We start from the raw sequence: 143,126 nt of genomic DNA on the forward strand, positions 1-143,126 counted from the left end.
AAGCCAGACAAAAAAGAGTGCAGGGTTTATGATTCCATGCACAGAAAATTCCAGAACTCCATAGTGACAGAAAACAGATCAATGGCTGCCATGGGATCAGGGCACCGATAGGTAGGGGAGTAGGAGGGACAGATTGCAAAGGGCCAGGAGGAAACTTTGGGGGGATGGCTATGTTCATTTTCTGGATTGCAGTCACGAATTCGCAGGCATGTATATTTGTCAAAACTTATCAACTGCTATGCTTTAATGCGTGCGGTTTGTTCTATCCCAATTATACCTCAATAAAGCTCTTTTTTAAAAAAGAATCTGAACAAAGAAACATCACCCTCTGAGAGGTTGTTTTTCTTTTCTAACAGGAAGGCACATGAGAAGCCAAATCGAGTCTAGACAATAGAGATGCCCCACTGTGTTTCCCGGCCCTGAGACGGAGTGCCGTTCACAAACGTGGCTACCCTGGCATCTCGAGGTCACGGTCTTCCACGGCTCGACTTGCCTTTGTCCCTTCCACGTCAATCTGGGGGCCTGGGACTGTCAACCGAATATAGTGGAAGTCAAGCTGCATGACGTCCGAGGCCAGGTCCTAACGGGCCCCCTGGCTTCCCCTGGTTCTCCGGAGACTCCTGCTCTGGGGAAAGCCAGACCCTGAGCAAGAAGTGTAACCCCTGAGACCGTCGTGCTGGAGAGGCCACGTGTGGGCCGGTGAGTGACCATCGGGTGCTCACATTCACGTCTCAAACTCCAAGCCCAGGGCTCCGGTATCAGGGTATCTCGTGCCCGCTGGGCCGCGTGTCAGCCCCTGCTCAGTTCTGTCCCCTCTTAATGGGTCCACGACAATCTCAACCATCTAGGCTGCTGTTTCCAATTCAAGTTGTCAATCTTCCAAAAGCAAATCTACTTATTAGAATAGTGTGATCGGGCCTGTATGTATGAGTGTTCAACGCCAGTTCAAGCAATCTGCTTTCAATCTGGCGGATAAATCCCACCTGTGTGCCGTATGACCACGACTTTGTCTTTACGGCATTACCCCAAGCAGCGAGTCTTTAAAAAAGTTCTAGAAAGAGCGCAACATGCTCACCCACGTATATTTCCTTTCAGTTTCAACCTGTGCAGTCTGAACAGCCCCTGTGAGTATCTGCTGTGTTACTGGTTTCCTTCTTCCCCTTTGATGCCAGGGACCTCGGTAGACCAGTAAGCCACAGCTGGGAATGCATTCAGAGACCATTAGTACAGGAAGCACGGTGGAATCCAAGGAAACCGTGAACCAGTGAGTTGGAAAACAGTCTATGAAAGGCCTTTTCAGGCTGTTTCTTTCAGGAGGAGTTTGTTTTTGGATTAAAGGAGTTTATTCTATTCAGGTATTCACGAATACCCAGGCTCTCTGCACCAGCTGGAATGTGGAAACCCCTCAGTCATAATCAATTGCCGTAGAGGGGACTGGCATGTTCCGACCGGGGAATACGTGGATGAAAGAGGCGTAATTAGGTGACGCGCCTTCAAAGGAGATGAAAAGCCCAAAACATCCTCAAAAACGCAGGCAAAAAAATACCCCGAGATCACTACGCTCTTTATTTTGGAAGTAGCAGCTCCCATAAAGGACTAGGTGTCAACGGCATGGTGTGTAGTGAGGTCTTGGCCTGGGTTTCTTTCTTTCTTTCTTGTTTCTTTCCCTGCTCGGGGGGAAAAAATGATGGAAATGTCACTCCTGCAGTCCCTCCACTCCCAGCAAATGCTGTCAACGGCTCGCTCTTTAACCGGAGACTCTGAGCCATGCCGATGCCTTACCGGGCGTCCACCCACGGGTAGGACAGGGGGCCCAGCGCTTGGCGGCATACCTGTTCGAGCCCCCTGCCCCTGCCACGTGCATCACAGCTTTCTCTGAATGGCTCGTTTATATCCTTGACTCCTCTGGTTAACAAACAGCGCCCTTTCTCTGCTGATGTTGCCAAGAAAACACACCAAGTTCCGCCATCTTCTTGACGTTCCTTCTCCCTGGACAATTCTTATTCTCTGATCTCATCGGATAGAGGAGATTGGCAGATTCTGATCACGAAGGGGTTTTGTAGCCAGGGTCCCCCCTCCCGCCCCCCGCTCATTTTCAGACGAGAAGACAGAGCCCCCGGGGAGCTTGTGTGACTTACTCTGAGGAGCAGGTCCAGAGCCAAAATAGAAACTGGGGGGGTGGGGCGGTCTGACCCCCAAGTGAGTACTTTTCCTACTGCTCAAACTACTCCTTCTCAACTTCCCTTTATTTTTAATGCTTTCATGGACATACTCTACTGTGTTGTGGCACTCATTAACACATATTTAAATAATTATGGAAAAATCCGCATTTTATGCATCCTTAAGCACTTTGACCTCTGGGTTTCTGCAGCTGGATGTGATGGGGCGTCAGCTTTGGGCACATTTTAATTAGTGTTCTAACTGCTTCTTTGCCCCTGTGGTCTTGAAGCAGCCCGCACGGCACACCTGCCTTATTGAGCTCAGCGTCCCCAAAAACGCTTACACAAACACTTGGCTTTTTCTTCTTCTTCTCTCCCTCACCCCCCTTCTCCTTCCTGGCTGCATTCGAGAGTGCAGAATGAATGTGCTATTGAAGGCCACTTTGACAACACCACTAAATAAGGATTCCTCTTGGCTGGCAGAATTTTTCCAGTTCAGACCAGGGCTACACAGAAAGGGATGAAAAGTACCCATCAGCCAAGGCAGTGGTTATGGCTTGAGGTAGGAGGACACACAGACAGGGGCCATGCGTAGACAAAGAAGACATATATATCTATCTGCAGAAATGTATATGTGTATATTTAGATATCTATCTGCCTATCTATCTATCTATCTATCTACCTCTTCCGCCTCAAGCCATATGTACGGCCAAGAATGGAATCGCACTGTTTTGTGTTGTGCTTTTCCAGAGTGCATTAGATTATGCTCATTTTCCTTATCAATCCATCTGAAGTTAATGGCATCACACTTCGTCATACGGATGCACCATCAGCTTTAAAACCAAGTGTCTACTGTTGAACACACGGACCTCACGTCTCTGATGGATTTGTTTTGTGGATTTAATTTTGGTGCTGTTGACAGCATTCCGTAAACATCTGTCATGCACACCTTTTTAGTCTAGTCCGAATATTCCCTTGGGACAACTTTCTACGAGTCTTATCCTAAAGGGCTCGGCACCCTTAAAACCTGGATATGTGTTGCTCCTGAGAAAGGTGGGGGCGGTTTAGAATCCCACCGCCTGTGTTAGGGGATGTGCCCTCTCCCCACGGCCTCTGTCAGTACCGTGCATTGTCCTTAAAAGCAGTCTTTGTCTATAAAATTTTGAAACGTCCCATCGATTGAGGAGGTGACACATAGAACATAAGGAGAAGCAGGAGCAGGAGATCTGGATTCGATTGGTGAAGATAATTGTGGCCCTCATTTACCTGTCCAGGACTTAAAAAAAATTTTTTTTTTAAATGTTTGTTTATTTTTGAGATAGAATACGAGCGGGGAAGGGGCAGAGAGACAGGGAGTCACAGAATCCGAAACAGGCTCCAGGCTCCGAGCTGTCAGCACGGAGCCCGACGCAGGGCTCGAACCCACGGACGGACCGCAAGATCACGACCCGAGCTGAAGTTGGACGCCCAACCGACTGAGCCCCCCAGGCACCCCCACCTGTCCAGGACTTCTTTCTAAGCAAGTGCTAGATGTTTTTCAGTTGCCTGCCAGGTGCACTCTTCTGGTGCCCCAAGAGACAGTGAAGGCTTCCCTTGCCCTCTGGCCTCCAGCTGAGTTCGATCTGTTAGGTGCTGGTAGGGGATGGGGAGTCAGGAGGAGAGTTATCCCCTGGACCGCTTCCTGCAGTAGTCCTTTGGATTGACTTTATCTCCTGACTAAAGCGACATGTTTGTTAGCCCTCTTCTGCAGGTACAGCTCTGTCCCCTGGCCCTGGTGACCAGGCCCCCCCTCCATCGTTAGCCTGGGGACGCATCTCCCTTGCTGGTTTCCTTTGTTAAACACTTCTCAGTGACCCCGTTTGATTGCATCACCTACCTCTCTTCCTGCAACCCTGCCAGGCACCAAGGGATTGCCACAGTTCTCCTTAATTATTCTACATGCTGAACAAAGGATATTATATTTCAACACAGTAGAGGCGTAAATGGACAGACAGGAAAGATAAAACATCTCTGCACTGGAGAGGAAGAGAAGAGAGGGAAACCTTGTACATCCAAACAAGGCCATCAACCACGTCTGCGCCCAAGGTCCTGACTTGGCCCCCTTCCTGCATTTGCTATCTGGTCCTTGTTGGAGACACGACCGTCTACCCAACCAGCCAGGTCAGAAGTATGGCAGTCATCGAAGGTTCCTCCCTTTCCTGGTCGTTGCCCGCAAATAACCACCCACCAGGGTCCCTAAATCCTGCCTACCAAGTGTGTGTCGCCTCCTACGTACCCACCCCAAGTTCACCATTGCTAGAGCCTCCTAACTGGTCCTCAACTGCCATCTGGCACCAGCGTTCACCCCACACTCTGTCAAGTGCCCGTGGTGATCCTTCTGGGTGAAAAAAATCGATGCTGTTACTCATCTCTGAAATAAGCTTTAATGGCTCTGTCTTAGTTTGGGTTTTCTGAAAGCAGAGCCTGAGACAAGGACTTGGTACGGGTGGTTTGTTTGGAGGATGGGGCCAGGAAGCAGGAGGGAGCAGGGGAGTGAGACGAGAGAAGAGGAAACTCAGCAGAGCGCACTCAGGAACGGTCACTGTCGGGGCCACTCCGAATTGTCTGGGGGGCCTGGCATCCAACCACTCACCCCTGCCTCACTGGCTGAGGGTTAACCCTGGGACTTTAACTGCCCTGCACTTCCGGGCAGCTGGGGGGCCTTCCCTGGGCTGGAGATAGCAAAGTGGAGAGATGTGGGATGCTGGGGAGTGCCAGGAACTGCCCATGACAAGGGTGCTGAAATCAGGCGGCTGAAAGGGTGGCTCGCAGGCGTCACAAGCATCTGCGGCCACCTCCACCTCGTGGCCAGGATGAAGCCCTTCGTGACTCACCTCTTTTGTCTACCCTGCTTATGTCCTGATGTCCATCTCCCGTGTTCAAGGCCACCATTAGCCCACGTAATGCTTGTGCCTGTCAGAAAATCACCTCTTCTAGGCAGCTTTGTATGTGTGCATCCTGATAAGCTTGGGTAGGCTGGAATCCACCCCACTGGCCTCTTGAGCTTGGCATCCTTGTATAGTACACAGCCTGAACAACTGGATGGGGGTAGCCCTGAACATTAATCTCAGTCCAAGGAACCGCACAGCAGTCCCTGAATACACCAAACGGTTCACATTTCTACGACTCTCTGTACTGTTCTTTGTGCTTAGAGCTTATTTGTCAAATATTCACTGAGCATGTACTACGGGCCAGTCACTCCTGGAAGTGCTGGGGATACAGCATAGCACAAAGCACACGTGAAAATGCCTGCCCACGTAGAACTCACGCTGGAAGTGGGGACAGACCTCCAAAGAAATAAGTGAGGAGGTATATAGTATGCTGGATGGCATCGTCGTCTGCCACCCGGGAAAAGAAAGCAGGGGTGGAGGGCACGGGGGGAGGGGCGGCAATACTCAGTCCAGGTCAGAGAAGGTGACACTGGAGTGAAGACCTAAGGCTGGATGAGTAGGAGAAGCGTTCCGGGAGGAGGCACGGCCAGGGCAAAGGCCCTGAGACAGTGCGCGGTGATGAGGACACATTCGGGCCGGAGCAGAGTGAGTGAGGGGAGAGCCAGGAAACGAGGTCAGAGAAGAAGGACGGGCAGCTGGGTGGATGGCGCGGGGCCTGGCCAGGGCCTCCGCCTCTACTCACCTCTACGCAGCGTGAGGGAGCAGGGAAGGGCTGGGGCACAGGAGGGGCGGGATCCAAGCCTCATCCTCACGGGACCCCTGTCTCTTCATGCCCCCCGCCCCCGACTCATCTCTATAAACCTGGCAGAAGCCCTTTCAATCCCCACCCTGCCCTGACCCACACCCGGGGTGGCTCGCACCCTGCCCGTCTTGGTAGGTCCCGTGCTGTATCCCGACGGGAGGGCAGGAGAGAGACGGGAACCCCCACCGGGGCCTCGGGGACCTGCTCCACTGGCCAGGCAAATGGCCTCCCGATGAGACTCTTCCAGAATATCCATGGCGGGACTCTTTGGACGCAATAGGGAAAGACATGCCTCCTTGAGGATGGGGGCACTGAAGGGTGCGAAGGTTTCCCTTGTAAGATTCAGTTTCCTGGTCTGTGAGGTGGGGGAATTGTATCTACTGTGGCCGGGGCGGCGCTCTCGTTAGCATCACGACGCACGTTCTGGCTCACCCCGAGGGAGCGGCCCGGCGAGTCCCCAGGACGGACCCGGATTCCCGTTTCCACGCAACAACACGTAGCTTCTGGCACGGGCAGGACCACATCGTCCTTCAACTGTCTCCTTGACACGTCAGGAGGGGAGATGAGGGGGAAAGTACTTCAACGAGGTGTTTTAGCAGAAGGCACACGGCGGGCTTTGAGGCTGGGGGTTTAAAGCCCCATCGGACACAAAGCCACAGCAAGACGCCACGGCAGCCCCGTGGGGACGATGGCTGCTATCTGCAAGGTGGGAAGTACCACGTGTTGGCGAGGTCGGGGAGGAAGCGGAGCTCTGGGAAACAGTCGGGCAAAGCCCAGCTGGTTGCGCAAAGCCACCGTGTGGCCCAGCAACCCCACTTCTGGGTCTACAACCCCCCCAAGGTTGAAAGCAGGAACCCAAACAGATATTTATACACCTATGTCCACAGCAGCGCTATTCACAATACCCAAAAAGGTGGAAACGGGGGGTCTGGGTGGCTCAGTCCGACTCTTGGTTTCAGCTCAGGTCATGATCTCACGGTTCATGAGTTTGAGTCCTGCTTGGGATTCTCTCTCCCTCTCTCTCTTTGCTTCTCCCCCACCCACATGCTCTCTGTCAAAGATAGAATAGAATAGAATAGAATAGAACGAAATGAAGTGAAATGAAGTGAAATGAAATGAAGTGAAATGAAATGAAGTGAAGTGAAATGAAATGAAATGAAAAGCTGGGAGCCACCCAAGTGTCCATCAACAGATGAATGCGTAAGCAAAACGTGGTCCATCCACACCGTGGAGTATTATTCAGCCATAAAAAGGAAGGAAACCCTGACCCCTGGAGGCACCCGGCGGACATTATGCCGAATGAAACAAGTCAGCTGCATAAACTACACGCACTATGAATCCATTTCTGTGAGGAACGGACAGTGGTCAGACCCATGGACACAGAAAGTAGACGGTGGGCACTGGCGGCTGGGGAAGGGGGTGGGGAGTCGGTGTCCAGTGGGGATGGAGTTTCTGTTCGGGAGCTGAGAAAGTTCTGGAGAAGGATAGTGGGGATGGTTGCACACGAATGTACTGAGAGCCACAAAACTGTACTGCCCCAAAATGGTTAAAAGGGCAACATTTCACGGTATGTGAGTTCTTCCACAATTAGAAAACAGACGTGGGGACAGCAGCTGGCGCCCGTGGGGGGGCCGCCCTCCCCTGCCGGGGGGGGGGGACTCAGAGGGCAAGGAGAGGAGACAGGGAACGGCGACAGGAGCACTGTGCGGGCGCGCCCAGCAAGGGGGAGACCGCGCCGTGGACCCCATCGATCTGCGGGTGCAGGTGCCGTCTGCGGAAGCCGGAAGGCCACCCGGGGGACGTCGTCCTCCAAAGAGGCCTCGGGCGGCCAACGCGTCGACTCAGAGACCGCCGGTGGCAATAAGAAAAGGTGTGACTGAAGTGTCATCTGAAAGCTGGTAGAGACTCAGTGACACTTCAAAGGTGTGACACGGGGACCGGGCCGGGATGGCGGGGCACCAACGATGCCCCTGGAGCTGGGGATTACGGCTTATGTTCCACCCTCGGCGCGCGAGAAGGGCACAGGCGGGAACTCACCCGAGCGGGGAGGATTGGGGGTTTGACAGGGATGGCGACCGTCTCCCAGATCAACCCCAGGAGAGCCGAGATAGCCCTGAGCGGAAGGGGCGCCCTCGTCCCCACAGCGGCGGGAACAGCAGAGCTGGGAACACAGGGAAGGAGGAAGCCCGGCACGCGTTGCGGGGAACCTGACTCACGTGCCCCGAGGCCGAATGGAGCCGGAGACCGGAAATCCCCCACACCTGGGGCACTCTTACCCCGAATGTGGAGAAGGATGACCCCACGTCCCCAGAGTGCCCCGTCCAAGCAAACTCAGCACACGGCAAAGGAAACCAGGAATCCTACCATTCGGTGGTGTCTTTGTTGTTTCAAAAACGTGGCTCTGGAAACAAACTTGAACAGCCCATCAGGTGTGCGCCTTCCCCCGCAGAGAGTAGCCCTGCTTTACGGGGAGAAGCCTTCGCACCTGCGGCCTTCACTCGCTGAGGCAGGACCACTTGGGGTGCCCGGATGCGTGAGCCCCGGGTGCTGGGGTGTTGGGGGAAACCACATTCCTGCCTCGTGGAGCCATGGCCCTGGGGACGAGGCCGCCACAGTGCAGGGGGGCGCATGTGGCATTCGGGACCCTGGCTGGGGGTGGAGGAGGGGGTTCCCAGCGGGCTGATGCTGGAGCCCAGAGCTGAGGGTAAGAAAGGGGGCCGGGAAAGGCCACGGGGCATACTTGCTGTTGGTCTGGGGTGGGGGTTTAAGCAAGGGGGACCAGCTGAGGCTGGAGGGGACGTGGAGTGGGTGAGGGAGGGGCGGACGGGAAGTGAGCCCGAGCAGTCACCAAGGGCGTCCAATCGCTCCAAAGCGTCCGGGTCTTTTCTGGAGCCCGAGAGAAGCCTGGTTTGAAGGAGACACTGTGGGTTTCATAACTCAGGGTCGTGTCTCTGGCTGAGACCCATGGGGTACAGATCGGGCAGAACAGGGAGGCCTGTCGGCAGCTGCTGGGAAGTATGGCGAGGATGTGTACGCGGGCACCCCAAATGCGTGACACGGCAAGGACCGGGGGGCGGCCGTGAGGAGGCACATGGGTGGATGCAAGCGGAGAAAGTCTAATGAGCTTCCTAAGGCGCCTTCTCCAAGACGCTTTCACCAGAGTCGTTTAGGGGGCAGCCCACACATTCTGTGTCAGCACAGGGGTGACCTGACCGTCCTGGGAGGCGGGGTTCCTGAGAGCACAGTCCGTGGCAACAGAAAACGCAGATGTGGCTGCCTGCCGTCCCCTCCGCTGGAGCTACACAGGCCGGAGCCGGGGATGCCGCGTTAACCCTGTCACCCCCCACGCCCCCGCCCCGGGACGGACAGCGACGGAGAGCCCCGGAGTCCAGAATCCACGTCGCCGCTGGTGAACCCTGGCCCGCGTGGCCCTGGCGTGGCTCGCCAGTTGCCGGCACAGATGCAAGGCCCCTCTGAGCCTGGACACCCCGTCGTCCCCATGTTGAGGCAGAGCTCGGTCCCTCCACCAGCGAGGCCCAGCGGAGGCCGGGCCACCAACCAAATAAGCCACCCGGTCCGCTGGTATGGGGAGAAACGGACATCGCCACACGGAATCAGGGAAAGAAATGCAAATATAAGGAGCCTCCAAAGAGGCCAGGCCTTACCTTGGTGATTCCGATTCCGCACGTGTGTGGCTATGCCTCCGTGTGGCTCCGGGGGGCTTTCTGGGGACACAGCCGGGAGTGATGCAGGGAGCCATGGCCGGGGCGGGGGGGGGGGCTCAGACAAAGCCCCTCACCCGTCGGACCTCAGGGCTCTGAGTGTGATGAGTGTGGGGTGGTCCTTCCCACGGCGGAGGTTGGGGTCCGTTTCTAACCTGCTTGTCGGCAGGAGCAGAGGACTCTGGGGAGGCAAGTGAGCTCGGACGGCCTCGAGCTTGGACGCTGGGGCCGCACAACCTGGCTCCAAACCCCAGCTCTGCCCCGTACACTGCCAGGCCTCGCTGTCCCCCACGCCTCAGTTTCCCCGTCCGCAAGCGAGGGATAATCACAACGCCCGCCTCCTGCGGTGGTGGGAGGCGCCAGCTGTATGCGGAGGGCGTGAGGGATGTGAGCACAGAGCCGGCCCCACGGGCTGCCGGCTCCCGGTTTCGCCTCACTGCCCAGCACGCTGCCGTGTAGCCTGGAGTCGGGAGACACGAGTGCGTGTGCCGACGGACTGGAAGACCCACACGGCCCGGGTCGCACGTGGCCAGGCTGCTTGAAAGGGCCTGTCCTTCCGCTGTGCGGACCACTGGGTGGTTTTAACCTTTCGGCTTCTTTAAATAAACGCCGAGAGCTCCCGCTGCTCTGTGCTCCCGAGTGCATTCCGGCCGGGACCGGAACCGGGAAAGGAGGCCCGCTCTGCACACCTGCTCCCGGAAGCCTGAGCTGCGTCCCGCGCCGTGCCCACCGGAGGGGCCTCCTCTCTGAACGCGTGACTGTCTGCAGCCACGCTTCCGGTGCGAGGCGCGAGCGAAGGCCTTGGCTGGATGGAGACGTTGCCTTCTGGGTCACTCCCTTACTGGAATGTTCTGCCTCCTGCCAAAGATAGTCAAGTTAGGTCACATATCCCCTCATTCAAGAAAACAACAGTTTTACAGAAAAACCCCAGCACGGCCTTTCCTGGGCATAAACATGGCCATGTCGCCCCAGCACATCTGTGGGCCGGGGAGGCGGCCTGGGGGTGATCTGTGTTTTAAATGCTCCCTCTTGGCAAGGGTGACAACAGACTGCAACAGAACGCTCCGCGACTGCAGGCATTTTCCTCGTCAACCTGAGCCTTCCGTCCCTACAATGGGATAAAAGTATCTGTTTACGGTCGTCGTGAACACAAATCCCATAACACCTTCAAAAACAGGCATGTGGTGAGTGATCGGTAAATCGCTACAATTTACTGAGTGCTTATCATGGATAAGCCTTCCTGGAACAGCTTTTCGAATCACCACTGGTTTTAATCCAAAACGTGAAGACCGTGTGGGGTGATGGTCATCGCCCCCACCTCATGGATGAAGAGTTCGAGGCACAGAGAGGTTAAGTAACGTGCCTGAGGCCACCCAGCTGGACAGTTCTGTGTGCTCACGGCCATCCCACGTCCTCTCGTGTTACTTTCCTTCCTGTCGTTACATTACTCTTCCTATTTTTCGTCCCCTCCCTCCGCCACACCCCTGCCATCTGACAGCCCAGCAGCCTGGTGACCAGGCAGTCCCCGCTCTGGTTTCTTGTGCTCCCCCGCACCGGGTGCACGAATGATACGCATGAACTCGACCTTCCCGGGTGAACTGTGGTTCATGTTGCAAGGTCAGGCTCAAGCGTAGCCTCCCTTCTGAAAGCTTCCCTAGTCCCTCCAGTCGAGGTCACCGTCCCCTCTTCTGTGCCCCTCTCGGTGCCTGTTGTCTGCTGTCCCCAGCGTGTCCGATAAATAGTCACTATTTCTTCCTTCCCACCGAGGCTGTGGGCTGTTTTTCCACCGTTGAACCTGGGCTTGGCCACTGGGACATTAGCAGCACGATGTGAGCGCTGTGCCCACAGCACAGGGAGCTGGGCCACCCTGTCTTTCAGGACCTCAGCATTTCTCAAGAGCGCTGGTCGTGTGCTTCGTAGAATGTCACTCCACTTGGGTCTGTCTGAGGTCTGCCCGTGATGAGACTGAGGTAACCCGTTCCTGGCGAGAGTACCCCCGAAGGGATGTCGGGTCCTACTCAGAGCATCTCATCGGGGGCACGTGATGTCTTGTTCCTGGTGATGTTACCGGAGCTCTTGTTAAGGGGCACCTCCCAACTCTCTCCACTCTAAAGGCCACATGCTATCGCAGCGGCCAGTTGACATGTCTAGACCAAAACATGGATGGAATCCTCTAGAAGACAGGGTCCCTGTCCATTTTCCTCATGACTGTATCCCTGGCACCTGCCAGCACATCTTCTATTTTGTATTTGCTCAACAACATCTTATTAAATGAATGAAAAAGCATGAATCAATCTTCAAGGAGCTGATATTCAGGGATTAGTGGGTTCAGACTAACTATCCTGGCTGGAAAGGTTTAGGCAAATGGCGGTACCCACGCCTCCCGTGTTTCCTATATCTTATTTAATCTAATATTTACTTTCTCTTTTCTGTCTTCTGATTCTGTATCTTATCCCACGGCTGAATGAGATGCTTCATTTGTAGGATGCTTGACTTATACAATTTTGGAAGGCCAAGTAAAAAGCAAACTTTACGTAAGCAATATAAAAATTGATATTTCTTACTGACCCATTTTCATGGAGGTCCACATTTTCTCCCACCAGCCATCCCTAATTTCTGAGAGGGAAACTGGTTGGACCCTAGGGCCACCCAAGGAAATGGGAAGGTAGAGCAGGTATGGACAGACTTTTCTGTGTTTCTGACAGTTTTGTCAAGACCAAAACTGTAGGTTCCCAGGTTTCCCATTTGCCATATTCTTGGTCTCAGTTCCCATAAAAATCAAAATATACTCACAGTGAAGCATATATGAAAAGCAATTAAGGAAAATAACTCCATCTATCCCTTCCTCCATCAACCCATCCCTCCATCCATCCATCCATCCATCCATCCATCTTTTATCCTCCCATTTTTCCATTTACTCATCTATCATTCAATCCACTCATCCTGTCTTCCCCTCCATCCACTCATCCAGCTTTTCCTTCCTTCCTCTCTCCTCTCCTCCCTCCCTCCTTCCCTTCTTCCCTCCTCCCTCCCTCCTTCCCTCCTTTCCTCCTTCCCTCTACCAATTCTTCTTCCCTCCCCATTTCCTTCCTCTCTCCACCTATCCTTCTGATGTTTAGGGCAGCCATTCGGCCCAATTACGGCCGACAAGACATAAGAAGACTGCTTCTGGGTTATGTTCCCCCCACCCCTTACGTAAGGGAGACACCTTCACATAGAGGTCTCTTTTTTATCTCCCTCCTTGGGACACTGTCAGGAGAGGACACGACGCTTGGAAGTGCTTCCAACTGGAGTGGAGGTTTCAAGTGGTGGAGCTGTGATTCATTCAGGATGGGCGCGAAGGGGCTATTCCAGGTGCTAAGCAAGGGGCCGGAGAGAGCAGGGCTCAGATGGGAAATAGTGGGCGTGCACCTCCCAGCTCCAGAGCAACACGCTGTCGGCTGTGATCTCCTTTCTGCCTGCAGACCCCCCCCCCCGGGCCCCTGGCATTAAACAGGAGGCCTCCCAGCCTCGTCCTAGGGACACGTTCAGCGGCAAGGTGGGTCTTGCTTCTCTCCGTGATGTGGACAACTCCTGGCCTTTGATATCTGTCCTGGACTCCTGTTTCCTGCTCTCCACAGTCTGGGGGTGGACAGAGGAGGACGACACCCTCCCTGGCTGCCCCCCTGGCCTCCGGCCTGATAAGGGCGGCCATCAAAGGCCGATGGAGGAGAGCGGCAGAGCTCATGGTCCCTCGCTGCTGCTGACAGCTTGATCGCACACGGAAGCAGCTAATGATGCGGCCAGCCCCGCGCTGTCACCTCACGACACCTGGCTCTCCCTGGGACCTTGGCAGGCAAGGTATGGGAGGAAAAGTGCCCTGAACACACAGTTGACAATGGGGTGAGGAAATCCCCGAAAGGGGCAGCAGTGATGAAAATGGCCAGGGGCACGGCCCCCAAACCCTTCTGCCGGGCAAGATGAGCCGGAGGCAGAGTGGACTCACCGCCTTCCGGGAGATCAAGGTTAAGAGAACAAAGGACAAAAGCACCTTCCGTGACACTAACCGCTCTGGCCCTTCTAGTGGAGCCGGAAGATGGGAGGGAAGGATTTAGATGCTCACCACACGCCAGGTTAGCCCTCTGTGGCTCGCTGACTTTGGAAATCCCACCAGACGGAAGTGTTTTGTCAAGAGGTGAGAAAGTACATTTGTAAGGGAAGCAAGAAGGCTCTCCGTGACCAGCAGGAGGCACGTCTCTTGGGTGCTGGTGCTCCCGTGCGCCCGTAACGGGATTCAGTGAGCCGGGAGGCTGCCGCGGGCATCCCTTCTCAGCACCCCCTGTGTCCCTCCCGTCAGGGCACCCATGCAGGCACAGGTGTGGAGGGGCTTGGGAGATTTGTTTTGCTCCCCCCCCCACCACCCCAGCTTCCCCGCTACCCTCTTGCCAATCAACCCCCAGGAGAATTACCTCCAGGTGCAGACTAACCACCGCTCGGTCCCTCAGGGTGAGATGCTGGCCCCAGGGCCTGAGAGTGCCCCGGCCATTCTCCCACCCCGGCTGGGAAGTGGTGGGGAGGGACTCCTTGGCCCCGGGGAACGAGGTGGTGAGCACAGGACACCGTCCCACCTGAGTGCCTTAGTCCCCACTGCTCTGATGCCCTGGAATGCTCTCCCTCCAGAACCCTGTGTGGCTGCCTTCTTCCTGCCTTTCAGGCACCCAGGTGCCTGGGCCCAGGTGGCACCTCCTCCCCAGGAGCGGTGTAGATCCCGACCCCAGCCCCGGCAGAGCTTGTTGCTTGAATCGCCGCCGTGACAGTGAGGCTTGAATCGCCACCCCCACCTCACGTGAGGACGGGCTTCCCCGCCCCCACCCCCTCGCGCTGCACCGGAGCCCGGCCTGCTGACGTGCGCTTGGCAAACGGGGGCTGTTGGGACGCTGCCACGAATGACGGCTTCCAAATCAATAACGGGAATTCCACAGCAAAGGGGTCTGGGCTGAGAGGGGGCACTGCTGGCTGCTTCTGAGCCCCGAGTGGCAGGCGGGGGGGGGGGGGGAGGGGGGACAGTAACCCAGGGGACAGGCCGGATCCCCAGGAGGGCACCGTCAGGTTGGAACATGAGACCCTGAGGACTTGGCCATCACTGGGGTCACATTCATCAGGGCTGCTCGGGGACACGCTTGCCGAGGGCTAGAGCTCTCGTCTCGCGGCACGCCTTGTCACACGTTTCAGATTTATATCGAAGATAGGTTCCCCCAAATGCACGTCTCCCCACGGGTTTGGTCCCCGATGTTGTCACATGGGGGACATCGCACGATTCCGGTTTTGTGGCAGTCAGAGTTCTCAGATTCTGCAGCCTGGAGGCCGCGGGAGACCACCCAGCCCCGCCTGGCCTCTGCCACCAACAGACCCTTTCATGGGTCCTGCAGTCAGGAAAGATCCTCTGGGTGAGTTGTTACAACACCTCCTCTAAGCTTCTCGTCAGCCGGCTGGGCGAAACAGTAGGGCCCATCTCCGAAGGCTGTCTGGAGGCCGAACAAGATGCACGCGGGGGCACCTGGGGGGCTCAGTCGGTGGGGCGTCCGACTTCAGCTCAGGTCACGATCTCACGGTTCGTGGGCTCGAGCCCCGCGTCGGGCTCTGTGCTGACAGCTCACTCTCTGTCTCTCTTTCTCTCTCAAAAATAAACGTTAAAAACATTTTTACAAAAAGATGTACCTGTAATGCTCTCATGCTCTCAGTGTGGTGCCGGTCACACCATGAAAACATGCTGAGTGGCAGCACTGTCTGGGGGGCCACCAAAGCCCCCTTTCCCGGCAGGATCGCCACACGAGGGGGCAGAGCCCAGGTTCATTCCAGAGGGGCAGGAACCGGCTCTTACCGCGTAAAGGGGTGAGGTGGGGAGAGCCTGGGATGGCCCAGGTGGAGCCGCCGGCCCCCTAGTGGAAGGACGAGGCTCCTAAGCCCAGGTGTGCAAGGAGGCAGGTAAAAAGCCAGGTGCGCAATTCCACGACATCCAAACTCGGTTCTCCTGAGACACGGCCGGCGAGCACCGTAACCAGAGCCCGTAATCACGGGCAATGTGAACAGAAACGTGTCCTAGGGGATTATACTGGCGATGTCCCTTCCTGCTTCGTGTCTTAAATCTGTAGTCAGGAGCAGAAAGCGAGGCCAGGATGGCCACTAGCAGGGGCAGTGGCTTCCTTCTGAGGTGACAGAAACGTTCTAAAGTCAGCTGTGCTGATGGCTGCCCCACTCCGCGAGGACCCTGAAAACCACTCAACCATACATGTTGAGTGGGCAGGTTGTATGTACGTAAATCATGTCTCAGTACAGCTGTTTTCAAAAGTTGAGTTTTTAAAATACTGTATGTTGTTTTTAGGCATTTCCCCCAAATACTCAGTAATTACTGAGAGAACACGCACAAAGGGGGAGATCATTCTCACTTTGTTTTGCTGCATCGTGAGCTGCAGGTGCATTGTGCCGCCTGCCCCACCAGAGGGAAAGTCTGCTTGTGGGCACAGAGAGGTCCCAGGGGTGCCAGGCACGGTGGGAGATGGAGGTGTCCAGACCCCGAGAGGGAACTGAGGTTTCCTGTCGTGTGGACCCCAGACAGACCCTCAGGAAGAGACAAGATGGCTTGTAATAAGGGGCTAAGTTATGTGTTGAGTTTAAAGGCGGTGGACGTGAATGGAAGGTTCAAGTAAATCCAGGAGGACTTTGTGAAGGACGCATCTGAGCTAGAGCTTACCAGTCTAATAAAAATAAGTACAGGGGCATCTGGGGGGCTCAGTCGGTTGAGCATCTGACTTCGGCTCAGGTCATGATCTCGCGGTTCGTGGGTTCCAGCCCCGCGTCGGGCTCTGTGCTGACAGCTCGGCGCCTGGAGCCTGCTTCGGATTCTGTGTCTCCCTGTCTCTGCCCCTCCTCCACTCGTGCTCGCTCACTCTCTCTCTCAAAAAATAAGAGACACGCCTGCTCTCCCAGGTGCACTCTGCCTCCTATACATCACAGGTGTCTCCAGAAGACAGACACACCCTGAGTCTCCCTCTCTCTGATGTCCCACTGGTGTCCCCACCGGCCAACTTCAGCCAGAGGCCAGAGCGACGGGGGCCCTGACACAGTCCATGGATCCACTCCTGGGGAGACAGGAGGAGGCAAAAGACAGAAGGGTGGCCTGGAGGACCAAACGGAGGCACCCAGTTCCCGAGAGCGGGGTCGCAGGTGGGCCAGAGCACGGCATGAACAGAGTCCTGGAGGGAGGGGGCCAGTGACAGGCCCTCCCCGGCCCCCAGCTTTTAGAGAGTCGAGGCGGCGGATAGATCACTTTTATCATTAGAACGTGCTGGCCTCTCACTGAAATTCTCTGTTCGTTTACTGTAAAATCCTGCCACCCAGCACGTGGTCCTCAGACATCGCCGGCGAGCCGGTCGCAAACGCAGAGCCTCACTGACCCCGGACCCGCAGCCAGACGCCCAGGCGACCCGGAGGCAGGTCACCCGCGGAGCCGCAGTGCTTTGAGTCGCCCCGGGTTCGGGCATCTGGGGTGGGGGCGGGAGGTCAGAATGGGAGTTTAGAGGCGGGATCGCCCCCTTGCCGCGCACGAACACAGCGTCAAGAGCAGGACGTCACGGCCGCTGCCTGCCTCTCCTGCCGCCAGGCGGGCCTGGCCGCTCGACTGCCGCTCCCTCCCTGCGGGCCCCTGGCCGGCCGTGCAGTTCTCGCACCGCGGGGTCGCCCGAATCCCCTCTGCGTCTGTTGGGGCTGGCAAGTGAGGTGAGTCGCAGCTGCCCGATGTCTGTCTGATGTGGCCCACTTTTAATTTTTGGCAGAAATACGAAATCCGTGGCTGATGCGGAAGCAGACACCGGGCCTGTCTTCCACGTGATCCATGTGTACCCGCAGGGCACCGTGGCCAGCAGGTAGCTCAGCGTGGACGTCGGGAGGTGGGGAAATTGTACAGTGCCTGCTCACTGGGCACCGTGGTCACCACGGACAGCCCTGTCCGCACACGTGAGGGAGGCTTGGGCCTGGGAGGATGGGCCCGTGCGGCCAGAGACAAGGGCAGGGGGACAGAACATTCCAGGCGGGGATGGGAGCTGGGCCCTGTGCTCAGCAGCCAGTGCTCACCCGAGGGGGGCAGGGAGGGCCGGAGTCCATGGGGTGGAAAAGCCGTGTCCCCCTCGGCTCTCAAGCACACCCGAACTGGTCCTGCTATGTTTTGAACCTCTAAAAGTCACTCCGAAAGGGAGTTACACAGAAATGGCAATGCTGGTAACCACATGAATGTTGCCAATCGCTCTGCAACCTGGTCAACGGGCAGATTTAAGTTGCCCTCTCGTCTCAAAGCGCTGAGCTCGAGTCAGGCGCACCAGCCGCCCAGGTATCTTGAGCGGACGTGTTGGCAAAGGCAACGGTCCACCCCTGAGGTCGTGCTTCTTTGGCTCTGGGCAAACGGGGGGAGGCTGAGAGAAGCCTCGTTCTGACTTGCGGCGGCTCAGTGCGGCGAAGACGGCTTCGCGAGTGGCGGGACCGGAAGGTCCAGATACCAAGGCGCTTTCCGCGGGCTGCGGGAAGGGGGAACAAGGAGACCTGGAGTTGCGTCTAATCGGACCCCACTCGGTGCCAAGTGCGCTGCAGACGTGAACTAACGCTGTGCTGAGCGCGGTGACAGCACGTCGCGGGGCGGTGGCAGCCTCTGGAGGCAAGGGTGCTTCCGTCCTGGCTCTGCTGTGCGTCCAGCAGTAAGCTGGGGGGCTGGGACGCCCCCGTGCCCCGGGGGTCCCTCTGCGCGGGGAGAGAACAGCGCTCAGCACAGCACCCCGCCCTGCGGACAGGCTCAGCGGCAGCGGGCTGTGCTGCTGGTTACCCCCAGGTGGCCTTCGAGACGTCGGCGTAGCTCACAGGCCCTCGGCTAAAATTGTGGCACATCGGGCGTGTTATGGGAAATGTGCGTGTGGGGCGGCTTCGCCTGAGAAACATCTCACCCATGACCTCTGTGTGTAACATGTGAAATCCCGAGTGAAAAATCAACTCCAGGAGCCCACCGTCCTCCGAGGCATATGCCCCACACTGCCGTCCCCCCCCACGTGTCTGCGTCCCCCCCCACGTACCCCACGTGTCTGCGTGTGTCATGTCATGACACACATTCACTCTTACATGTCCTCCAGTCTGTCAACATGTACAAAGCATTTCAGCTATTCCTGGCCTACAGCCACTCTGGATGGTGGTAATTTAGACCGTGACACTCAAGGCGGGTCTGGGGAGCCTCTGTTGTTGACGGCGTGGCGGGGATGGTCCTCTCCCAGGCTCAAGGGCTGTGATTTAAGTGGGAACAGCCGCTTCCTGACCAGCGCTGCCCTGCCTTCCCACCTCATTCCCCTTCCTCAGTTTGTCCTCTGTTCTCCGCAGTGTCCCTTGAGAGCACAAACCCTCTTTCTTTTTGTGGGATGGTGTCAGACTCACAGAAGAGGAGCACCAGAGCTCTCAAGACACGTTTCCTCAGATTCCCCGCACGTGAATCTTCACCTTACTTGCTGGACACCCCCCCCCCCCCCCGCCAAGACACATGCAGAGAAAGTTGGCAGACAAGACCCACCTTGACCACTAAACACTGCCACGTACGTTTCCTAAACAAGGGGTTCTCCTACATAACCACAGTAACGGTCAAAATCGGGAGCCGGCGGGGACACGATTCTGCAGACGCCGTTCAGATTTCCCGCGTGGCCCTAAAAAAGCTCACTCTGCTGACAGTGGGAGAAGCTCCATCTCTGCAAACCCACCTACCCATCTTCTCTGCCCCTGCCCGGCATGATTTCTCAGTTTGGGTCCACTTTTTTTTTTTTTTTTTTTTTTGAGAGAGAGACAGAGTGTGAGCAGGGGAGGGGCAGAGAGAGAGGAAGACACAAAATCCCAAGCAGGCTCTAGGTTCTGAGCTGTCAGCAACAGAGCCAGATGCGGGGCTCGAACTCACGAACCGCGAGATCACGGCCTGAGCTGAACTCGGACGCTCAACCCACTGAGCCACCCAGGAGGCCCTGGGTCCACTTCTAATGAGATCTTATTTCAGAATCAGGAGTAATAGTGACAACAGAAAGTGTTTTATACGGGCTTCTCTTTCTGTGATAAATCCCCAGTTTCTAGCAATACTCGAAAGACAAGCCAATGAGCCATCTTGACACAGAGCGGTGAATTACCACTGAGGTGTGCTGTTACCGTGAGACTTTGCTTCTGAGCCTCATTGAGCGTGTGTGTGCGTGTGTGTGCGTGTGCACCCCTACACGTGAGCACAGCATCATACAGGGGACGGCTGAGTCAGGGCATTTGAGTGGTGGTCTTGACCTCGTACAGCTCTCCTCGACCTGTGGCAAGTACATTCAGTTCTCTGGGGCTTGATTTCATCGCCTGTTAAATGTCAGGTAAGATCATTGTTATTTAAAGGGATCTGTCATTCTGATTCCAAGTCCATTGATACCGAGTGTGTGTGTGTCTATGTGTCTGTGAGTGTGTGTGTGTGTGTGCACGCACACATGCTGGGTAGGCGTGTAACCAGGGCTCCAGCTGGGTCTGTCCGCCTTCCTCTGGGCTTGGGCTCTGTCCTCGTGCAGGCCCCCCTGGTGGTGGCAGGACGGCTGCCGGAGCACCTGGAACAAGGAGCCTTCCCAGGCAGAGGGGACGTCCCCCCTCCCACTGGCAATCAGTCCTTCCTCTGCCAGACTGAGCCTCTCCAGCAGAGCCCACCCCAATCCTAGTAACAGTTGTCAGGGGGCCCCGGGACCCGATTGGCTGAAGCCTGGGTCCCTGAACCAATCACTGGCAGGGGGAGGAGCTTGCCTGGCCACCTTACTACTGGGACTCCGCCCCCCATCTGTGGGGGCTCTCGGCACCCCCCCCACCCCACGGCAGGTCCCCTGGGAAAGGGGTAGAAAGTTGAAAAAGTCGGGGTTCTCTCAGGTGCCAGGAGGGTGTGGATGCCAGTGGTGCTCACGACAGGTCCCATTTCGCAGATGAATGAGTGAGGCTCTGCCCAGACTCAGGGCAGGCCAGTCAAGCATTTGAAACTTAGTATGTTTTGGCTTCAAAAGGTTTGCCTTCATCTCTCCCCTTAAATTGGGGACACCGGCCGAGTGGCTTAGTAGACTACTAACTGTCCCCCAGCCATCCGTGGGGGCGGCTTGAGGGCCCGCCGGCAGAGGATGGATACACAAACTGAGGTCCGTCCACATGGCCCGATATGATTGGGCCTCGAGAAAGAAGGAAGTGCCCGCATGCCCCACAACACGGGTTAACCCTGAGGACAGTCGCAGAAAGGCCAACACCATGATTCCCTTGACGTGGAGCACCTGGAGGGGTCAGATGCACGGAGACAGGAAGGAGCTGGTGGGTGTGCGGAGGGGGACGGTGGGCAGTGACGGGTGTGACGGGTGGGGAGAGTGGGAAGGTTCCGGACAGGTTCTAGGTGATGTCGCCCGGAATGGATGTACCTGATTCCACACAGCCACACGCTGAAACGCGGTGAGAGCGGCAAATTTTACGTCGTGTGCATTTCACCACAACTTTAGAAAATTAGTAGTTCTTTTTGTTTTTTGGTTTTTTTAAGTTGTGTTTCTGAGGAAGCCAGCATCTCAACCCTGGCGCACAGCGGTTTTGCATCCGTGCTTACATCTGTCACTACCCTGCTCCCTCGAAAGCCTTCCCGAACCCCTGAGCCGTGCTAGTGTTGGCTGTCCCTAATTCTCCCGAACGTTATCCAGAAAGTGAGCGGCGGACACGCTTGTAAATGTCTACCCCCACCCGACACCACCACTTGGCCTGACGTTAGAAATGAATGATTTTCCATGATACCCCTGACTCTGTTGTGTGTCCTATGAACACCAAATGTTACTCGTCTCTATTTTTAGGAAAGCGTGGCCTTGTGTGTCGGCCGCCTCCCCCGCCCGCACAGGCACTGCCCACGTGGGGCCCGGGAGCCAACGGCTCCCTTCACTCAGCGCGGCCTCGCCTCTCTTCCCAGCCAGAAGGCCCCCACCCCCGGGGCCGAATCCACATGATCAGGGACAAGGTGGATTTCATCAGCTCCACAAGCACATGAAGTGGGCCCGTACTTTGTACAACACGTGTCTGGCAAATGATTCCCTGCGGGTTGCAGAAAGCCAGATGGAGGAAGTTTTCTAAGTGCGATGTCAGAATTTTACATCTGCTGATCCCAACAAGTGCACGGGGCCAATGAGAAGTGAATTGTTTGTTCACAAAATCTGACAGCACGGATGTGGTTGCGGGGGCGTGTGCAAATCGAGACGGCAAAGGCCACGGTGTCCACAACCCCCACCGGGCCCGGGGCATTGCCGGAAGAAGTCTGAGCATTACCTGGGACGAGTTCCCAGTTTGACAGACAAGGAAACTGAGACCCACAGTGAGTTGCCCACGGCTGCCCGAGGGTAGAACTTGGATCTGGGGCTCCGTGGGCTCAGCGTGGTGTCCTTCAGCCTCCGCCATGCTGGACAAGCCATTGGCAAATGGCCCTTGGCCACGTGGTGTTGCTTCTGTTGGCACAGCCATTCCCTGCTCTTGCTTGTGTGCCCACTTTCCCCTCCGATTCCTGATTTCCCTGAGCACAGCGGGGGAGGAGAGGAGGAGCCCCTCTACAGGGCAGTTAGCTGACCTCGTGTCTGGCGCGTAACAAGGGACTAATAATGGTGAATCACGCTACAATAAGGAGGGGCCAACGCGACCGCAACCTGGATGTCCGTAGGGGGCGAGAGGGAGGGCCTGGCCGGGGTGGAAGGGTTGGGGGAGATGGCTAGCAGAGAGAGGGCTGCGGACCATATTCAAGCTGAGAGGCGGGAGGCTGGTCACCAGGAGTCCTTTTTTGAAGACTAAGATGGCTGTGTGAGCTACTTTGGAAGCTGTGTGGGTCGTCCAGTTATCCCTCCAGATCCATTCCTCACGACACTCTGTGCCCCTGCGTGGACTCCACGATAGGGGCTCCCGCCTCCTGCTTCCCATTTCCCTTTTGGGTTTGGCCAGCGGTCACGCCAGCAGCAGACTGAGCAGGGAGCAGAGGGAGGCTGGGGCGCTTCTTTTCTGCTCCCACCGTGCCTGGCTGTAGCTCTCCCAGCTCTCTCCTCGCCCTCTCCAGCCCAGCTGGCGACGGCTCCCTGCTCTCCCCAGTCCTTTGCCGGTTCCCCAAAACCCTACGTTCACTCTGTAAACGCACCCGCCCCCGACACCCTCTCGGGTTACCTATCGAGGATGCTGCTTTCCTGGTAAGACCGTGACTGATATAGGAGTTGACAGTCAAATCACAGCAGTGTTGACATCTAAATTCAAGGTGAGGATATTACGTATTCTGTACAGTTTTGAAATCCCCTTAAGATCCCACGTCAAAGGAATGAAGTTTGAGGGAAAAGTAACCCGAGGCCCCGGCTGCTTCTGCAGGCGTCAGACGTCTGCAGAGATCAGAGCCTGTTCTGAGGCCACAGCGACCCTCTCCCACATTGCCCCCAGACAGAAGGGTTTCTGAGGTCTTGGGCTGGTCTGGGACTTAAGTTTGAGGTCACTCTACTGTCTTATAAGATTCCATTCTTTTTTAGTCCGTCCTCCCTTCCTTTCCCCCATTCTTCACAAAGCAAGGAGCCAAAGAAAACAGACGTAACCCCCTTCTGGAACTTCTAACCCCATTCTGCAGTTACACACTGAGGTCCTTGGACCCTGGGGATTGTGAGGACCCCTTCGGGATCTATGAGGCCACACCACTTCGTAACACGAACATGTTACTCGCCTTTTTCAGTGTTGATATTTGCATGACCGTTCAGAATCAAGTGTGGGCAAAACTTCTGGTGCCTTAGCACAGATGGCACCAAAGCGCATTTACTGGGCACCGTGGCACCAAAGCGCATTTACTGGGCACTGTGTTTATCACCATCGCGTGGTTACAGTAAACGCTTCGTTCAGGAATGTCCTCGATGGGGCTGTAAGATTGTTAATGTCACCAAATCTCCACCCTCGAGTAAATGCCTTCTTCATACTCAGTTGGGTGAAATGGGAACTATAAAAGGGCACGAAAACCACACCCAGCGTCCGGGGATCTCCAGGAAAAGCACATGTGAGCTGAGCCATCCACTTTTCTCATGGAACGCTCCGCTGAGAGCATGATCGCCAGACAAACTATTGTCATTCAAACCAGCGTCCTCAGGCATTTTTCTTGAGAAGGAACACTGAGCCTGTCACTTCCAGAAAAAAATCAAACGTTTAAGCAAAAACTAGAACTTCTGGAGAAGGTGTATCTGTCACGGTGAGTGTGACCACTCCCCAGTACTCAAAAGACTTTTCTGGTGGGATCAGTGGTAATATTAGCAAATGTGAGTTTTCGGGCTGCATAACGGAATATGTCAACATTTGAGAGAGCTGCATAACCCAGTGAACCCATGCCTTCTACAGGACCTGCTTCCCATGTTATAAGGTCATGCATGCACAAGAGAGCCGTACAAAGTGCAAGATGGATCCGTGGGTTTTAATGTAACAGGGTAAAAAGCTCATTAATTTGGTTTTAGGTTCCACACTGCTACAGATCTTTAAGGAATTATCTCTTGTCGAGTTTTGGTGTAGTATTAAAGAATAATACCCATGATTGTCCAGAAAAAATACTCAGGTACCTATCAATTTCCAACTACATATCTGTGTGTGCCCAGGTCTTTTTCATTAGCTCTGTGAACCAAGCGCATTGCACCAGATCAAATGCCGTAGCAGAAGAGAGAATCCAAAGGTTTCCTGCTAAGCCGGGCAGTAAATGGATTTGAAAAATGTAAAACGATGTGAATCTTCTCACTGCTTTTGTATTTTGCAAAATATAATGGTTTTCTCAGAATTATGGTACGTGAACGTATCACAGGATTACTTTTGTACTCGTTTATATGACTTAATGCATACAATATTTAAACGTTTACCAGTTTCAGTGTCAGATTCTGTAAATATCAATAGCTATAAGGCGCATAAGCAAACTCTTAGGGATCCTCAAGTTTGAAGAATCTGAACTGAGGTTCAGAAGTTCAGGACCCCGGGGCCCGGGAGCGGTACGGCAGGTGCTCCCATCTGCTGAGCCTGAATAAGGGCCAGGCAAGGCCCAGCAGCCACCCCCTCTTTGGAGCCTCACGAAGCTCATACCGCTAGTAAACGATGTACGAGAGATTAAGGGTCTGGTCAGGGTCAGACTGCCCAAGGGGGCTAGGCTTTGGCTCCATCAGTTTGGAAGCTGTGTGTCTCTGGGTAGGCTCATTCCTTCTCTGAGCCTCACCTGGAAATGGGGGTTCCGGCGGCTCCCACCTGACAAGTGTGTATGGGAACTAAGTCATAGTGGAGATGGTGGCAGTGAGCATATGACAAGCAGGCGTGTGGGCCAGTGTGTTCCCTGTCCAAGTCCTCACCGTGTCGTCCACGCAGCCCCTAACCCGGGCGCTGTCACCCCTTCCTGTTTGTAACGAGGAGCATGAGGCTACTTGTGAAGGTGAACGAGACTGTGCGTGTCACACACAAAGACCGGAAAACCCACAACTCTTTGATGCGTTTCTCTTGCTATGCCAGGGCTCTGCCAGATTCTTCCCCGAGGGGCAAGGATGTGCCTTGGGCAGCAGGGAGCCTCACACCCAGAGGGGAGAAATGCTTCTGCTTTCCTGGCCGCCAGCCAAAGGCTCGCTTAGAAACCTCCCGTGGGGGAGAAGGAAGACACAGCCCACTGAGATGGCCCTTCCCGGATCCTTGAGAAACAGGTATTTCATGCTGTGTTTGCGTACAGGAGCCGCTAACAATCCCTGTGCTTGTCTGCCTGGCAGTTGGGTAATTTCACAAATTGGCTTTTACTGGCAAGGGAGGTGGGCGGATGTGGGTGGTGGAATATTCCGCTAGGTCGCAGGTTCAGGTTCAGATCTGGCCTGGCTGCCGGAGACTCCAGGGCTTATCCAGAAAAACCGTTCGTCTGTTTGGACTGGGGACCGGGGTCAATGCCTTCAGCCACCAGGTGTCCATTAAGACGTACTAGGTTCCAGGCCCTGTGCGACGTGCTGAAGGCACCGTGGTGAGCAAGACGGACAGAGTTCACGTCCTCAGATGAGTCTCAGTCTCGAACAAAAAGGAGATGATTACACACGCTTCAACAGACGAAGATTTAGGGTGCCAGACTCACCCCTTCCTCGTCTGGTTTCTCGTGGTGGAGAAATAACTACGTGAATAAGCAAATTTAGATTTTTTTAATGCTTACTTATTTTTGAGAGAGAGAGAGAGGCAGAGAGAGGGGAAGACACAGAATCCGAAGCGGGCTCCAGGCTCCGAGCTGTCAGCACAGAGCCTGACACGGGGCTCGAACCCACGAACTGGGAGATCGTGACCTGAGCCGAAGTCGGAGGCTTAACCGACTGAGCCACCCGGGCGCCCCTGAATGAGCAAATTTTAAAAATATGTCAGTATATCTAAAGATGTGGCTCAAAGCCACTTGGTTTTTGTTTCTGTTTTTGTTTTCTGTATCTTCCTGCCATTTCCCAGAGCAGTGCTCCTCAAACCCAGGCCCTGTGTCCGCCCACCTGGGGTGGGCCTGGGACTCTGCGTCTCTACCACGCTCCCAGGAGACGCTGAGGCTGCTGGTTGGGGACCACACTTCTGGGAGCAAGGCTTCCTTAGAGTGTCTGTTCAGTGCCTAGAACAGAGCCTGGCACATAGTAGGTGCTAAACAAACATGACAGTCAGTCATGCCTAACCCTCAGGGCCAAGATCTCGTGTCTTCCTCTGGCCCACAGGCCCTCCACTAACTCTGGATCCCTGACCAGCGACGAATGAGCCCGGAAGGCACCAAGGTTGGCATGGGAAGCGATGGGCCGGACAGGCGGGCACTGCTCCCCTTTCCTCCATAACTCTCCACATCTATGAATTACGTACGATTTCACTTATGTGTAACCCAAAACCTCATGTTGCCACACCAATCCCACCGCACCTCCCAAAATGAGGGCCAGTGGAGCACAGCGACCCCGCCCGGCATGCAAGCTAGCCCCGAGACTGTTCGGCCTCCGGAGCTCCACGACTCAGTGTGGGCTCTGTTTATTATTCTAGAGAAGCAATTTTCAAGGGGGTTGAAATACTTGTTAAAATTAAGGTAAAGAATGTAAACCACAGCCAGGCTCATTCACCTTCTGCTTCAAAAGCCTCTTGTTTCTGTGGGTACCACTCTCCTGCAGGTCCCGATTAGCTGCGGTGGAAAATACGGCCAGCGGCGCCGAGGACGGGCAGAGCCGGGCCGAGGAGTGTGGCCGTCTCCGGGGCGTGCACAGCTGTCCCGGGGCTGGAGGCACCTGCTGGGCTCCTGAGAAAACTGCCCTGAACAGTTGAAGAAAGCCAGCCGATGAGCTTGACAAACGATTCAAGGAGAAGACAGAAGTCTGCAAAATCCGCGGGTGTCTTGGGGACCTGCCATCCTCTTGGGGTTCACTCTTGTCTCTTAATGAACGAGGGAGACATCCCACTGTGGGCTGACGAGTCTCGGGACCTCAGCGACTGTGGAGCTGTCAAAGGGCTAAGGTGAAGCATTTTGGCAACTTTGAAAACCGAAAGGCAGAGCCCTTCGGGGAAAACCACGAGGGACTGCTTCCCTCACACAGAATGCGGCTTCTGGTCCCAAGGAACTGCTATTCCCAAGCAGCTTATTTTTTGCGGACACTTCCCCTTAGGAAAAACAGTAACGTGGGACAGCTCTCTGGGGAGGGCTGGCCTTGGAGGGGACCTGGGGGGGCCTGGAGGGGACTTGGGGGGCACTTGGAGGGGACAGGGAGGGGACGGGGAGGGGATCTGGAAAGCCGTGTTCGTGCAGCTGTGGCCCCTGGGGCTTGCAGGGAATGCCGTTCTCAGAGTAGTCCATCCACACGGGCAGAGGCAGTTTCAAAAGGCTCTCTCCAACTTCCTCCGGAGAGGAGATCAACGAGGAAAATGAAGAATTAAAAAAAAAATCAACAAATCTGAGCTTTTTCTCAAAGTGGGCTCAGATTCAAGTTTAGGCCACGTCTTCGACGGCCGTTAGCACCAGGTGCACTCAGCACGGTTCTGACTGGTGATTCGCTGCTCCTGGTGGAGATTTCAGGATGCGGCTTCCCCAGCTCTTCTGCTGTTCAGGAGCCCGACGTCAGCAAGCCACAGCCCCTCACTCCCACCCTCCTCACCGCCCCCCCTCCACCCCACGACTTTGGGAACACCTTCCATTTCCACACGTAGACTAACGAGGGGCAGAAAGCGAGGCCGTGGGCGGGGCGGTCAGGACGGCAGCCAGGGGGGTGGGTGCTGAACCCCCTGCTCGTGAATTGCTCAGGGAGCCTCGGCCATGCACGGAGCCTCCAATGCCCCAGCACTGCTCTCTACGAAGGGGCCAGCATGGATCACCGGCCAGGGACTCGGTTCTTGGGGACTGTTGGTGTTTGTGTCCTGATGTCATTAAAGTCTGTTGGCCCCAGATTAGAAATCAGGTGATACACCCGACGGGATTTAGGGGAGACTTAGGGAGATGACAGAAGGTTCCTCTTCAGCCTTAGAGCTGAACGTCCAGCATGTCTGAGGAGGCTCTGGTGCGTGTCCTGGTGTGAATCGGAAGGTCAGACAACCAGGAATGCTCGCGTTGGAAGGCAGGCAGGGGAAGGAGGCCGTCCCAGCTCAGGGAGGACAGATGCCCTCTTCCTCCTCTTCTCTGTCCTCCTCGAGCCTCAGCGCCTTGGATGACGCCCGCCCGCAGTGGGGGACCCCTGCTTTACTCAGCGCACCTGCTCCAATGCTGGTCTCTTCCAGACGTGACCAGAAAGACCGTTTCACCAGCGATCTGGGCGTGTGAGCCCGGGCAGCTCGACAGACAAAACTCACCATCGTGTCTACAAACCCATCCCTGGCTTGTTTTCAAAAGCGTCTCTTCTTGTGAGCCTGTGGAGCCCCCTCACCTCTGCTGCCCTGTTGGGATGTGTGACAGGTGTCCACCATTTCCAAGTGATGAACGCGGATTTGAGCTTCTGCCGGTACGGGGCTGTCGCAGCAGGGCAGAGTGGAGCCCCCGGCACCTTTACTTTGGGGAGCAACGTCGCAGGAAAGGTGCTATGCTTCCTGGGGCTGAGGGCATGGGTGCTGATGGCGTCTGCGTGGTCACTTAAGAGCTGTGCAGGCAGGTGACGGGCGGGGGCGAGGTGGGGTGGCTGCGGCCTGCTGGGCCCTCTCGGGGGTCTAGGAGAGACGAGATGCCAGGCATTCGGCAATTCCAGCCCGGCACATTCCTCCTTTTGAATCTATCACAGCAGAGCTCCGAGGCCAGGGCTTAGCAAATGGAGGGTAATTTGGGATGGTGGGTGGTCCCACAATCGCCAGGCAATGACACAGGAGGCAGCCGTCCCCTCCAACAGACCACAGACATGCGCATTTCTCCAGCCGCTCGGGGGGCTCGGGGCCGCACACCCCTTCCCCTCGGAAGCCACGTCGGGTCTCCACGTCAGGGCCTGGGACACGCCGAGCTCCTCTGTGGGCTGCGGCAGCCACCGTGGCAACAACTGGCAAGAGGAAGCTTGCGTTTCACCGCTCGAGGCGGGAAATGGCAAGGGTTCCTCCGGAAGGCAAAAGTCACTGCCGTGCGTCCTTCAGGGGAAGCCTCCTGACGTACCAGTCTCCTAAATCCGGTTCTGATGGTCCTTCCCCCTCCCTCCACCGTGTGTCAGGGTTTGTGAGCCATGCAGTTCGGGTCGCTCTAACTTCTGTGGGGGGAAGAGGATCGGCGGGGTCGGTCCTCCCGAGCCAGTCAGAGGGTCTTCCGCAATCCGGCGTCTGAGGGAGGGGCCGCAGGCTCCTGGCGTCACGCTCACAGCCGGAGGCCAAGTGCACAGGAGCCCGTGCTGGGGCTGGCGCAGGGCAGACAGATCCCCCGCAGTCCAGTCAAGAGCAGGGGAGGGGCTGGCGGTGGCGCAGGTGGTGGTGGAGGGGAGGCAGACAGGACACCTGCCAGGTGCCCACGACCCTCTGAGCTCTCGGCAGATGCTGTGCCCCTGTCACACCATCTGGGATACCAACCAGACCACTTTTAATTTTTAAAAAAATGCTTATTTATTTATTTTGAGAGTGTGCAAGCAGGGGAGGGGCAGAGAGAGAGGGGAAGAGAAAAACCCAAGCAGGCTCCGCACTGTCAACGCAGAGCCCGACGTGGGGCTCGAACCCACGAACTGTAAGATCATGACCTGAGTTGAGATCAAGAGCCCGACGCTCAACCGCCTGAGCCCCCCGGGTGCCCCGTAACCGGGCCACTTTAACCCCTCCTCTGGAGGGGCTCGGAGTGGGCTTGTCAGATTTAGCAAATAAAAACACAAGATGCCCAGTTCGATGGGGATTTCAGATAACCAATTGTATCCATTTCCTGGGGTGGCCCTAAGGACACATCACAAACCAGGGGCTTGAAACAACGGAGATCTATTGTCTCCCGGCTCTGGAGGCCAGAACCAGAATCAAGGTGTCTGCAGGGCTGTGCTCCTTCCGGAGGCTGGAGCGGAGGGTCCTTCCTGCTTGGCCCAGCCCCCCAGGGGCTCCCGGCGTCCCTGGAGGTGCCTCAGCTCGTACTCACGTCCCTTCGGTCTATCTCCGTGGTCACACACACCGCCCCGGTGTTCCCTGTGTCCTCACGTGCTGCTTTTAGAAGGCCACCAGGCCCTGGATTTAGGGCCCACCCTCACCCGGTGTGACCTCATCTTAGCTCGTTTCATTTGTGAAGACCCCGTTTCCAGATAAAGTCACATCTGGCGGGTCCAGGGGGATGCTACTCAACCCACAACAATGACGAATCTTTTTTTAGTTGCGTGGGACATGTTTTACGGTAAAACTCACCGTTTTTTTGTTTGAAACGAAAATATTGCGGAGGATAAGCTTCTGTCAAAGTTATTCATTTTTATCTGAAATTCAAATATTGCGTGGGACATACTTGTACTCTAAAAAAGTCTTTGCTGTTTACCTGCAGTTCGAACACAGCATGGCACATACTTGTACTAAAACTGATTCCTATTTGACCTGGCGGCCCCGTCCCTGAGTCCCAGGGCGTCTGTGTCCTGCCCTTTCCGAAGAGCTGCCTCCTTGGCCCCCTGCATTCCTGGGAGGGGGCCTCCCCACGCCTGAAGCATTGCAAGTGCCCCTCTGTGCCCCCGACCCCGTCCTCTCAGCCCCCACCTGCATGGGGAGAGGCAGCTCAGAGGTTGGAAGCCGACGACACTGTTCTCCCCTTCCCGGATGGGGGCAGGGAAGGACATGCTTTCGTGAAGTTGCAAGGCAGGAAAGAAGGATGGATGGGCGGCTCCTTTCCTTCCCTCCATCGGGGCGGTGCTGAGCTCGCTGCCTGAGCAGAGACCCCAGAACTGGACCAGCCCCTCAGGTACCGGGGGCCGGACCAGCAGAGCTGGGGCTGCCTCTTCGTGAATTCAGCAAAACGTACTAAGCAACACTTGTTACCGGGAGAGGACACACACATCCGCAGCCGTGAGCCCGATCCGTGCCGGGCGGCCGCACACCACACGGCTTGGGGTCAGCCCGATCGATGTGTCCTGCTCTGCCCCCAGCCCCACGTCGGCACATCACCTCCTTCCGTTCTCACGACAACCTGGTCGGTTCCCTGAGCCTTAGTGTTTCCCTGTTTGCACCCGGGGTGGGGGTGGGGGGCTCAGAGAGGTGCGTGGGGGGGTGTCACGCGGTCAGTAAGCGAAGGAGTGGGACTTGGATCTACTCCCCCACACCTGACTCAGAGCCCACGCACACTCGCAAACCCGGGCGCCCGAGGCTGTCCGCCAAGCTGGCCGTGCGTGCTTGGACCCGCTCCACAAGTGGGGGTGCGTTCGGCCAAGCGCCAGAGGCCGTGCAAGGTTCAAGGGATACATCGTCCTGGGGCCTCTGGAGTCTCTGCTCCATTTGCAAGGGGCGGGGACTGCCATGGCGGAAGATGAAACATGGCGGACGGGAAAGAGCGCGTGTGCGAGGGGGCGTGAGCACAGGAGTGTGTGTGTGTACATGCGTATGTGGCTGTGCGTGTGCACACGTCTGTGTATGGTTGTGTGCACGTGTGTCTATGTGTGTGCACCCGTGCGTGTATGTGTGTGCGTGTGGGCTATCCTGGACAGACGCAGCGGAGAAACTCTCTGATCAGATCACAGCTTGGAAGTTGTCTACAAGTGACGGGGTGAACTATGTTGATACCTGGTGGGGTGAATGTTTGGAGGGAACGACAAGTGCCAAGGTCCTGAGGCAGGATTGGGGGTGCTATGTTGGGGACTCAGCACAGAGGCAGTGTGGCTGGGGCTGCATTTCTAGCTCACGGCTTCAGGCTTTTTTGACAGTGGCTCTGTGTACCCCGTCAGAAATCTTTGGGGAGGCACGGCCAGGGAGCCAACGTGTTTGCACTGACTGGGCGAATCTTACGCTTCCAAGCCAGTGGACGGGAGGAAGTTCAGTCTGTGGAGCAGAGATTCAGGTAGGAACCCCGAGACGCCCTCTACACGAGCCGGGGTCTACACAGTATATTCTCCCAGACATCGGCTCTTTCTGGGGGGCACGAAACACACATTATCTAGAAATCAAAAATGTGGTGGCAATTCATCTTTCTGTAATGAAAACTTGCCCACATGTGGGAGGTGCTTTCTACAGCAGTCCTCGCCGACTGACAACCTTCACGATCCGATAGAACAAGCCTTCGCCCACGCCCGGTTCGGCGGGCTGGGTCCCAGCGAGGACTCGGGCAGAGATCACCTCCGGTTCTGGGCGCGAGAATCAAAAACGAGCAGTGGGGGTGGGGAAGGGGCAGAGGGGCACAGAAAGGCCAGAGGGCCCGCTCTGGGTTAGACTGGCGTTTGGATGAAATGTCGGTCCCCGATATCACACACATGGGTGGAGCGGAGGAACATTTGAAGCTGTTATCGAGGCTGGAAGTTAAAATCCGAGCGTGCGGAGCAGAGAAGTAGGTGGTGCGTCCGGAGAGCCCAGGCTCTGCGTTGGACGGTCCAGGAGCAGAGCCACAGCTCGGGCCGCGTGGCCGTGGACTCACTTTGGCTGAAGCACAGGGACAGCAGGGACACAGGGCTCCCAGCGTGGCTCTGGGGAGCAAGGAACGGAGTGGCGGAAGGTGACACGTGAGACAGCGGGAAACCCTGAGATGGTCGCGGCTAACGGGAAGGGAGAGGCTAGAAGAGCTCCTGGCTAGCGGGGAGAAGGCGGTGGACACGGAGGGCAGGCACCGGGGATGCCGCCGGGTGAGCGGTGAGCACATTCAGGCCACCCACCCCCACGAAAGCCAGGCGGGCCAGAAGCGCCCCCCGCGCGTCAGGAAGCCACAGACAACACGACACGGCCCAACCGCGTTCCTGGAGAGCACACGTCAAGGGGAGAGGGAAAGCCGGTCTGAAATGCGTCTGCCGCTCGTAGGGCAGATGACCCAGGAGGTTCTCCGAGGGAAAGAAAATGGGACAAAGATTACGAAGTCCAGACAAGTTGCCTTTCAGTAGGAAGACGACAGACGCGGGTGAGTTCTAAAACAACACGAGAAAACCCTGGACGTCCCGCTCACGAGTCCCACGTAGGGCGCGGGAGAACTCCTGGACGAAATGCAGCTATAAACGAGAAACCGAAGCAGAATAAAAAAGAACGGACAGACCATTATAAATGATTGCAGAAAAAATGAAATCCATCTGAATATGGGATTTTGCCCACTTGGGGCCGTTGTTGCGGAACAGGACGTTACGCAGTACAAACGCTGAATATGGGGCCCCACACGCGGGGCGCTGCCGTGTCAGAATACAGCTTCCACGGCGTGACCCTGCCCGGGGGCACAGACACAGGTGGTCAGCGGCCCCAGGGCCCGTCTTTTTTTTTTTAATTTTTTTTTAATGTTTATTTATTTTTTGAGAGACAGAGACAGAGAATGAGCGAGGGAGGGACAGAGAGAGAGGGAGACACAGAATCGGAAGCAGGCTCCAGGCTCTGAGCCGTCAGCCCAGAGCCCGACGTGGGGCTCGAACTCACGGACCGTGAGATCGTGACCTGAGCTGAAGTCGGACGCTTAACCGACTGAGCCACCCAGGTGCCCCAGGACCCCCTCTTTCCAACGGGAAGGTCACACAGTGCCACTTTAAGGGTGCAGCGGGCAGAAACACTGCCTCTGGGCTCCTTTCTCAGCTTAGAGTGACTTCCAGAAATTATCTTCTTGTAGTAAAGAATTATTTCAGCAATTCCCTCCATCTTACTTTACACTGTTGTCCAATCAAATTCAAATGTAAAACGAACACATTTTAATTTAAAAATAGCATGGATGGCTTTACTCGCGTGCATCAAATGGTCATCCTCTTCAGCTACTTGTATATGTACACGGGAAGATGTTGGGAAAGCCAGCCACGCTAATATTATTTTGAATGAGTTAACGCATTTTGGGCAATTGGTTTCTTTCTCAGGAAGTTCTGCTTAAATTTTTTTTTTAAGTTTATTTATTTTGAGAGAGACAGAGACAGCATGAGCTGGGGAGGGGCAGAGAGAGAGGGAGAGAGAGAATCCCAAGCAGGCTCCGTGCTGCCTGTGCAGAGTCCGACCTGGGGCCCGAACCCACAAACCGTGAGATTATGACCTGAGCTGAAACCAAGAGTTGGATGCTTAACCGACTGAGCCACCCAGGCGCCCCTTAAATTCCCTTTTTAAAGAAGCAAGCATGAGTGATATTTATAAAATAGCAATGAAGCAACACTTAAAAAGACGTCGCTTATGCCCCTTTCTTAAAGAAAGAAATCGCAGTGGGGTACGTATTCCAGCTCCCTGAAAGATAAGTGTAAATTAATTAATTATAGGAAACAAGTCCATCATTAGGCAGAAAACGCTGCATCGCGAAACCAACGTGCACTTAAATAATCAGGAGTCCGGCCTACTTGGAAGGGCCGATGTCAAAATGATCCCTTTTTCTGCTTTTTAATTTGTTCATTTATTTAACAAAGCATCTGAGTACCTACTATGTGCTGGGCACATAACAGGCTACAGATAAGCCACAGTGTGACATTGAGACAAAACAAACAAAAGCTAAAGTCACGAGGGTCAAAAGGAAGCTTCCAGAAAGTGTCCTTCTACAAGGAAGGTTATGGTTGGGATTGCCATGAATATACTCACGCCTCAAATGATGCGCCTTTCTCTTTTGAGAAGAGACAAAGTCTGTCAGAAAGTATGCTGAGAAGGGAGCAGAAACACAGCGATAAGGAAGTGTAAGCAGCAGAGTTCCGATGTTTCTCTCTTGGGTTGACGCATTAGATATACAACAGACGTGTGTCAGCCCAGAAGGCATGGCTTCCTCCTTCTTCCCAGGGACTTGACCTTCATTTTGACCTTGGTCTTCCCCGGGGACACCAACTGAAGCCCAGCCCTGGGGCCCGCCTGGAAGCCTGGAGCCCGGTCCTAGGGCCGTCTTCCATCAGGTGGCCCGGCCTCACTGCAGTGGCTCCTTCCAGCCTCTGGGCCCTAGTACACGCCCAGCATTACCCTACGGGACGGAGTCACTTCCTGCCGGGATGCCGGGAGGAAGCTGGATCCCGGGGCTGCACCGTCTGCCCCGTGAGGAACCAGAACCCCGTCAGCCAGCTGGGTCCAGAAGTCCGGGAAAGCAAGCCCCGAGTGTTGGGCCTTGAGCGTTAGGGAAGTGTCCAGAAAGCCTTTCTTACTTCCAGCGTCTTCAGATAGCACTCCGGGTTCTGGTTCCACCCTCCTTGGGGCTGTGGACACCCCGGCCCTGTGACCTCCTCCCCGCACCTCCCTGCGGCCCGCAGACGAGGTGGGTGGAGAACGGTCAGCTGCCCTGGTCTGACAAGAGTCCCTAAAATAGCTCTCATCCAACGGGCAGATTTAGCCTTCCCAAACCATGCCCCATCCCGGCATCTGTGACATACGGCCACAGAACACACGGGCTTAGAGTTCCATCTGGAAGGGTATCGTTAGAGGTAGTCGAAGCTACGAAAGTCGTGGCAAAGACGGAGGCTGTGCTGGGAGATGAGGCAGCCTTCTCTAGCAGCTCCATACGCTTCGTGGGTGAATGGTGGCTTCACGTCTGGCCTCAGAAGAACTCTGCCCTTTGCCAGAGGCTGGGTTTGTCCCTGAGCGCCCGCTACGCTGCGGAAAACTTGGGCCAAGGCTTCAAGTAGGACTTAACTCTTGGTCTCGATACAGCTGTGTATTCATTGTGAGTAAACTGAGGCATGACCGGGGGCCCTGCTGCATGTGGGGGGCGGGAAGGGGGAGGAAGCCTGACGCTTCCCTGCCATTGCGAGGGTCTGCTTCGGGTCTGGTTCCTGGAACCGACCTGCAGGTGTCTGTCTCCAGCCTCACTTTGCTGCAAGCATCTTGAAGTCACAGCTTGGAGGCAAAGCTCTTGTGTGTCAAAGGGACGTTCACGCCTGGTTTCCAGGGGCTCGGTCTTCACACACCAAAGGGGAGGGTCCCCGTCAGGGGAATACCCAAACCAAAAAGGACCAGGATGTCAGGAGGCCAGGGGACGTGGACAGCTGCGATGGGCAGGGGATGCTGGCCTTGCCTTGGGGGGGGGGGTCAGTAAGTACTCATTTCCCTCTTTGTCTCTCCAGCTTTAGGGTCCTCAAGAGACTCCTCCTGGGGTCCAGAACAGCCTCCAGGATGGATGTGCTCAACCTTCTGTCCTCACAAACCATTAGACCCAGCCCCTCCCCAAGACTGGGAAAGCCCACGGAGTGTCTTCATATTATTAGTTCTTTTCTATTTAATTGCACGATTGCTTTTTTGCATATTTACATAAACATATTCTTATATCTTTATTTATAGACCTTTATTATGTTTACCACTCAGGTTGACTCTGTTTCTTTCTGGTGTCCCAGCCCCACCCCGGAACATTGGCTCCAGGGAGAAGGGGCTGTCACGTCCACTGAGGCATCCCAGGGCCACGAGTAGAGCCCGTGGCCAGTTACCTGGTTACACAGTCGCCCAAAGCCTGTGATCGGAAGGACCATGGAGGTGAATTGAAAGTGAGGGGGCCCCATGGGTTGCCTGCGTAGCTCAGTTGGTTAAGCATCCGACTTTGGCTCAGGTCATGATCTCGCCATCCTGAGTTCAAGCCCACATCGGGCTCTGTGCTGATGGATCGGAGCCCGGAGCCTGCTTCAGATTCTCTCTCCCTCTCTCCCTCTCTCTCAAAAATAAACAAACATTAAAAAAAAAGTGAGGGATCCCCAGAGGTGTTCCCCAGTCTAGCTGGGGTTGCTGCACAGGCAACGTTACGAGAAACGGAATAGAACTCAACGCAATGGGAGAATTGGGGCAGTGGCCGCTGTGCACTGTGGTCCTCCCTCAGAGCAGGTGCTCGGAGAACACCTGCCAGCTCCCTGATGTTGTGTCCCTGGGGTGGCAAGTCCTCCAACAACGGGCAGAGCAGCTAACACACTAGAGGAAGGAGACGGAAGGCGCAAGGTGGATTTGGAGGCCTCCCCCCACACTGACGTGCTCCCTGGTCCAGAAAGACGTGGCCAGGAACTGTGTGCACTGTGTCCAGTAAGTTCCAGCATGCGCGCATTCGTTCATCCACAGTATTTCTAGAACACGGTACTGGTTTGCAGAATGGCCACAGCAGAGCACCATCGGACCACCGGCCGGGAGGCTTAAACAATGGAGACGGGTTCTCTCACATTTCTAGAGGCCGGAAACCCCAGATCAGGCACGGGCAGGGCTGCTCTCTCCTGAGGCCCCTCTCCCGGCGTGTACTCGGCCCTCTTCTCCCCATGTCCCCACGTGGTCGTCATTCTGTGTGTGTCTGTGTCCTGATCTCCTCTTCTTATAAGGCACCAGTCCGGCTGGTTTAGAGGCCACCCTGCTGATCTTTCCCAGCCCTCATCACCTCTTTAAAGACCCGGTCTCCAAAGATAGTCACATTCTGGGGACTTCAACACATGAATTTGGGGGCCACAACTCAGCCCACAACAAACACCAAATACTTCTCCCGCTTCTTGTCAGTGGAAAAGCAGACAAAAGCCCTGGTATTGTGCCACTGGGGTCCTATCCGGGAAGGAGACAGTGAGCCACAAGGATCCATGGTGACGAACATGTGAGAAGGGGAGGCAGGGGGCCCGTAGGTGGGTGGGGTTGGCGGTCGTGGAGGCCTCGGGCCAGGGAGGCCGGACGTCAGAGCGGACACTGTGGCCAAGGCCAGAGAAAGGTGAGGGTGGGAGGGACCGCGTGGCTTGGGGGAGAAGGCGTGCCCGCGTCGTGGGCCTGCGGGCCACTGCGAGGACCTGGGCTCTCGCTTTGTTGCTTTTCCAAAGGTTTCCTCCCTCCGAATTTTGTCCTGCGGACATCGGCAGCAAGCGGGGACACGTTAAAAGCCACATATTGTGTGAGTCTAGCCGCATAGGTTCTCCTCCTGTACAGGTGGCTGAAAAATAAAATAAAAGTAGCTGGGGTGGGGGCACGCAGGGTCCAACGTGGGCTTGGAAGGAACCCGGAGCAGCGGCGTGGGGAGGCCCGCGGGGACATTTACCGCTGCAGAGGCTTGCAGAGGGAGCACTCATTTCCCGTGATTTACAGGACCTACCAACTCTTGTTCTGGCTCAGAGTCCTACGGCCTGGGAGACCCCGCCCCCGAGGGGCTGCTAGTGGGGTCGGTGCTCACGGATGGGGTCTGGGCCACTGGAGCCCACGGGTCACCCCTCGGGAGGGAGACGGTGAGAACAGCAGACTGTTCAGATGCGGGACCGTCCTGTGATTTACGACTCAGGCAAACAGCCCATTAATCCAGCAGCGGCCCCGCTTCTATTCATAGCTTCCTGGGGGCAGGGGAACGGCCACTGGAAGTGGTTTTGAACTGTTTCCTGTGGTTTCCCCCACCCCGCGGGGGCGGGGCTTCTATTTTTAGAGAGTGTCCCTGACAGCGAAGGCCCAGGCAGCCCCTGATGCCATGTGGGGGCTGTGGGTGACCAGGGCAGACCGAGTGGGCTCTCCGTTCAGACGGGGTTCTAGAGCAGGAGGCCGCCACTTACTCCTGAAGGAGGCCAGAGGCCCGTCCTGGCCGAGCGACGCTAGGACGCTTCGCCATGCAACGTGTCACCATGGCTGGAGAGCCAGGGACCTCCCCCCACGAGGCTCCGCCGCCAGCGCCCGCCATCTGCTCGTCGGCGTTCATCCCGTGCCTTCCTTGCACATGACCCCATGTGGCGTGTTGCTTTCAGACCGGCCCCGTTTCACATACTCTGTTCTCCTACGGGTGGTGGGTCCTGTCTCGGCTTGTGTAACGTGCCCTGTACAAGGGTTCACATGTAAAGCGTTTCGTGGAAGGCGGTCCGGGTGACACCTGTCAGGGAGCAGGCAGGTGAGGCGGGAAGGCAGGGGCCTTAGCCGTGGATGAGGAGAAGAGGCCAGGAGGCCAGGGAGCGAACAGGACGAGGGATTCGCGGAGAGCCGGGCTGGAGAGGGTCCCGCTGAGCGGATTTTCTTCACCGGTCAGCCACTGCTTCTCTGGTTCCTATCCCATCACAGACGCACTTGCTCACAGCTCGGGGCTCACACAGCACTCCTCCTGCCGAGAAGGTCGGTGCCGAATGTTCCAGGTTCCCGTTCCTTTCTCTCTCCCGGTCTGCTCTCTATCTAAAGTTCAGACTTGGCATCTTATTTCGTCCTAAGCTCGCCCTCGCTCAATGCTACCCGCCTCCACCAGGGAATACCGCTGGCCGGACGGCTGGAGTTAGAAAGACTGGCCAGGGAGGCTTGTGTGTCTCTGACAAACCAGATACCGGTCTCGTCCCTCTCTTATCGAGAGTCTGGCCGGGCAGCTGGGCGGGGGCCCCGCAGTCCAGGCGGGGAGCTCAGGCGCCCTCGGCAACCACGTATGAGCTGGGCATGCTGTTCTCGGCCTCTCCAGACGCGGAAACCAAGGCACGGGGAGGGCGTGTGAGTTGTGCAGGAGTGGGGCCAGGGCGTAGAGAAGCGGGTGGGAGAGGCCCAGGCAGGCTGCGTGCTGTGGCAGGTTCTGCCGTGGACCCTGAGGGCCCGGGGAGAACCCCACCCGGACTGTATCCCCTGGTCCGTATCCCAGATCCCCCAAGGGCTTTCTCAGCAGGTGCAGCGATGGGAACCGGTTTCAGGGACCACCCTGGCCAGCAGGCAGCCAGGACGGAGGCTCAGCCCTCCCCGGTCCCGGACTTAACGTGTGGCGCACCACCTGGGGCCGGCCCTGCAAACGCTGCCGGCGTCTGTCACGAGCACACACTGGGGCGTGCGCTCGTGGCCAGGGGTGCACACGTGCATGTGCACACACACACACACACACACAAGCACGCACGTGAGCAGCAGTGTGCATCGGAGCCCACGGAGGCGTGGGCTTTCTCCCGGAGCAGAGAGGCGGGCGTGTACCCCTCGACCAGAGGGGAGGAAAGGGGCCGCGTCTGAGTCGCAGCAGCCAAAACCAAGCCCCGTTCATTCTTCCGTGCCGGAAAGTAACAGTGCGTCTTCAGTCTTGTGAAGTGCTGTACTTCGGGGAAAAGGCACCGCCAGGAACCCGGAGTACGGCTGCGACCACGCCCCTCCCAGGGGCCCGGCCCCTGCCCTGGGACGCCAGGAGGACAGCAGAGCCCACGCTCACCCCGGAGGCTTTCGCCCCTGCCCCGCCGGCCTCACCCCTAGCGTCCCCCGCAGGCGGCTTTCCGCGTCAACAGAACACAGCAAAAACCTGTCTGGCTTTGCCAGCAGGCGCGTCGACTGGAAAGGCGCGTCTGAAAGGGGTCACCAAAGACGTGCTTTGGGGACTGAGGAAGGGAGAACCCCAGGAACGCATACGGAAACCGCGCACCAAGGTGGCCCCGAACTGGAAGACATCCAGCTGAGTGAGCCCGGTTAGGAGAGAAGGCACCCAGTGGGTTTCTGTGTGGTCCAGTCGTGATGAGCTCCAAGTCACCTCTTAGTGAGCGTCTAGAGGAGGCAAGTCTGTCCTTAGTCCTATACCTTCGACTATTTGTTCTTCTTTTTCTCTTGTATTAATGCAACTCCCTTTCCTGCTTTAACACACCTTTAACCCTCCTGTCCGCCCACCCAACGTGAACTTGCGCCCTCTCAGCATCCCCGCGCTGCCGACACCTGTTCCAAAAAAACCTGTGTCAGTCATTTACACACTAGTATAAACAAGCAGCAAAAGCGCTCCTTTTCTGGGCTGGAAGTGACATTTAAGCTCCAACCCGTTCAGGGCTTGAGCCGCCAGTGGGGCCGCGGACCACTCTATCTACACCTGACATTGCTCCTGCCTGAGATACATGCAAACATTCTTCTAGCTATATACTCGTCCAGGGTACTTGTGCATATCTGTGTGTGTGCATGCACAGGCGTGCACGCGCACACACACACTCTTTCAGGCCTCCAGCGTGGAATTCAAGTCACATTTTCCAAATGTCTCCGTGGGTATTCCAGCATGGGGAAATTCTGCCTGGCTTGCCCCCCACAAAGGAAGCAAGTGTGTGCTCACATGTTGGAACAAGGTGGTGGTGTCACCCCTTAACGAGAGAGGAAGCAAGGCCCCCGGGGATGCTGGTGACCCTGGTTGTAGGGCTTTGCAATTAGTACACGGCCGTGCTATAAACAGGCACCTTTTTTTTTTTCTAATGGTAGTGGGCACCAGCTCAAAGATGCCTGCTATAAAAACTCGGTGTTCTCTCTGCTGACTCATTTGGTGGGAACTGTAAACCCAAATGCCAACATGTGGCTGACCCACATGACCCTCCACTGGAAAATAAAGACAGGGTCACTTTAGTTCTTGTGTGAACAAACAAGGGACACGCTGCCAGATTTTCTTTCTCTCGCTGTTCTCACCCTCGCCAGCAGCTCTGACCAGGCATTCGGGGGGCCCCCCATGTGTCAGTGGCTCCAGACTCCCGAGGAGAGGAGAGGTGGCCACAGATCGGCCCATTTTCTATTTTTTCACCGGCAGCAGGGTGGGGGACACTAAGCCTCGGAGTGGTCTGTGTTTTGGCCATGTGATGGGAGCAGAGAGGAGGCAGTCTGGGGGATGGGAACCCTGGACCTCGGGCTCGCCACCTGTTTTCTCATTAGTGACAAGAAGGTGCTGGTCTCGGCCAGAGCGGCAGCCCGAAGGCACACGCGACCCCGGCCGGCAACCATCACAGGTGCTATTCGCTGGTCACAGAGGCTCTCGGACCCTCTCTCTGAGCCCTTCTCAATCCGGCTCTCCGGAGGCACCGACGCTCAGAGAGACCCCTAGCTGCCACGTGCACTGGTCTCGCCCACGTGTGGGGTGCTCCCTGACGGTGTCCTGTAGGTTCCCATCCAGGCCCGGCGATGGTCGCTAGTTCAAGCCAGGGAATCACGAGCCAGTGAGAGATGGGTCTCTTCAGGGCCGGGGCACGTCACGGCTGCAGTGAGACCCTCCGTGGCTCCTTTCCCTCGGCAGGGCACTTGGGGGATCAGGATGGAAACCGCCCGATGGGTCCGAGTCGCTGAGCAGGGCCTCTGCTCACCCACAACAGACAGGCCCGGGAACAAGAAAGAAGAGTTTACCTACTTTCTTTTCTAAAGGCAATCTCAGGGTTCGGGGTTGTTTGTTACTTCAGCACGGCTCGGCCTTTCCTGACCGCTACGTCATTCCCAGCCCCTCCAGCCCTGTGGTCTTACAAGGCTGGGTCTGAAAACGCAGCCATTTTGCCTCATCCAAAGGTGTCCCTTGGGGTCTGTCACTGTGACACCAAGCAAACTGTTCACCGCAAGGACTCCTGTGATGTCAGCTGTCACATCTATTCGTCCCTTAGGGCTGATCTTCCCTCCTAGTCAAGAGGCACGGAAGCCAACGTCCAGACGGTGGGCCACGCCCTTCAGTGCCAGGACACGGATAGGGATCTGTGTTCATCTCTGCGTGCACGACACTCTCCACCTTGAAAAATAAGTTGTCATACGCTTTTTCCTTAAAAATGGTGGGTCCAATGTCAAGGCTCTCTGTTTCATTCCTAACTCTTTCCTCCAGCCCAGCAGGAACCACGAAGCTAAAGCAATGTCTCAAGAGAGAGGGAAGGAACAGTAAGACCGATGGATGGGGATCTTCCCAAAGAGCCAGGCTTCCTCCGGGAGAGGCGTGGGGCTCACTCGGCCCCTGGGTGTGCACGGAGCTGGCTGGGTTCCAGGGACACGGAGAAGCGGCCCCTCCCTCGAGGGCGCCCGGTCTGGGGGATGGAGTGTGGGGTGGTGAGGTGGAACCTTTCAGTCTCAGGGTTCCCAGTTTGAAAGCCTAAGTCCCGATGGGAGGCGCGTGGTGGGAGCCCGTGTCGCGTGGGGGTTCAGCACTTTGGGGTGCTCACAACCCGGTTGCCCACCGTGTGTAAGCCTGGGCTGGATATTTAACTGGACAGGCTGAAAATCCGTTCGCGAAACCGGCACCCTCCTCCCTTCCTCACAAACCCGGGGAGCAGCGATCGGGGCCGTTCTTGCTGTGTGCTCAGCCGGGTGCCTGGTGCCTTCTGGGGACCCACTGACCTCTGGCTGGACCCCCCATCTCCGCAGGAAACGGCGCCCTCCACTTTTAGCCCTGCCGCGCTCCGCTCAAGAAATCCATGCAAAGACTCGCCCCTTGAAAGAACACCGGGTGCTGGGGCGGCTCTCGGGAGCCCGGCAGCCTCTGTAGGCACGGGAGCCCCGTCTGTGAAGCTGTAAGTCCCACGGGACATCCGCCACAGGCCAGAACGCTTCCGTTAACGTGCTCACAGGTGTCGAAGAAAATAAGACTTGAAGATGCCTATTCTCTCTCTCTTCTTTACCATGTACGTTTTAATTTTAAAATGAATATACCGTAAGAATAATTTTCAACATTTCATTTATCATAATTAATGAATTCAGTCGCGCACGACGCGAGTTCACTGTGCCCGCGTGCACGCTCGCGGCAGGTGCGTCGGGGGACACGGAGCCACGTAAAGTCCCAACGCCGAGTTCACTGCGCGTGAGGGATGAAAAGCTCTAAGGAAAATCTTCCTGTTAAGATGACACATCTTTAAAACAAAGGTGCTCACCACCAGCGGAAAGCAGCAGTTTTCTTGAGGATTTAAGGGGGAGGAATTCACTCTCCTGGAGAGAGGATCCTGAAAACAAACTGTTAGCCCTTTCTCCCTCTCCCCCGGCTTAAAAATAAATACATTTTGGCGGTGTTTATGTTAAAAGCATGTGAAGAGAGAAGTTTACTAGTTGTGGGTAATTTATACAATCTGTAACTACAAAATCATTTCTATTTATTTATTTTGAAAGGTCTAACCTGGTACTCTCTCAACACGACCCCTCCGTTGGCTGCAGAGAGGAGCGTAAGCATGGCGACCGTGGTCACGGAAAATGGAAAACAGAGACCCCGTCACGGAAGACGTGCCATCGGGACTGCTCTGTCCTGCTGTGTGTCACGTGTGGGGGCACTCGGGCCATCCACGTCCGTGCCACTCGAACGGCACTGCGATGTGGACGACTGTGCGGTGATCTTGCTATAATGCAGGTGTGCATTTGAAGGTCTCGTGTGAGGCCCGGGACTCTGCATTTCCAACGGGGACTGGCAGGGGCCTTGGAGCCTACTTCTCAGCTCCGGCTGTGTGTGTGAACCACCTGGGCTTTGAGAGCCCCAGTGCCTGAGTCCAAAACAGAGCAACGGACTCAGAAATGCCTGGGAGGGACCCAGGTGGCCCCAAGGTAGCCAAGGCTGGGACTCCGCCTGGAACACTCGAAAAACCGTTCTCTCCATTTCAGAATGCCCACCTTGGAGCCGGGCCCCGGAGCCACCTGGCCGGCTCTGCCACCACTCAGCAGGGATTGCTTGGACCGGGCTTTGTCATCTGCTCAGAACACCCTGCCCTCTGTACTGTGCCGGAGAATACTCCTCTGCCCCGTTGGTGATGGCGTTGGCCTTGGGACTCGCGCTGGCCAGTGGGGCGTGGGCAGAAAAGACACGGTGAGAGCTCTCAACCAAGATCTAGAGAGGCGTCGGGGATTCCTACCCACCTCCAGCCTCCTGCCCCCCTTCCCGGGAAAAGCACACCGCGTAGCTGCTGGTCTTAGGAGGGGAGACAGGCTCTGGCCCAGCAGAGCCACCCTGACTCAGAGACCAGTGAGAAGCACAGAGATGTTTCTGGAGGCCTCTGAGATCTCTGGGATGTTTGTCACGTGGCATTATCACAGCATGCCCTGACTAGCATGTCCTCGAGGTAAGGAAAGTTGCAACAGCGTATGTAAAGCACTCGGTGCCGGGTCTGGCCCATGGCGCGCCCCTCACGAACGTGAACGTCATGACTGCCTATTTGAGACGCCGCGGTCAGGTGCATTTTCCACAGAGCCCGCTCTTCCTCCTCCCTTCCTGTGCCGGAACACTCTGCAGCCCCCCCCTCCCCGCCCAACAGCGCGAGGTGCCCGAGGTGCCTGCTTCCCGACACAGGAACAGGTTTGCAGAGCCTCTGCAGGGGATGTGGAAAACAGCAAAAGCCCTTGCCTCTGTGGATGGGGTTTTTCAACCTTATCTCGAATTCTCTTGGTGTGGCGGTGGTTCTGTGTCCGCAGAGCTCTCTGAAAGGGTTTTCTGTGGTGCGAGTGAGGAAGAAAAATGAGAAGCGGGAAGGAAACAGGTTTCAAAAGACACTTGAAGGCAAGTCCCGGCTACGGGCTTGAAGCGGGACCCGAGACTGCGCAAGAAGGAGACGGCTGTCACCGGAGGTGTGCCTGGATGCCCCCTGAGCCCGAGGGGCCCTGCCCGCTTGATCACACGGACCTCGACACAGACACACGACCTCAGTTACCTAGTGACCCTGGAGACAGCCTGATCACTCTGTGAACACCTCACCGGGCTGCGGTGTGGACAAAGGAAAGCACGCGTGCACGAGCTGCTGAGCCCCTTTGCCGGGGGCACACGGTCAGCTGTTAGGACCGGGGTCCCCGCCTTTCTGGCTCAACCACGCCAGTCTCTCACTTGTCCCCTTGACCCTGACGCACCAGCCGCTGCTCGGCTGCAATGGCGTTCCCCATCCAGAATTAAGACGTGACAAGTGCTCCAGGTGGGTGCACACGGAAGAACCTTTTCCCTCCCAGGAAAGTGGGAGCTTACCCCACGGAACCAGGCGGTATCATGAGGATGAAGGGAACGAACCGTGCAAAGGAAAAACCAACCTGGATGTCAAGACAGTTTGCAGGGGAGAAAATACGGACAAGTCGCCGTGGTGAGGCAGATGAAGCTGGCTGGGAAAAACACTGGCAATCTGTCACTCCCCCCCCCCCCCCCCCCGGCATGGTGCTGGGCAGCGGGATGGGGACGGGAGCAGGGACTAGGCGTTGCAACAGGGGGCGGCTGTTACAGCCATGTCAGGTCGGGAAAACGCCATCACAAGAGTCCGGGGTCAGGCACTGTGAGAGGCTCATTCGTTTAAAGGAGGGGCTTAAACAGAATCTGAAAGAAAGAAACGATCGCTTGTGGCCTGTAACAATAAAAGTCACACCGCCTCCTTGCCTCCCGTATCCGCTAAGGGCTCACTCCCAGCACGTGCCCCTCCTGTGCCCAATTCTCCTTCCCCACACAGAGAAAGCGCCTCGCGAAGATGCTCCACACACGTGCTGAAATCCCGCCACGACTGATAAAGCAAAACACGGGAGGAAAACCGTCCTCCTTTCAAAACCCATAGATTCTCAGTCCACCTAAATGGCTTCTTTACTGGTCTTGTTTTGGAGAAAGTCCTTTAACACTGCATCCTGCCGATTTGCTCAGGATGAAGTGTTTCAGGGCAGGAAGATGGGCGGGCGGGCGAGCGCTTCGCCTAGACTCCCCTGTGCAGCATGCTAACCCCGCAGCTTAAACCAGCCACGCGAGCCACACAAGCCCCGTGGACACAGCGCTGGACGGAAAGACTGAGGCTGGCGCGTTCATTACAAGTGGGGAGTTTTGCTCACTGAAGTGCGGTGCGGCCAGAGGGAAACGGAGTCAAGGGATGTTAATTGCCTCTGGTACCGCTAAGGGATTAGCTCTTGCCAGCGGCAGCTGCTTAAGACTAATTCTGCCCAGAGAGGAGGTGCGGCCTGCCCCGCACACCGAGATCGCCCTGCGTTTCCCAGGATTTGCGGCAGGAGCGGAGCCCGCAGAACCCCTGCCTCGTTTTCGTTAACTCAAGCCCTGCACAAACCGTCTCCCCCAACGAGAGGCGAGACTCCCTGGACCTCGCTTCAACCTCCAGAGCCACAGGGGAGGGGGTGGGGTCCTCCCTGGGGAAGGCCGCTTTCCTCACCTGTTCCTCCCGGTGCGCAGAGATACCGTCCCGTCACCTCTGTACCTTCCACACGTGCCCTGTGTGTTGGCGACACCTGTCGGGGGGGGGCCCCGTCCCGCTAGTAGAGCCAGCCATGGCGTGGGAACGGGGGCCACCCCAGGGGAAGTAACGGCGTTGGGGCAGAGGCCCTGAGGCTGCCTGGGCCCCCAGAGGTCTGGGGGGGCTGCCCCCTGAGATGGGCCCCTGGTGGCTGAGCTGTGAACTGCAGCCAGCACTGGGGGGGGGCCCCAGGGGAGGGCAGAGGGCCCCCTCAGGGGGGAGAGGCCTTTCTCTCTCCTCCCGCCGGGTTTTTATGAATACAGGGTCTCTATTTGAATTTCCTCATGTAAGCAAGTGAACAAGACAAAAATTCAAAACACCTGGTAGTTCGACACTTACTCATTAAAAGAAAAAATCCCGCTAATAAAGACGCGAGCAGAGAAGATGAAGTCCAGGTGATCCGCAGCTGCCAGCTCCCGCGACAAACCCGCGTCCCTTTCTTCTCTTCGGGGCGGGGACGGGAGGCTCCCCCAGCTTAAAGTCGGTTAATGCAGATTTTCATCATTGTTATCCTAAGCGGAGTCACTGCTGGCCTTGTAATAACATTTGCCCGGCGTCCCGCGTTGGGGGCTGTGCATATGGCGAGCACATTGTCGGTCAGAACCAGGAGTCTGGGGCGTCATCGCCCGGACAAGGAGGGGACACTCCGCGGGGCCTCACAGGGGGGACGGGACGGCCTCGCGGTCAGGGCTTCCCCTGCGAGCCTCCTAGACCGCGGGCCTCGGGACCGGGACTGCCACCGCGTCTCAGGGAAGGGTCTGCTTTCCCAGACAAAGCAGCTCCTCCTCCCTCGCGGGAATCCGAGTGTCGGCCTCGGGTCCGCACGGCTCGGGCTGTGCCTACGAGGACGGCGGGAAGTGCACCCGGGGCGACACGCTCCGTGGCGGCTTCTCCAAGTCTGTGGTTCTTCTCTCCCTGCTCCTCTCTGGAGAACAGGGTGAGAACTACTGCCTGAAGGCGCGAGGCGGGTGTAGACAGAGCAGGAGGAATGAGCGAAGGAGCGTGGCTCCCTCCTGTCACCCCCCAGCCCCCCAAGGCCGGCACTGGCACGGCCCGCCTCACAGCCCAGAGAGTAGAGGCCGACAAAGACGGGGCAGTGGCAGGAAGAGAGCAGGTGCGTGTGCACCCGGGACCCTTCCGCTGTCCCCGACCAACAGCCCGCCAGCCAGGCGCTGAGCACAGTGACGTGGCGGCCACACACGTGCCTGCGATGTCACTGTTCTCGTGAGAACCTGGGCTTCCGAGTCCCCAGCTCCACAGCGGACAGTGACACACTCGCTTTGGGCCGTGCTTGCTGAGCCGGGGCGGGGGCACGGAGCTGGATGCCAGCGGGGCTGGGGGACGGCAACCACGGGCCACAATGTGAAGCCACGCATCTCTGGCGGGTGAGGGCGTTCTATGCTCGCAGATCGCCAGCCCGCGGTTCTTGGTTCGTGGCCACATCTGGGGTCGGGACCCCCTCGGAGGGCTCGGTGCAGTCTGCAAACGGGGAGAAATGCCTGTGTACGTCCAGGGACCCAATGACAGCCTCCCCCAGCCCCAGGGGACAAAGGAGGCGCGGCCAAGTGGCCGGGAACGCAGGGCTGGGGTTTAATCACCTGGTTCCCATCCCAGCTCGTAACTCACGTGCCGGGCTCCCCGCCCGCCTCACAGTCACTGCTGGCACATTGAGATGAGACGGCCCAGGCAAACCGCAGGACGCATGCCTAGCGATCGTTATTGTTGGTCTACCACTGTCACTGTTACGGGTGACACGCAAGCCATGGCATGCGGGCTCGCTCTCGTTGTGTGAGCTCCGCACGGGGCTCCGACCAGGAGGCTCCGTGGGTCCCGATGACCTGTGGCCGTCCTCTTAGGGCAAACGGAGGCAAACCCCGCCTCAGGTCTCCCGCTCCCACATGCCCCTCCGCTGAACGGGAAGCCGGGCTGGCCGCCCACTCTTGTCGGCATTCAGGGCTTCTCCGCACTTGCCCCGGTAACCCGGCCAGGACTCGGTGTGCGGTAGGTTGTGGCTGTGAGCCGCCCTCAGCATGTCCCGGTGACGCAAGCCAGCTTGGGATCACCAGGAGGCCAAGCTGTGTGAGCAAAATGCTCACCAGTTCCCCAGTTCGCTTCTCGCCTTGGGATCGTCTCCTTCGGAGGCAGGAGCCGCGGGGCAGCCGATGTGGCGGCTGGGAAACTGAGCAGAGCCTGGCTGGCGTGCGGTGGGCACGGCTCACAGATGCATCATCAGTGGATCACCAGGGTTTAAAATGCACCGTGTCGCGTTCTCTACCAGCTGCGGGTGGAAAGACGGGGGATGAAATGAGAAGCAGCTTGAATCCGGGCCACGAAAGGTCCCAGGAGGGGCTCCTTCCCGCTGCCATTTCTGGATGCTGGGGGCGGACGCATACCACTGTCCTCATTCACCGGCTTTCCGTCCAGGAGAAGCTGGGAATCGATGGGAGACTGGAGGGTTTGAAACGTGTTTGCAACCCTCCGAATAACTTGAGGCCAATTCACCCATCAGACGAGGAGCAAGCAGGCTTGCATCCGGCCTTTGGCGGGCCGCGTGCGGGGCCGGGTCCAGGGAGGGCTGGAGTGGGCTCCCTCCGGTTGCCTCTGTTTTATTCTGGATCGGGGATCAGTGGTCCCTGTGGGGCTGGCATCTTAAAGGTGTGGATTCTGGAGCCAAGCTGCCTGGGTGTGGGGGCCAGCTCCGCACCTCCCTGCTGTGTGTCCTCAAGAAGTCAGCTGACCTCTCTGTATCTCGGGTCCTTCATATGTAAGGCGAGGCTTTCTGAAAGCCCCTTGCCCTGTGGTTATGAAGATAACAGGGGTGACGGGTGCCAGCCAGAGAAAGCAGGCCTTACGGGCATGCTCTGCGACGACGTCTTATCGCTGCGCAGATAGTCCTCACCATGAGCAGTGCTGGAGGGCTGCCCTACTGTGATCCCAGTTTCCTTGTGGGACAGAAAGAGCCCAAAGTAGGAGGAGGCAAAACCAGGAAGAGGAATTCATGGGAAAATATCCTAGGTCTTTCTGTGTAACTGGGTGCATCTGATCTAATCGGGCTGTTCCGCCTCCAGAGGCCCTGGGGCCCTGACGCAGGAAATGCGCTCTCCCTCCAGGCAAGCCCCCCGGGCCGCTCTCTGCCTGGGCTGGTATCCCCTCCTGACCTCCGGCGTTCCCATTCCTCTGGGATGTTCCAGTCTGCCTCGTCTGGGGTCCCCTGAGACAAGGATGCTAGCACGAGGTGTTGATTTGGGACGTGACCCCAGGAGCACAGTAGGGTGGTGGGCAAGCAGGGAGGTGACCCAGAGAAAGGAAAGGGCCAGCTGGGGAGGGGACTGGGGTGTCCTATCAAGCGAGTTAGTCTGGGAAACGGCGTAGAGCACAGGCCTGAGAATTCTCCCACCCGAGGAGGACAAGCTGACGTTTTTATATGCTAGCTCTCATGGTCGTCGGCTGGGGCTGCTCCTGGGGCGTTAACTCTCCGCGCCTCTGGCCGGCCACGCGTGCAGGCAGGACAGACCTGGTGCCGGGAGCTGGAAGAGGTTGGAGCGAGGGCAGGGCCTAACGCATCCGCCGGGAGGCCATGCAAGAAAGACGTTCTGGAATCCTCCAGCCTACCTTGGCTTCTTCCTCTGCTTTTACTCCTTTTGTGTTTTACGGCCCGGCGTCTAAAGGGAAACATGCTGTTGCCCTGCGATTGTGTTTTCTACTTGCTGTCCCGGTGGGTCTCGTGGCCTGTGTCCACGCTGCATTCTCTTAAAGACGGGAATGTGGTTTCCCAGATGCTCAGAAGATGGGACGCAAAGTAGGGACATAGACATACTCATGTGTTTCTTCTGTCCCTTTGGGCCACCGCAGAATATTGCAAAATTCACTCCTTCCTCTTCCTAGAGGAAAGTCTTCAGCCGACCAGCAGCCACGTCTACGGCACAACGATGGAACGTGGAGCCCGGAGTCCTCTGGTTGTGCAGAAATGCCCGTAAAGGATTGGAGCTGTTCTGAAATTAGTGTTGATGACCATACTGTGTACGCTTGGTTCCAACAGTTTTTTTGAGACTGAACCACAGAAATTCTGGGCTCCTGAGGGCTCCCATCAGCAACCAGTAAAGGCCATCGAATGAATTAATGGATGTGAGTCAGGACTAGAACATGCCTGGAGACCCTCTGGTCTGGGGCTCCGCCGCCTACCTGCCCTCTGAAATTTCTAGGTAAGAGGTAACATGCCCAGTTGCGTTTGAATTTCAGGTTAAAAATGGATACCTTTTCTTTTTTTTGTATAATTATACCCCAAATACTACGTGGGACCCAGGGATACTCACTTTGCTAAAGGTGACAACCCAGCTGTAGGACCAGTGCCGGTCACAGAATTTAAATCGAGTAAACAAGCCACAAGACACTAAGGGGTGGTGGGGAGTGGGGAAAGTTGAAGATGGGTGAGCACAGGTCCCAAATGCATTTCAAAAAAAAAAGAGGGACACCTGGGGGGCTCTGTGGGTTGAGCGTCCGACTTCGGCTCAGGTCGTGATCTCACGGTCTGTGGGTTCGAGCCCCGCGTCGGGCTCTGTGCTGACAGCTCGGAGCCTGGAGTCTGCTTCGGGTTCTGTGTGTGTCTCTCTCTCTGCCCCTCTCCTGCTCATGCTCTTATCTTTCTTTCTCTCTCTCTCAAAAATAAATAAACTTATAAAAAAAGAAATAAATCACTTTGTGTGCAAAACAAAACACATCTTCTAAAATGACACTTTTATGTTATGAATGCCGCAGGGGAGGCAGCGAGCCCAAGGGCCCCAGTAGGTTCAGGCCCAGATGGACCCAGAGCCCATGTTTCCTCACCCCCAGGCCGGCGTCCCTACCACTGTGTTACCCTGGGAGGCTGGGTGCACGCCAGCGTGTGGCCTCAGACACCGACCCACCTTCGAAAGGGCAAAGGGCAGGGGGTGAACGGCCCCGCAGGGTCAAATGCAGATTCTCAGAGCACGTTTTTTTTCCCGAACAGCGAAGGCATTTGCAGACGGACCTACAGAGGAGGCGGCCCCTGGTCTCTGTGGCTCCCGGCAGACGCTGTGCCTTTTCCCGAAACGCAAGCAGCTGGTACTGAGATCATTTTCTCGTTTTTGCCATCTGAGGTTGCACCTGACAGAGGCATTGCAGTAGCGACAATTAGGTAACGAGACTCAACACCTTGGAAAAGCTCCGTCCCTGCCAGGGTCCCGGTTTTGTCATCGGAGAAGGAGAGGGCTGGGCAGGTCACCTGTGAGGCCCGCTGGTCTCTGACGAGGACGACCCGTGCCTTGGGAGGGTCCCCGTGCGTGGCCGTGGCCGGGGGTACATACTGACCGCATTCCCCTCCACCCTCCGCGATGGCCGGTGTGCACGCGAAGGGGCACGCGTCCTTCCAGCGGGCGGAGCAGGGGGAGGGGGGCGGCTGAGCTGAGCCCCGGCGGGAGGGCTCCCAGCCCAGCGACGAGCGGCCGTGCCCCCGGAGCGGGTGGCCAGCACCCACAGCACCCCCCAGAACCCGGCTGTCACCGTCGGCTCCCGTTCTGCACACGCGTCTGACGACCTGCCAGGCTGTTGGCGAGTGAGCTTGGGCCACAGAGCCTACTCTGAAAAGCTCTTTTGGTGACAGTTCAGTGCATACCCACATTCTTGCAGAGACTGAACAGTAACCGAGTCCTCTGAGCCGCGTGTCTGCGCGGGGCTTCGGCGCCTGTGGTGACTGGGGAGCAGAGTCCCCAGCTCTGAAGGCGATTCTCTGCTTTGTCGTGGGTGCGGGTGGGTTGGCCCAGCCCCTGCGGGACACAGATGCTCTCGAAGAAAGAGCTACCAGGTTTGGTCGCTGCCAGCTGTCCCACAGGGCCCTGGGTGACCGGGTCACTTGATTCAGATGCCTGTCTCAGAAAGGGCCACCAAATGACCCACGTGTGGGAGGCCACAGACGAGGGCGGCCTCCAGCCTGGTCTTCCCTCCCGCGTCAGACCCGGGCCTTCTCTCCTGAGATGGGGGCGTCTTTTCCCCACCCCTGCCCTTGGGAAGGGGTGCGGATATTCCCCTCCTGCCAACAAGGCACCCCAAATATGCCGTGCATGCGCCCGAGAGCCTCAGCCTCCACCTCCTGCCCTCCTGCCCTCCTCAGCAGGGAGCTGAGACCCAGAGGGGCACGAATGCGGAAGGTTACACGGCAAGCTAGAGAAGAGGTGAGGATTCCCGACTCCCAGGAAGGATGACATCCAAGCAGCCTAGAACCTCAGAACAGTAAAGGCCCTTAGAGGTGATAAAGTCATCCCGGCCCATTTGAAAGATGGGGAAACGGGGCTGGGAGAGGGCTGGACCTCCCAGGGAAGCAGTTCGGATTGGTGATGGAGTCAGAAGCGCTGCAGGAGGACCCGGTTCCCTGTGAGACCTGGCAGAAAAGGAAAACACAGCCCTGCTGGAACAAACTGAGCCTGAAGCCCACCCAGGATCCAGAAACATCTCTAGATTTTTCAGTTATGTGAGTCAATATATTCCCCTTATTGTCTAAGCCACTTTGGATATCTGCTACCTGTAGCCTAACTAATTCACAGAATTGCTACTCTAAGGCCACACAGCGCCAGAGCTCAGCATCCTTAGCCTTCTAGCTAAATGAGATGAATGTATGAAAAGCCTCACAGGCAGCATTTAACACATTCAGGCACTCCATAAAAATTAATAGTTTTGCCTTCCTTCCTTCCTTCTTTACTGTATTCAAAGCAATTTCAACCGCACCATCAGAAATTAGATTTCCAGACCGCTCACGGATAAACATAGTCATTAGTCTGGACTGTTTGGGGCTTTTTCAAGTAATTGCATGCCTTGGGAAATATTAATACAATGCCTTTATTTCTCCCTTGAGGCCGGCTACGCGACACACTAACCCACTTGGAATGCGGGGAGGCTCTTGAACGCTAGCTGCAGTCTTGAGTTTAGAACTGGGAGCTGGTTATGTTCAGCTCAGATTTTAAGACTTGCTTTTCCACGTTGCACGTGCAGCTGGGGACTCGCGGAGCAAAGGCGGGGAGTCCGGCCGCTTTTCTCTTAGGTGGGCAGGCAGCTCTCCCCCCGCCCCGCCACAGGGTGCTTCAGGGAGCCAGGCGTGTCCCCCCCTGCCCCCCGCGGCTCTCACACGCGGCTACCCGAGCGCACTCCCTGCGTCGCGGGGGGCCCCGTGGAGCTCAGCACAGTCACGAACCAGGATGGGAAAGACAATCGAGTTTCTAGCCCAAGTACAGGTTTGGCTTCCGTCACAGACGCAGGTGACAAAGGGCAGTAGCATTAGTGGCACCCGTGGGACCTCCAGCCTGTAGAAATCAGGTATTTTCAGATCACATCCCAGGTGTTAACGGGTATCTCGCAATTTTGTAGGTGCGCACTTGAGCTCACGGTGGCTCCGACTGGAGCCGACCGCTATTGAACGCGTGGGTAAGGAAAGGCACGAGTCACCGTATCACCGATGTTTACGTGCTCTTGGCCCTAACGTGCTGGTTGCTGTTTCTATTATCGGGCCCCAAATGTCCATTTCCCCGACAGTGTCCCCAGGTGGTCTATGAACTCCTTGGTGACAAGGACCCTGTGTGCTCCATCCGTGTTTCTAGCATCGCGCACAGGGTTGCGAATCCAGCGGCTCACGTGAATAAGGGTGACGTTCAGCACTTTTTCTGATGCTCCTCTCCCCGGAAAGGCAAAGACACAGGTCTGTCTCCCTTTCTCGAGACGCCGAGGCCTGCTCTTACACACGGACCACAGCCACACCTCCTCCCGCAAGCGGGGTTTGCCTGCTCGATCGTACTTTTTGAACATCAATCCCACGTACACACGCACACTCACGCACATACGTACACACACAGGCACGTGCACACAAACGTAGGCACACGCACACAGAAATCAGCCAGAAGCCGCCTCCTTCCTGCTCCAGCTCCCACCTTACCTCCGAGAATATTTATGATTTTTAATTAATGGGGACCACGACTAATTAGGCTCCTCACCCACGCCCCGAGGCCCTGAGGCGCGGTGACAGTTAGCGCTTCATATCTCTGAGCAGTGAGGCCTCACATGCCACACCAATGAGCTCACGGGGGACTGGGCGCCATCCCTGCCGCCCGGGAGAGCGCTGTCTTTCAAAGCAGATTAAAAGAAAACAAGAACGTGGCCCATCCCCAGCTTGAGAAGCATGGAATTCTGCACTTCACCGAAGTAGGAATGTGGCCCATTAATTACTATTTGTCGTCAATTAATTGCTATGTGAAATACGGCCCCTGGCTGAGCACCCCCGCGTCACCCCCAGCAGCGAGAGGTGACTGTCGTGTGCTGATGAGCCGATTGCACCCTCCTGACATGAAGGGGTGCCTCAGAGCTGCCTCCGGAGAGGGGAGCAGGGGGGCCCACAGACGGTTTGGGGCATTTTTCGGGAAGGGGGAGAAAAGATCCAGGAGTGCATTTCCTGAACTCAGCGAGCACAAGGTTAAGTGAGGGGCATGGTTCATCCAGGGGACCAGGCCGGTTGATTACATGCAGGTCTTGGGAGTCAGGCAGAGTTTGTTCTGGGACAGTAAGAGCCCTGACAATCTGGACACGTGGACGCTAAGGGCTGGCATGATCAGATGAGGTGACGGGACAGGAACCCTAGTCCCTGCAGTCGGTTAAGGGACAGCCACAGGCAAGATGTTTACTCACGATGTAGAGGAAGGAGCGGAGGGTGGGGCTGGGGGGGGGCAGGAGGCCAGGATTTCATTCTTGTGGTCAGTGCCCACGGGCCCACTCACCAGCCCAGGGCCTTGGGCAGTGACTTAGCAGGTCTGTGTCTCAGCTTCCTCCTCTGCAGGACCCAGATGCCAATGAGAGGTGCCTGGCTCCCCGGACACGCATTCACGCGCACATCTACAACAAGCCAGGGCTCGCACGGGGAACACGAGGACGCGTTGTTTGTATCAGGGGTGTGCTTGCCTTGCGCCGTAGGGGCCGGGGTGAACACTGGGGTTTAAAATCCACAGAAGCGCTTAGGCCGTGCAAACTCTGTGCCAGGCCTGTGCTAAGCGGGGTATGGACGTGACTACACCTAATCCTTCCCAGGTAGTGCCAGGTGCACACGTCCATTTCACAAGGAAGGCAGCTAAGGTTAGTGAGTGACAGAGCCAGAATTCGAACATGGGGCCCGCTGGTTGCAAACCCTGACACTGGGGCTGACTGTCCAACGGTGCAGGGACCTTAACTATCAAGACAAGAGCGTCCTGGGGGAACTTTTGATGGAAGGACAACAGACAGAGGGTGAAGTGTAGAAACCAAAAGTTCTATCTGTGTTGTCATTACCCATCCCGAGCACTAGACCTTGTCCAGACCCCAGAAGCTGCCCTGTGCCCCCTCCCAGCAGCTACCCCCATGGAGGAGGGAGACGGTTCTGGCCGTGGACGAGCCATCCGCACACGGCTCCGATAACACCCCCCACTCCCATCCAGCCTGCTCGATGCATTGGTCTGCAAGGCCCACCGGCCTGAATGGCGGCTCAGACGCGGTCACACTGATCCTCAGACGCCAGCATCTCAGCATCTCCACTGCCCCCCAAATTACTGAGGACTCCAAACAGCTTCGTTCACGTGTTTTGTTTCGTTCTATGAGTATTTACCGAAATACCAAACAAAACAGAAATCTAGAAACACACTCGCTTGTTGGTTCACTTGGAACGACAATACAGTCACTCGTGTCACTACGACCGATATGTTTTTAATGAAAAATAACTACATGTTCCAAACGAAGGGAGTGGCTTTGTTTCGCCTTTCTACAAATCTCTTTGTGTCTCACTTAATGGAGGAGAGCTGGCGGCTCGCATCTGCTCCTTCATTCTGTCTGTGTCAGTGTCACGTCATGTAACTTCTGGAATTCTCCTTCAGAAGATCATGTGACGAGAGGAAAAGCAAATAGCATCTTGGTGACATTACAGACATTGCTTTGATCTCTCAGATCCCCTGAAAGAGGCTCGGGGACCCTGGCGGTCCCTGGACATCCCTCGGAGAGTGGCTGCTAGATACTGTTCCAGCGTGGGAGTACATGGGCCTGGGGGCTGTTCCTAGTTTTTGGCTATGATGAGTGCATTTGCTGTGGACATTTTTGTACATGACTTTGGGTACACACACAAATAGACACGCATGCACACACATGCACACACATACACATACAGGGATACATACATGCACACGCGTGTGCTCACACATGTATACCCACAGGTGCTTGCACACATATACACCTGCACACACAGGAGCACACAGGCACACATGCACACACATGCATGCACACAAATACACATGTGCACACATATGCATGCACAGCACACATATATATACACATATAGGCATGCAACGCACACACACATGCACACATGCCCATGCACACATATACACAGGCATGCATACAAAAGTATACACACACACACATGCACACATATACACATGCACACACGTGCACGCACATACATGCACACATAGCAAGCACACATATAGGCATTCAATGCACATGCACGCATGCACACATGCCCATGCACACACATACACATGCGCGCACACATGCACACACGTCTACACACAAATACACGTGTACACTTACGCATACACAGCACACACACATATATACATATAGGCAAGCAATGCGCACATGCCGTAGACACATATACACACTTATGTGCATGCACACCTATACACAGGCATGCACACACAGGCATACACGCGTGCACACATATACATATGCACACACACAGAACACACAACATGCACACACACATACACACATGTGCACACACACATACACATACACACACAGCACGCACACATATAGACATGCAATGCACACACATGCGTGCACACTAGTACACACACATAGGTGTGTACACACACATGTACATGCGTGCACACATGCTCAGGCAGTTCTGTCGAGTACGTACCCAGAAGTGGAATTAGGTGCACGCACGCGCACACACACACACACACACACACACACACACACACACACACGCGGCAGTTTCGTCGGGTACGTACACAGAAGCGGAATTAGTGCACCACAGGGAAGCTGCGTATTTAGGTTTAACCGGTCTGTTTTCCAAGCTGTTTTCCAGCAGGGCTGTTCCGAGTGGCACCACAGCAGCAGCAGCAGCGAGTGAGGGTCTGGCTCCTCTTTCTCCGTTTCCATGAAAGTGACGGACCCCATCTCGGCACGCAGAGTCGCCAGGAGGGGAAGAAAATCGAGGAACCCGGAACTTTTCAAAACCTTCTACTCTGAAATGATTTTAGACTTTCAAAGAGTTGCAAGGCTAGGACACAGAGTTTCTGAACGCACCTCGCCCACTAGCGATGGCGCCGTCCCCGACCCGGGGACATCTGTCAGCCGTGAGAGACCACCAGAGCCACCACAGTAGTGCCCAAGAGACAGCCTGCGCTTGGATTTCCCGGTTGGGTTCCTTCCTTCGGCTCTGGCCCCAGGCCCCCATCCAGGGTCCCACGGCACGTTTGCCGCCATGTCACCTTAGGCTCCCCCGTCCGTGACAGCTTCTCGGACTTTCCTTCTCAAGAGTCTGATCGGTTTGAGCCAGACCTCGAATCGGGTTCGGCTAATGTCTGCTCAAGGTCAGAGCAGTGCCGTGCCCTCGCCCCATCCTCCCAGGGGGCGCATGCTGCCCACACGGCTGTCTCGGGCGATGGCAGCCCTGGTCACTTAGGCGGGTGACGGCCAGCATCCTCCGCGGGAAGGTCCCCGTTTCTCCCCTCCTGTACTCTGGTCAGAAGGGAGTCACTGCGTCCAGCCGCCTTCAGCCGTACCCCCGCGGGACGCAGTACTGGAGAGCGCGTGGGCGTAGGCCAACAGCACCCCGCACCAGGAAGTCTTTCCAGGGAGAGATTCCGAGGCGCTGCAGCCATTCCGCTCCTCCAGAGCTCCGCCCGCTAACGTCAGCCTCCAACCCTGGATCCCGCCACAGTGGCTCTTACTAATGGCGACTTCTCCTCGCCCTCATTCCTTGTACATTTATTATGTGGAACTCTTCCGCAAGGAAGATTTATCCCTTCCCTGTGAATTTATTTCTTCAGGTACCTGTTTATATCAGGATGGGCTCACGGATATTTATTTCATCAACTGGGTAATAGCCTAACACTCTGGTTACTTATCTTGTTGTTCAAAGTGTCCCGGGCTGGCCACTGGAAGATCTTCTCGATTAGCTCTTGTGTCCTTTTGGCGCGGCCCATCCCTTTGATTTCTCTTTGTTTTAATACCTTCTCGCTTCCCGGCACCACAAGACACTCAAGGCTCTTCTTGTATCGAATCAACATCCCAAGGAGTTTGAACCGGGGTTCTTTCCAGCCTTCTTTACGCTTCCATCGATTTCGTGCAAGTGGGGAATGCTGTCTAGGATATTCTGATTTCCGAAGGGAAATGTGGAATGTTTTGTTCCACAACATGCTGAGTGTGTGTCTGATGCTGGATCTTTGCAAGAAAACCAAGCGTCTGTTTTCTGGGCGACGTTCTTTCCTGATGATGCTTATTTATAAAGTACCCACGACTGGAGATTGCTACATGGTGGACACACCCTGTGATGGGGGACCTGTAACCCTGGGGCCGGCAAGGGGGTGGCGGGGTGGGAGCGGCGGCGGTGGCTGAGTGTGCAGGCATTTCCGCCAGTGTGTGATTGATGTGTGTTGACCAGGTCACTGCCTCGGCGACAGCCACGCAATCTTGCTGTTTTCCTCATTGGGCTCTCAAATACGAGCGCCTAGGGATTCCACTCACTAAACTGTCTCTACACCATGCTCAACGTGGTCACCACATCGCATGGATGTTTTAATAAATAAGGGGTGCCCGGGGGGCTAGGTCAGTTGAGAGTCCAACTTCAGCTCAGGTCACGATCTTGCGGTCCGTGAGTTCGAGCCCCGCGTCGGGCTCTGTGCTGACGGCTCAGAGCCTGGAGCCTGCTTTGGATTCTGTGTCTCCCTCTCTCTCTGCCCCTCCCCTGCCCATGCTCTCCCTCCCCCCCCCCTCTCTGAAATAAATAAAAACATTTTAAAATTAAAAAAAGTCATCGATGACGATTTGGACCCATGCTGTTGCTCGAGACACGTAGAAACAATTGGGGCTGATGACGGAGCAGTGGATGGCAGCCCACAGCCGTTTTCTGCAGGGGCTGAAGGTGTCTGATTTCCTTTCTGACCAGCGGTAATTGGGCTCCCGTGGCCACCCGTTTGGTTCCCTCCAGAGCCCCACATGTCGGTGCTCTTTGACATCTTTTCCACAAAGTGAACGCTGGGACTTGGGCCTGTGGGTCACCTCTCATGTGGAGAGGAGTTAGCAATTTGCAAACACATCTGGCCTCCCTCCTGGAGAAAGGCGCTGACATCCGAGGGGCCGGACCCCAGAGGCAGAATAGCATTTCCATGTCGGTTGCCGTGGTGTTTGGGCAGGAAAGGGACTAGAAAGGGTGCCTCCCCGGGTGAGGGTATCTTCTGATACGATCGGCCCATGTGAACCTCACCTCCTGCGGTTCTCTGGCTCAGGAGCTGTGCATTTGTCAGGAGCTGTGATGGGGCCCCCCACCTTGCAGGGGCGACATATGGCTGAGGAATTCGCATCGCCGGGAGCCTGCCTTGGGAGCTCTCCGCTCCCGGATTCATTACTTAAACTGACCTCAAGGCGCCTGTGTGGGGCAACCGTATTGCACTGATGCTGAGGCCACTGGAAATAGGACTTTACGGAGACAAAGAATCATTATCACAATTTTCTTTCTTTTAAAAGGCCGGAGCCCAGCAAAAGGCTTTTAGTTATCTGAGTGAGTCCCGCTGAAGAGTAATGTGGAGTAACCTCAGGATAGGGAACGGAGAGACACAGGATCTTTCCGGCGGGAAGGTTCTTGCAGGCTAAGCCCCTCTCTGGCTAAAGAAGTTGGAAAGAAAATAACTATTGTTTATTGAGTGCTTTCCAAGGGCTGGCATGGGCTAAGCTCTTTGTACACTTGAACCGTATGAAGCCTGCCTGTGCCGCGTGTAAAAACAGGTCAAAAGTCAGTGATCGCCTGTGGTCCAAACTAAGAAGTTCATTTCTTACAGGTCTGTGATAGTTGGAGACATACCCGTTGTGCAGGTGAATACACCGATCCTCAGAGTCCGGTAACTTGGCCTCAGTTCCCACAGCTGATGATGGCAGAACTGGGACTTAAAGCTGCATCTACACAACTCCAAGGTGCACACTCGGAGATGTCGTCAGGTGGTGCTTCTAATGTTTGTGCAGTGCTTACAATGGGTCTTGACACAAGGTGGCTGCTATGAAGCCAAGTTCAATAAGAACCAATTATGAAAATACTTTGTACTCTTTGCACTCATGAACACACAGACACTGAATTAGACACACATCAGGTCCTAGTCCATTATTTTGCATGCAATCTTCCGTATTTGGCGGTTTGGGATTTGCCAAAAAGCCTCCTCGCCCCCAGTCTTGCTAGAAACCATCCCTGGGCCCCAGACAACACCGCCTCACCCGTCAGCGCACAGAGTCCCCGGGCTTCTGGCGTGCCGAGCCCGCCCACAGCCCCCAGTCGGATTATAAAGTTCCTTTGGAAAACACCACGTGGGCAGAGTTTTCTTTTGCACCACAAGATTATAAAAAATGTAGAAACGAGGTTTCCGGGGAGAGGGTCCGGCCCAAGAGAGCATCTCCTGGGGGCAGGAGGCAGGTCACAAAAGAGCCGGGCGCCCCAAGGCAGCTGTGTGGCCGTGGGTCTCGGCGCGTTTCTCTGTGCTGTGGGGGTTGGGCCAGACCTTTAACATTCTCTTTTAGATACAGGAGCCTCTGAGATTACACAGTCTCACCATGAAACGGCACATTCCCACGGAGGCGGACCCCATTCGAGATGCCCTCCAGCCTCTACCTAAAACGACTTGGTTTCTATTTATCTGTGTTTCGAATAGGTAACACACGCACCCAGAGCAGAGCGTACAAGGCACAAAACAGCCTTCAGTGACAAACTGTCGCCCAGCCACCCAGTTTCCCTTTGAGGAGACGGACGCAGCCCCCACTTTCTGGGGCTCCTTGCAAAGTGAGCCCGCACACATAAAAGCAGCTGATAACGCTCGGGTGTATGTGCTGCGTGCGGCCCGGACGGGGCCAGAGGGTACCCCAGCCGTCCGCACTTAACCACCTTCCCGGGGATGCTCCTGCCTGTCTTAAAGAGACACCCGTGCCCGCGTCCCCCTCACACTCTCTCTGGAACCCGAGCCCCGCTCCAAGGACCGAGGCCGGTGAAGGGCTCAGACCCCACGGGACCTCCCCACGTCCCAGAGAAGGAGCTGGTAGACAGGGCCGCAGCATCTTTGATTGTGTTTGTCTAGAGCGCTTACCTGTGGCCCCGCTTGGACCTGGAAAAGGAGGAGGAAAGAACAGTGTGTCCCACGCACTCGCTGCTAGCGAGACAAACACACTTTGCACTTGGAATAAATGTGACGCTTCTGCCTGCAGCCCACATGCCCTCTGGGGTCTGGTCCTGTCCACCTGCGTGGCCTGACCCTGACCCCCCACCCCTGCCCGGCCCCGGGGCCTTTTTGGTGCTCCTCCACCACCACCCCCCCAGCTCCTTTCCAGCCGCGGGTTTCCAAAAATGCTGGCCACTCACTCTTCCAGTGTGATTCACAGAAGTGGCTCACAGTTGCCATTCAGGCATCACCCCCGTGTCGCCACCTCAGGGAAGCCACCCCCGCCTGCCGGGCCCGAACAAGCTAGCGCAACTGAGGAACTGAAATTTATTTGTTTGATCTTCATCTATTTAGATGTAGGTGGCCACCATGGCTGCCAGGCCGTAGCTGTTGAGCCTCACCAGGATGATGGCATAGTTGTTCACAGCCCGGATCCTGCAGTCAGAGGCCTGGGTTCCAGTCCCATCTGTGACCGTGACCAGACTCCCTGAGGGCCTTGTACCTCAGTTTCCCCGTCTGTTGAACGGCATCTACCATCCATCATCTCGTAGATGATTTTGAGGACAGCACGGATACACAAAGCTGGAATACACAAAGCACTCCAGAGGGAGCCTGGCCACGGACACCGTATAAATGTCAGCCACCATCTTGGATTACCTCGGAGGGATGGTGGCCGTGAGTCCACCGCGGGGCTATTCATTTCTGGTTGGGGGTTCAAGACTCCAATGCCCCAAGTGAGAGTGGACTTGAGGCACGACGAAGCCTCGGTGAGAGAAGGTGTTTGGAGGTTTATCACACCTTGCTGTCAGCGAATAACCGTGGGTGCTCGCGAGGTGATGCACTCGGGTCCCAGGTCTCCCGGGTGTTGTCCGCGTCGCGTGCGTCGGGGGCCTGGTCTGTGCGTCTGTTGTGCTCACCATCTCCAGGAACATCTTCGGAGCAGTGGGCTTGGGCTGCAGGTAAGGAAGGACTCTCGGGAGGAGGGGGCTCGCCGGACCAACCTTGCGAGTTGGTCCAGGGTGTGGGTTCACATGGGACGTCGGGACCAGAGCAGAGCGTCTTCTGTGTGAGTTCTCTCTTCTTGGGGACCCGGAGGAGCGGGTGCGTCGGCCACGGCTCTGCCCCTCTCCCACCCCCCTTCCTCCCATCTGAATCCTCCTTTGTTCCACGTGGTCCCCTTCCCCACCCCCGGACAGACATGAGGAAGCCCGGGTCTGGACGCAGCAGAAAATTCCCCGGATTGCAATGGCGTCACACTTTCCCTTCCCAAGCCAGGCTGAAGAGAAGGACACTGTGAGTCACAGCCCTGCCTGTCCCTGACCAGGCTGGCCAAGGGCCCTCCCTTGTGTGAAAAGCCAAGGAGGCAGCTTCAGACTTTCCTGCCACATCACCGGCCCCCGTGTCTGCCCTTCGTCCACAGATCGCTGGAGGCTCAGCCGGTGAGGGCTCTGCATTGCCACGTTCGTTCCTCAGGGCAGCCCCAGGAGACGCGGCCACTGTCACTGAAACTGTGAACAGATGAGATAAGCAACTTGCCTAGGGTCCTCGCCTAGGGAGCCGAGGGGGCAGGACACCACCCGTGCACCCCTCCTGAACATCGCCCGGAGCCTCCCACCCCCCGTTCCGGTCAGCTCCGCTTCTGGGGGCGGCGCATGCAGCGGGGGCAGGATTTCGTGGGCCAGGAATTTAGGAAGGGCTCAGCCGGGTGGTTCTCGCTAGGGGCTCTCCTCTGGATGCCGTCAAATGTCCACAGCTGGTGGACGGGCGCCCAAGATGTCACACGCACACGGCGTCACCTGGAACCTCGGCAGGGCTGTGCTTGGGAGCCTGCACGCGGCCCGTCCGTGCGGCCGGGACCCTGTGCTGCGGGGGGGGGGGGGCGCCTCCCACGGGGGAGTGTCCCCGGAGACCCAGGAGGAAGCACCAGCTCCCCTGTGACCTATTCTCGTGAACCACAGGTCACTCCTGCAGCCGTCCGCTGGTCAGGCGCGGCACCCAGGCCAGCCCAGGCTCAGGAGCAGGGGGACCGGGATAGCAGACGTCGCTCTGTGGGAGGAGCGTGCGGGAGGGAGGCACGCCATGGCCCAGTCTGTCTGAAAAGGAAGACGACGGGGCACCTCGGGGGTAGTCGATCAGGCGTCCGACTCTTGGTGTTGGCTCAGGTCATTTTGTCACGGTGGTGAGATCGACTCCCGCGTCGAGCTCTGTGCTGACAGCATGGAGCCTGCTTGGGATTCTCTCTCTCTCTCTCTCTCTCTCTGCCCCCTCCTCCCTCATGCGCTCTCTCTCAAAATAAATTAACAAACTTAAAAAAAAAAAAAAGGAAGATGGAATGTGCCAGCGTGTCCCCCTCCTCAGGACATTTTGCATTTTCAGCGTGATCTGTCGTCGTCAGGTGAAAACTAATTCCTTTGGAAATACCGCCTGGCCCCCACTGCCCTGCCCCCGGCTGCGGTTGCCCCTGGCCCTCTCGCCCTTTCCCGGGGTGTGTGGGAGGGCACAGTCCTCTGCCTGGAGCTCTGCCACACCCTCCCACAGGATCAGAGCGTTCTGCAGAATTCCTGTGATGAGCAAGGGTAATGAAGAGAATACCTAACATTTCTGGGAGATTTTTTAACGGAAACAGCCAAGGGCTGAGAACTTTATACTATATCCTCTCATTTAATTCTCCGTGAAGCGATATTTCCAGTCTGGGAGGCTGAATGATGGGCCCGAGATGATCTAATTGATAAGTGGGGGGTAAGTATGGCTTTGTAAGGGGATTTATTGCAAGGACTTGGGAACTGGCTCCCGTAACTATGAGGATTGGCTAAGCTAGTCTGGGGTTCACCAGACGGGTGGACAGGAAGTGGCCTCTGAGAGCTGTTAAGTCCCCGGGCCAGAGCGGTGTCATCCATGCGCGGCGGGACCCCCTCTCCCTCTCTCCACCTGTCTGTCTCTGTCTCTGTGCGTCTCTCTCTGTCTCAGCCTAAGTCCTTCTTTGAAGGCATCTGACGCCCGCCACACGGCTGGGAGTCAGTGCAGGTTTAAGAGCACGCCTGTGTCACCCGAAGCGCTGTTGCAGTGCCCGGGAGCACCCCCCGGACGCCCACCTGTGCCCGGGTCACACCACCAGGCTGCACGTGGGCTTTTCTACACCCTTGTCCGGTGGGTCTGTTATTCCCCTTACAGAAGACGGGACAGACTCGAGAAAGCCAAGAGGCATCTGACTTCACAGACACTTCCCTCAGGAAGCAAAGGTGCAGGTGGTCTCAGGGCGGGTCCGGGCTGCTCCCGGAGGCGAGCGCCGGGGTCATCAACACGGTGGCGCCCCAAGCCCCCAGCCCTAGCTCCCCCCACGCAGCGTCCTCTCAGCGCGGGAGCTGACCGTGGCCGGCTCCTCTCTGCACCTGGCACGCGTTGGTACGGCCACGAGTAAGGAGGTCCTGCCGGCTTTTGAACTCCACCGAAGCACGGTGTTGGCGCATCTGTTTTTGTGACTGGCTCCTTTCGCTCCGCGCTAGCTTCTGTGTTCACCAGCTTCACTCTCATAAGATGATGCCACTGCCATCACCTCGTCTTACTGTTCCAGCTCGGGGCACTTAGACACAATGCTGCTGGGACGCACCTAGGAACCGAGGGACCCAGTCACAGGATGAGCTCAGCTTCCACATCTGGACAGTTCCAAACCGCTTCTCCAAGAGCCACCCTGGTCAGCGTATCTCCATCTCTGTGCTGCAATCAGCCTCCGTGTGACGTCTACCCGTCGGTCCAATTTGTGTCCTCAGACCCAGAGACCCTTCCGTCCCCACCCTCCTCCCCCACAGATGGCAGAGCGTCCGGAGCGTAACAGGTGCGCGACAAGACATCTGCCGCATGCACTGACGGAGGACTTCAGTTTGAAAGGAGTGTGTCCATTCTCCTCTTGAAATGGATGCTCAAATTCTTTCAGCCAGAGCCCCGCTACCGAGCGAGGTGTCTTCATGTAAATTCGGTAAGACAGCACCTCCTCTGGGTGGGCAAGTTGCAGAAAGTCACCCCATTCCAGAAGCAGCGGTCCCAGGCTGGCGTTGGCCCCCCTGGCTTGGCGCCCTGGTCAAGTACCCACCTGGGTACAGCCCTGAGCAGAGGACCAACAGTCACCTGCTCCCTGTGATCTCCGGGCTCATTCCGTTCCTCAACGTTCCTCATTCAAATAGCAACACCTAGAAGTACCGTAATGCTCAAAATCTTCCCAGTTCCCAAGAAAGTAAGTTTTCTAAACCACGGGTACAGGGACACGGAGTTTAAAAATCATACAAGACTACTGGTTCATCTGTGTGCTTTAAGGAAATCACAGCCGTGGACAAGTCCAGCCAAGGACGTCCCTGACCCTGCACTTAAGGCTGAGCTTAATTCTAAACCCCGGCACCCCCTTCTGGCTTCTGTTCTGGAGGCTCCGGCCAGCTTCCCAGGCTGGCCGCACAGTGACACACAGCTCCACGAAGACCCAGTCCCCCCAGAGCCCCCCGCTGCAGGAACACCGCAACCCTGGCACGCCATTTCCAGAAGACAGGATTTGACCCAGCAGCTGGCAGTTAACCGGCTCGGTTCACCCAGCTCGCGGCATAGCGCAGTCGACACCCGTAGGCAGCCCTCGGGCTGGCGGGGCCACGCAGAGTCGACGGGCATGAGTGGAACTGCTTAGCGGACAAGGGTCGCCCTGGGCAGCCTGAGGCGTGCCAGTGCTGGGATGGCCTTTCACTGCTGCAGAGTGCAGGCTCGTGACGAGGTCTGGGCTGCCCTCCCATGCCTCCTACCAAATTATTTCTTTTATTATGCTCATTTTATTGATGATGTCATGACATGGCCCATCAACCCTTAATTAAAACCATGGCTGCAACGTTCGCTCCCTTTAAACCGTGACAGCCAGGGCTTTGGAGCGGCCCCTTCCGAGTCACAGATGCTCGGGAGAAACAGTCGTGGGTTTCCAGAAGGAATCGAGAGGTTCTCAGAGGTGCTGGGGCAGGAGGGACTCGGGGCACTAGGTGCTGGATGGGTCCCTCAGAACCCACACGTTCTTGGAAACAGAGTCATTGCAGATGTTATTAGTTAGGATGAGGTCACACGGGGGCAGGGCGGACCCTAATCGAATATGACTGGGGTCCATATGGGGGGGGGGCTGCTGGGGAGGACAGAGACACAGAGACGGGGATGGACGGCCCTGCCGACACCTCGATTCCCGGCTTCCGGAACGTGAGACTGCGAGCGTGTGTTGTCTCAGACGGCGGGTTTGTGCTGCTCGCAAACTAACACATTGGCTCAGGGCTCCCCGAAGCCGTGGGGGGTCCAGGTCTCACCAGGATGTCCGTGGCTTGGTGACAAGCTGGCGGCGATGGTTACGACACGTGGGCTCAAAGGGTTCCAGGGTGTGTGCAGGTGTGAGCACGCCTGCACGTGTGAGAGACGAGCACATGTGTGCATGAGTGTGTGCACACCTGTGTGTGACAGTGTGCAGGTGAGCGTGTACAAGTGGGTGTGTGTAAGACAGATGAGTGTGTCTGTCCGTGTGTAGGCATGTGAATGTGTGAGTGTGAGTGTGAGACAGACGTGTGTGATTGCTGTGCATGTGTGTGTGCACATCTGTGTGTATGTGTGCGACAGTATGTAGGTGTGTGTGTGTGTGAGACAGATGTGTGAGTGTGTACGAATGAGTGTATGTCTGTGTGAGACAGATGAGTGTGTGTGACAGTGTGTGTGAGAGACAGATACGTGTGTGTGAGTGTGTATGTCAGTGTGTGTGAGTGTGTGTGTGTGTGAGAGATGGGCAATGTGTGCGAGTGTATGCAGGAGTGTGTGTGAGACCGGCACATGTGTGTGACAGACACGTGTGTGTGCGTGTGTGTAGGTGAGTGTGTGTGCATGTCTGTATGTGTGTGAGACGTGTGTACAAGAGTGTAAGAGTGTGTGTGAGAACGCACACAGTTGTCCCCCACGAGGAAAGCGACACGGGCCACGACCTTGTTTCACGAACACGAGGTTTTCCCTCGTCTTTCTGGGCCCCTCATGGTTGTTTTTCATTTTAAAGGTTTCTCATCGGAGAGTCTTTTTTTCCTTCCCGTTGCCTTTTTTGTCACTGTGGTAAAATATCCACGCCATAAAATTTGCCTTTTTGACCATAAGGGTGTGCGATCCAGGGGCATCACGCACACTCACCGCTGGCGCTCCCCTCAGCAGCCCCCCACACCCGCCACCCACTCCCCCTGGGCCCGCGGGCCAAGAGGCACCAGGGAGAAGTACTCCGACCCGCTCCGACCCGGGGCCACATCTCCGTCTGGGAGCGGTCGCGCCTCAGACCCTCGCTCCAGCCCAGACTTCAGGACAGTCCCGGGTGGCGAACTCAGCCTCACCCACGACGTGTTCACCGCATCCGAGGTCGGAGGGCACGGCACAGGACTTAGAGCAACCCCCGGCTCACAATTCCACAGACAACTGCGCGCCGTGCGGGCTGAAAGGCCAGCCAGGACAGAAGCCAGCCTCCACGCACGTCTGCTAAAGTGTCGTTCTGTTCTGTTTTGTTTTTTAAAAAAAGCATAAACTATGTAAAAAGCGTGTCTCACGCCTGGTAAAATTCTTGTCACTTTGCTTAGTGATATGAATCCAGTGAGAGCAGCTTTCAAGGACGCCAGTGCGCTTAATGATTTAAGATAAATGGAGCCAGTTTAGGGAAGAAAGAAAATTGGATGTTTTAAACACCAAAACCCCCCAAATTCTTGTCCCAGGAAATCAGTGACCCCTGTGGACGGGCAGCTGGAAAACAGGGTCACTCTCAGCGGGGGAATGAGAACAAGGTCTCTATTACAAAGAAAGCATGGGCGTAAGGGAATACCAATTGGTAACAATTAGAGACGGATCAGATAGGTGGGGGAAAGTTCAGATCCCCTCTGGGGTATATTTATATATCCTCCCCAGAGCAGAAGGCTCGTTAACCTGTGACTGGCTATCGGCTTCCCCCATCAGTGACCTGCTCCAGCCTCTCTGCAAGGAATTTCAACTGTGCATGACTTTACTCAACATCATTTGTGACTCTGTCACAGGGGACGCATTTTCCCCAACCCTCGGAAGCATTGCAAACGCGTGGCCCCCAGGACCCAGGCGGGCGCTGTGCACTCGTGAAGCGGCTAAGGAGCAGGCAATAGGGGGTGGTGGGGTCTGCGGCAAACTGAGAGCCCAGACCTTGCCCGAAGCGACAGTCGTGGCTGAGCTCCAGACCCTCATTTCTAGACAGGAACGCGGGCCGAGGGTGGCCAGATCTGCTGAGTTTATCAAAAGCCACAGGATACCAGCATTTATACGTGAAATGTCCCATTTTCAAAGCATCACGGGCCAAAAAAAGAAAAAAAAAAGGAGAAGAATCCTGCTGCCGTTGAAGGTCCTGTTCTAAAGTCATAGGAAGTGAAGTGATTTCTCTCTATGCATGGACCACAGCCCCTCTTCCCCCATGAAGGGTGGCCTCTGGTGCTGGGCAAAATACAGACGTGTGGCCTGCCCAGTGGTGCCTTCTACCTGGGCCCAAGAGCGTCCAACCGCTACACCTTTGCCTGGTCTGTGCCTCATTCCAGGAGGCCATCCCTGACCCTCGCCAAATGCAAGTGGAGTTCAAGGTCACCAGGGAGGTGGTCTTCCTGATTTGTGAGGAGCGTGTCCGTGGCTGTGCGAGTAGGGTTCGGGCCTGGCTGCCAGCCGGCCCACCCGCCAAAGAGCTCAGCATTCCCGCGTCTGGCCCTTCCCCGTGGTGGCTTCCCTCATTCACAAAAGAGGAGGTGTCCCCTGCCCTTTGTGTGCCAGACAATACGGTCGTTAACTTTCCGAGGTTGACGCCTTCGACCTAAAGCACCGTTCTCGACACAGACTCACCTGGCAAAGCTGATACAGCGGTGATGCTCCGACCATGGGAGCATTTATGAAGCTCCTGCTGAGATCACTGGCCCTCAAACTCGGGCACCTCCGTGAAATCCCCTTAGCCGACCAGCACACCCCCCTCAAAATGTCTCTTTGTTTCTGCTCATTTGATACTCAGGACCAAAACAAAGTCAATTAGAGATGACCCCTTGAGGTCAGGGACCACATTTCAGCACCTCCAACAGCATATGGTTCAGGGAACGTTGGTGACGGGGCCTCCACTCTCAGAGTGACCAGGGTCACCAGCCTGGAGCTCTCGTGAGGTGGGAACCGTCAGTCGGCTGCCTGGTTGATGAGCTAACGGGCTCTCCCTCCAGAGAGGCCCGAACCCGGAACCCACACGGGTGCAGAAGGGGCAGGACTAGGGCGGGGTCCCCTCGCCATAGAAAAAGACTGCGCTCACCAGAGTTGTCCCCTCAGCTCCGGGATGGAAACATCTGCCACTGAGTACGGGCTCCAGCCACTTCCTGATGCATCAGCGCGTGTGATGTGATTCACGTGAGCAAACAGCGCGAACCCAAGTAACGGGACCGGCCTCGGCGTTCAGAAGTTAATCCGCGTAAGCCGCAGCGGTTGATAACCATGACGTTCTGGAAACCAGACACCATAGATCACCACACAGCGATGTCAAGCGGCAGGTTGTGGCCTGACCTCTCCCCAGTCCCTGGGTTCAAATCCCACAGGCTGACTCTTGTTCTAGATTTTTTTTTTTTTTTCACTTTGTGGTGGCACACAGTCTAACCTCCACTTTGCCTCGTCTCCTTAAGGCCAGGGTCACCTTTCAGCAAGACTGAGGACACACTGAGAGTGGCTGGTATTTATTTTTCTGTTGTCGTTTCCAGTTTACTTCGCAAAACTTGATCTTAAAGGAAAGAACGGACAGTACTTAACTCTTTCCAGGTTTCTTTTTTTTTTTCCCCAGAGAAAACACCAGTCAGGGTAAGAGAGTCAGGGGTGTGAAGTGTGGAGTAACATGCTTTTTTAATGTTTATTTATTTTTGGGACAGAGAGAGACAGAGCATGAACGGGGGAGGGGCAGAGAGAGAGGGAGACACAGAATCGGAAACAGGCTCCAGGCTCCGAGCCATCCGCCCAGAGCCCGACGCGGGGCTCGAACTCACGGACCGCGAGATCGTGACCTGAGCTGAAGTTGGACGCTTAACCGACTGCGCCACCCAGGCGCCCCTGTAACATGCTTTTTTAAAAGACAGATTACACCCATCCTCGGGCACGTGACACGAAAACCGTGCAGCTAAGCAAACAAAATAGGACAGCAATATCCCATCTCTTTGGCTGCGGGGATAACAGATCTAGGTCAGCCGGCTCTGCAGGCGTGCCTCGTGGCCACTTTGCATAAAGCAAATCTCGCCTGCCTCCTTTGCCTTCTCTTTTCCCCGCCAACTTCAAAAGCTCGAGCGAATCCTCTCCCAGAAGGGGTAAAATTCCCAGAGTGACAGATCCAAAGGACAAAAGCTGCTTGAGGTCGAAGGCAAAAAGAAAACAGTCTCTCATCTGATTAATGGTTTGAATTTAATTAGTGGGAAAAAGCTCAAATCAGACAGTTTGTGACTTGGTCAGGCCCCAGGTCCCTTCTTGCAAAATTGCAAAACAGCGGAAGGGTCGCCGGTCTGGGAAGGCCGACCTTTTGGAGATGCCCACTGTTTGTGTGCTGGTCTAACTGGTGGGTTAAATAGGGGTTGGCACAGGCGGGTTGGTGGTGTTCCAAGCCAGTGGTGAAAAGGGTGGTTTTAGGGTTGTAAATTCTGAGGTTTTTGCAAATGAAATAGAGTTCTGGAAATATGGCAGCAGCACATTCTGACCCTCTAACCCTATCGCCGCCCTAGGAAATGGGAAGGGTGGAGGTATAGACCTTCTAGGGAGTCTGGATTTAAATACTTAGAGCTGTAAAGGGTGAGAGTGGGCAGGGATATTGCCTTTCCAGGATTAAGTTAGGTTATTTGAAATAGCCCTCACATAGTTTATTCGTTCGTTCGTCCGTTCGTTCGTTCATTCCACAAGCACTCAATGCTATTGGTGAGGTCACTGGGTGCGATATCAGGGGTGAGCAATTCAAAGTCCTCCCGGGACAGCACGCGGGTCCAGGGAGGACAGTGACTCAGCCGAGATCACACCCAAGTGTGCAGCTGTGTCTAGATGAGCATCTTGTTTCCTGAAGCCCAGAGACCACCCCCATCATACAGGGTTTCCCCAACGGCACCCCACCTGAGAAATGGGCACCCCAGGACTGCAAGATGGGTGAACGGGTAATTGTATTTAAAAGGGTTGTATTTCAGACTCGTTTCTCCTCCTGCCTACACCTTGGAATTACCTGGAGGGCTTTAAAGAAAAAATAAGTAAATAAAACAAAGGAGGTGCCTGCCCTCTTTCCAGACGGATCGAGGCAGAACCACTTGGAGCTGGCGTTTACACTCTGGTCCTTCTCAAGAGCTCCCCACGAGCCTGGTGGCCACGATGGGGTGCAGGCTGACCAGTGACTCAGCGAGCTCCAACAAGGGTTTGCTCTGGGCCGAAGACAAGTCCCAGGCCCTCTGGTCACCTGGCCTCTGAGCAGCACCCCAGTGGGGAGCACAGCTCTCTGTTCTCTGGGTCTACAAGTAAAGCCCTGGGCCCCCGACACCCCCTCCCCCTGCCCCACTCCCAGACCGGTCCCTTCCCCACCCCCCGAATCGGTCCCCTGTCCCCACCCAAAGGCCCCTGGCACACCCCTGGCTCCCCTAGCTTCTTTCACACCTTCGTGCTGACCTTCCTCCATGCCATCTAGGCTTCTCAGTGATGGCAAAACCCTCGAGCCCCTCCCCACCCCCAGTCTGGATTTCCATTTCCTGATTGTTTTCAACCCTAGGACTTTCCCTACATTATGAAACAGATGTCTGAAAGGCACAACAGTTCCATGTCTACGGTTTGGAAAATAGAGTTTTCATCGTTTATCCCTGTGAATATTCAAATAGGAACTGGTTCCTGTGCATTCTACGTGTGCTCCCCATACAAATTCTCTACCCTTAGTCACGGCTTCAAACAAAAGCGTGTAACATACTGTGGCTCAAAAAAGACCCTCAGTAAATACTGGCTGGCCGGATGGCTGGATGGACAGACAGATGGGTAAATTCCTGACAGCCCACATTCCGAGGGCACATGGATCTGGATTTGAATCCTGATTGAGCCACTTACTTTACTAACTGGTGGTAGATTCCACAATGATCTGAGCCTTGGGTGCGGAGGCTCAACTTTAGAGGATGTTGGTGAAGATTTAATTAGATCATCTTCATTAAGAGTCCAGCAGAGTGCCTGACCCAAAGGAAACGACCAGTTTTCCAAGCTGAAAGACCCACGAATAGCTTCAGAGTTCGGTATAAATATGGTTTAAATAGGGGCGCCTGGGTGGCGCAGTCGGTTAAGCGTCCGACTTCAGCCAGGTCGCGATCTCGCGGCCCGTGAGTTCGAGCCCCGCGTCGGGCTCTGGGCTGATGGCTCAGAGCCTGGAGCCTGCTTCCGATTCTGTGTCTCCCTCTCTCTCTGCGCCTCCCCCGTTCATGCTCTGTCTCTCTCTGTCCCAAAAATAAATAAACATTGAAAAAAAAATTAAAAAAAAATAATAATAATGATAATTTTTTATACCAAAAGGATCATATTTCGTATACAGTTCTACAGCTTTCTTTGTTCCTTAACGGTATATTTCACCCACACTATCTTATTCACAATCCATCGCCCTCATCATTTCGCAAGCATATGTCATTTGTAGATGTTTTCTTAATATTTCACCACATGAATATTCGACAGGATCAGTGGACTTCAGGCTGTTTCTAACGTCTTGTAATTCTAGATTCAATGACGATCCCTGAACACATATCTTCAGATTCATTTTGGTGGTGGCGGGGGGGGGGGGGGCAATTGCTGGGAGTGGAATTTCTAGGTAAAACTGATAAATGGGTAAGATGACAATTTGACAAAAAGTGCCAGATTGGCTCTTCAAAACGCATACCAATCTACATCCCAACACCCCAACTAACTTGGAATATCTTCTAAATCTTGGACAGTCTGGCAGACAAAAATCAAGTCTCCTTTTTCAACTGTGCGCCTGTGTTTGATTACCAATGACGGTCGGCACATTTTGCATGTAGATTGGCCATGTGTACAGTGTTTATGTGAAATGCTTATGTCCTGTCCTGTGCTCATTTTTTTAAGTTGTTTATACTTTCATACTGATACTGAGACATAATTTTATAATGTGGCTCTTACTCATACATCCTCTGCCATATGTATTGCAAATTCCCAGGTATGGAGCTACCTCTCAATCTTCTATTACACATCTCCGTAAAATATGGTGTAGATTACTCTGTCTTCTTTAACAGAGGCCATCGAACACAATTTAACTTCTTATCGATGACCCACAGCCTGGCCCGTCTTTGTGTGCTCCCAAAGTTTGTCCAAATGTTTGCCTTCTCATTAAATGGCCTCACTTTGCCATACTTCTGATTCCTTTTCTCTTGGTATTAAAAATTATGTTCTTCCCAGTTTCCTAAACGTACTTCTCTCTACCAGCTACTGCTGAGGAATCCACCGAGTCTGTTAGAGTCGTGTCTAAAGTAGGAGTCACCGGGTCACAAATGAGACCCCGTGCGCCCTCTTACTTAGAAACCATGCAAACGCTGCAGCAACAGGTCCCCAATTCTCATTTGGTATTTCCTTGCCGATCCTCGTTGCTTTTCAGCTAGCTAAGAGTCCTATTTGAAACCCCAGTTAAGTGAGGGATTCCTATATACCAGAGACCCCTAGATAGAAGCTGGTGAGTATGTCCTCTTTCTTGCGGATTGATTGGCTGTCAGACCTTAGACTTCATTTAGCCCACATCCGCCCTTTCCAGCCTTTGAAACCCTTTAACAATGTTTCCAGCCAAGTGGTCATCTAAGCCTCAGAACAATTCCCGTGGGGACAGACCTTTCTTTAACCAGGGTATTCCATTCTGGATGGCTGTCATCATTCAAACAATACATGGAAGGTGACTCCCCAGAACATCCACCCCTCGGTCCTGGGTCTGCCTCTGGCTGGCCTGCATCTGCCTTCTCCATGATCAGACCAACGACTGCTGTGTAGCCTGCATCGATCTCCCTTGGTGGGCCTGCACCGTCCCCCCACCAAAAGCACCCCCTTCCGCCCTACGGATAAACACAGGGCTTTCCAAATCCCACCGGGAACGTGGGGCCAGCCTGGGAGTTCCACAAACTGAGCTGCTCTGAGCTCAAAGAGGCACCAGACCCGAGGGGCGCCGAGCTCTGGGTGAGGTCATCACTGTTCCAGTCCCATTTAGCCTTCCCCAAACACTGCTGGAAAACCTGCCCACCAGGCAAGTCGATATTAAATGTCAGCCTAAAAGGGCTCTAAATCAAGGCAGGTTAGGTATTTAAGCTTCCTAAATCTTGGCTGCTGCTTTCAACGCTGGCAACTGGCTACCCTTTCCTTCAGAGAGCCTCTGATTGTTTTGTCAACGTCTTTGACTGTGGCTCCAACGTCAACTCTTCTTGAACCCCCCAAAAGGAAAGAAATCTGCACAAAGCAGGTATTTGTTTTTGTTCAACAATCTGGTCAGTCAGAAAGGCGAATTCAGGCCTGTGCGCCCAGATGTTTCCCTTGAGGAGGGCCTGACTCCACCAGCCACCCAGCACCAGTGGCCGCCATGGGGGTCCTGAGGCCAAAGGCCTGGCCCACGTAACGTTCTGGCAGAGGACAGGCTTCGCTCAGCCTGAGGCAGGCATACTGAGTCCCAACCCCATGCAGGGCAGAGCAGGGCAGAGGAGGATGAGGAACACATCACTGGGGAACTCGTTTGATTGGCCAAACCCAAGGACCACCCTAGGTTAAAAATTACTGAATACCTACAGTCTTGGGCAAGAACACGAGTGCCTGGAGTGCCCCTTCTTGGGCCTTGTAGAATTTTCTCATCTGTAGGTGAGCAGCCTGGACCAGAAAATCTCGAAAATCCCCATCAAACCCAATATTTTTAGAGTCAAGTGGGTTATTGGGGGTGGGGGGATGGGCACCAGCCCGTGTCTGCTGCCTTCACTCTCCTGGACAGTGTGTGGACCCAGTGTGCAGGGGAGATGGAACTGCTCAGGCAGGGATGCCTGCAGGCCTTCGGGAGGCTGCCTTAGTTGTTGCCAGCAGCTCCAGCCCTGTCATCACCTAGCACTTGGGGACATTTAGATGTAGCTAACGTTCAGGATGGTTCATGGTCCCTTTCGAGGGGACACACCATCTCTCACTCCGTGAACATAAAGATCATAAAGATTGTGTTCAATGGTGACTATTTGGGTTTTCGTCTTGACAACCCCCCTTTGCATCAAACTCCCCATCCCTTCTCCATTAGCACACGGGTACACGCAGACTACGAGCAGCGTGGGAGATGGTGATGGAACGGGGCGTCTCTTCCGTCATTTAGACTCTGTAAGCAAGACGCAACATGTAAGTAATAAAATTCAGTCGGGGAAGAGACAGGTAGACGCCCTGTTTCGGCCACATCCTGTTGTCTGTTGGTGCTGTGTCCCCATTTGCTGAAATGAGGTGCTAAGTATCCAGTGAGTTTCCAGCACAATAGCAGGCAAGCGGGGAAAGTTCGAGATCTCCCTCTTTTCTAAGTCACATGACTAATTTGGACAGAATTATATGCATCACGTTTTATTAAAATCTCTCTTCCACTGCTTGCTCATCCATACAAGGACATTTCAGACCATCATGTAGAATAAGAAAAGGAAGGGGGAAGAAATTTCACGACGTATCCGTATACCAAAAGATCAAGTTATACGCTATAAATATCTATACTTTCTACATGTTAATGATATCTCAACAAAGCTGTTGAGAGAGAGAGAGAGAGGGAAAGAACAAATCTCAGCGTATCAGGTTTTCCCTTCCTTCACTGAAATACACAAGGAAAGCATTTTGAAAGAGCACTAAAAATATGTCCCCAGGGTCACGGGGCAGAATTAAAGTCTTGATCCCTGTCTGCACTAGAGGCCCCCAAAGTCTCAGGGTGACCATGTAATTGAGCATCCAAACTGGATCCCATTTGAGAGGGAGAGGAAACATTAAAACCAATTAGTAATTAGTAAATGTTAATTAATTAGCAATCGCCTCAACCTAACTGTCCCAGCCCAAAGGGACTTACTGTCACCCTACAAACACCAGGCCTTGGGCTCGGTGGATCTGCAACCAGTTTTCACCAAAGGATGAATGAAAGAAATGAGGGCGATGTGAGTATGTACAAATTTGCTCGTGGTCATCTACCGCCCTTCCTTGAGAAGGTCTATGTTGCATCTGTGATGACATTCTTCCCACTTTTTGTGTGTGTTAAGATGTTCTTTTCAAAATAAGTTAATTGGTTTTGGAGGTAGATCGTAGGGATTTTTGCTGCTTCTGTCAACCTCTTTGTTCCCTTGTTTTGTAAATAACTTAACAGACACAATAAAAGTCGGTAAGCCTATGTCAATACACCCGATTCAAAACAAAGTATGCCCTGGTCTCCAGAATCACCAAATCTGGACCCACTTCCCTGGACCTCTCAGGCGGAGCAGGGAGAGGACACCCCGGGGTGTTGCCTGTTGGCCCCTCGACGCCCACACCATTCTCAGAACCCACTTCTCCAACCACGCTGCATCATTTCCGCCCTATTGTCTGTCACCAGTGTTTAACTTGGATCCCCGCCCCACACACCACTAACGAGGGTCATTCCCTGAGTCCCACAAGAGCAGCGCACCCCACCCCCACGAGCCCACCCCAAGGAGTGGCAGCCCCTCCATCATCACAGATACTGGAATTTGTCTCAGAACCATCTGGCATGCATCACTATGCAAACGATGTCCCCACTGAGGGAGCCCATGGCCAGATTGCTATCTCAAGACCCCATGTGGGGTTGTTGTTATTTTTACAGACAGCTCATTCGGCCACTGCAGGGAACTAATTTCTTTTCAACAAGGCCTGAAGCCCTGCCTCTGCAGCACCCACCCTCAAGTTAGGGAAGCCAGACAGAAATGGAGGAGGTGGGGGTGGGGGACTATGATTAGCACAATTTCTAGGATCAAAGTCCTTTACGACCTGAAAGATCTCAGGCTGTTAGATTATAAATGGGGGGTTAATTAGACCCTTGTCAATCAACTTTTATCCCTGCCTTGGTTTGGGCAAATGGTTCTGACTTGGTCAACTCATTAATTAAGTCTTTTGGAGAACACAAGCTCAGGTGTTTATGTCACGCAGAGAAGCAGATGTGGGTGGTTGTCCACTCCTAGAGATCGCTTTTTCCTCCTTTTGGAGAACGGAGATGCATTTCATTTGCTTTAGAAAAAATAACCAGGGATGTAGGGATTTAAACGTCTTAAAGGATCTATGTGCCATTAATTCGCGGGCGAAGATTAAGGTACAGCTTGTTCTAGAGGTTAAAGAACCTGAGGTTGCGGTAACTACCTGATGCTGAATTCTAATTCTATACCGACGCGCTTGGGCAAGCTACGTAGCTGCAGTGAGCTTGACTCCCCTCACTTCTGTGGTGACAGTGTGACAGCATCAGCTCACAGAGTTGTCCTTAATGTCCTTTCATTCAACTACAATTTACTGGTCGCCTATCACGTCACAAGCCCTGGGCTAGATCCTGGGAGTCCTATTGCCAATAAAACAAAAGCCCTCGTGGAGTTCACATTCTGGGCAAAAGAGGGCAGAGGAAACACACGTCAACAAATAAATCTATGACGTAATGCCCAGGAGAGGTAAGCGCCATGAAGAGAAACTGAATAGAGCGCACGGAAAAAAAAATAAGAGGGAGGTGCTAAGGACATTGAGGCATGAGCAGGGTTCCTGGCACATAGGTGGTCAAATAAAGTTAGTGATGATGATGATGGTGGTGTTGATGATGGTGATGATGATGGTGATGATGACGGGAATCATGATGGTGATGGCGTTGATGGTGATGATGATGATGGTGGTGGTGGTGATGGTGATGGCGGCGATGTCACTGGTGAGGATGGTGATTCCGGAAACTCTCCTGGCACGCCAGATCCCTTCCTTCATTTATTTCTCTTCTGGGAAACAACCTTTAATGATCCTAATGGGAGTGTACGGATGCCAAAACTGTGCCTGCTTTTTCTTCTCCCAACTTCAACTCCTTCTCTTAGGTTTGGCCAAAGGTTTTGGAGTAAGCATTCGACTAGACCTTTACTGCGAAGCAACACACATGCATAGCCCGAGAAAGCATCCAAACTGCAAAAGAAAGGGGTTCCTTGTGTTTTGCTCCTTGGCAACGAGCTCACCCTAAATCAGAACAAGGCTGATTGCACCTAGATAGGAGCTCTTGGAGCCAGCTCTCCTGCTGCCCCCGGCTGCACATGGCTGAGTGCCTTTCAGCCACACCTGTGCCTTTTATTAAATCCTGGGAAGAAACCCTTCGGACCAAGCTGTTCCATTACTAATTTAGCATCGCAGAGCAAAACGGCAACGAGGAACGAACTTCCCCTGGCCCTCCAGCCCTTGCGATAAGCGACCGGCCCTTGGCAAAATAAAAACGATGGTCATTTCCCCACAACCCGGGGACAGTGGCAGAACGGCCCCGTTCCAACAGCGTTTCTGGCCGCCTCCCAAACGCGAGGCCCTCCCGTTCATCTCGTTTTGGATAAAATCCATGCGTTTGCCCTTGAGGCTGGAACCAGGCTAAGCTGGAGAATGAATCGTTCCCCCACTTCTCTTCCCATCTCCATGAGCGAAGGGGGGCAGGGGGGTAAAAGGTGAAAAGTAACACTCGGGGGACCCGTGTGTCGCTGCTTCTCTCATCCAGACACATGAAGAGCAAAAGCATTTTGCCATCTTAAGGGCCAAACTGCTCCAACACCAGGAAACATAAGAATGCCGTTCCATTACCTGGGGTTTTTCTCACTGCAGTGAAAACACCTCTAACTCGAGGAAAAAAGGAACGCATCGATTGTTGTGGGGTCGCCCATGGGCTTGAAAGGAGTTTTAGAACAGGTCCCAGAGTGGTGGGGAAGCCCCACAGCCCGAGGGGCCGGTGGGCGGCCTGTCCTCAGACACCGGCTGTCGAGTGAGGGAGCGTCAGCCATTTCTAGCCAGAGGGTCACCCAACACTGATCTGAAATCCGGGCAGGACAGAGCTTGTCGGGGGGGCCCCCTGAGGGTACGTGACGTGCCCCCCCGTTGGCCACAGGGGATGCCCGAGTCTGCTCAGGCTGCCGTGACAACAATGCCACCGAGGATCAAAGACATTTCTTTTCTCACAATTCTGGACACCCCAAATCCAAGGTACAGATGTCGGCAAGGTACTTCCTGGTGAGGCCTCTCTCCTTGGCTTGGAGACAGGCTCCCTGCTCGCTGGGCTTTCACATGGCTTTTCCTCTGTGCATACGCTCAGAGACAGAGAGGGCTCTCAGGTGTCTCTCCCTCTGCTTGGGGGACGCCGACTTCATCAGAAAGGGCCCCACCTCTATGGCGTCACTTACCCTGAATCACCTACTTAAAGGCCCCGACTCAAAATAACGGTCTCATTGTTGGTTGGAGCTTCTACCTATGAACCTATGTGTGTGGGGGGTGGGGGGCGGGTAACAATTCATTCCATAGGAGGGGAACCGGCACTGGGAATGGTAAGGAATTTGGGCTGTGGAGGTGGGCCCTGGGCGCACACACTGACATCAACCAGAGCCATCAGCTGACGTCACCTGGCACAGACGGTGGGATATGCGTGACCTGGTGCCATCCGCTTAGACCCGGTCTGCAGGCAGAATGTCCTGCACGTGGCGGCCGTGCCAACGGGAGTTGCGGAGCCAAGGAGGTGGCAGCATAGAGAGGAGGGCCCGCTGTGCTGGCAGGGGGGGCACGGGGAGGGCTCAGAGTGGGGGCGTCAGGCTGAGCAGGAGTGACGTCTCTGAGGGAGCCACTGAGAGCGTCTGGTCAGCCCCCCTGGAGCTCTGGGGCGTGCCCAGGACACAGCACCCCCCATCACGGGAGGGCTTGCAACCTCACTTTCGCAAATCCCAGCTTTCCCAGTGCTCGGGCACCCCCTACCCCTGCTGCCCCTCTGGGTGGCAACACCCCTCTCTCCCCAGTTAATACCCACCCTGGGGTGTGATGTCCCAGGAAGGCACAGATTCAAGGGCCCAGGAAGATGCCACTTACAAGACGAGTGATTCTGGGTGAGTGGCCTCACCTCTCCGAGGGGCCCTTTTATCATTTCCACAGTGAAGGCAGTGGGGTGCATCCCTCCTGGCCCACTGGCCCAAGCTGGGGTCGTAGCCAATCTTGAAGGAGGACCTCTGCCCCCAAGAGCTCTTTGTTGTAGCTCGTTCCTTTGCTCACGTGTTTATTCCTACTCTCCTCTCGGGAACCCCAGGCATGAGTCATTTGCTAAAGAACTGTCGTTAGGGGAGCCTGGGTGGCTCAGTGTGGGTTAAGCGTCCAACTTCAGCTCAGGTCATGATCTCGCCATTCCTGAGTTCGAGCCCCGCATCGGGCTCTGTGCTGACAGCTCAGAGCCTGGAACCTGCTTTGGATTCCGTGTCTCCCTCTCTCTCTCTCTCTGCCCCTCCCCACTCGCTCTCTGTCTCCTTGTCTCTCAAAAACAAACATTAAAAAAAAAAAAGGGGCGCCTGGGTGGTGCAGTCGGTTAAGCGTCCGACTTCAGCCAGGTCACGATCTCGCGGTCCGTGAGTTCGAGCCCCGTGTCAGGCTCTGGGCTGATGGCTCAGAGCCTGGAGCCTGTTTCCGATTCTGTGTCTCCCTCTCTCTCTCTGCCCCTCCCCCGTTCATGCTCTGTCTCTCTGTCCCAAAAATAAATAAACGTTGAAAAAAAAAAAATTTAAAAAAAAAAAAAAAAAAAGGACTGTCATTCAACATGTCAGTGGGTCTCGTCCGTCCATGGGGTTACTTTAAAAGGTGACATAATCATGCCTTTCAAGGCTCTTGGGAGATACCAGATAAGAGGGCTGGTTGAACTTGCTGCGTTTGAGCCACAGTGACCCATGTCTCGGAGAGGGTGCAAGGTGGTAAGTACTGTCTCCTATCAATTACAAAAGTAATGAGCTTGTTATGTTAGAAAATGTGGAAAATACAGACTATGTAGAAAATAGGAATCACCAGTGATGTCACTGCTAAGGTGTGACCACTGCATAGTTGGATCTATTTTTAAATTACACGGGAGTCTCACCCTCTGCACACACGTACAGAGCACACATTCATGGAACAGCACATGGAACGCTGTTCACAGCTGCTGAGAGGTGGGCGGGGGGTGGTCTTCAGGGTCCTCACGAGGCAAATTCCAGTCAACGGCCGCACAACTTTCCCTCGCTTGGCTTTTCATTCACAGCTTATGATCAAATCCCCTCATTTCAGACACTGACATTACCCCTAAGTTTACCCTCATCATAACTGCGGTGAGAAACAGCCCACGTTCGTGCACAAACCTCTGTGTGCATCTCACATAGTTTCCAGGCTCAGCCCCTAGAGGCAGAATTACTGGACCCAGGGGACAGAGATTTAAGTCTCTGGGTCCAGATCCCCGATGGTGAGTCCTGGGGATTCGTGCTCAGGGCCGGGTGGCTCTGCTTGCCCTGAATCTCGCCATCTCTGAGCGTGGCCGCTGCAGATCGCCGGGGTCATTGGCTCCCGCCCACGCTGGCCCCGTCGTCTCTGCCCGAACCCCCTCGGCCAGAACCCACCTGTGCCTGGCGCCCTGAAGGCCGCGGGGGTGGTGCTGGGGTGTGCTAGGAAAGTGGGGTCACGGGTATTGGATACCGTGGACCAGCCAGCCTCCCGCATAAAACACCAGGAAGCTTTTGGCGAGGATTCCCCAGCCAGGAAGTGGCAGCGCCGGAGCGCAAACCCACGCGGTCTGGCTCGGAGCCACAGTCCTTCTGTTCCAGGTCGTAGCCGAGGGCCTAGCACTGCGCACGCAGCAAAGGGCGACACAGGCAAAACACAGGAGCCAGAGAGGAAAACAAGTGCTGAGCTACTGATTACATAACCCAACAATATGGCTGTGGAGAAAAATCTAGAAGGAAAGGGGGCAGGTGTACGGACGGGCTGAGGTAGGATTGAAGGAGAGGAGGAGGGCCCTGTGGACCCTGGAGAGACCACGCTGCTGCTGTGGGCAGCGCCACCGACTTCTGGGCTGGAAGCAGGCTGGGGAGATGAAGGCAGGGGAGGTGAAGGCAACGAGGCGGGGGAGGGGTGGTGTAGGTTTGCTCCAGCGTGGTAGCCGCCCACGCAGGAGTGGATGCACGTCCACGGGATTTGCTCACGGACCGGGTGAGGGCTGGGAGGGTCGAGCGAGCTCTGGAGGCAGCCACCGCAGTACTGGCCCAAGCGATTTGGCAAGAATGCAGGGAGAGCGGACGTTGGGGCGGGGGATCCAGAGCTCAGACTTCGAGAAATCTCCAAATCCAAGAATCTGAAGGAGTCAAGCTGACGACACAGACAGAGTGCAGAGCGTGGTGCCTGGCACCTAGAAAATTCTCAAACACATGAACTCCCTGGCCGGTTCCGGAACACCTTGCGGCGGGCAGGGCTCCACACCACGCAGCCCGCTCAGTGCTATCTTTTTATCACTGTCGGCCTCCTTGCATTTCATCTCACAACGAAAGGCCCAGGAAATATGAGCTGTGGCTCGATGCGGCCCATCCCAGGCAGTCAGGGAAGGTCAATGCCCTGTTTGAAGGGTGAGCTCCCGGGGTTCACGCTGCCCGCGCACTCTGAAACCTGATCGTTGCCGTGTCTTTATGGAGAGAGAATCCCTGACAGGTGATTATTTTGGCTGTCCCGCTTCATATCAAACATGCTAAAGATTTGTCACTTGTTAAGGGCCAGCTGTTGACAAGGAAGGGTGGAGGGCGGCGGGCAGGGATTCCTGCTGCTCTCCGGGGGCGGATTATGCTGAGCGGTGAGTTCCTCCACCCTAGCGCCTGGGCCACGGACAGCAGGGAGCGAGGAGCCTGGGGCTCTCTGGAATGCAGGGGTCTCTGGGCTTGACAAGCTCCTACTGGCCGTTCAGTTCTCAACTGAAATGTCACTTCTTCCAGGAAGCCTCCCTGCCCGGGGCCTGATGAGACTCCCCCATCATGCACCCTCAGGCGGAACCCGCTCCTTTTCTTCCAACATTCTGTATTCTCCCAACGACTTTATTAACCACCTGTTTGACCTGTTCAGCACCCATGTCCTGTGTGATGTGGCCCTGCTGGAGGAGGGACTGCATCTCTGTATCTCAGTAACCCCACCCCAGAGCCCAACAAGTGGTAGGGATCGATCGGTCCACGCAGAACGGAACGGGAAAATCTGGGTTTGTGAGCAAATACGGGTACCCGCATCGCTGTGTGCCTTTTTGACCGAAGAGATGAAGAACAAAACGAAACCAAAGCCTGGTTGACAGGATTCACCAGTAGTCTAAAACCACTGGTTCCAATCCACCAGCTACTGATGTCAGAGTAAGGAAGAGACAAAATTATTTTAAGGGGTCTGCAAATTCATATCGGGCCAACTACGCTCTTTGCTTTCATTTTGTTACGAAAATTGACGTATGGAAGTAGGCAAATAGCCCGACGAGCTCCTGTACACCTACCAAGTACGTTCCCCAGTGTGTGACCCCACCACGCACCCCTGACTTTGGGCCGCTCCTTTCCTACATAATTATGCACCTCTAAAAAACGCAGGTGCTTCCTTAGGATAATAGCAAAAGCATCTTTACAGAAAATATCTTGCCCGTATGAATTGGACCAGTATTTGTCACAGTGCATGTTACTGCAATGATGGATTTTCTAAACCAAGAGTGCTACAAATTCACAAACGGCATTGTCGGTAGGAGTGTATTCCTTAACGCACTGATATTAAAAGGACGAGGGCTACCGGAGAGGTCTGAGGCATGTTTTGACGTCGTACGTGAAAAGGACGGGAAACTCTGATCTAAAATCTCACCTCTCCCCTGGCATGCTCGGGGTGGAATTTGCAAAGAGGAGCCATCAGAGAGGCTTGGGTTCCTTTTTCTTTCGTTACCCTCCCCCCCGCCACCCCCATTGATCCGTCCCAGGAGAGAAAATGGAAGCAGACGAGGGGAGGCAGGAAGGTGACGGTGGCCATTCAGGGTGAGAACAGGCCAGAACTGACTTTGGTTTCCAGACTGTTTGGCAAGTCGGATCTGGATGTCCAGCACGTGGGATCTTGAGCAGATAAGTGCGTTCTCGTCCACGTGCTGCTTGCTAACGGTGACACATTGCTGGACCCGCTTCACCCGGAGCTCCTGTTCCGTCACGAGCAACATGAGTATAGTCTTTCCAACCTCGCAGCCCCTCTCCTTGGGGACAAAGACCAGCTGAGACAGTCCAGAAAAGCAGGCAGGCTGCTAAGTGCTGTGCGCCCCTGACGACGTGCACTGAGGCTCTGCCCTGATCGGGCCTTTGAGAAGGGTCCCTCTGTCGTCGGGAGCCCTGGGGCTTCCGTGAGCATCCGCCCCCTCTCACCCTGCCGGTGTCTCAGCGCAGCTGCCCTGCCCCAGGCCGGAGCATCTGACCCACTGCAAACGGCCCAATCCATCAGTGGCTTTGCCCACGTCACACTCAACAACTGTGGCAGCCGACCCTTCTCCTCGCTGAGAAGACCAAATGGCCCTGGAACAGTCAGAGCCAAACGCTGCCCCCGGCACACTGCTCACCCCCCGTGGCAGCTGTTCAGGCCAAGGCAGACGTCTTCCACCCCGGCTTGTCTCACTCGAAAAGCACCCGGGGAGGTTTTGAAAAGGCACCACATCCAGGCCCCATCCCGGAGACACGGGGGCGGGATCCGGGCACTGGAGGCAGGCCGTGGTGTCTGCTGCGAGCTTCGTGGGTCATTCTGAGGCGCAGCCACGACTGAGAAGTAGCCGATTAATCAATGACTCAGGTCAACCAACTTGCCTGTTCAAGTCAGGGAGAAATGAGTCAACCAGGGGCGCCCGGGCGGCTCCGTCGGTTCAGCGTCCGACTTTGGCTCAGGTCCTGACCTCGCAGTTCGGGTTCGAGCCCCACATTGGGGTCTGTGCTGACAGCTCGGAGCCTGGAGCCTGCTTCCCATTCTGTGTCTCCCTTTCTCTTTGCCCCTCCCCTGCTTGCTCTCTGTCTCTCTCTGTCTCAAAAATAAATAAACATACAAAAAGTTTAAAAAAAGAAATGAGTCAACCAAATCAGTCATTTGATAAAATCATATTCTAACCAAAAAAATAATAAAAATTTTATCCAGAGGGAGCTTGACCCACAAAGGCCAAACAAACCACCAGTGGCCTCCAACCCTCAATGGCAGAGATTCGAGTAGATGAGTCACCGGGAGCACCGGCTGGCTCTCGTCCGTATGGACCTTCACCCGGCGGGAGAGTCACCAACGCTCTGCAAGGACGCGCCCGTCCCTCAGCGGGGAGGACACTCATCCGGGAATGGGCTCCACAGCGGCCAGCTCAAACGAGAGAGCTCCATCATTGCCACAGAAGAATCTCGAAGCCTCGTGTGCAGCCAGCAAAGCAACTTCCAGAAGGAAACGTCCAATAGGAAACCATTTATACGCAGCGTAAGGACATGCAAAGCCACCTTCGCGTTGTGTCCTGGATGAATCCACCTGCAGCCCGATACAAAAACATGCCTGGGAGTGACAGACGCCAACATCGAGGTGGTGGCCAAGTCTAGAGAAGGAACATGGAGTGAGTGGACCAGGGAGAGGTACGTGGAAGATTCCGGGGCATCCGTAACGTTTTCTTTCATGAAAATAGCATCCAGATATGCAATGAGAAATGCTAGTGTTGGTTAAGCCTGGGTCGTCAGTACGTCGTTATTGGTTTCTTTATTCTCTGCACTCACCTGGAGGCTCGAAGTATTTCAAATGTTCATTTATTTATTTATTTATTTTTATTTAAAAAAAATTTTTTTAATGTTTATTTACTTTTGAGAGACAAAGAGAGACAGAGCATGAGACGGGGAGGGGCAGAGAGAGAGGGAGACACAGAATCGGAAACAGGCTCCAGGCTCTGAGCCGTCAGCACAGAGACCAATGCGGGGCTCGAACTCACGGACCGCGAGATCATGACCTGAGCCGAAGTCGGACGCTTAACCGGTGGAGCCACCTGGACGCCCCATAGTATTTCAAATTTTTAAAAGGCTGGGCAACATTTCTTGCTTCCTGAGCCAGACTTTAGATTCTAGATCTTTCTGGTTTTACAGCTACATGAGGATTTTACATGCTTCTGTTGAATATCATCACTTTGGGTCCTTCATTCCAACTGCCTACCATTAATTTAGTTCACAGACATTTATTTAAGCACCTGCTAAATGCCAGGTCCTAAGTTGAGGGGTTTTAGAGATGCTCTGGACATAACTGTCTACTATCTTTTGAACTATTACTTCCTGAAGCATCTCATGAGAATTATTTCTGAGCTTTGTGAACTCCACGGTCTGACGAAACGGTCTTCAGCCAAGTCTACATAAAAATAATGAGTGGGTCTGCCGCACAACAATGTGCACATGGTTAACATCACTGGACTGTGCATTTAAAATGGATAAAATAGATTTCACGGTGTGTGCTTTTTACCACAACAAAAAAGAACGGCGAGTAGGGCAAGGCTAAGTGCAGAGCCCTGTGGCAAGCCTCTAGAGACTTCTCTCCACAGTAACTTTGCTATCCTATTTGAATGTGTGCACATGTGTGCACTTGTATGTGTCTGTGCACATGACTTTTCACATACAGACATGTAGCCCAAGTTTTAAATGGTCAGTCCAGGAAGAAAAATACCTTGAAACATCCCACAACATTTTTATTTATTTAAAAAAATTTTTTTTAAGTTTACTTATTTTGAGAGAGAGGCAGCACGAGCGGGGGAGGCCAGAGAGAGAGGAGAGAGCGAGAATCCCAAGCAGGCTCCACAATGTCAGCACAGAGCCTGATGCGAGGCTTGAACTCATGAACCGTGAGATCGTGACCTGAGCTGAAGTCACTTAACCGACTGAGCCACCCAGGTGCTCCTTGAAACACTTTTAAAGTGCTGAGTTAGTAGAAGGGAAAAAAAACAACAACAAAAAAACAACTGAGTTAGTAGAAGGGGAAAAAAAAAACAAACTTGGTTGAGCATGCATTGTCCTGTGTCTGTTCTGAAACCTGAGTGACAGGAAGAATCGGGAGCCTGGGCCCAACTTCCGCCAGACAAATGCTTTCCCTCCTTACTCTCACCTGGCCTCAGGTCTGCACCGGGGGCTCGGACAGCCCACGCTGGGTGCTCACATCAATCGTCCCAGCTGACCACATGCCCCCCGCTCCCACTGCTTCCCTCCTCCCTCCCCCTTCTTCCATGTTTTTAATCCCTTTTATACTCATGTTTTCCCGTTTGCTTCTCTTTGCTATGCTGCTCTATCAATATTTAGTTTCTAAATAATTGCGGCTCTTGTAGTGTTTAGCCAGAACACTTCATCCCGACAAATCACTTGGAAATTCATTCATTCGCCACAGCGGTTCTCAGCCCTGCTGTGAGTAGAATCACCCAGAAGACACTCCAAGAGATACCCAGGCCCCAGCACAGACCACTCAAGTCCGAACCTCTGGGGCCCAGAGCTGGCTGTTTGTCAAAACCTTCTCAGATGACGCTGCTCTGCAGCCAGGGTTGAGAAATGAGGATTTCACAGGTACTAAGTAAACCCCTCTGTGCACCAAGGTGGGGCTGTCTAGGGGGGTGACAAGGAAGCCTTCCTGGAAGAGTGCATGGAGTGCAGCAGGCTGGATTTCCCAGGGCTCAACAGCAGCGCCCATTCCACAGGCTCCTCCTGGAAGAAACATTCACGGAGCTCCCCTCCTGGAGCCTGGGCGGGCCCTGTGAGCGCCCTGACCCGCACAGCCATGGGGGTGGAGCTCCTCCTAACCCCGCCCTCTCCGCTTCCTAAGCGATGGGCCCAGTGCATCCCAGTCACCAAGCCGGTGAGCCCAGCGTGGCTCAGAGTCCCTTTTTTCTCCTCTTAACGTCCACCGGAGTCCGAAGGAGCAGTGCTCTCCTCTCAGATGTCGGGCATTTCTGTTCTCCCTCTTGCTTTCTTGGGTAACCTGGCTCCGGGCTCGTAGATCATACCCAGCTGCTCACAGGACCAGCCTTTTTTTTTTTTTTTTTTTAGGTCTTGCTGATTTTCTCCCTTGTCTTCCCCTTTTAAATCTCATGGATTTCTGCTCAACTTTTTTAAATTACTCATTTTCTTCTGCTTGCTTTAGGCTTGAATTCCTCCTCCTTGGCTGGCTTCCCAAGGTGGGAGCTGGGTGGCTGCTGTTGGCCCTTTCTCTCTGAAGGCTCAGCCTCCACTCCTGTCCTGCAGGCGTCGGTCTCCCCACCTCCACCCTTTTGGATAAGGTGTGTTTCCATTCGCACTTAGGTCACTGTAGTTTAAAAAATTTTTTTTAACATTTTTATTTATTTTTGAGACCGAGAGAGAGCATGAACAGGGGAGGGTCAGAGAGAGAGGGAGACACAGAATCTGAAACAGGGTCCAGGCTCTGAGCTGTCAGCACAGAGCCTGATGCGGGGCTCAAACCCACAAACTGTGAGATCAATGACCTGAGCCGAAGTTGGACGCTTAACCAACTTAGCCACCCAGGCACCCCAGGTCACTATAGTTTTAAAATGTGTCTTGAGACTTCTTGGCCCGCAAGTGACCTAGAATAGCTGGGTCTAGGAGGACTCCCTGGGGGGCACATGTGTTCAGAACCCAATGGCCATGAGGCAGGGAGTGTGGACCAGCTGGCCACTCAGCTGAGCCCCTCCCCCACTCACCCGACAACCGGTCACTCAGCCGTGTGATTGGGCCCCAGACGGCCCACACTCGCCCCTGTGACTGAACCCCCGAAAGGCCCACACTCGCCCCTGTGACAGCCCCTGACGGCCCACACTCGCCCCTGTGACTGAGCCCCCGACGGCCCACACTCACCCCTGTGACTGAGCCCCCGACGGCCCACACTCGCCCCTGTGACTGAGCCCCTGATGGCCCACACTCGCCCCTGTGACTGAGCCCCCGGCGGCCCACACTCGCCCCTGTGACTGAGCCCCCGAAAGGCCCACACTCGCCCCTGTGACTGAACCCCCGACGGCCCACACTCGCCCCTGTGACTGAGCCCCCGACGGCCCACACTCGCCCCTGTGACTGAACCCCCAAAAGGCCCACACTCGCCCCTGTGACTGAACCCCCAAAAGGCCCACACTCGCCCCTGTGACTGAGCCCCCGACGGCCCACACTCGCCCCTGTGACTGAGCCCCCGACGGCCCACACTCGCCCCTGTGACTGAGCCCCCGACGGCCCACACTCGCCCCTGTGACTGAGCCCCCGACGGCCCACACTCGCCCCTGTGACTGAGCCCCCGACGGCCCACACTCGCCCCTGTGACTGAGCCCCCGACGGCCCACACTCGCCCCTGTGACTGAGCCCCCGACGGCCCACACTCGCCCCTGTGACTGAGCCCCCGACGGCCCACACTCGCCCCTGTGACTGAGCCCCCGAAAGGCCCACACTCAGCCGTGTTACTGAGGACCCCGGACGGCCGCAGTTGAGGCCTCAGGCCACACAGCCCCAGCCACGCTGGCCGCAATCCTGAGCCACGCAGCTGAACGCAGCCCATCTCCAGAGCCAAGGCCGTAGTCAGGTGCTGCTTTAAGCAGCTGAGTTAACCACTAAGCGACGCAACAAGGAGCGGAAGCAGGAGTGGAGACCCGCACGCAGGGCCAGTGAGAATCATTTAGTTGAAGGGGACGGTGAGGGGGGCGGTGAGGGGGGCGGCGAGGGACGCTGAGGGCACGTCCCAGAGCCTCTGTGGGCCGACGGCAGCCGGCATGACTGGAGCACGGGGGCCAGGAGAAGGCCCCTGCGAACGAAACACCACTCACTCTACTATAAAGCCGCAAAATTAGGGGCAGAAGCTCGCCGTTCCGATGCCTCAACATGGTGCCTGGGCCAAATGCCTCAGCGGGTGGGAACATGACACCCGGCAGGGCTGCAGGCCCGAGTGAGTGCGTCCTGGCCGTCGTGGGCCCCCTCCCCTTGCCCCAGGAGGGCCTCGGGACTTCCCCTGTGCGTCGGTGGGAAGCTTGAGAACCCAGTCAGCTACCCCTCGGGTCTGGGCTCTGAGTGAGGCTGGGGTCAGCTTTGCGCTAGAAGGTGTCGGGACACAGCTTCTAAAGGTCATTTCTCCCTCTTCTGATTCGGTGACACTCTGGCGATGACAGTCTCCCTTCCAAGTAGCCCCACCGTGAGCTGCTTTCCAGCCAGGCCCCAACGGTGTGCTGGCACGTTAGGACCTTCCCCAGAACCATCTATGGGCCTATGGCCACGTCCACGGCTGGGGTCCTCGTAGAAATTCTCCAGGAATAGTCTACTCGCCGAAATGCAGCCACACGGGACTCGGGACGGGGGCCCTCTGCACCCGCACCACCTCCATTCCTGTGTTCCAGAACAGAGCCCAGGTTCTCCTCGGTGGCCCCCTCTCTGCCCTAAAGGGAAGGATGGAGTTGACCCCACCCTGACCTGAGGTGTCCTGGAGACTCAGGTCTGGCCCAGCAGGGTATCACCATTCCTGCCAGAGTGATTGGTCCATGGCACGTGCCCAACGTGGCCGATCGGTGCCACAGCACAGACTCCACTCCATCCCAGGCCTTTGGGAGAGCTCAGTGTTGCTAGGGGTTCGCCTTGCTGCTTCTGGGGAGAGCCGGAAAAAGAAGGAAGCCCAAAGAAGCAAAGCAGAGGGGCACCTGGGTGGCTCAGTCGGTGAAGCGTCCGACTTCGGCTCAGGTCACGATCTCGTGGTTCGTGAGTTCGAGCCCCGCGTCAGGATCTGTGCTGACAGCTCGGAGCCTGGAGCCTGCTTCGGATTCTGTGTCTCCCTCTGTCTCTGGCCCTCCCCACTTATGCTCTGTCTCTTTCTCTCAAAAATAAAACATTAAATAAAATTATGTAACTAAAAAAAAAAAAAAGCAAGGCAGAGATGAAGAGAAAGTGAGCCCCTGGACACAGTGTGAGCACCGCCTGGGGCTTTCTGAGTCCACAGACAGTCATTGTGCCTTAAACCGTCAAGAGTTTGGTTTCTACCACTTGCATCAGTAAGAATCTCGGGGACACCCCTCATGTAGGAAGTGCTCACTGATTGGTCACGGGGCTGTTTGTCACCAGAGCGACCAGGCACCTTCACTTTCTGGGGGCAGACGTGGTATGGCCGTGGCACCCTTTACCTCTCACAATATCCTGGTTGCACAATAAATTATATGGCCGCTGTTTCAGTCATCTGTCGCGGCAGAACAAACCAGCCCAAACGCGGTGGCCAAGCCCAGCCACTGTCCTATTTGCACACAATTCTGCGAGCCGGGCTGGGCTCAGCTGGGAGCTGTCTGGTCTCTTGAGGGTGGTCATCTGTGTGGTGACATTTGCACGGTGGTGGCTTTGCACAACCGGGACGCTGGGATGGCCGTACCTCTCTCCATGTGACCCTCCAGCAGGTGGTCGGACCTCTTCTGTGCCAGCTCTGGGCTCCCGGTGGTGAGAAGGACAAGCTGGCAGGCCCACAATGGCCACAGCCCCCCTACCACCTTCTTTTAGCTCAGGTGGCCACAGTCCCAGCCAAGGCTGAAGGAGAGGGGACGGACAGGGCTGTGGAGCTCTGCAGGTGTGGCTTTGTGTGTCCCCCACGTAGGGCACCATCAAGGTGGCCCTCCTGCCCACCTGCTGGCTGGAGCCCAGACAAGAGCATCGGTCGCCTCAGGCCAGCGTTGTGGGCTCAGTGGGGGAAAAGGACACACTACCCCCCCCCAACCTTTCACTCTCTGGCCTCAACACAATGGATTTGGGGACCCCTACTCAAACTACCAGCCCTGTGGCGGGAACGTCCGCATCGACTGCAGACTGGTTAGAAATGAGGCTCCCAGACCTGGTGAACCAGGAGCGGCATTTTAACAAGACCCTCGGGGGACACGGATGCACCATCAGGCATGAGAAAGACCGTGCCAGATTCCGCACTTAGAGGACTCACAGCTAGGTCCGCACAGAGACCAGAGTCAAGGCGAGAGCCCGGCCGCCACTGTCCACACTACTCATGAGACGCGCCCTGATATCAGGCCCAACTCGTCTGCCCCCAGACCCGACCCGGGATGCAGGGCCCCTGCTCACATCCAGCAGGACGGGGGGCGGGGGGCAGCTCGGTCTAGAACAATGCTGGCCTGGCACGTCCTGACCTGCCCTTTCGTCCTCCCTTCTGTAGAGAGAGAGAAGGCCGGCCTTGCTGCACTCCGGGCCCTTCCAACCCTAAGACTCTGGGAATCCAGGAAATCCCGATTTAGATATGCGGCCTCGGAAACTGGCAACAGACAGACGGCGGGATCCGGAAGCCCCTGCCATTGTGAGCACGAAGTCTAGACGCTGACAAGGGGGCCACCGAGGCAGGAAGAGGTGAAAGTCCCCTTTCTCAGCCATGCACCTTCCAGGAAGCAATAACCACGCAGGTCTCAACAAAGCCGGCCGCGGCTGCCATCTGGTTACCCCGGAGCCCGTCCCGCGCGGCGGTGATTATCCTCTGGAGGTTCACGTCCAAACACTCACACGCCCAACCTAGTGCTTCCTCCCCGATAACACCAGTAGCAGGAGCTGCCCCCGTGTCATCCTGCACAAACAGGTGATGTTTATTTACAGCGTGTAAAAGGGGGCCATCTGACAGGCCGATGCCAGCTGAGAGCAGTGGGGTCTGATAAAGGCGGCTTATCACAAAGGATTAAGCAGATGTTATTTTCTCTCTGTTTGTTTGAAGTTCAGTGTTTGGACAATCGCTGCGAGCCCCAGCGTGGTCGGGGCCAAGTTTAACGAGGGCCACAGAGACCGCAGCGACGGCTCACTAAGGATGAAACAGAATCGGCAAGGCCAGCGCCTCGAACGAGGGAGGTCCACCGCGGGATTATCAGGCTGGGCCTTGGCAGCTAGGGACACAGTGTGGACCGATGGACCAGTTTGGCTCTGGACAAACAGCCACGTGAAGCAGAGCCTCTATGTCGCGGGACCCGGGCTTCTCAGCCTTGGCCGCACATCAGAATCACCTGGGCACCTTCGATCCCAGTCTCCGACCGCCCGGGGACCTGGTTAAAATGCAGATCCTGACTCAGTACATCTCAGGTGGGGCCTGAGTTCTGTGTTCCCGACACCCTTCAGGGATGCTGGAACTGCCAGTCTGGGGACCACATTCCGAGTGGCAAGGCGGGGGGACTGCTGCTTGGGTGCCTCCAGCACGGCCCCCAAGTACTGCGTGAGGCCGACAGGGGTGGGGCGGGGGGAGGGGCTCAGAGACGCGATGGCCGAGTCCCTGCTGACGGGGGAGAGACGGGCGGAGCTCAGAGCCTGGGGTTCGAGTGTTGCCGTGTGAGACCAAACGAGCTGAACAGCCTGAGTTGTCTGGGCAATCGCCAAATACGGCCCAGAGAATAAAATCTCAAGGGGAGATGCTTTTATTTTTTTTAAATTTTTTTTTTCAACGTTTATTTATTTTTGGGACAGAGAGAGACAGAGCATGAACGGGGGAGGGGCAGAGAGAGAGGGAGACACAGAATCGGAAACAGGCTCCAGGCTCTGAGCCATCAGCCCAGAGCCTGACGCGGGGCTCGAACTCACGGACCGCGAGATCGTGACCTGGCTGAAGTCGGACGCTTAACCGACTGCGCCACCCAGGCGCCCCGGGAGATGCTTTTAAAAGCATCTCTATTGAGGTAGAATTCACTCGGCATAACCTCTGCCTGTTATAAGTGCACAGTCAGGGGCGCCTGGTGGCTCAGTCGGTTGAGCGTCCGACTTCGGCTCGGGTCATGATCTCACAGTGCGTGAGTTCGAGCCCCGCGTCGGGCTCGGTGCTGACAGCTCGGAGCCTGGAGCCTGCTTCCCATTCTGTGTCTCCCTCTCTCTCTGCCCCTCCCCTGCTCATGCTCTGTCTCTCTGTCTCAAAAATAAATAAACGTGAAGAAAATGTTTAAAAATTGTAAAAAAAAAAAAAAAAAAAAAAAAAGAAGGGCCTTTCAAGCCACCATTTTCCCTTCTGGATGCCTGGAAATTTCAGGAGCCGCGCAGTGACAGCGGTGATGACGGTCACTCACAAAGGGTGGCAGGACAGGAAGACCCACGTGCCCGGCACCACGACGGCATTCTGAGGTTAGGACAATGGCCCTGGGGTACCTACCTGCAGACATTCGTGCGGGAAACAACCCAACAAAGGAATGCGTGTGAACACAGATTTGCACGCCTAACGGAGAGCTGTGGCCTACGTGGGCCCCTCCGACCCGATGGCAGAGACAAGACCAGCTAAGTGGCCACGTTCGTGTCATCTTTCTCATGACACGAAAGTGCCCTGCCCCCTTCGCTATTCCAGGCAGACAGCAAACGGCAGGGAGGTCAATGTTCTCGTGTGCCGAGGTTTCTCAGGCTTGGCACTCGTGATGCGGGGGGTGAATGGTTCTGTGGGGGGTCGTCCTGTGCGTGGCGAGATGTTAAGCAGCATCTCTGGCCTCCGCCCACGAGATGCCAGTAACAGCTCTCCCCGGTGTGACAACCGAAAACGTCCCTAGACATTGCCATGCGCCCTGGGGGAGGCACACGGGACCCCCTGGCATAGACCACGTAGGAAGCTGGGGCTGACTCTGTGAGGTGGTGTCTTTGAGGGATTGAAAAGAGAGCGGGACCAGGACCTACCTAGCGTTCTCCCACGATCTCTTGCTGCCAGGCGGGAATGCAGGGGAGGAGGAGGTTAAACGGGGCCGGAGAGTCAGTGAGGAGGTGACGGCAACAGCCCAGGGGACGTGGGTGGCCTTGACCCAGGTGTGGCAGCGTAGGTGATGAGACGCGAGCGTTCCAGGCTGAGTCTGAAGGGCTCCTGACACAGTGGGAGGAGTGAAGATGCTATTTTCTAAGAGGAGAAAGACTGGGCTGGGGCAGGTGGGCGGGAGAAACCAGACGGACGCGGATACAGGTGCTGACAGGAGCTGACAGCCTCTTCCACTGGCCAGGGCACGTTCTCTACCTTTGATAATGAGATTTCTGCCTCGGACCACTCTCAGGCTTCAGGGGCCGTAGCACAATGAAGGCGATTGCCCACTGGCCATGGGGTTTGTCTGGAGAATTTGCAAACATTTTCCCAGATGAGGTTGAAATCCAGTTCTTCAGATCCCTACGGCCATTCGATAAATGCACCCGGTCGGAGCACTCACCGTTACTCATGGCCGGTCCGGTCATGGCGCCTCCGCGGCCCGAAGTGAACAGACTGACCAACATGCTCATTGAGTCCCACTCTCCCCACGGGAACCTTGTCCATGGCGAGTGACAGTCACAAATGGCCCTGCCAGCATCCATATGACATCGCCTTGCAAAGTCTCCGCCCGGCAATGGCAAAAGCCGCCACCCCACCGCCCACACAGTCCCCGGTGCGGGACGGAACACCCCGTTTGTTTACAACACCCCATCTGGAATGTGCCCAAAGCACCCAGTGGAGACAGCAGCTCACTTATCTGCACCACCTGTTTTCGATAGTTCTGTTTCTCACGAGCAAATCCTTGCACACACCCCAAAAATAACACGCGTAGGTTAAAGGGACACCGGCCCTCCTTGGTGCTGCCCTGAGCGTCACACAAGCCACAAAAAACCCTCTTTGCAGATGAAAAAAGATGGACACAGCAGAAGAAGGTTTATCGTGGGAGCTTTCTAGGGGCTGTGAGAGGCAGACCAGCCAAGCCGGCTTAGGGCTTTGCTGTCGGCAGGGATGTCCCCCCAGCATTCATCCTGCTCATCAGAGAGAACACAGACATCAAGCTAGAGGCAAACCGGAAACAGATTGCCGTTCAAAACCCACGTAGACCAGAGGCACGGAAAGCAGGTTGTGGACAAGGCTTGCGCCTCTCCGGCTGACGTGCTGGCTGCTTTATCGGTCTCTCCATCCGTCGAGACGGACTAGGGGTGCTGCGATAGCACAGCCCAGCGGCGTCAGACAATAAAGGCTTGCTTCTCTTCCCAGTGGTGTAACCTCCGGGGGGCTGGCTAGGAGCCCCCCACCACCTTTGTTACCAGCCTCCATGGCTCGGGCAGAAGGAGCCTCGGAAACCTGCACCCCGGATTTCACAGCTTCCGGCCAGAAGATACATCACTTCTGCACACAGGTAACTGGCCGCACCTCAAAGACGCAGAGACGCATTTCTGGACGCGCCTGGAAGCTGGGGCCCGCCCCCGCGAGCAGCAGATCCCCCTCGTTTTCTGCGGCTTCCCGGATGCACACAGGTGGGTGGCTATTTTCACGGCCACGTTAGTGCTGGTTTAAATACTAGTCGTCAGCCAGTGGATGTCAGTGCGAAACCCCTTGTCGCGTGTGCCGTGAAATCATTCTTTCATTCGCTCAGCAGTTGCACACCGAGTGCCTACTGTGCGCTGTGTGTCACGCTGAGCAGTGTCCAATCACCATCCCGTCCGGTCCTTGGAACAACCCTGGGAGACAGCGCCTGAGTCACAGCTGATGGCCGCAGACAACAGAACTCACCTCAGAAGCTGTGCAGAAGGGAAGTTCGTCTGCGGATTTCTCTCCCGTGCTCCGGGAGGGCCAGGATCGGGCCTGGAGGCCCCGCGGCCAGCTTCGATGCCCAGCTCGCCTCTGACGTCTCCGGGAGATGGTATCGGGACTCGGAGGCCAGTGCCAGACGGCAGGGATGGAAAGTAGGCCGCCGCTGCCCCAGCCCGGCCCACCTCCCGGGCTGCTTCCTTCCGAGACAGGTGCCTCACACACCTCAGCCTCCCGCGGCGGCGTTGGGAGACGTGCCCCTCAGGAGCGGGACACGAAGAGACCGGGGACGCTTGGATGCTGCTGGTTCGATGCTCACTACAGGCAGCGCGTTCCGTGCACAACACACGGGGACCCCAGGAGGGCCAAACACCCCAGTGCCACCCCGAGGCTCCCCAGCTGCGAGGGGGCACAGCTGGGCCAGGCCGGGTCTGAGCCCCAGCCAGTGCCCGGCAGCGAGCTCGGCCCAGGGGAATACAGCATCGGGTCATCACGCGCACAGGGCGCGCTCCGCTGGGGATTTTCCTGGCCAGGTAGCCAGACGCGTGTCCAGACATCCTCCACTGCCCTGTGACATCGAAGGCTCTCGAACCCGCGAGTGCAGGGGGCAGGCAGGCCCCCTCCTCCCCGGCGTCTCCCAGCCCCTGAACCGCAGCATGCAGCCCCAGGGCCCCCGAGTGCTGTCCGTGGCTCCCTGTCCACCGCCAGAGAGCCGTGCTCCCACGGAACGGCGGGGCCCGGCGGGGAGGCACGTCCTCGGGTCGGGTTGATGCTCCTTCTCCAACCTCTCCACTGTGTGAGCATCTTGGGGGAGCCCCTCCCCAACCGGAAAACGGAAATAAAGCAACGCGCGCGGCAGAGGTCTCGTTACCGTTGCCGAGTGGGGACGGCGAGCGTGACGGCCGTCTCCGAGCCGGGAAGGGCTTTCTGCAGACCAGCTGCTGACGGCTTCGCCTGCGAATGATTTCGCCTCAGTTTGGCCAGACATTAGTGATGCTCTCCCTTCCTCACCAGCAGCACCATGACCCCAAGAACGGCTGGAGCACCGTCTTCGTTGGGAATACGACGCTCTGCGAATGCCTGCTCAGCCCTGCCCGAGCCACGGTGCACGTGCCAGAGACGACGGCCCTCTCTCTCGGCCTCCCCCTCTTCCCAGGCAGGCTGGCCACACGGCACCTGCCTCCACTCGCGGCGGGGACCTGGCCGACGCCAGCCAGCCGACACCAGAACGAGCCCCGTGCTCGGTGCCCTGGCCCTGGTGACGGCCCCTGCCAACAAAAACCAGGGCACGCGAGGCGGACCCGCTCGCAGGAAGGCCTCGGCCTGGCTCCAGCCTGGGGAGGGCGTCCCCGGACCTCACGACAGCGGCTCAGGAACGCAGCCGCGTCAGCGCCACACCCCGTGGGCGCAGTCAGCGGATTAGCCCTGCATCTTCTATGAAGGAAGAAGGAAAAAGTCCTCCAGCTGAAAGCAAACCCGCCGCGAGCACTAACACATCCACTTAGAGAATCAGAAATCAGATACCTTGCGGCCGCCAGGAGCATGTTTTTTCATGTGACACAAGACTTTGCACGAGCAGGAAAGGGCGTCTACTGTCCCACCGCCTGGGCCCCTCCCGCCCCTGTTCCCGGCCACACCTTCCCCCGCCCTGCCTTCTTCCCTTCATCTTCGGGATGTTTCTCTCCCTCTCCGAGACGAACACAGGGTGGCCGCCGGACAGAACCCAAGCCGGGCGACCGGAAGGTCGGGGGCTTGTCCAGCTCTTCCTACTCCGGGAGCCGAAAGCTGCATTTTCGCCGCAGTCCCTGGGGCAGGAGGGGAGCTGACACGACTTCCCAAGCGGACGGGGCAGGGCGGTGTGGCTGATTTCGCCCGTGAACACAGCCAGCAGATGCCCACTGGGCACCACCGGCCTGACAGCTCCCAACGGAGGGCCCGAGAAGTTCCAGCCAGTGCCGCCCAGCCTGGGACGCATCCTACCCACGAGATGACGTTACTGGGCACCTGGTGCTGCTCTCCTGACTACCCTATGACATCAGGAGGAAGGCTGCGGCGGTGGAGGGCGTCTCCAACGTGCACAGATTGCCCCTGTTAACAAGCTGGGATAGGCTTTTGCTCAAAGCCTTTGGCAAGGCCAGGATCCAGCGGAAGCAGATAAAACGGATTGCCGACCAAGTGTGGGGGATGGGCAGGTCAGGGAAGGCTTCCTGGAGGAGGTGATGGGCAAGCTGAAAGATGAGCTGGGGTCTGTCATGTAGAGTGGGCAAGAGTGTTCTAGGCAGAGTGGAGAGTGTGGAGCAGTGAGGAACTCTGCCTCCTAAACTGGAGTTGAGAGGACGGTGACAGATGAGGCTGGACAGGTAGGGAAGGGCCTGGAGTCTCTGTTACAAAGTTTAGGCTTTGCGCTGGGAGCAGTGGGGATACCTAGAGGGGTTTGTTTGTTTGTTTGTTTGTTTGTTTGTTTGAAGTAGGAAGTGGTGTTGTCAGGTCTGCATTTCCAAAACATCACTCTGGCCTCAGTGGGAAGGATGGATTGGGAAGAGAGGTGGCTGGATGCCATGTGTGGTTGTGTAGGTTGGGCACTGCACAACTTGATGGGTGGCATTGTCCCCTCTCTGGTGACCTTGGCACTTGGAAAGGGCTGACACCATCTCGTGGCAGGGATTCCCATTAGACAGTTGTCAAGGCAAGTTAGTGACAGATGTTGGGCATGGTTCCGAGAAATTCACATGTGGGTCAAAGAGGGCTTTGACCCTATGACTTGGAATCAGGCCTGGGGCACACCCGTTTGCCAGCTGGGTCCGTAAGTGTGTTCTCTGGGATCTTGGAGCCACTCAGAGGCAGTTTCTCATGGTGCTAATGCAATTTAAGCTTCAGGGCCTAACTTGCCCTTCTAGTGAGTTCGCAAGGTCGTATGTTTTTAGGAAATGTGCATAAGCAAGATATTTTTATTGCAATTGGCTAAGACTTCTCTGCCTTCCACTCTGACCAGCCCTCTGTCACTGCTGGTGGGTAGCACAGCAGTCTCGGCATGTGGCCAAGTGGATGAGCGGGGTCTGGGCTGTGAAGGACAGACAGAGGCGCTGGCATCTCTGGGGACGGTTGGGACACAGCTGGCTTCCTGGTGGAGGCAGGTCTTCCGGGCCACGCAGGCTGTTTGGTGCCGCCTCACCGGCCACCGCAAACTGAAGGTGCAGAACCTTCACGGAAGACAAAGATGCCCGTGATGCCAGACACGAGATGACCGCGGTGGTAGAGGGCACACGAGGTGTGGGGTGCACAGACCCGCCACCAGTCTGTGGAAAGTTCCATGCAACAGATCGTAAACAGGGTCGTAAACGCAGGACTTGATTTTCTTGGAGTCACAGTCAAATGGAAATTCATTTCCACCAGGAATGCGTGGACAGTACGGTGGACAGGACGATGTGTGCACCACAACCTTTCGAGTCGTTCTTGGTGGGAACGGTAGATTTGATTAAGTTTGCCGTTATCACTGGAATTTGGAAAGGCATTTTGGGATATTTCAATAAAGCAAGTGAGAAATTACAGATTCCTAATTTGGCCATATCTGAAGGGTACCCTGTTTGGGGTCATTGTTTAAATTCCTTTATTAAAGAATCAAGGGGCAGATGGAGATAGATAGCGACACTCATGAGACAGGAGATCAACACCCCGACGTTGGGTTAGAACAAAACATCCAGATCGTAACGAAAGCTCCTATATGAAAGGAATTCCACAGGAATTTCCCTAAAGTTGATGACAGTCTTGGAGTTTCCGGCAACATTTGCAGGTGGGGTCGACGATCCAGGTGGAAGTAAGTTAGGGCATCGTGGGGAGAAGCGACTCACACCTCAACTGCCAGAAAACACACAGAAATACACCGTGACCGACCTGCCAAAGGAAACACCCACCTTCCTTCTCCCTCTGTAGACAATGATGTGACCAACCTGGCGTCACATAAGAGGAGGTCAAATAGGCAGCCCCAGAAAAGACCGAAAAAAAGAAGTATTACAGGTGTGTGTCGGGCTATTAATTAGTAAAACTATTACCTTAATGTGGACTCAGTGATGCTTTTTATTTTTTTTATTATTTTCTTCATGCTTTTATTTTTGAGACAGAGAGCACGAGCAGGGGAGGGACACAGAGAGAGGGAGACACAGAATGGGAAGCAGGCTCCAGGCTCTGAGCGGTCAGCACAGAGCCCGACGCGGGGCTCAAGCTCACAAACCGTGAGATCATGACCCGAGCCAAAGTTGGACCCTTGACCAACTGAGCCCCCCAGGCTCTCCTTGAGTTATTTTCCTTAAAGAAGCACCTCCAAATCGTATAAGGTTTGAACCCAATAAACTGGAGTCAGCAGATGGGGGCAGGAACATACCTTTGTACATCTAGCCCAGCCTGGGGCCCTTGGGGTAAGACCATCGGCGAGTGGAAAGGCTGTCGTGCAGGAGGCTCAGAGCCGTGGCGGACGGACGCGGCCAGACCACCGCGGCTCGGAGGGTGGATCGCAGCTCCGGGGGCCTTTGCCAGAGGCTCACTCATTAACATCACTGAGCTCACATCTGGGAACTCGAGCTCCCCCACCCAGCCTCTGTCCTTGAGCCAAAAGAACGTGCTCTAAGCTCGGATACAGTTGAAAGTGAAACCACATGGTTTTTAAGGGTCTAAAAGCCCGTTTGAAGAAGGGCAGAAGGTCAGGAGAGAAGGAGCTGGGTTTATGAGATCTGGCACGTTCCTCAAGGAAGAGTCCACCTAGAATAGCCGGGCAAGGGGGCCGTCAGCGTTCCTGTCCACGGCGATGAGGAGGACTTGTCCTCATGAGCTGGTCTCCTGGGAGCCTGGGGGGTTCAGAGACAGGGAGGGGGCTCGGGGGCATGGCTGGGGACAACCCTGAGCTGCAGGCCGGCAGGTGTCACGGAGGCCAGGACCACGGGCACAGGTCCTTCAGACGTTCTCAAGTGCCCGGAGAAGACCACTGAAACCCCAGGACGTTCGCGTCTTGCCCGAAGTCGCCATGAAATCTGGACAGCAAAGTGTTGACTGGAAATCTGTCTTTTCCGCAGGAACCTTCAGTCGTGTCAGTCAGATGAACACATAGCTGGTGCTCAGGCTTGTCATCTGATCTCATCACTGCTGCGGCTTCTAGAAAACACTTATCACTGTTTCCACAGTTCAAGGTGCCACCATCTATGACAACAATAGTATTAACATTGATGGGACCGTCCATCTTGCACTTGAGACAGCTGATGAACATCTTTCATCATGAAGTTAGTCTCACGAGGACCCCAGCAAGGAGGGTCAGCGTCTGCTTTACAGGAGAGAAAACAGACCCGTATATCTGTATGCACATGGGGTTTGTCCAAGGCCATAGTTAGTAAGCAGGTTACTAAACTGGTTAGTAGGCAGCAGAACAGGACTAGAGGCCTCACCGTCTTCATTCCAGCGTTTGGACTCTACTGGAAAGTTCTTGCAATGTTTCCTTTCAATTTCCCGGCCACAATACCAAGGAAAGAGTAGCCTGGGCGTTCCACGGATAATACCCGTCCTGCCCACCTGGCAGAGATGATACAGAGTGAGACTAAATGTCTGTGTCCAGCTGGACGAGGGCGCCCCGTGAGCCCCAGGCCTCCGCGTGCGCTGCCCCACCCCCACCCGCAGGACCTTCTCACCTTTCAGGTCACGTGCTGAGTTCTGGGGCCTCCCCGGGCCTCACCACGTAAAGGAGCCCTGCTGCCTTCCTCGTTCACCTTGATCATTCCTGCTCCTCATGGCCCGAAATGAGCTCCTTTGTTTCTTCTGTTGCTTCCTTCCCGTCTGGTTCACTCCGGTGCATGTTAAGTTCCAGGAGGACAGAAGGGTCCAATCGGAGAGAATCCTTTTCTGTCGTCCGCGTCCGTCCAGAAGTGTCATAAGTGCAGATGACACATATACCGTCTGGAGATCTTCCATGGGGCACTGATAATAAAGTGACCTCCTCGAGCATCATTAGTACACACGTGCTGTGAAGGGGCCGAGGACAGATGGCCGGGTTGGGATCTGTGCTTTTCTGGCTGTAGAATCCGGGACAAGTGACAAGACACCTTTGAGCCTCAGCTTCCCCATCTGTGACATGGGTCTAACAGCGGTGCCCCGTCACTGGGCAGCTCTGAATACCAAACGCAAACCTGAGGCACAACCCAGAGCCCGGCCCAGAGAGAGGGCTCGGCAAACACCAGCTAAGGGATGGTCTCAGCTGTGCAAGTAACGGGGCCGCCTGGTTCTTACTCCCCGCGATGGTTAAGCCTGTGTGTCAACCTGACCGGCCTCCGGGGGCCCACATATCGGGTGAGATGTTATTTCTGGGGAGTGTGGGAGGGTGTTTCTGGAGGCGGTTAGCACCGGAATCGCAGACAGCGGGGGCCTCACCCAGTCCACTGAGGGAGGAACAGAACAAAACAGTGGAGGAAGGTGAATTTGGACTCCACAGGAGCTGGGACACCATCTTCTCCTGTCCTTGCACAGCTGACGCTCCCGGTTCCCAGGCATTTGGACTCACGTGGTGACTCCCACCCTCAGCCATCCCCCTCCGGCCTTCACACTTGGACTGCATTGCACCCCAGCTTTCTCGGCTCTCCAGCCTGCAGGCGGGAGGCCATAGGACGTCTCGGCCTCCGTAACTACGTGAGCCAATTCCGATCACAAATCTCCTCTTACGCATCTGTGTGTCCAGTATCCTATTGGTGTTGCTTCTGGAGAACCCTACGCACTGTCCCCTACATGCTTAACCGTCCCTGTCACTGACAGTGTTGTAAGGGAGCATGGGTCCACCGTCACTTGGTGAATGAATGTATGAGTGAGCGAGCGAATGAACGAATGCGTAACTAGCAAGCTGCACAGTCTGTGTCTGTCATCACTCCTCTTCTTACAAGGACACTGTTTCAGGAGGATGATCCTGGGGCAGGTTGTCAGCCTGGACGTCTGCAGGGACAGGCAGGTGACCCAAAGGGAAGAAACAGCAAACGTTCAGGTGTGACTTTGCTCCCAACCAAAGACATTGAAATAGGGGAGTGTTTGAAACATGGCGGTCCCCAAAGGGAAATCCCTCCAGGTCTCCCGGCAAGCTGCCCGTCTGCGACCCCCGATGCACTGCATGGGGACACCTGCTTGCTGGTGACAGGTCCCCAGTCCCTTCTACTGACACCGTCGGGGGCGGATGTGTGCAGAAGTCAGAAATCCTATGGATTTCAGATGCGGTGTATACGCCCCACACCATGGCATTTCCCCGGCGGGTTTGGGCATTCCGTTAAATGGAGATGAGGAATAGCCACGTGTCTGTTCAGGAACTATTCTGTTGCCAATTGAGGGTTTTTAAAACTTAGGTTTTCAGCTTTCTGGATGCTGGCATTGCCGAAAAGCTATCACAGGCCTGCGCTGTTAGGGATTGTCAGCCTTTCAGGCACATCCCGCACCTCCAGTCTCCACTGGCCTGGGTTCTTTGCCCCGTGGCAGAGCCTACGGCCCGTCTCCTCCAGCGTGGGGCACTTCCTCCCCTCTGCATCTCTACCGCTTTTCCATCGGGCTTCTGAGAGCGGCAGACGTGCTCGCTCGCTCTCTCTCTCTCTCTCTCTCTCTTCCCCTCTCTCTCTCCCTGCATGCTGTGCAGTATTCAGACCCGGAGTGCAAAGCCACACTAGCCGCCAGTTTGGAGCACCAGCGCCAGAGAAGCCAGCTGGTATCACAGGAGTGGAGGCGGGTCCCGGGCCGGGTCACAAGCGGGGGCCCCTGGTCCACGTCCGCCTAAAACCCTCCTGAAAATCCCTTTTGTCTGTGGGAAAAACCTCACAAAAAAGGAAAAGCCCAACCGAAAAGCACATTGGTTTCTGTTTATAATTCGAGGGAAGGAATTTCACACGGATTCCACTCAGATTTGAAAAAAAAAACTAGAACTGATTACTCAGAGGCGGGTGTGTTTCCCATCTCCTATCAGCGTTAATTTTTTAGGTCACCACTCAGCCGTGTGGAGGCTGGTCTCACTTTGAAGATGATTTACTGATCAGGGGCAGTGGGAGAATCCCAGCGAGAAAACTGCCCGGACGCTCTCGGCTCACCCGCGGTCAGTCGTCACCTGCTGTCCCCCTCACCTGGGACGTGCGCAGCACCTCTCAGAGAGCACGTAACCCCGGGCCGGGGACCGCGGATGAAAGAGGTGCGTATTTTCATTTCTCCGCCACGGACAGCAGGAGAGGGAGAGAACGAAAGAGAAGACAAGGTCCGATTTCAAGAAAGCCAGAGCTGGGGACGGAAGGAGCTAGAATCTCCAGCCACGCTTTTCTGCCTCACCTCCCTGCTGCTGGCAAGTTCTATGGAAAATGAAGATGCTTTTGAATGAATTTCATTCCGTGGTAAAAAAAAAAAAAAAAGAAAAGAAAAAGAAAAAAAAAGAAAACCTCGAGGCTGGAGGAATTCGGGGAGATTTGGAACTTCTGACCCCTTGACTGGGTCTGTCTGTCCAGCTAGTGGCCGCGAGGAGTCGGTTCCAGCTCCCAGGCAGCCAGCTCTGATCACAGGGGGGCGCGAACGGACGACGAGGCTTGCCACTGACAGTCAGCTGAACCCTCAGGACGGAAGTCCTGGAACGGGGCTGGGCACTGCTCTGCTCTTGTCAGCGTAAACCTGGTGCAGCTCGTCTCGTGATGCGTCATAAAGGAAGACAGCCCCGCGACAGCAGCGTTAGCGATGCTAACGAGCGTCTGCAGGTGCTGCGGGAGAGGGCTTTCTCCACATGGATTTTCTCAGTTGGTTCCTGCTACGGGCTGAACTGTGTCCCTCGCCCCATCACAGATGCCGGAGTCCTAACGCGCCGCACCTCTGGATGCGACCTTGGAGACAGGGTCTTTGCAGATGATGGAGCGAGGACGAGGTCATTAGGGTGGGCCCTGATCCAATCTGATCGGTGTCCTTGTAAAAAGGGGGAATTTGGACCCGGAGACAGTCACACATGGTGGGAAGCCAGGGTAGAGACAGGCTGGACGCATCTACGAGCCGGGGGACACCAGAAGGCACCAGAAGCCAGGTGACAGGCACAGAACAGATTCTCCCTCACGATCTGCAAAAGGAGCCAACCCTGCCGACACCCCCACTTCAGACGTGTGGTCCCCAGGGCTGTCAGGGAATACGGCTCTGTCACGTGGGCCACCCGGTTTGTGGCAATTCGTCACGGCGGCCCTGGAGACCTAACTCAACTCCCGCTGTCACAGGTGGTGCCCTTATCATTCTTACTTTACGGACCAGTTCCAGAGAGACAACTTCACGGCTGCAGAAATGCAAGAAGTTAAGCGACCTTCCTGAGTTCAAGTGAACAGTACTGTTGGGATTCGAACCTAACTCCCTCTGACCACAAAGCCCCCGTTCATCACCACACCCCTCCGAGGGCCCCGATGAGCTTGCGTCTCAGGCGGGGCGCCCCTGCTTCACCTCCTCGATGCACAAAGGCAGTCAAGGACGCCCAAAGAGGTCCAAGAACATGTGCAGGGCACTGGGCCCACCAGCAGCCAAGCGCCCATGAGGACCCAGGTCACTGCCAGGCCTCAGTTCCCTACGACACCAGGCAGTTCTGGGTGGCGACCCAGGATGCTCAACCCATCGAGAGACGGGATGGCAGAGCAGGGGAGGGGCTGAACGGGGGTGCACGTGCCGTGGTGCCCACCACACCTGGCTTCTCACTGTGGGCCGTGCAGGCCAGGAGGGACATGGTGGGCCAGGGACAGGGCTCCTGAGAGCATGAAGACACTTATTCCCAGAGCACCTGTTGGCCTCCAGTGAGTTCTTACCAGTATTATTGTTTTGTTTAAGTTTATTTATTTATTTTGAGAGAGAGAGAGAGAGAGCGTGTGCAAGCAGGGGAGGGGCAGAGAGAGAGAGGGGGAGAGAGAGAATCCTAAGCAGGCTCCACACCGTCAGTGCAGAGGCCGACGTGGGGCTCGAACTCGTAAACCATGCGATCATGACCTGAGCTGAAACCAAGAGTCAGACGCTTAACCGACTGAGCGACCCAGGTGCCCCCAAGTATTATTTTTATATTAAGGCGATAATCATAACTGATCTTCTCAGTTAGAACTGCACTGAGCCACCGGTAACCGAGGCCTTCCATGAAAGGGGTGTACAGGAATCGAGGGTCTCCTCTCTCTCCCCGCCTGGGCTGCCGTGACGGCTCCACGGTGTCAGCTCCCAGGTTTCCGAGCAGGATGGAGGAGTTTGAACCCGGGCACACACAGGGGAGCAGGAGTGAAGGACATGCTTGGGGGGCCTGGGGACCCACAGGCAAGAGCGGGGCCGAGGCACGTCCTGCCTGGCTGGAGAGGAGAGTCCAAAGGCTCACCCGGGACATTAGACCGAAGGGCCGGGATGAGGTTCACCCGCTGGCGGTGCCTGAGCAGGAAGTGCCCGCCGCAGACTGAGGGTCAGGAGAAAGGAAAACCCGACAGGTGTCCTTCACGTGTCCCCTTTTTTGGCGACGGCGACAGATACGCACGGAGGATGATGATTGCTCGTGCTGACCCTGAGGCACGTACACCCGACGAAGGGAATTCAGCATCCAACTGGCCTTATCCCCCGGCAGGCGGACTCCCCAGACTAGCATTTCGGTCACCAACAGAGAGGAGAGGCATGGGAGAGAGGCAGGGGAGCGTCTGCGGTGAAGCTGGGGGATGGACGGGAGAGCAAAGGGGACCCCGTGAGGCAGACTGCTTTGACCCGCTTACGCTCCTCACGCTGGCTGATAGGTGTGAGCTAGCACTGGGGGTAACATTTAAAATTTAAAATTTAATTTAGGGGCGCCTGGGTGGCTCAGTCGGTTGAGCGTCCGACTTCAGCTCAGCTCATGATCTCGCGGTTCATGGGTTCGAGCCCCGCGTCGGGCTCGGGGCTGACGGCTCGGAGCCTGGAGCCTGCTTCCCATTCTGTGTCTCCCTCTCTCTCTGCCCCTCTCCTGCTAGCGCTCTGTCTCTCTCTCTGTCTCAAAAATAAACATTAAAAAAATTTAAAAATAAAAATTAGATTTAAAATTAAATTTAAAATTAAATTTGAAATTTGCTCCGGTTGCCCAACTTGGCTTCTCTAAATGACTACGTTGCCCACAAGACCGGACCATAAGGTGATGGCTTCATACATAGTATGTCTGTGGGTCAACATGCAGAGTGGGGTCACTGCTCAATTCAGTCAGTAAAACAAGAGCCAAGGGTACTCTGGAAAGTCATCAAAGTCGCCCTCAAAAGGTAGGACCGGAGTGCTCAGAAAGCTCGAAAATCTAAGAAGTCACTTCTTGTGTTTGTCTATGAATTTTGGCTGTGGCCCTTTCCCTGGGGCTGGTCTGGTTAAAACAGGGGGAAAGGAATCCGAAACATGACTTCTTTTCAAACACGTGTAATCAGATTCCGGTCCCAGAAACGCGTGCGTGCGTGTGCACTACGATGAGGCTGGACAGCAGGGCTGACGGACCAGAGGGAATCCCCGCCCCCATCCCCCCCATTTACACCAGCCCTCCCTGCCCCCATCCCTCCCCCCTGCCCCCCATCTAATGGACACGCTCTGGCCATTCATCTTTCCAAAGCGGGAACATCAATGCGGGAAGAGGAGGAGGAATCAACAAACAGGCAGCCTCAGAGCAGGCCACTTGGAGAGCGCTGGAAACCCACCAGGCAGGACCGCTGCTCAGTGGCAGGGGCGTGGTCCTGGCCGCTGGGGTGTGGATGCAAACCTCACAAACGGCTCTTTGTCGCCCTGCCGGGGAGCTGGGACGTCCCGTGAGCTGCAACACACACACACCCACTGGATTAAGAGCCGTCAGACTGGTTCCCAAAGCAAACACTGAGTTAATTTTTCCAGCATATTCCTTTCATGTCTGGGCTGCTTCAGGCTTCGCTGGGTCACTGGGCTCTTTGTTGCTGGCTTTGCCGTAGCCCCCCGTCCCCCTCCGCCTCTCACTGGCTCCTGGAGTCCTCTCCCCTCGACGCCCAGGCCCTGACACACTGTTCCGTTTCACAGGAGGGGTGAGAAGAGCCCCCAAAGAGACTGGCCTTTGAAATCTGGGAGCCTGTGCCCACGAGCTCCCTGGGATCCCATTTCTCTGGGCCCCTGGCACGTGCTGGCCTGTGAGAGTCGGGTCTTCATTTCAGGACACTCCCGGCATCTGCCTCGCACTTCTGGCTCTCATGCGTCCCCTAATGGGGACCGTCTGATCATGCCACACCACCCCCCAAACCCTCTGGAAGCATGGCAGGGGCTGCCCACGGCCCTCAGATCACGGCCACGGTCCTCCACGAGGCTTACGGGCCCTGCCACTCTTCCCGGATACTCTGAACACACTGCAGGTCCCCGAGTGTCCCCTTTCTTCCTGTCACAACACAAGAGGAAACCCACTTGCCATCTGTGTAAGTTAGAGTCCAAACAGGAGAGTTGAAAACGCACTGAATATTGAAAACAGACGAATTAATGCAGGGCACTGGCTGCCCAAGTGACGGGACAGGACGCCAACCAGAGGACAGCGAGGCGGCCCACAGATGAACGCACAGCCCAGAACCCCGTCCTGGCCTCGGGGGTCCAAGGCTCCGCTCGGCCACTGCCCCTTCTCCAGCCAGCCCCCCAAGGACCCCCACACCCAAGATGTCCTGAGTTCCTCCTTTTGAGTCTGACTTTGCCCACCCCACTGGCCGGCGCCTCCCTCTGCGACAGGGTGTCCGGGGAGGGGGGGTGGGGGGGGAGTGGTGAGGAGGCGGGCTGCGCGAGAGCCTGGGAGACGCCAGGCGCTCCAGAGAAGAGCCGCGGAAAGCTGTGGCCTCCAGGGTTTCCCTGAAGATGACTTTCTGAAGAGAGAGCTAGAGAGGCCTTCAGATTTCCCGCCCAAGGTCACTTCACCGACAGCGGGACCCGCACGCGAGACAGGAAGGCGATCAGGGACCAACTCTCCCAGCAAGCTGTCCGTCTTCCCCACCTTCCTGCTCGTTTCTCAGAGAAGGACGCCGGGGCTCTAGCAGGGACCCTGGCCAAAGGTTCACGGGAAAAGATCAGAGTCCGTGCTTTTCAAAGGAAGGCAACTCAAAGGGCTGGCTTCCTGCCCCCCAGGGGTGAGGCCCCATCCCACCCTGTGGCCACAACAGGGCTGGTGGCCACACCTCCAGCTCCCATCTGGGGGAAATTAACTATAATCTGATGCTCCAAAGGCTTCGAAACGTCTCTCCTTCCGTCACCCTCCATGCTCCAGCAACACGAGCCTGCTAAGGTTTCCTGAATATTCTATGCCGTTCCAGGGTTGAGCACCGGGAGGCTGTCGCATCAGCCTGGAATGGGCTTCTTGCCTTTGCCTGCACTGTTCAGCTCGGATTCTGCCTTTTTCTGGAAGGTTTTCACGCCCTGCCCTTTCTGCCATCCCCACCCTCTCGCACAGTACTCGGAAGACAGTAGGCACTTGCTAACATCAGTAACTATCCAGAACTGTCCAGTGAAAGCAGACAACGGGCACTCAACAAAGAACCGACATAAAAACTGAAATTCGTTTCAGTGCGAAGGATATTGAGGTGTGGGCTCTTGGTTCTGGCTGCACCTGGGGGAGGACAGCTTGTTCGAAACACACTGACGCTGGGAACCTCCCCCAACCACCCAGATTAGAACGTCACTGGAACTTTCTAAAAGTCCTCAAGCTGAATTCAATTAGCCAAGAATGAGATCACTCATCCTTGCTGGAGGATACAAACATGAGGAAGGCATGGTAGTCCTTCCTTCGAGGCCCTGACATGACCCAGCTGATTTTTTTTCTCCAAGACAGGAAAAGATTTTTTTTTTCTCAAAGTGGGGTCCCAGGGACACCAGCAAAGCCTCACCTGAGAACTTGTTACAAATGCAGATTCTCAGGGGAGCCCGGGTGGCTCAGTCGGTTGGGCGTCCGACTTGGGCTCAGGTCATGATCTCACGTCTCGGGAGTTCGAGCCCCGCGTCGGGCTCTGTGCCCACAGCTCGGAGCCTGGAGCCTGCTTCGGATTCTGTGTCTCCCTCTCTCTCTGCCCCTTCCCCACTTGCACTCTCTGCCTCTCAAATATAAATAAACATTTAAAAAAAAGAGAAAAAAAAAACGCAGATTCTAGGGGCTCCCGGCTGGCTCAGCTGGTGGAGCGTGCGACTCTTGATCTCGGGGTTGTGGGTTCCAGCCCCACGCTGGGTGGAGAGCTTGCTTAAAAACTAAAAAAAAAAAAAAAAAAAAAAAATTAAAGTACAGATTCTAGAGCTCCATCTAAGAACTGCTGCGTCAGAGGCTGCGGGGAGGGTTGGACACCTGTGTTTTCACATGACCTGCAGGGGTCCAGGGTGTGCTAGAGTTTGAGAACCTCAGCTCAACGGCTTGTTTTTCAACATGTGACTCACTCACAGCCGTATCAGAAATGCCAGATATTATGAACATGTAGATTCCTGAACCCCTTTTTGGTGCAGATGACTCAGAGCCTAGGGGCTGGGAGAAGAATCTCACATTTTACCAGCAGTTGGGAGGACAGAGCCACATCTTACAGCTTCCTGGGTGAGCCTTAGCTTACGGACAGCCGGTAAAAGTTCCAATAAATGCCTCCCACCCCACCTCGGAGCATAGACTTTGGCAAATTAAAGGACAGTCGGTAAGCTGGGTCTGTCTACTTCTCGTGCACGTGTCTTCAGCTCTCCTCCGTGCCCCGGGACTTAGGGTATCCTGGAAGGCTGCCCAAGTCCCATCTTGGAAGTCTCTTTGGTTTGGCCAATGCCCAGCTTCCCCCGGCACCTGAAGCAGGGGGAGCCCAGGAGTCCCACCCCCACCGTCTCCATGCAAATACCTTTTCTGCACCTCCTGCGTGAGGAAGGGACCTCTTCCTCCAGGGGAGACGGGCCGTCACCACTAACCGACGACAGACACCTATGAAGGTATCGCCTGGGACTCCGAATTAACTTGTAGCTCCACATCTGAGACCAGATAGCTGTCAAAACTTCTATCAAACCCACATTTAATAATCAGGAGACACCCTGTGGTGAGTGGGAGCAGGGCCAGTGGCAGAGTTGAGATTTCATTTTTGTGCACATTTCAGCAAACACACGAGCTTTTCAGCTGCTAACTCGGCAAGTGTAAATATATCCCGCGTTCCATTTTTATTCCATCGGTGAGGCAGCGCCAGACCTAAAGGGAAATGGGGAACCGTCCCGCCAAGGACGGCAGAGGCCCCTGCTCCTTTTCCTGTTGATGCTGTCGCCATGGAGACCGAGCCAAGCTGCCCCTTGGGATGCGCCAGCGGAAAGTTCGCGTCGGGCTCCAACCAGCTGCCTGAAAAGTACCTGCTCGCCTCAGCGCGGCGCCCTCGGGGGCTTGTTAACCAGAGAACTTTAGGTCCCAGGCTTTGTGGGTGGGCAAGAATGTGCCTGTGGGGAAGACCAGCCACTTCCAGATTTAGGAAGGAAAGCATTTCGCCGTCAAAGCACCTGGTGCTCCCCGCTGGGCACAGCGCATGCTGCATTTTTTGCCCCTTAGCGCCTCGGCACGACAAAAGACGACCAAAGCCCCGTTGGTAACCACACTGCAGACTGGACAGACGCGGGACAGAGTGGCTAGGGCCGTGGTCTTCGAACGAGGTTCCAAGGAACCCCAAGACGCCTCAAGGAGCCAGTGGGGAGAAGGGACCGGGGTGTCTGCTGAACACTGGTTGGGTGACTCCGGGCACCACGAACTCCCTTCTCTACCCCTCACTCGCCCCATCTGTAAAATGGAGGCGATGTGGCTACTTTGCTCTGCAGAGGCGTCGCGGAAAGTAAATGAAACACCGCCTAGGCACACAGTGGCAGTCTACTGCTCCCGTATTAGCGGGGGGCTGACTCGGCAGAGGGGGCACGGGGCATTTCGGGAGAAAGAACGGGCAGACCACAGGCCAGGCGGCACGCGTGCGCGTGCATACGCGCGCTGAGGAAGACGCGCGGCCCACGTGCACGGAGGGTGTTCCCCGGCTTCCGCCCCCCACCCTCGGCCAGTCCTCCTCTTTTCCAGAACAGCCCGACTTCTTTCGTTTGCACCTGGGCACCCACCCTGGTCTGTGCCAAGCAAATGAGTGTCTCCACAGCGTCTTCTTGGATCTAGGGCGAGGACATACTCGAGAAAAGAAACGGAATGACCGCCAGCAACACCAGGAAGTCCTGGGAAGGGCAGATCAAGCGGTTTTGTGATTCCTAGTGGCGATCGGGGCAATAACAACACCTTCAGTAGCAGCGCCCCCCGCCCCCCAGTCTTCTGGCCCTCCCGTCACCCCTCCATCACGTGCCATCATTACCCCCGCTTTGCAGACAGGGAAGAAACTGAAGCACGGGAAGACTCACTTGTCCCGGGACGCACACCTGGGGCCTGTTGGGATGTGAACCCAGGCTCCGCGGCTGTCACTTTTGGTCACAGATGTCTCTCTATCAGTTTCGGCACCAACGGGTGGCTTCAGGGCTCCTTCGGCACCACCCACTCTCCCTCCGTCCTCACCGAGACAATGTTAATGAAGGCGATGGTGGCGGCCGCTCTGGATCCCACAGTGGTGAGGGAGGCCGGGAGTGACAGTGCGAGAGCTGGGCACTTTGCCTTTTTGCACACAATCTGTGTTCTTTTAGGACAAAGGAAGGTGAGATCGTTGGTGCTGACACTCCTTTTGACATTGGAAAAAATGATGCCGGTTTGCACTAACGTCATTACGGCCCAGCCTTCCCCACTGAGGGCCTTCGTGAGCTAGGTCGTGGTCTCACATTCCCTTCGGGGACCACAATATTAAAAGGCGCATCTGGAGGGAAGGCCAGGGATAGAGAGAAGGAGGGCAAGAATAGAGATAGAGAGAAGGCAAGAGAAATTTCTCAGTCCTTTTCATTCCAGAGTGAGGGTCCAAATTCTTGGCAGTGGTCCACTTGGACACCCTACCAGCTCGGTGGAGGGTTGAGGGGTGTGGAAAGGACTGTTTTCAGTCATTAGACTTCACTCGTTCGGGATCCATATGCTCCCTCTAAATTCCTCGCCCACACGGGTCCTCTAAGGCATTGAGGATCATGCCTAATGGGAAGGAGATTCCCACCTCCCGGCGCATCCTGTTCATTGAGAGAAGACAGCCCTTGTCACTTCAAGGAAGCTTCAACAGGGCAAACGCGCCGCTTTGGAATCCATCAGACACACCAAGGAAACCCAGTATCATCCTCAGGTCTGGCAGAGTCTTCCCAGAGATGTTGCAAAGTAGGTCTCCAGCAGTTGCCCACGTCCAGGGGGTGGGGAGGGGTGTGTTTGCTCTTCCGTCTGGAAGCCTTAGACTCTTACGTCCCTGTCCTGTTGCCCCAAAGACACACACAGCTCTGTTCCCTCCCTTTCCAGCCTGCCGTGGAGGCAGGTCCCAACACGGTGCCGAAACCGGAGCCAGGAAAGGCCAAGAGGCCTGATTCGTGAGAGAGGAGCTCGAACCCTGTCGTTGCCTTAGCAAAGCAGGAGGAACATGCCAGGAAAGCAAGTCAGACCCCCAGGCCCGCGCTCGGTCGGGTCCGCTTGTGAAGCCCTCGTGTGTCCCCTTCATAGGCACCAGCTCCAAAAATGGCGGGAAAGGCGTACTGCAGTCAGGGGCCACCCCGAATTCCAGAGCTGCACCTCTGCTGGCAGGTGACTCATCACAAGGGGGCTCCCGCGGTCACAAAAACAAATGTAAATACATGCATTTCTTATTGGAAATACAAGTTGGGGCTTCCTCTCCTTGCTGTTCTCTCCAAATTCAAGGAGATAGCCAAGGGGATACCATAGCTGGACATTTTCCCCAAGAGAATGTCACCCTTCTATCCAGGGACTCAGAAATCTGTAGGTGCCCCTCACTCATTCACTGATTCAATAAATACACCGAACATCTTTGCACCAGGTATAGTTCAAGACAATGAGGCACAGCAGGGAATGAGACAGATTAAGTCCCTGCCCTCGTGGAGCTTACATTCCAACAGCAAAGTGCTGTGGAGCACAGTGCCGGGGGTGGGGCAATGCTCTGAAGGGGGCATTTTTCTCAGTAAGGGGCTGTAAGCAGAGCGGACACATGGCCACCTTGACAGCTAAAGTGAATCGACTGTCTGACTGCAAACAGTAGTTTTCCTGAATGGATGGGATGAGCTGAGTACAGAGTACTCACCACCAAAGTGGTTCAATCTTCTACGTTCATGATGTAGAAATGCAGTGCATTCCGATCAACCCCACACTTTCGCTACAGGGTCAGTGGAAGTCAAGGGATTGAGCTTTAAATGGAAGGACCTGGTGTTATTTCTTTTACAACATCTCCAGGAATGACAGATCCATTTCATCTCACCGACTTCCAGCAGTCAGTCCTGAATCCCAGATACCCTGTGTCAAGAGGAAATGTGACTGTAGCTGCAGATTCTGTGTAAGAAGGTCACTAAGGCCCGCCCAGGCCCCGGAGAAGACACAGCAAACGAGTAGATGGTATCTTGGTCCCAGGTCTAGACTAGCAGTGCCACCTACGATGCTGAACCCTCCAGAAGGTCTCAAATTAATAGAATTCTTTTTAAAATCTGTGCATAAAGTTAAAGGATGTGTGTTACACAAGGTACATATCTCACAACCCTGCGGGAAGAGGAAGGGGTAGAACGGTGTCAGCTGCTAAAAATATGCTACAGACCCTCCTAATGTTTCACAATTTTCCAAAGGGTGGACCCATCGCGCTGATTAGAGGCAGGAAGGGGAACTGGGGTGGCAAGTATGTACGTTCCATTTCTAGAATTCACAATTCAGAAGTCAGTTTCCTTGTTTGGGGGGAAAATGTGTAAAATCGATACATCACAAGGGAAAAAGGAAAGTTACCGCATTTATGATGTCAGGCTCACAACTCTCACAGCATGAACACTGTAGCACTTTGATGAGGAGATGCTCCATGCGCTTTGGGTCACTAACGGTTGCTGTCATCATCACCGTCGTTATCATCGTCCTCACCATCACCACCACCGTCACCATCATCCCCGCCATCATCACCACCTCCATCATTATCATCATCACCATCATCCCCATCATCATTACCAGCATCACCACCATCACCATCATTGTCACCAGCATCACCACCATCGCCGTCACCATCATCACCATCAGCCACAGCAGCACCACCATCATCATCATCATCATCATTAAGGGCATCATCATTACGATTACTGTAATTAATACCAAGAGCTAGCCCAGAGTGTGCAATTCTAAAGCTGCCCGAGACATGTCAACAGGGGCAGGCACAGCGGGGAACCTCGTAAACCGGCGCCTTTCTCTTTGGCTCCTCTTTACACAGTCACAGGTAACCAGGAGCCCAGCATTTTATGCACCAGCTGTAGCGTCACCTCTGTCCCCGAGTCCTACCCAGAGCCTGACCTCACAAGTCAATTACAGCTGTTTGCATGGTGCTCGTCAGCTTCTAGCATCCACCCCGGCCCAGCTTTCAACAAAGGGTGGATTCCTGTGACCTCTAGTCTTTATTACCAGCTGGTTCCGATTAGAGATGTACCAGTAAAACGAGGAGTAATACAGTCGCAGTGTGTTCCTAAATGTAGCGCTTTTCCATGTGTTTTGATTTACCGGTTGGCCAATGAAACCCAGCCCTTCCACAAGGTGTGTTCCATACCTCACATGTTTTGCTTATTTGGGGAACGCAGCTTTTTAGAGACTTTTCTGAAAAAAGAGGGGGATGACTTGGGTTTGATAATATCTCTTGGAGTGTGTGTGTCTGTGTGTGTGTGTGTGTGTGTGTGTGTGTGTGTGTGTGTATGAGAGAGAGAGAGTGGGAGAGACAGAGAGAGAGACTTTGTGCAGGTGTGTCAATTGTGTTTGTGTGTGAATGCGTGTGGGTGAAAATATGTGAGTGGTATGTGAGTGTCGGTGTATCTGTGTGAGTGCTTATAAAAGTGTGTGAGCGTGTGGGGTTGCGTGTGGACTGTGGGGGTGTGTGAGCGTGTGCTTGCAAAAGTGTGCATGTGGGTGTGTGCAAGTGTGTGGATGTGTGGGCGCATGTGAATATGTGGGTGTGTGTGACCGTGTGGGTGTGTGAGTGTGCACGATGTTCTGGGTCAGGAAGTCAGAAGATGGGTCTCGCCGGCAGGGTATTAGGCATTGACTCGGAGCACCGATATCTCTACGAACACTGCCTGTCCGTGCCCTTGGTAAATAGCCCATGCGTGCAAGAAGAAACGTACACCATGGATGTTCCCTCCCTCATTTCCTAGTGGGCCTCCTCTCCTAAGCATCTACTTGCCGCCTGCTTTTCAGTGCCCTCCTGAAGGGAGCTGTGACCCAGCAGTTTTCCCTGCCCTCGTGCTGGATGGAGCTGTTGACCATTTAAGCCGTGTGGCTCCCACGCTGAGTAGAGAAAAGGCCTCAGAGAGTGTCTGTGGGGCTCCAGTTGGCATGGAGCACAGTGTCTTAAACACGAGGAAATCTGCACAACTAAGATGCTTTGGTTCCGTCAGAAGACCCCCAACTCAGTCTAGCACAGGAGACTGGGTGATGGAGGGAAGATCCCTCACCCACAGAGCCCACGTGTCCCCCGCTCCTTGCGTCCGCGTCTCTGTTCCCCAGGACAGCCTGCTCCCCTCCACGCGCTGTCCACAGGGAACCCCCTCCAAGTGCTGTGCTCGCATTCGGCTGGTGCTCAGTGCACGTTTGTGTGCTGAGTGCATGATAGGGGAGGGCTTGGGGGAGAGTTTCCACAGGGGGTGGATTTGAGCCGGTGTCGCGGATTCTGTTGGGGGAGAGAAAGGGCCTTGGGTGGTGTTGGAATCACAAACTGGAAGGAAACTTGGAGACGGCCCAGCCCGGTCCCCTGCGAAGCAACAAGCACTGTGCCTTTGAGAACCGGGCATTTCAAGCTGTAATCCGTCCACCATTCATTCATTCATTCATTCACTCACTCACTCACTCAGAAATGAATCTACAGTGATGAGTACTACGAGTCCCAGCCCTCACGGAGTTTTCCTTAGAGGGGAAAACGGAGACTCAGCAAATGGACAAGTCAAACAGCAGGAGGCACCATTAAAGGCCGTGGCAGGCATGGGGAGAAACAGAGCACTGGGGGTGGCAAGGGGAGGTGTCCCGGAAAGTCACAACCAAGCCAAACCTTAGGAGGAGCCGTCCAGGGAGACACGGCAGCAAGTGAAGGGGGGGGGCCCCCAGGGGCGGCTGGGTATAAAACCACTTCGTGAGAGTCAACTTACCTAAAGTCGGCGACCCGGAACAGCTCAGGCCTCTAGGTGTGTGGGTGGTTATGGCCCCTGGGCAGATGTGGGACTGGGGAAGTCATCAGGCACTTTGGTTTGCTTGAACATGATTGCCCATTAAAATGTAATAATGCAGACTTTTTCTCCATTTCTCTTAAACTTAGCAAGTTTTTGCTGGCATGCAAGGAAGGAAAATCAATCCAGTACAAATATTCCTTACTCGTAATTTTGCAGAAAGACAATGTGCAGAGGAAATGCCCGGTTGCTTCCTTTTCCAGAGGGTCACTGCAGCAGTGTGAACCTGTCTCTCATCTGATCACAGCGTCCCCCTGGCCCAGAAGTGGCACTTGGCTGCATTGTCACTTTCAGTAGGAGAATGGAAATAAGGTCAATCTTCCCACCGGGCCAACCTGTCAAAAGAGAGCACGTTATTGTTCTAAGGTAGTTCAAAGGCGGGTGGAAAAAAATCCCTACAAAAGCAGGCAGGAGTTTATTAAAACCCCACAGAGTATAAAGGTGCAGACGCAGCAGTTCAGTCCTGGGTGTGGTTCCTGGGCTAATTTTTTTCTGCTCCCACATCAAGAGCCTCCACTGGATGGAAGCACCAGGCAGACAGAGCGAGCCAAAGTTCTCGGGGGGCGTGAGCAAGCCTCGCCTTACACCTCCCAGCAAATGGGACAGCATCCTGGGAGAAGGCTGTGTGTTATGTCTATATTAGGACTGCTTTCATTTCTCACCATTGCCAGTAGGACAGCCGTTACCCAAAAGCTGAGGGTGAGGCTTCCCAACCTGCTCTTGGACAGCCAGTATTCAATGCCCACCTGCCATGTGTCTGGCAAGGAACACAGCCGGGGACTCAAGCATCCTACCTCGAGTGACCCGTGCTGGGGGCACAGGGAGCTTTTTCTGGGGAAAGTGGCACCTGGGCTGGGACTGTGTCGCTTGTGTTGTTGTACTCAATGACAAAAGTTTCCCTCAATCACAAAAGCTTAGAAAACAACGAGCCAAAAGAACATAGAAATCACTCAAAATTATGGTGCTCCTATAATTTATTATCCAAACTGAGACATTTTGGCAATGGGAGGGGGCACTGTGAATAATGACGCCAGATGCTAGGCATAAACCGAGGCTGACTGGGGCCAACCAAGACATGCGGGCACCTTATTTTTAATACCGCTCTCAGGGGTGGCCACTGTTGACATTCCGGCGTTCGCTCTTCTGCAACCCTGGCAATAGAGGATCAAGTCTGATACTGCTTGAATTCTTGAGAATTGTCCAGCCAAGCACCACATTTACGTCATGGTCCTTACAGCAGAATAGAACCAGGGAGTTTTCAAGAAAGAGGTCAAATGCATGGGTGTGTGGGGTGTATGGCCTTCCTTGGCTGTGCCTCACTGGGGCAAAAGCCAGGGAAACAGCAAGATCCTGAAATTTTAGGCCTGTGCTCAGCAGTCAAGCTGATCTCCCACTGAACGGCCACCGTCTAACACTAACCAGAGGGTGGTTCCCTGAGACCTGCTTTCATTGCCTCCGTCAGATGAAGTCTGTACCTGCTGATGGTAATGCTGCTGCTGCTGCTGGTGTTGATGGCGATGACGGCGATGACGATAGTAATGGTGATGGTGACAGTGATGATGGTAATGGTGGTGACGGTGCTGCTGACGGGGATGGGGATGATGATGGTGGTGGTGATAGGGGTGATGACGGGGGATGGGGATGGTGGTGGTGATGGTGGTGATGGTGATAATGAGGATGAGAATCATGGTGGTGACGGTGGTGACAATGAACAGCACATGGAACCCACAGGTACCAGGCCCTAGTCTAGGATCTTTGCATAGATCAACCCATTCAGTTCTCATAACTACCCTGTGAATGAGGACCTGTAGTTACCTCCATTGTACAGATGAGGAAACAGGCCTAAGGAGTGAAGTGCCCGGTTCAATCTCAAGAGAGATACTTTAGAAAAATTCACTTGGGAGCAGCACCACAGGGGACTTAGAATAAAACTCTTTTCAGTATAACGAAGAGTACTACAAAACTTGTCTTTAGCTCTTTTGGAGATGAAGGTCGTCAGGGCCTCCTTGACTTTTCTTTCTTCCCTTTCTATATATTCATTTCTAAGTATTTGAGCCTCTATTTCACTGACAGTGTGCGAAAAATACTTGTCCCTTTTGAGGTGCTTATTCACCCTGGAAAGCTGGCTGTCGCCCAAATGCTGTGTAGTCAGCCGTCCGTGTAAACTAAGGACTCACATTCCCCAAACAGAACACGGGTATTGTTCGTTTTTTGAAAATCCTTTAAACCTCACACTGTTTACTTCATTGCTTTCTTCTTGTTTATTGGACAAAAAAAAAAAAAAAAAAAAAAGATAACAGCGCAAATACACAATGAAAACCAGACAAGACAGATGAAGCGGCCTGAGGATTTTCCATCAGTGTCAGCATCTTCTGACGTCCTGGGAGACAGTGAGAGGAGACGGACGAAGAAGCGGCTCACGGCGGGCAGCACATGCACGTAGGGCATCAGAGAGATCAGGGCCACGCCTGGGAGAGCAGGTGGCCTTCTCAGAGCACGAGGCCAGGCGGGCCGTGGGGACCCTCTCAAACCCCCATGGCCCCTCAGGACAGCACTATGTTGGGTGCCAAGGGTAAAACTGGGGAAAAACTAAAGTCTAGGGACCAGAGGAACTTCGGTCAGGGAGGGGAATGAGCAGAATATAACAGGCAGTTGCAAGTCATGTAGAATGTTCTATGATGGGGTATGGCAGACACCATTCTGTTTTATTTTCCTTTCCCTGGGCGCACAAGAGAAATTCACACATTTTCCCACCTCTCTCCCATTAGGTTAGTGGCGGGTGACTAGCTCTGGCCAATGGATGGTGAGCAGTGACATGTAGCACTTCAGTTCAGGGTAGTTAAGGGGCAAGAGTGAGTTCTGGACGCTCTCTGCCCCTATCTGTGCCCAGAAGGGGAGCCTCCAACAGCCTGAGTCCCTAAGTGATGATGGGGAAAGGGGGACCCCACTGAACATTTCTGAACATGTGAACCCAAGCGAGAAACAGACCTTGACTGTGTGAAATCACTGAGGCTTCAGGATTAATTTGTTACTTGCCCGTCCTGGCTGATACGAAGGGGAAATCAATCACACGCACTTTGGGACACAGGGAAGGGTGGACGGAGGAGAAGGTGGTCGGCAAAGGCATCTCTTGGATGTGAGAAGGACACCGAGTCCTTGAGGAGCTTCCCAGGGGACAGTGGAGGAAGAGCATTCCAGGCAGAGGGAACAGCATGGGGAAAAGCTGCAGAGAAGAGAACTTAGCACATCTAAGAACACACAGATGGGTCCAGCATGAAGGGACTGGAGGTGCAGGTGCGACTTCTAAGTAAAGGCAGATGGGACCCTGAATATCCTCCCAAGGGGTTTGGCCTCCATCACATGTCTTACGTCAGCTCAGGCTGCCATAACAGTGTACCACAGACGGGGCGGCTTTAACGGACGGACTCGTATTTCCCGCAACTCTGGAGCCTGAAGTATGAGGTCCAGGTGCCTGCCAGTCTGGCTGCTGGTGAGGTCCCTCGTCCTGGCTTGTAGACAACCACCTTCTGCCCTGTGTCCTCACTTGGCCCCTCTTTCTCCTCTGATAGGGAAGTGATCCCATCTTGAGGCCCACCCTCATGACCCCATCTAATTACCTCTCAAGGGCCCCTCTCCAAACACCATCACACGGGGGGGGGGGGGTCAGGGCTTCGACACTGGAACTGGGTGGGGGCACGATTCTACAGACTCATGCAAACCAGGAAGGGTCACAAGATAGTCTAAGGAGCCGGTGACAAAATCACATTGCACATTAAAGGATCACTTTAGCCCCACTGAGGTTTGGAGATAGAAAAAGAAAACAAGGCCAGAAGGAGAGAGTCTGTTTCCTCCTTCTACTCATCCGCACATGTATTCATTATTATTTACTGAGGACCTACTATGTGCCCGGCACTGTTCTGGGCACTGAGAAGACAGCAGTGAGCAAAACAGGCCCCTGTCGTCACAGAACCCACGTGGACACACGCGGAGGCGGGGCTTTTGTTTTCCGTGCGTGTGTTTATGTCGGTAACATGTTCGACACACTTCAGGCGATCCATATTCCAAATAAAAGTGTGACGGCAGGTCCAGGGGTATTCCCTGGAGGAGGGGGAATAGGGCCACCCCACCTCAAGCCCCAAGGGTCATCAACACCGTGGCGTCTGCACAGGGCACCAGCTCCTGTATGCTTTGCCGGGGTCCACGGCGTATGCTTTGCCGGGGTCCACGAATCGCTTCCTGTGGTGCGCAGGTGACACGTTTGATGCGTGCTAAGTGGTCTGTACTTGTAGTAATGTGTTTTAAGAAGAAAAAAACTTACATAACCCACATGAATAATCACATTGTCTGGGACGAGTTGTGTTAAAAGACAAAGAGAAAGGTGTCAGTTCAAAGCTGATTCCAAGAAAATGTTAATCAAAATCGTAACCGCAGATGGTACAATTAGGAAGACCGCGCCCGGCCAGCCGGAGACGGGAGCTACTGTGCAGGACCAGTGCCAGCTTCCTGGCTCTGGGGTCATCGCTTTCCTGCCGTGAAATCAGGACAAAAATTCTCTGATCACTAGGTGACCATATGCCTTCAGTATTGCTGTAACTTCTTGTTGCACAGACCGAAGTCATTTTCCAAACTCCTCCTGTAGAGCGTCTGAGGGAGACTCACCACCCTTGATAACAGGACAAAAAAACTAGACAGAAAAACCAAGGTTGGAAGATGCAGGCTGCCCATGGGCGGTAGTTCTCAGACAAGCAGACAAAAGCGAGGGCGGGGTTCTCAGAGAACTGGGGAGTCGTCTGCCCTGGGCGCAGATGTCCGCGGCACTCGGGGAGGGCAGTGTCTGCGGCGGGGAACCCCGGCCCCGTGGCCGCTGCAGGAACCCCCCCCCCCCAGAGTACCGTGTGCATGGCAGGGCCGTGCACCCTTCCCTCCCCGGCTCTCGCCCTGGCTGTGCCCACGGATGGTGCATTTGTCACCCCCGCTCGGTGTTTACTTATGACTTTTCCCACTGCAGGTGGAGTCAGCTATCAGGCCAGACACATTCTGCTTTTTAAAACGTATCTGGTTTGTGACTCCAACATTGAAATGGGATCCACGGGGAGGGCTCATATCTGCGTTGACACACAAGTGCCGATTGTGTCTCTTTGATGACAAGATAATAACGGTTTTCAAAACAGGGCAGGAAGCACAGGCAAAGCAGAGTGGGGGTCCGCCTGCTGCAGAGGCTCCTGGGGAGCTGGCTGCTGGGCCCGGGTCTGCATAGACAAAGGGGCGTGGTGACCACCGGGCAAAGTCTCAAACACCCTCCCTTCTCCCGGCGACCCCTCTGTTTACAATACACCTGCACTCCCCACGCCCGCCTGCCCTTGTATTTTTCTCCCCGTGTGTCTGTGCACTTTACCCTCCTTTCTTGCTATCTGGCCTCCATTCAGCACCCATGTTCCCCTGCGGCAGGCACCCGTTCTGTTTGGACCCCAGTGCCTGGCTGAGAGACGGCCACACCTGGGCTGGGTTTGCCTGCCTCTGGACCCTCCACCTGTGAACTGCAACGGCAGGGGCCCTTCGTGTCGGGCCGATTCTGCACAGCACAGTACTTGTTTGTGGATCACTCTTTCTTGTTGCTGCTTTGGGCTCCATTCTGCAAACAGGCTGTGCTGTGCGTCGCGGGGTCTTCCCAGACTGGGGTCGGTTACAGATGTGCGGCAAAGAATGTGCCGACCCTTGGGTGCTGGGATTTAGATCCTTTGACGAAGGGCCGCCGCAGCGAGGGTGACGTGGAAGTCTCCCCCCCACTCCTGTGCGGGTCCCGCTCTGCTGAGGCACTGTTTTTTGGTAGCTAATGCGTTCAGAGGACACCCACTGCAGAAGATAAAGACAGAGCAAATGCAAGGGAAGCCACCCGCCAGCCTCGGGACGTCTCAAGTCCACAGCCGGGATGATCCGCTCTGGCCGCAGGAACATTGCACCCCCCATAGCACCACCCACAGACCGCCCGCCCTCCAGCGTCCGAGGCCCATTGTGTCCTGATGCTGATGGCCGAGGCAGTCGATGGCATCTGGAGACCGGGCGGCCGAGGTCCTCTGCCCTTCGTGTCAAAGGGGAGGGTAAGGGTGACAGATGGGGCAAGGGAGAGGCCCGTTCTGGGCCCAGTTTTGGGGGGAGCCACGGCCCCGTCCTGGAAGGACAAGCTTCTGCCAAAACCCTCCCCAGGGGAGAGTCCGTCCTCCAGAGGTCACACCCCAGATCCCACCCATCACCCTCTGCCACATCACTTGTTTGGTTTCATTTTCATTTCCAATTGGAGCCACAATTCCCAAGAATGAGGGGTTTCACCCACAGTTTCACACTTTTGGCTTCTCTTAAAATACAAGACACTTTGGCCACCCCAGCCCCACATCTCACGGTGGCCACGGCTGGCGGAACTGAGAAGCGGCTTTCTACTGGGACAGGGGTAATTTTCCCCACACGAAATTACTTCATGCACGTGGTGTCTGACAGGAGGGACAGAAGCAGAGACGGAGAAAGAAGGGTTGGAAAACCGAGGGCCGTTTTGCCCACCACGCCGCTCAGAGCCCGGGGCCTCACCCCTCGGCGCCCGGCAGCGGGAGGCCCCGCTTGCCGGTGCACATCACGACCCCTGCACGCAGGCCAGTGACCGCCCCCAACCCCACGCAGAGCCCCGCCACCTACACATGATTCCGTGGTCTCTACACTCTTCTTAACTGGGGACCTATGTGTCGACATTAGAGCTGAATTCCCGTTGGAGTGACACCCGTGTTCAATGGTATTAAGTGCGTTTCAGCCAAGCTTCTGTATCCACCCCTACCAGCCCCAGCCCCTCAGTTCACACCCCTGCAATCTCAAGTGTCCCCACTGTGCCCACAGCAGCGCCAGGCCCCAGGGGAGGAGGAAAGCCAGGGTGGAGCCCGCCCGCTCGCCCTTCCCGCCTTCCTCAGTCAGCAAGCGTCAATGAGCAGGAACCCCCAGGAGCTGGGGCCAAGAGGGACCCAGGCGAAGGCAAGTTCAGGCCTCTGCCTTCAGGGCGCTGACAGACGTGTGTTCCAGGGACCCTGCCTCCGCTCCACCTCCGTGAACGCATCCACTCCGCCTGGTGCTGGGGTCCCCCTATCCTGTGCAGGCCTTACCAGGGGAGCACCCCTCCCCCCCCCAAGTCCGGCACGGGTGCTCCTGAGCCTGAGACCTCACCTCTGGCCAGTGACGCAAGGGGACCACGGACAGCAGCCAGCAGCCCCTGTCTGGGCAGGCCGACGGCCCGGAAGGATCCTGGCAAGGACCCCACAGCCTCCAACAAGTGGCCCTTTCCCTGGCCCGTGTTCCCACGTCTCAGCAGAACTCCGCACTCGTTGCTTTGAGCTGACAAGGGCACGTTCGCCGAAGACCCCAGAAGTGCAGGAGGCAACCACAACCAGAGCCCGCGGCCTCCCTCCCCCCTCCCCCGCCCCGCCTCCGCTCTGCCCGGGGCTCCGTGCTGCCTGCAGGCGGGGGGCCCCGCGGGGAACCCCAACAGCGGAGCCCGCCGCCTGGTGACCTGGCAGCATGGAGTGGCCCAGATCCCCTTCCCGCTGTTGAGACAGGAATGGTGCCATGGGGACGACACTACCCAGGCCATCCAAGGACTGGAACACAACGTCCCCCGTGTCGTCTGAGGGAAGTCTGAGAAAATGTGGAGAAAAGGTGTCACAGGCCACGTGTGTCTGCTTCTGCCCTGCTTTTGGCAGAGAGCGGGGACATTCAAGGTCAGCTGGTATCCCGAAGTTGAGGGACGCTTGGGTGAGGCCTGGCTTCCGTCACCGCTGAGTGTGTGGCCTGGAGCGTCTCACCCTCCCTGGGCCTCAGGTTTGCAGACATCAGAGGAGAGGTTTGGACCAACCTGGGCGTGAAACCATCTGGCCGTGGAACCTCACCGGCCACGGTTCTCACTGCGTTAGTGTGCATCCGCACGGGTCCTCGGGGGCTTGGGGAGGTGGGCGTGGTGCCAACGTGACGGGCCACGAGGAAGGGCCACGCCGGGCCGTGTAAGTCTGGCACTAGCTCTTTCCAAAAGCATCTGGACAGTCTTCATCAAACCCTCAAACACACGGCTCTTTGCCGATAATTTCCACCTGCAGAGATTTGCCTGGTGGATCTAATCGGGCATCTGCACAAAGACAAAAGTTTTGTCACAGCCTTGGTCACAGTAGCACAGGCCTGAAACAACCCAGATGTCCAGTACGAGGGGACGGGTGGCGGAAACGCAGGCATGTCCACACGAGGAGCAGCGCACAGCCAGGTAAGAAGCAGGCGTCGCCAACACACGACAGGACGGATTCCTGGACAGACCGCCGAGTGCCAGCAGGGCAAGGGCGGAGACGCAGACGGAGGGGACGTTCCGCGCCCGCACTCAGATCCAGCAAGAGGACACCCAGGAAGCCGAGCGGTGCCGAGGGAGGAGGGCCGTGCGCGCACCCTCACGTCCTTCCCTGCTGGGGGTTTGCTGCGGCTCTGGTCACTCGTGGAGACCGTGAGCCCCGGTCACTGCGGTGCGAGGCTCCCGGCTCCGCCCGTGCTCGCGGATGCGGCCACCGCTTGCAGCCCAGCGCAGGGCACGCGGCAGGTGCCGACCAGCGCCCGTGGGATGAGATGCTAAACGCACCCCGCCCCCCAGCTCAGGAGCCTGCGGCTCGGGGATGTGATGCGACCCGTCCGAGGTCAGCTGGCCCGCGAAGGCGGCAGGCCGGCGGCCGGGCCCAGAGCGGTTACATCTGTCCCCCTGGGCAGTCCTCGAGGACGCAGAGCCGGCCGCCCTGGGGAGCCGCTCACTGGTGATGAGTGTGACGTCCGCACAGGGGTTGGTGGTTGGGCTTTGCCAGAAGCGTCTCTGCTCTGAAACGTCCTTCACTTCGAGCGGTGACTGTGCAGGGCTCTCGGCCGCAGCGAGAGGGCAGGTTCGGGGCAACACGGGGCCCCTCGCGTCTGGGACAAATGCGCCGTGGAGTGAGGCAGCTCCGGAGGACGCACAGCCAGTTCGCTCAGAGGCCAGAAGCTTCCCTGTGTTCAGCCTCCGCCTCCTCCTCCACCCCAGACACGCGTGGCACGTAGAAGAAGCAGATCGCCCTATCTGTGCCCCGCGGAATCTTTCTTCCTCGTGCTGTTACGGTCTAATCGGCATTTACACACTCGCTCACTCGCCTCCACGCGGCTGACGAGAGACAGACCGTTTACTCACAGCTGAGAACGTCAAACAACGAGTGCTTGTCCTGAGGGGGCTCCGGGCGCTCACACCCATGAGCCTCCCGAGCGGGGGCCTGAGCGCCAGGGCTCTCCTGTCGCCGATGTGCGCACACTCGCACGCTCACTCCCAGTGACACATGCTTGCACACCCGCACGCCACATGGCGACACGCTCGCACACCCACACGTTCCCCCGGTGACACATGCTTGCACACTCACACCCGCACACTCACACGGTGACACGCTCGCGCTCCCACGCTCACCCACACACCCACACTCTCACACGTAGACAACAAAGGCCACACTGTCTCTCCCACGGTGGGTTTTCCCCTAATTCCCTCGAACCGTCCCATTTATTTCCTGTCCTTGGGAAAGGGAATTTCTGAGTCCTTCCGGGCTTTCTCATTAAGATCCCGACAAACGGGAGGAGGGCTCGAAGCCCACCGCATCACCAAATATGGGCTAAAAATGTGCCCTTTCCCCTCCCCGGCCCCCCAGCACGACCGGAGCGCTACCTACGCCCCAGAGGGCCGTTCCTCAGGCCTGTCTCACCCAGCTCCCACCGGTGTGGCCACACACACTTCCCCGTGAAACCCAAGATGCGGAGGGATTGCCCTTTACAAACAATGCGGGGCTTTCTTTAGAGCCGGCCTGACCCGTCTGAGCGCGGCTGCCTTGGCCCTGATTGACAGGGCCCCCGGGGCCCTCGGGGCGAGGCCTCCACCAGGGCTCTGGCCTTTTCTGGGGCTAGAGGCCCCCCAACAGATTATCAGGACGGTCCCGCGGGGACCAATCTCTCAGGCTGTCCTGTCAAGGACGCCTACCTCCTTCTTGGGACACAGCACACGGGCCGCGAGCGGCGGGGCCCGTCCACCCGCGTGGCTGCCATGAAGTCATCCTCGGAGCCGACTCCGTCCTTCCATCAGGCACACACGCCGCCGCCCGGGAACGTCATCTGTCATCCCTGGGGCTCCCTGACGGTGGGGGACGAGGCTGTGAGGCGTGGGTCAGGGGGGCGGCCTCGGCTCCCCCGACCGCCGGCTGGGACCGTCACCGCAGATCCGTGAGAAATGAGCCCTGTGATCTGTGCTGTCGGTGAGCACACAACCGTGGCCTCGTGTTTCCCCGCAGCCCCTTGCCCGCCGGAGGGGCAGCCCGAGAGCCAAGCATGGCACACGGCGGTGGGGGAGGCCCGGGCCATGCTGCCCATCTCCCCACGTGAGGTCACAGGGGACGCTCACCGGCAGGCTGGGAGGAGCTCTTAGCGCCACCCTGCAGATGGGCACCGCTGGCCTGGGACTCTGGGTCCACACCACAAGCCCTGTCTCAGTCCAGAGTGAGCTGTCTCACAGTGCGCGTGGGCAATGCCGGCGGAAAGGCCTAGACTCCCATGTGCACGGCCTGCAAGACCTGTGCCCACCACCGGCCGCTCCGGCCCCGCGGACTGTGCTCATCTTCCAGCACACACACCTGCCTGCCACCTGCCTCCAGGGCTGCCGGCTCCTTCCCGCTAGATCGCTGCCCACGTGCCTCCGAGGGGCCTTCCCGCCCACCCGGGCCAAAATCGTGGCACCCACCGCCACCACCGTCTGTGTCCTTAGCTGGCTGAAACCTCTTCAGGGCACCTGCGTCTTGCCAGCCTTCAGGAACGGCTCTGCTCCCTCGCTAATGGAGCCCTTCCTCTACTGGGCGACAGGCTTACCGAAGGTGAGGATTTCCTTTATTTTGTGCACTGACGTACCTCCAGGCCCTAGAACGGTGCCTGGCACACAACAGGAGCTCAATAAGCCTGTAGTGAACGAACAGACGGGTAAGGAAGAAACAAGGCACCTGCGGGTGCGCTCTCCTGAGTTTCCCGTGGGGACGGCTCCACGATGGCCTCCCTGCGCACGGCAGCTTTCCTTTCCGCCCGTCGCCCCCGGAGTGCCCACGCCCGCCTCTGAAGCCCTTATACACGACGTGCCCAACCCCCACGCTCCCAGCCACAGCACACGCGCTCCAGGGAGCCCCTGACTCGAACCGGGCCCAGAAGTCAGAATCCCTCCCCAGAATTTGGAACTGGGTCCGAGAGGATCCGTCTGCGTCATTCCGCTGGGTACATACTGTTGTGAAGATGTCTCCCAGGAGCAGAGGGAATGGGCTGAACAATGAAGACAAACACAAGATTGAGAGCAAAGGGGCAGAAGGGTGTGTGTGTGGGGGGGGGGTGCGGGCAAGACAGAGAGGGATGGGAAAGGAGGGGAGGGAGACAGAGAGCTCCTGCATCTTCCCGGGACCCGGCCCCGGCCCATCTACTCATCCAGCGCCACTAGGGCTCTCACAGGTGCCCCTTGTTTCTCTGCAGCCTCGGTCTGTGCCCCCTGCTAGCAAGAACCTGGCTCAGGTTGTGGGCTCCTCGTCCTCACTCAGCCCATCCCCCTGCCCTGCATCCTACCAGTGTGGGAGCACAGGGCTGCGTGCAGGGAAAGGGACGAGGGTGTCCTGGCAGACCACCCTGACCTCCATGTGCTCGGGGAAGCCTGGCTTGCACACGTGCTTCACCAGGATGCCTGTCTGCTGATGCCATAGGCCCTTTGAGCACCTCTGTGCACGAGGCACTCAGCTTGTGCTGGGGACACAGCAGCGAGCAAACAGGCAAACTCTTAGCTCTTGTGGGGTTCGTGTTCTGTTGGGAGAGGAGCGACTTCATAAACCCCCAAAATAAAAATGAGGTATTATTCTTACTCGACACGTTTCCAAAGGCAAGGGAATTAGAAGCAAAAATGAATTATTGGGACCTCATCAAGATAAAAAGCTTCTGCACTGCAAAGGAAACAATCAACAAAACTGAAAGGCAACTGACGGAATGGGAGAAGATATTTGCAAATGACATATCGGACAAAGGGCTAGTATCCAAAATCTATAAAGAACTTAACCAAACTCAACACCCAAAAACCAAATAATCCAGTGAAGAAATGGGCCAAAGACATGAATAGACACTTCTCTAAAGAAGACATCCAGATGGCCAACCAACACATGAAAAAATGCTCAACATCACTCATCATCAAGGAAATACAAATCAAAACCACACTGAGATACCACCTCACACCTGTCAGAGTGGCTCACATTAACAACACAGGAAACAACAGATGTTGGCGAGGATGTGGAGAAACGGGAACCCTCTTGCTTTGCTGGTGGGAATGCAAACTGGTGCAGCCGCTCTGGAAAACAGTATGGAGGTTCCTCAAAAAAATTAGAAATAGAACTACCCTACAACCCAGCAATTGCACTACTAGGAATTTATCCAAGGGATACAGGATACAGGTATGCTGTTTCGAAGGGGCGCGTGCACCCCAATGTTTATAGCAGGACTATCGACAATAGCCAAAGTATGGAAAGAGCCCAAATGTCCATCAACTGATGAATGGATAAAGAAGATGTGGTTTATCTATACAATGGAATACTACTTGGCAATGAGAAAGAATGAAATCTGGCCGTTTGTAGCAACGTGGATGGAACTGGAGGGTATTATTCTGAGTGAAATAAGTCAGGCAGAGAAAGACAGATACCATATGTTTTCACCCATATGTGGATCCTGAGAAACTTAACAGAGAACCGTGGGGGAGGGGAAGGGGGAAAAAAGAGTTCCAGAGAGGGAGGGAGGCAAACCATAAGAGACTTTAAATATCGAGAACAAACTGAGGGTTGATGGGGGGTGGGAGGGAGAGGAAAGTGGGTGACGGGCATCGAGGAGGGCCCTTGTTGGAATGAGCACTGGGTGTTGTATGTAAGCGATGAATCACGGGATTCTACCCCCAAGAGCACAGTGTATACACTATGTTAGCCAGCTTGATTGATAAATAAATAAATAAATAAATAGGCCTTATTCTGCCAGTGCGATGGAGGGAGCCCAGGGGCAGGAGAGGGATTGCCCTTATAAAGAGGGCCCTCTGCATTGGTGTCACTGAAAATGTGGCATTTCAATAAGAGTTCCAAGAAGTGAGAGAAGAACCCAGGTTTCAGGTGGGAACCGCAAGTGCAAAGGCCCTGGGGTGGATTACGCCTGTTGAGAAACAGAGAGCCAGCCCGCCAGTGTAGGGAGTAGTGAGCAAGGGGGAGAGTTCTAGAAAGAAAACAAGAGACAAGAGGCTGCAGGGGACACAGCATGGAGGCCATTTGCCGGCACATGCACGATTGACTTGAGTCTCACAGAATTAGGGGAGGTAAGTGATGAGGAGTGAAGACTCACCAAGGTCAGGGAAATGTAAGGCCACGCGGTCACTGCATGGAGCAGCTGGGGCTCCTTCCATCTGAACAAACCCAGTGGTTTCAATTCAGTATTGTTCAAAAGCAACGACTGCATTCCAGGGCAGCGGCCCCGTTCTACGCTCCTGCCTACGATCCCCAGTGGGGAGTGACTGCTGGTGGGGATGGGGTTTCCTTTCGGGGTAATGGAAATGTTCTGGAATCATACGGAGGTGGTGGGTATACAACATCGCGAATGTACTACACGCCACAGAAACGCTGGCTTCAACGTGGTTAACGTGGTGGCCTTCACACTAGGCGTATGTCACCACAATCAGGATAAAAGCGATGGCCCGTGGGGACCCTGCCTGATGACAGCTGTGTGGTCACCCGCGCCTTTGTTCTGTCTGCTGGCATATGTATGAACAGGCTTGGACCCCCATCGAGGTTTTCAGGAATTTACCTCGAGGAGAATGTCTAAGAAAGGCCCGCTGAGGCTTTCTCCAGGTGTCCTGTTTGGACGTCAGGGCTGAGGGGGAGAATCTGCCGACAGCCGGCTTCGCTCTGCAAACCAGAACCCGCGGCATCGGGGAGGCACCTCCGAGGTCACCCCAAACGTGTCCGGCACCCGACTAGATCAACGCCCTGCCCTGCATGGAAGCTCCGAGAACATGAACTAATAACAATAAATAGCTATTTGGTTACCTTTTACGGACACATTTGGACTGCATTTCAGGCAATTTTATGGGCAAGTGCTATTTTGAGCGTTCCCAAATTCCCAATTGCACGTGAACATCTGGAGTTTTATGCTCACGGCTCCTCGTGCATGCTCAGACATAAATCTGAACCTGTCCCGAGCCCCCGGCATGCTTTACGGACAGGTTAGACAGCCCTGCCCCGCGTCGTCCCCACATCCACAAGACGAGGGCACCCATGGAAGGTGAGGCACGCGGTGGGGACGCTGGGGACGTGGGTCCCACCAGCTCTGGAGAAGCATGTTCTAGTGGGCTGTGGCCCAGCTCCTCCTCTCCCTAGTTTTAGGGCTGGCCTGTCCCAGCTGGGCACAGGTGGACTTAGGCCGTCACCTTTCCTGCTAGTTTGCAGCCCCAGACGGCCGGGCTCAAATCCGGGAGAGTGTTCGTGCCCCAGCTTTTCAGGGGCCACCCATTGCTTAACAGTGAAGAGTTGACTCATCCCAGGATGGCCGGGCTGACTCCTGCTGACCTGTCCTCGTCTTGTCCCACCTGAACAGAACTTTCCCAAGGCAGGACCCTTTGGTTTATTTTTTTATTTTTTTAAGCTTATTTATCTATTTTGAGAAAGAGAGCACAAGCAGGGTAGGGGCAGAGAGAGAGGAGAGAGAGAATCCCAAGGAGGCCCCACACTGTCAGCACAGAGCCCAGTGCAGGGCTCAATCTCACGAACGGTGAGATCATGACCTCAGCGGAAGGCAGACACTTAACTGACTGAGCTCCCCAGGCGCTCCATAAACTCTTTTTAATAAATTCACAGCAGTGGAGAATGCTATGTTGTGGGCACTGTCGATGGATACGTGGCAGCAGCAGCCTGCTGGCCGTGGATGGCACCACGATGTCCTTCTGTCTTCTTCATGTGTCGGTTTACGACCCACAGTCTGACAGCCGAAGTCTGCCATGTAAGGGATTTTCAAAGCACACGCATCACCCTGTGGTCTGCACGCCTTGGCCATTTATACCTCTTCCTTCCACCATTTTCCCTCTGTAGACACACTTTCTGTGATGGAAGTGTGTGCATGTTTTCTGCTTTTGATATCAACGTTCCATCATTTACATTTTTCCAAGTTTCTGTAGGATCTTAAATTAACTGCTAAATAACCATATTTTATTGCTTCAGAGCATCATAAGCATATTCCTTTTTTTTTAATGTTTATTTATTTTTGACAGAGAGAAAGAGACAGACCATGAGTGGGGGAGGCGCAGAGAGAAAGGGAGACACAGAATCCGAAGCGGGCTCCAGGCTCTGAGCCGTCGGCACAGAGCCCGACGCGGGGCTCGAACTCACAGACCGCGAGATCATGACCTGAGCTGAAGTCAGTAGCTCAACTGACTGAATCACCCAGGCGCCCCGAGCATATTCCTTATTATAGAACAGGGGGTCAGCAAACTGTGGCCTGGGAGCCAAATCCTACCTGCTGCCTGATTTTGTAAATAAAGTTTTATTGGTGCACAGTCAACGCTCTTTTGCTTTCGTATTGCCGGTGGCTGCTTCTGCACTGTCATGGCAGAGCTGAGTCGTGACAGAGACCATATATATGTGGCCCACAGACCCAAAATATTTATGATCTGGTCCTTTAAGAAAGAGTTCAAGCCCTATTCTAGGACATTTCGATATTTTCCAGGTATTGGCGGTTAGACAATCCAGCAGCGAACATCTTTGTACAGTTGACTTTTAACTTTCAATGTCAACTTTCCCTGGTATAAAATATTAAAAATTGAATTAGTTGACTACAGAGAATGAACATTTTTTGCAGTGCTTTGTTATTTCCCTGTATTAACATTCGTGTTGCACACAATTTACGAGGCTATCGAAAATTCAGGCTATCGAAACCAGAAAGCTCTGGTTTCGCCACAACCAAACGAGCACTGAATGTTAATGTTTAGCATGTCACACGTTAATATGGGAAGTACAGAAATGCTACTTGTGGGCTTCTTTAATTTCATTACTTTGAATATCCAGTGACCAGATTTATATTTTGGTGGTGTTTTTACTTTCCCGAAAGTCCAATAATGAAGTTATGGGGAACCTTGTTTTAGAAGAGACCCCCAAACACCTCAGCTTGTGGTGAAAAGCCTCTTCTAGGGAAGAGGGGCCCCCTGGGAGGAGGAGAGAAAGAGCTCGTTTCTCTAGGGGAAATACGTTTCTGTGGGGACAGCAATCTCAGTGGGAAGCATCTCTTCGGTGTTAATTAAGTTCGTTGATTAACAAGGGGGAAGACTAACCAGATTAGAGACCAGGAACCCACTGCTTTGGAGATGTGGGATTTCCCCCCAGCCCGCTGATTGTTACCTCCCGGGGAAACTCATAAAGAACATTTTGCAGCTCTAACTGGACCCCACCAGCCTTCGGGTTGGAGCCAGGGCTCCAGGAAGGACTGCTGGTCGACCAGATGGCTGACAGTAGGGGCTGCTGGCTCTGGTGTATGATGGCTCTGGGCTGGGGCTGTGTGTGTGTGTGTGTGTGGTGTCCCCGTGGCCTTTCTAGAGCAGATAGACACTTTCTAAGAGGCTGACAATTCCATGGCAGCCAACCAAGAGCCCCCAGGCGGAGGCGAAGCAAAACTTCATGGCTTGTTTATGCTGTTTCTCAGGTTGACTGGGAAGACATTGTCAGATGTCACTCAGCCCCACGGTCCTGCACCCTGCCCTTTTCTCTGCAGGGTACCCCACTGCTTTCAGCCTTGGGGAAGAACAAAGCAAATTCCCTGGCAGTAAAGTTGTAAAAGAGAGTATATCAAAATAGACTAAATTAGGAATCCTTACACTAACGGCCAACATGGCCTTTCATGATCGACCCCAGGGGATTTCAACCCTGGCGGCACAGCAGAACTCCACCGTGGGAAACTTCCTGACATTTATGGGGGTGTCCTAGCCCTATATGTTATGATTGAATTGATCTGGGTGGACTCCATCACCTACATTTCTTAAAGGCTCCCACAGAGATTCAGTGGACAGCCAGAGTCCAGAACCCATTGGAGTAAGAGTCAGATAAGATGGGGGGGGGGGGGGGGAAGGGTACAAGGCACAAGCATAGATTAACCATGGCCCACACTTCAGAGGCCGACACCTGGTTCGGATCCCGACTCCAGTCCTTGCTGGCTGTGTGATCGGAGTCATGTGGACTTCTGCACCCTCGCAACCTGCTTTCTCATCTGTAGGGTAGAAGTAACAGCAGCTAATGCGCCAGGTTGATGCGAAGATTGAGCAATATGTAAGTCAAGATGTGGCCCAAATGTGAACCATACGTCCTTAGTAAGTGGTAGTTTTATTTATGTTTTTGTTTAAATGTACTACTGTCACCACTAGGGCACTGGCCCTTTAGAGGGAAGCTAGCCCCTGGCTTTAATGGTGTTGCCCGTCCCCAACATGCTTCTAGAAAGGGTCTTTGAAAACTGCCCACCCTTGCCACTTCAAAAATATTTATGTGTGGCCCTTATCTTTGATCATCTTTAGGGATAGCAAGCTTTTATCTTTAGAAGTTAGTTTGAACTTGAGAATAGCCAAAATATTTCAGAGCCAGTTCTGGTGACTCATTGACCTAGCAAGCATGGTTTATGTTCCAAATGAAGAAATGAAACTAATTTCACAACTGGATTTTATAATCCCTGGGTGGATCTCAAAGTCTCACATGTCAAGGACCAATCTAATGTTGATGATGCCTTTGTGGACTGGGGACGTCTACCTACTGGTTTGTTCATTTAAAGGGACTACTGACCCTTTCGCAGGAGGAGGCTACAGACAGATCGGTTAAATGAAAGATGTGTAACTGAAAACTACCTGATCTTATTAGGGGCCCTCAGAATAATCAGAGAGCATCATGAGAAGACAAGTTAACAATTAGTCTTAGGAAGCAACATGTGTTAGGAGCCATTGTTGTTTAGGACAGAGCCCTCAGTAAAATAAGCAAAGCCTCAAGCTGAGACTGGAGGTGGTATCTGAATCCTCATCTTCTCACTGGTAAATTAAGCAGTTCATCCTTACTGGAAAGACATGAGTTATGACACAAACATGTAGAATTGGTCATCCCAAGGCCAACATTAATCACCAGCATCTAACAATCACTGTTCATAACATATCATCTTGACTTTGTGTCTCGAGCCACTGGTTTCCTTTGAAGCTAACTGAAGCTGGTGGAGGAAGGCGGGGTGGGGAAGCAGCTAAGAGCATGAGCCTTGGGTCAAATGGGTCCTGCAGTCAGTGTGGCCCATCATAGTCTGGCTGTGTGGTCTGGGCCAAGGCCCTTGAGCCTCGAGCTGGGACCGGGGGAGAATCCCTGGCTTCAGTCCCAGAACTCCATCCAGAGCTCTTTCTTTCATATAATAACTGCCCCTCTGTTTCTGCCTGAAATGAGGTCTCTGCACCATTTCAAACACATCAGTTTACTACGCCTGTCATAAAGGCTGAGCAGATGGGTCAGCCATCAGCTGTCGCTTCACCTGGTCATCCTAACACAGACGGCATGGTGGCCAACCTCACTTGTAGCTGGGTGCGTGGGTTTTTGGGGGCGGTCCTACTGAGCAAAGCCTCTGCTCCCCGCAGAGGTGGGAGAGACGTAGCTTCATGGGCAGCGCTCGCCAGAACATCGAAGTCGGGGGACCCTCTTGAGTCCAGTTGTGCAAACTGAGGTGAGCCACATAAACTCCCTGAACATCATTTCGTCTTGCGTGGTGTGGGCGTGACAATGTCGGCTCCAACATGGGCTACGATGACCTTCACCCCCATTGTTCAGAGAAGGAAAATGAAGCACAGAGAGACCAAGTAACTTGCTTGAGGCTGACCCCGGCAGGATGTGAAAATGGCAGGACTTGAACCTGGCTCCAGAGACCATGTTCTGAACCATCTCTCTTAGCTGGGCTGAAGCCTGCTTACAACTAGTTGAAAACGTGCCGCTGGAGGCACTTAGGCATAAAAACTTTATTTATATGTCTGAATACAATTAGAAGATTTCACAGTTAATTTAGCACATTGGACCATTATGTTGGATAATTCGAATCAGGTATTCTATTTGATCTTTTTGGAAACTGGTTGAAGCTGTTATTACTATGGCTAAACATGAAGAGAAAACCCTTCCTGTCTTGTCTCCTGGCCAGATCAGCTGACCGTATTCTAATACCTATAATTATTAGCTGGAAAATTTGTCCTAATCCTTGTGAAAGAAAGTTTCCAGGGAAGATCTTTATCAACAAACACACTGTGGATATGGAGATAAACAGCCCAGTGCACCCCAGATGCCTTGTTTGTTGTTTGTTTTTTAAGAACGTGCGTGATTCCATTTGGAGTTGGGCGTGTTTGGTGGCTTTGCTCTCTTGGCTTTCTGTCCACGGGTCAGTCAGTATCTCCTCCATGTGGGAGAGGAATGGGGACGCAGAGCCGGGGGGAGGGGGTCTGGGGCTGTGAGGGGACCCAACAGAGCAGATCCTATGAGAAGACCAGCTCCTTTAGACCCTGAGACCAGCCTCCTGGTGAAGACTCCAGAGCAGTGCCCCATGGGACATTCTCTGTCCTAAAGCTTTAGGTCAGAGATGCTCCAGGGAGAGATGTCCCGTGCGCCCCCAGACAGGTCTCCCCAGAGCATGGGTGGTCAGGATGGGGAGTCATAATCTCTAGAGATGTAGTAGAACAGAAAACAGAATTCCACTTCACGATATTATATAATGTATGGGGTGGGGGGGGGACGCCTTTTCAACATAACTTGGAAATATGTAACTTGGAACATATTTTTGGTCCATGGAGATTTTTAGTGGGGATCATGATTACTAACCAGAACTTACTCTCCATCGACCTTTGGTGGTGGTGGTTGGGGGGGAGTTGGACATGCAAATCAGCTGTAAAACAGGACATGTGTCTGTGCTTCTCAGGATATCACTTAACACAGTTGAGAAGCACTTGCTTGAAGGATGAGCCAAAGAGTCAATTGAGAAGAACAAGACAGTCACTTTGCATTTATTCGATAATTGGTGCATTTATACAAAATAGGGGAGTGTCTCAGCTGCTGGGCCATCAGCACTGAGCAGGAACTTGTCTGCACTTGGGGGGTTGTGGCTCTGACTGAGGGGTTAAGTGAGGTCCTAGCAAGGCACGGCTGGGGTGGCGGTTTGTCCTGGCCCAGGCCCACGGCGGCCCACACAGGCATGACTTTCCTTGTCTTTGACAGTGACGTTCTCACTGCAGACAGCTGTCAGCGTCAGAGTTCCTGAGAAAGATCTCCACGGCTGATACACCCTCGGTGCATGAGTTACAGGCCACTTCTGGACAGCGAGCTCATCGCCTGTTTCTTCTGCTGTTTCTTCTGCACAAACCCGCACGGCGCGCCCGCTGCCCTCCCTCGGGGGTGTCTTCCTTTGCGGTGCCCCGCGCCCCTCCCTCTGGCAGGAAGCATCCGTCCAAACCTTTCGTGGATTTAGAGGGAAAAGATCACGTCTTCTGGGGCCCACTGCTTGCGAGGTGCTCTCTGGTCAAACGTTTTCTCTGTTACTGTTCTCAGAGACCACCGCGGCGAGGGCGTGTCCAGGGTCACACGGGGACTTAGGAGCAGCTCCCTGACACCGTGACGGCAAGGGTCGGACACTCTTCGCCCCCGAGACTGGATGGAGGCTGGGGCTGGAGGGGGGAGGGGAGACACTGTGCACAACATGCCATGTGGAATTTCGGCCCAATGTTGCTACATTTATTAATTTTTTTAACATGAGTCTTTTTGTATAATGGAAAAGTCCCTCATTTCTCAAAACCTTGAGTTTCCCAGAATGCGTAAGCTCAGTGAAGTCCTGTCAGACACGCCCGGACAAAGACAAGGGCAGGTCTGCACTCTCTCGAGGGGCCAGGGGAATGAAGACAGGCTGAGGAACTTCCCAGGTTTGAGGAGACCAGGGACGCAGGACATCGACGGTGACGTTGAGTCCAGGCTGAAGCCTGGACGGGAGGCTGAAAGAATATGGGGACACACGGTGACCAAGGCACGTGAGCACTTGCAAAAGCACTGTGACGTCGTGGTTGTGCAGGACAATGTCCTTGTTCCCGGGGGACAATGCTGACGTCTTCAGGGGCAAAAAGGGACACATCCCACAGGTTACTTCCGATGAGTTCAGCAAAAATAAAGACACAAGCGACAACCATGAAGTGACCGCGAGGGAGCCGCAAAAGTGCAGAGACAGCTAGCTAAATGTTGACAAACAGGTGAATCCAGGGGGTGACAACATGGCAGTTCATTGTAACATCTGGGAGTTTTTCTGTGGGTGGGCCCCAGTTCTTTTCAAAGGAAGACCTTCAACAGGAACGAGGACAGGAAAACACGAGGCCGGGTGAGCCAAACTAAGCTCGCTCTTCCCCGTGGGTGCCCGGATGGAGGCCCCCAAAAAGGTGGCATCTGCCCCTGGAAGGGCCCAGGTGGTCTGACCTCCTCGTCTGGCCGTCCGCTCAGGACGCCGGTGGGCCCGCAGTGCCAGGCACACACCCAGAGGCAGGAAGCAGGCAGCTCCTGTCCTCGTGGGTTTACATTCTAGACACTTCGGATAATGAGCCTAAGCTAACACTCTGACAGAAGATAACACACCATGTTAGCGGTACAGACAGCCGGGGGACAGGATGCTGTCCTGGAGCACCACCTGGCCGTGGGGTGGACGGGAAGCTGGGAAGCATCCAGGCAGCGGGATGGGGGACCGGCACGGAGAAAGTCCCAAGGCAGCAGCCAGTGGCCATGGCGGGGGGGCGGGGAGGGGGCGGGGAGAGAGGCCCACACGGCCAGCCTGGAGGGCAAGATGAGGTCTGGGGGTGACCGGAGGCCGCTAAAGTGTAACGTGCATCTGACCCCGGCCCTCTTTCCTTCCGTGTTGTTTTTGGAGCCCCGTGGCTGATAATGGTAAGAACAGAACCCTTTGGGTCTCGCTCACTGTGCACCAAGCTTTGTGCACGCCCGCCATATCTCTCGACCAACTGCTCCCCACATCAGCCCAGTGAAGAAGGCAGGACTGTTACCCGTTTTACAGATGAGAAAATGGAGATATCAAAGTAAAATGGGCCCTTGCTGAGAATAGCTCTGTACCGGGTAGAACTGTGTCCCTGGAAAGGTGTGTTTAAGCCCTAAGTCCCGGACCTGTGGATGTGGCCTTATTAGAAAACAGGGGCTTTGCACACATCATCAAGTTACAACGAGGTCATGCTGGATCAGGGTGGGCCCTAAACCAACGCCTGCTGCCCTAATCAAGGGAGAAATCTGGCACAGACATACACAGAGGGAAGACACAGGTAGACACAGGAGGGATGTGGCCACAAGCCAAGGATTGCCGGCCTCACCACAAGCAGGGAGAGAGGCAGGAAGGAGCCTCCCCCGGGCAGTTGGAGGGAACACAGCCCTGCCGATGCCCTGATGTCGGACCCCTGGCCTCCAGAGCTGGCGACACTAACTTTCTGTGGTTTGAAGTGCTCAGTTTGTGGCATTTTGTGTGGGCAGCTGCAGGAACCTCATTGCAGCTCACAGAAAAGTTGTCAGACTCTGTAAGGACAGAGCTGGCACTCGCACTCTACAAGACGCCGTGGCATTGAGGGGGTCCCTGGCCTCATTCTGGGAACAGCTGCGCTGTTCGTCAGGCCCTCCAACAACTCGCCATCCCCAGCCCCGAGAACTGCGACAGGCCAAAGTCCTCGGGACCCTGCCGCCCTCAAGAAAAAGAAATGGAAGTCAGATCAGACGGCCCCCAAGGCCCCCTCCCTGTCGCCCCTCCAAGGTACAATGAAATAAATTATAAGGTGGGACACCCGTGAAGGAGCCACTGGACCTGTTTTGACGGACAGCTGGCCACGGAGGGGTGCACGCCCGCAGGAGGGACCGGGCAGGGCCCGGGCCTCCCTGAACACAGCGAGCCGCAGCCCTGCTCACATACCTGTCAACTCAGCGTGTGCAGCTGTCCAAATCGTGGTCCTGAAACCCGATGACCGGGGCTTCGAGAGGTCAGACACGATGCACACAGGAGAAGCCCCTTTCTAATGAAAACATTCGCAGGAGAAACAAAGGAGACTTTCTCTGGGAACCCACCCTGCCCCGCCTCTGGAGGAAGGAGGGAGGAGAACATGGAAACAGAGAGGTTCTGGCTGTAGGATGGGCCACAGGGGAACCCACCGACCCTGCGGTGTGGGCAGGGTCCTGTCCCCTAGCCGGAAGGCCCCGCCCCCGCCTGCCCACAGTTTCAGGACGTCTGGTCCCTCACCAGGGAGGACCGTCTCCATAAACAAACCCGTGGGCTTTACCGCGAGCCTCTAAGGAGGCATTTTCCTCCCAGGGAGACAGCCAGTCCCGCGGGACCCTGAGCTTTGCAAATTTTCATTCGGGAATAAACAAAGCCCTTTGATTTCTCTCACGAGGTGCACCAGGAATAGATATTCTGGTCCCACATCCACGCCGGGAGACGGCCTGCTTTTTGTATAACAGTAGTGACTGTTTAGACAAAGGGGCACTGGTTCACCTTTCAAGTCTTAGCCAGAAATTACACGTAAACAAACTGTCGTGACGGCACCAATGAGTCCCAGATGCAGCAGGTAGAGGGGCGGGGGCTCCTCCAGGCCGTCCCAGGTCGGAGGACGGTGGGCACAGCAAGCCGAGTCACCATGCAAACAGTAGGTGCTCCACAAATACGTGCCTGGGCAGCAGAACTGGGATCACGGGATTTGAACTCAGGCCAGAGCTCATCCCTCCGTGTGCACACCATGCCCTCAGAAAG

Source organism: Lynx rufus, unplaced genomic scaffold (genome assembly GCF_022079265.1).
Source record: "Lynx rufus isolate CCGP_SWC_20201006 ecotype Redwood Valley unplaced genomic scaffold, mLynRuf1.p SCAF_16, whole genome shotgun sequence".
Taxonomy (NCBI): Eukaryota; Metazoa; Chordata; class Mammalia; order Carnivora; family Felidae; genus Lynx; species Lynx rufus.